The 139,491-nt window shown below is 42.5% G+C and overlaps 14 protein-coding genes, 2 long non-coding RNA genes and 3 pseudogenes across 24 annotated transcripts; 12 read left to right on the top strand and 7 right to left on the bottom strand.

Annotated features, from left to right (window-relative positions):
* Positions 1 to 6,472: 6,472 nt before the first annotated feature.
* LOC115665802 (uncharacterized) lies at positions 6,473 to 7,578 on the bottom strand. Its single transcript, XM_030587631.2, has 2 exons — positions 7,288 to 7,578; positions 6,473 to 6,840 (listed from the first exon to the last, which is right to left on the bottom strand). The coding sequence occupies exons 1-2, from the start codon at positions 7,414 to 7,416 to the stop codon at positions 6,697 to 6,699; spliced, it is 273 nt and encodes a 90-aa protein (XP_030443491.1). The 5' UTR covers positions 7,417 to 7,578; the 3' UTR covers positions 6,473 to 6,696.
* A 6,440-nt stretch (positions 7,579 to 14,018) lies between these two features.
* LOC115691291 (pyruvate dehydrogenase E1 component subunit alpha-3, chloroplastic-like) lies at positions 14,019 to 18,100 on the top strand. Of its 4 annotated transcripts, none has more exons than XR_008817931.1 (4): positions 14,019 to 14,450; positions 14,544 to 15,324; positions 16,893 to 17,222; positions 17,889 to 18,100. XR_008817931.1 is itself a non-coding variant. In XM_030617889.2 (3 exons), exons 1-3 carry the CDS (start codon positions 14,181 to 14,183, stop codon positions 17,168 to 17,170), a joined length of 1,329 nt encoding a protein of 442 aa, XP_030473749.2. In that variant the 5' UTR covers positions 14,020 to 14,180; the 3' UTR covers positions 17,171 to 17,468. The 4 variants fall into 4 exon arrangements, 1 of the variants encoding a protein (XP_030473749.2); XR_008817929.1 differs by lacking the exon at positions 17,889 to 18,100 and adding an exon at positions 17,491 to 17,887; XR_008817928.1 differs by lacking the exon at positions 17,889 to 18,100 and adding an exon at positions 17,482 to 17,887 and having other exon boundaries at positions 14,020 to 14,450.
* Positions 18,101 to 23,358: 5,258 nt separating this feature from the next.
* On the bottom strand, positions 23,359 to 30,342 carry LOC115691280 (pentatricopeptide repeat-containing protein At5g62370). Its single transcript, XM_056317773.1, is given in 6 exon segments — positions 23,359 to 23,682; positions 24,705 to 25,043; positions 25,547 to 25,756; positions 25,861 to 25,963; positions 26,669 to 28,872; positions 28,874 to 30,342. Coding segments are annotated over 2 exon segments (3,006 nt in total). The 5' UTR covers positions 29,936 to 30,342; the 3' UTR covers positions 23,359 to 23,682; positions 24,705 to 25,043; positions 25,547 to 25,756; positions 25,861 to 25,963; positions 26,669 to 26,928.
* A 3,082-nt stretch (positions 30,343 to 33,424) lies between these two features.
* LOC115691278 (pyruvate dehydrogenase E1 component subunit alpha-3, chloroplastic-like) lies at positions 33,425 to 37,616 on the top strand. Its single transcript, XM_030617878.2, has 3 exons — positions 33,425 to 33,919; positions 34,071 to 34,851; positions 37,199 to 37,616. The coding sequence occupies exons 1-3, from the start codon at positions 33,665 to 33,667 to the stop codon at positions 37,474 to 37,476; spliced, it is 1,314 nt and encodes a 437-aa protein (XP_030473738.1). The 5' UTR covers positions 33,425 to 33,664; the 3' UTR covers positions 37,477 to 37,616.
* Positions 37,617 to 39,364: 1,748 nt separating this feature from the next.
* Positions 39,365 to 42,172, bottom strand: LOC115691294 (uncharacterized; annotated as a pseudogene).
* Positions 42,173 to 47,900: 5,728 nt separating this feature from the next.
* LOC130139834 (uncharacterized) lies at positions 47,901 to 50,555 on the top strand. Its single transcript, XR_008817895.1, has 2 exons — positions 47,901 to 48,141; positions 49,143 to 50,555. It is a non-coding gene; the product is annotated as an uncharacterized LOC130139834 (long non-coding RNA).
* A 1,520-nt stretch (positions 50,556 to 52,075) lies between these two features.
* LOC115691264 (uncharacterized) lies at positions 52,076 to 56,077 on the top strand. 2 transcript variants are annotated; one of them, XM_030617861.2, is made up of 5 exons: positions 52,076 to 52,168; positions 52,376 to 52,777; positions 53,511 to 53,786; positions 53,862 to 53,999; positions 54,326 to 56,077. In XM_030617861.2, the coding sequence occupies exons 2-5, from the start codon at positions 52,478 to 52,480 to the stop codon at positions 55,874 to 55,876; spliced, it is 2,265 nt and encodes a 754-aa protein (XP_030473721.2). In that variant the 5' UTR covers positions 52,076 to 52,168; positions 52,376 to 52,477; the 3' UTR covers positions 55,877 to 56,077. The 2 variants fall into 2 exon arrangements, with proteins under 2 accessions (XP_030473721.2, XP_056174033.1); XM_056318058.1 differs by lacking the exon at positions 52,076 to 52,168 and having other exon boundaries at positions 52,175 to 52,777.
* Positions 56,078 to 58,182: 2,105 nt separating this feature from the next.
* On the top strand, positions 58,183 to 61,994 carry LOC115691263 (subtilisin-like protease SBT3.4). Its single transcript, XM_030617860.2, has 10 exons — positions 58,183 to 58,425; positions 58,532 to 58,623; positions 58,753 to 58,850; positions 58,998 to 59,156; positions 59,241 to 59,914; positions 60,001 to 60,086; positions 60,182 to 60,427; positions 60,525 to 60,639; positions 60,974 to 61,166; positions 61,356 to 61,994. Exons 1-10 carry the CDS (start codon positions 58,339 to 58,341, stop codon positions 61,925 to 61,927), a joined length of 2,322 nt encoding a protein of 773 aa, XP_030473720.2. The 5' UTR covers positions 58,183 to 58,338; the 3' UTR covers positions 61,928 to 61,994.
* A 1,858-nt stretch (positions 61,995 to 63,852) lies between these two features.
* Positions 63,853 to 64,426, top strand: LOC115691265 (histone H4-like). Its single transcript, XM_056317979.1, has one exon. It carries the CDS (start codon positions 63,886 to 63,888, stop codon positions 64,195 to 64,197), a length of 312 nt encoding a protein of 103 aa, XP_056173954.1. The 5' UTR covers positions 63,853 to 63,885; the 3' UTR covers positions 64,198 to 64,426.
* A 2,148-nt stretch (positions 64,427 to 66,574) lies between these two features.
* On the top strand, positions 66,575 to 67,075 carry LOC115691287 (brassinosteroid-responsive RING protein 1-like). The gene has a single exon (XM_030617887.2). The coding sequence runs from the start codon at positions 66,575 to 66,577 to the stop codon at positions 67,073 to 67,075; it is 501 nt and encodes a 166-aa protein (XP_030473747.2).
* Positions 67,076 to 71,617: 4,542 nt separating this feature from the next.
* LOC115691290 (uncharacterized RING finger protein P4H10.07-like) lies at positions 71,618 to 72,067 on the top strand. Its single transcript, XM_030617888.2, has one exon. It carries the CDS (start codon positions 71,618 to 71,620, stop codon positions 72,065 to 72,067), a length of 450 nt encoding a protein of 149 aa, XP_030473748.2.
* A 5,585-nt stretch (positions 72,068 to 77,652) lies between these two features.
* Positions 77,653 to 80,035, bottom strand: LOC130139992 (uncharacterized). The gene is made up of 3 exons (XR_008817998.1): positions 79,885 to 80,035; positions 79,675 to 79,777; positions 77,653 to 78,167 (listed from the first exon to the last, which is right to left on the bottom strand). It is a non-coding gene; the product is annotated as an uncharacterized LOC130139992 (long non-coding RNA).
* A 1,415-nt stretch (positions 80,036 to 81,450) lies between these two features.
* On the top strand, positions 81,451 to 85,389 carry LOC115664958 (metal tolerance protein 1-like). 3 transcript variants are annotated; one of them, XM_056318040.1, is made up of 3 exons: positions 81,451 to 81,610; positions 82,568 to 82,710; positions 83,865 to 85,389. In XM_056318040.1, exon 3 carries the CDS (start codon positions 83,865 to 83,867, stop codon positions 85,137 to 85,139), a length of 1,275 nt encoding a protein of 424 aa, XP_056174015.1. In that variant the 5' UTR covers positions 81,451 to 81,610; positions 82,568 to 82,710; the 3' UTR covers positions 85,140 to 85,389. The 3 variants fall into 3 exon arrangements, with proteins under 3 accessions (XP_056174015.1, XP_056174013.1, XP_056174014.1); XM_056318038.1 differs by having other exon boundaries at positions 82,568 to 83,761; XM_056318039.1 differs by lacking the exon at positions 82,568 to 82,710.
* A 4,168-nt stretch (positions 85,390 to 89,557) lies between these two features.
* LOC130139970 (metal tolerance protein 1-like) lies at positions 89,558 to 93,506 on the top strand (annotated as a pseudogene).
* On the top strand, positions 89,578 to 124,297 carry LOC130139969 (metal tolerance protein 1-like). Of its 2 annotated transcripts, XM_056318043.1 has the most exons (3): positions 89,578 to 89,692; positions 114,905 to 116,223; positions 124,143 to 124,297. In XM_056318043.1, exon 2 carries the CDS (start codon positions 114,905 to 114,907, stop codon positions 116,195 to 116,197), a length of 1,293 nt encoding a protein of 430 aa, XP_056174018.1. In that variant the 5' UTR covers positions 89,578 to 89,692; the 3' UTR covers positions 116,198 to 116,223; positions 124,143 to 124,297. The 2 variants fall into 2 exon arrangements, with proteins under 2 accessions (XP_056174018.1, XP_056174017.1); XM_056318042.1 differs by lacking the exon at positions 124,143 to 124,297 and having other exon boundaries at positions 114,905 to 116,384.
* LOC115667187 (metal tolerance protein 1-like) lies at positions 120,434 to 124,297 on the top strand. Its single transcript, XM_056318041.1, has 2 exons — positions 120,434 to 120,593; positions 122,818 to 124,297. Exon 2 carries the CDS (start codon positions 122,818 to 122,820, stop codon positions 124,108 to 124,110), a length of 1,293 nt encoding a protein of 430 aa, XP_056174016.1. The 5' UTR covers positions 120,434 to 120,593; the 3' UTR covers positions 124,111 to 124,297.
* Positions 124,298 to 124,656: 359 nt separating this feature from the next.
* On the bottom strand, positions 124,657 to 127,361 carry LOC115689997 (caffeic acid 3-O-methyltransferase-like; annotated as a pseudogene).
* Positions 127,362 to 129,130: 1,769 nt separating this feature from the next.
* Positions 129,131 to 131,830, bottom strand: LOC115689995 (flavone 3'-O-methyltransferase OMT2-like). Its single transcript, XM_056317993.1, has 4 exons — positions 131,270 to 131,830; positions 130,406 to 130,716; positions 129,837 to 129,901; positions 129,131 to 129,649 (listed from the first exon to the last, which is right to left on the bottom strand). Exons 1-4 carry the CDS (start codon positions 131,698 to 131,700, stop codon positions 129,338 to 129,340), a joined length of 1,119 nt encoding a protein of 372 aa, XP_056173968.1. The 5' UTR covers positions 131,701 to 131,830; the 3' UTR covers positions 129,131 to 129,337.
* Positions 131,831 to 132,452: 622 nt separating this feature from the next.
* On the bottom strand, positions 132,453 to 135,338 carry LOC115668368 (caffeic acid 3-O-methyltransferase-like). 2 transcript variants are annotated; one of them, XM_056317601.1, is made up of 4 exons: positions 134,812 to 135,338; positions 133,841 to 134,151; positions 133,163 to 133,296; positions 132,453 to 133,036 (listed from the first exon to the last, which is right to left on the bottom strand). In XM_056317601.1, the coding sequence occupies exons 1-4, from the start codon at positions 135,237 to 135,239 to the stop codon at positions 132,725 to 132,727; spliced, it is 1,185 nt and encodes a 394-aa protein (XP_056173576.1). In that variant the 5' UTR covers positions 135,240 to 135,338; the 3' UTR covers positions 132,453 to 132,724. The 2 variants fall into 2 exon arrangements, with proteins under 2 accessions (XP_056173576.1, XP_056173577.1); XM_056317602.1 differs by having other exon boundaries at positions 133,232 to 133,296.
* Positions 135,339 to 139,491: the final 4,153 nt, after the last annotated feature.

Here is a 139,491-nt window from a genome sequence, read left to right as displayed (position 1 = left end):
AAAATCCGGAAAATTTCTAAAAATCTCAAAAAAATTTCAGAAAATCCATAAAAATTTCAAAATTGCAGATAAATTCATAAAAATTTTCAGAAAAAAAAGTCAGATTTCGGAAAAATAGGACATTTGGTGAATATTTTCAAAAAAAAATCAAAAAATGAAAATTTTCAAAATTTCACAAGATGGTTTAGAATATATGTGGCCACCCACTTTGAGTGAAATTTAAATATTTTGAGGTGCCCAAATGGTATTTTTGAAGACTCCTTAGTTTAGAAATTTAAAAGGGGTTTTAACCCCTAAAAAACCCTAAAAAGGATTTAACCCCCAAAAGGGGTTATAAAAAAATGGATTTCTGTTCTGGGAAATAGAAATTTGTGTTGTTATCAAACGAGTTTCTATTCCAGGAAATAGGAATTTTATGCTGTTATCAAACGGATTTCTGTTCCAGAAATAGAAATTTTTGGTCGTTATCAAACGGATTTCATTTCTTAGAAACTCGTCCTAGGAACAGAACTAGAAAAATCTATTTCTATTCCAGGAAATGTTTCTAGAACAGAATGGTTATCATTCGCGCTTAGTGGCCGGTGGCTCTCCCGTTCCCTAGGCGCCTCTAGATTTGCTTCTTCGCGCCCCTTTTTCTAATCACGTGCGCTGCACTAGTTTTTTTAATATGGACTTTTTTATTAAAATAGATGAATCCTATTTAAGAGGATTCCTAGGCACTTAGGGCGCGCATGGTAACATTTCTATTCCAGAAATAGCTTTTTCTATTTTTATTCCGTGGATGAGTTTCTGAGCAAAAATACATGTTTGATAACGATACAAAATTTCTTTTTCCGAAATAGAAATTCGTTTGATAACGACACAAAATTTCTTCTTTCTGGGCAGCGGAGGACGGGGGGTGGCAGGGGGGGGGCTAGAGGATGGTGGCCGACGGTGGGAGGCGGCCAGCCGGCGTTGGGTGGTGGAGCATGACCGCCGGCGACGGAGGACGGCAGTCAGTGGTGGGTGGCGGCCGGTGTCAGGCGACGGAGGACGGTAGTTGGCGGCAAGAGGCGGTCGGCGGTGGCCGGCGGGCGGGAAGGTGGGTGACGGCGGGAGCCGGCCGACATGTGACGGCGAAGGACGCAGGAGGCGGCGGTGGGCGGGTTGCAGCTGATGTTGGGCGGCGGCAAACAGCGGAAGATGACGGTGGGAGTAGGCGGTCGGCGAAGGATGCCGGCGGTAGGCGGCCGACAGCGGGAGGCGGTTGACGGCAAGAGGCGGCTGGCGGGCGGCGGCGGGACCCGGCTGGCAGGTGGCGGCGAAGGACGCGGGAGGCGGCAGTGGCGGGTTGCAGCCGGCATTGGGCGATGGCGAATGGCGGAAGATGGCGGTGGGAGGAGGTAGTCGGCGAAGGACGCCGGCGGTAGGTGGTTGACGGCGGGAGGCGGGAGGGGGTCGATGGTGGCGGGAGGCGGCCGGCTGCAATAGTGAGCGGCAAGGGGGTGGCCGAATAGTAGCGAGGGCGAGCGACAATAAGAGTTTTTATTTTTCATTTTTGTTTCAGAAATAGAAAAGTAATTTTATTTTACTTCTGATTTCTGTTCCAAACCTATTTCTGGAATAGAAATTTGTTCCAGAAATAGAAAAATGAAATTGCGTTACCAAACGGATTTCTTTTCCAAACCTGTTCTTAGGAACAGAAAAATAGAAAAACATAAATGATTTCATGCGCGCCCTTATTGTTAAGATAAATGCATTAGAAGTCTTGAAACTTATCACGAAAGTGCAATTAAATCCTAAAATTTTCAAAAAGTACAATAAGTTTTAGGGTTCGATTGCACTTTCACGATAAGTTTTATGACTTAATTACACTTTTTGAAAATTTTAGGATTCAATTGAACTTTCATGACAAATTTCAAGACTTCCCTTCTCTGTATCGACGTCAAAAAAAATTTCAGCACCCGATGTTGCAGCAATTATCCAGATTCAATGCGCGCAAGACAACGACTGACGCGGATCGTTCGAATGCTCGAATTAAGTCAATATATGCAAAAAAAAAAACCGAACGCAACAATATCAGCCAAAAGAATATGATATCGAAGATATTCGATGTGTCCTGACAGGTGGAGGTGCCCGATAGATTATGTAAATGGTACAATCCGAAGCTATATAATTAAAAGAAGTTAAAATCCTAAAAATATAAGCCGAATTAAATAGTAAACACATGAAGATCTAATTAAGCGGGATCGATAATCTTGCTTAACTTTTGGAAACGTCATTAAAAAATAAGGGACTGAGAACAAGGGGGTCAGAACGCGCGCTCCCGTCACCGGTACGAACTTGAGGGCCCCCCCCCCCCCCCCCCGATGCAGCGACCCACCACGCGCGCCTCGTCGAAGATATTTTCCCTGGGACCGAGACAGAGAGAGAGAGAGAGAGAGATCGAGCGGCTGTGAAACGACGTTGCGTTTTGCATTTCTTTCTTCTTCTTTTTTTTGTGGCCTATATTTTAAGACCGACGGGGGAAGCGGGGCCCCGCTCGTCGGCTACGGCGTTTTGTCCGCGGGCGGAGGTCGCCGTCGCTCGAGATTTCGTGGGTGGGCCCCGCGGGGGGCCCGAAATGGACGGACGGCGTTGGAGTGCGCAGATCGATCGCCGGTCGTTTTCGCCGCCGCGCTTGTCCCTTAGCTGGAGCGAGCTACGATCGTTGAGATTTATAGGGAAGACACCCGTTCCGCTTTGGAATGAATCGAATTCGTGCATGTACAAAACACGTGCCCTTTTTTCCAGCTGTTTCACAATGTTATCACGTCGGGAATCGCTTATATGCCCGAAATATGATTGTTCAATTTCGTACTTACGTAGATACATGTAATATCTTTGATAATTTGGTCCGTCGGATGGCAAAAATCTGTAAGTCTTGTCATCGAAATAGTTCTGCCATAATATGTAAGTTTTTTTATTATTTATAGTACAATCAGCACCCCCATTTTACGGTTACATTATAGTAACACCGAATTTTTTTTATTTATTTACCTTCAAGGAAAATGATGGTATATGTACATTCGTCTACCGAACCATATAATTTACGTCCCGTATATTACTAACAGAGCATCGGTCAAATAGGAGTGACGGGTTGTCAAATGTCGGCTAACGCCGTTGCGGCCGTATTCGTGTTAATTATCGTCATCGCATCGTTATCGAGCGACGGAGAATCAACTTTCCCCCCCCCCCATAAAAAAAAGCGAATCGAAACATGTCGATTTTTCAAACTTGATTGGCGAGCTGGATATGGGTTCGGATTTCTCCGATGAATCTGTATCGCGTTCGTGCGGGCTTCTCGTGTGACGCGATTAATCTAAGCCGATCGATAATCTTTAAGCATCGAGGCACAGGGAGTGATACATGTGGGTCATGGTTAAGTGGTGAACTCTTGTACTCTTGCTTAGATGAGTTCAAAAATTGCAAGAGTGGTGCATCACTTCTTCAATTTTCTAAGAAATCCACACATCGTCATGTGGAAGCAACTGTCTTAATCTCACCAAAATCTGGACCTACGCGACACCATTTGTGTGGTCGAAGGACATCATGTGGATTGTGGACCCCTCGATTTGGCATATGGCATGGGGATCTTTCCATATTTCCAATGCCCCACTTCTTTGGTCGACCCAAAAAGTCATTTGTGCTTTCCAAACTGTGACATTGAATTATGGTGGCCGTCGCGCGAGATCTTTCATTCAAATCATTGCTTTTTTGTGCCGCGCATGCTACGTTCTTCAAAAAAAACGAGGAAGTTGATCCCGGCAAAGTCGTCAAATGAAATCCGGGCAAGATCGCTTGGAAAAGCGTCGCGAATTTGGGGATTATCAAGCCAGTGGAATTTCCAGCATAGCATATCAAACTGTAGCAATTCAGGCAAGTCAAGAAGCCTCGCCGTTGCGTGTACCGGGCCTCGTGCGACCTCTTCCGCATGAGGTGTTCGAATCATCGGAATCCACGTTAGATGCACATTACATGAATTGGGTTTACGCAAGAATTTCTCGCGGTAGAATTGTCCGAGTGACGTTTTAACTCTATTGCTTTAACTCTATTTTAAGTAGGAGGTTCCTAAGAAAACTCCAAGGCCGGTGTTAAAGACCGTCGGCCTGGTTCACATGGCCTTTTCTGATCGTCTTCCGTCGACAATTGTTATAAGAAACTGCCAAAACGACAAAAAAATCTTGGCCAAGAACCTCTACCAACTTCGTGTCTGATTTTCATTTGATCCTTGGAAATATCCCATCGAGAAGCTTGTTCTGAAGCATTTGGCGCTGCTTCCCTTGTCCGAAAGTGGAAGTGGGAGCGCACAGGATCAAAGCGTTTCTTCTGAGGAGGGGCCCCAATGATGGCCATTTTCAGAGCTAGGAAGACAGCATCTCCTCCAAGAGCAGACGCGCATGCAACACTCGTCAGTATCTTGATATGCGTGGATGGCTTTTGGTAGATCGTGCTTGAAGAAAATCACCGCTGGAACACCATGACGGGCCAAAGGCATCTCAGAACGAGAATCGTGGATCGCATGCTTACATCTGAAGACTTGAAAAACCAGATGCAGAATATGCGTGTTCATGGGAAACTACGAGTCTACATGCCTAGTGTCCCGGGTCGACAAAGCTAGTGCGGCGTAACAGCAACAAGTGATTGAGTTCAGTAGTTCCTCATATAAAATTGTTGACTCCAGAGCTTGGTGAGCCGAAAACACCAAGCCAGCCTTCCTTCTATAATTGTTCTTAAAACCAATACAGCGAAGAGCATCCTCGTATCGGATCGTATCACACTCGGTTTAGCTTGGACATCCAGTCCCTCGAAATAGACATATAGAACACTTCGGTACAATAACTAGTTTCGGCCTGCCATGGTCTCATCAAGAGAGCAGTATTAACTCCCGACCAGTTTATGCGCAAGAGGTCAATGTCGCCTTCAAATCTCATTAGAGTTATAATCGTTCTATCATAAAACTCCTAGCACAAATGTCCCGATGTCACTCCTCCGAACTAATTGTATCATCACTTCCGCATCACTCACTCTTTACCTTGATGCCACAAAGCTCCGCTCACAAAAGTACTGGAGTACGGGAGAATTCAATCCGTGACACTAGGCAAGGACTGGTTTTACCTAGCATTGCGGAAATGTCGAGGTACGCAGGGTACGGTGCATCGATGCACCTTCCGCCTTTGAATTTGGTCGGGCACAGACCGACAACATTCCATCCGGCGCAACTCAACATTTCTTAGGCATGCCGGCTTACGAAAAAATGGATGGCCAATGAAGAAGGCGAGAAAGGCCGTTTGTGTGGACCTTCGTTTAGGAAATGCCCCTTCGAAGTTGCGATACTCAAAAAACGGAAATGTTAGAAGAATGTCTCGATATATCTGTTAAGGCTTGTTGAATACACCAAGCTGGCCTAAACAAGACTAGTGTCAAATAAATCTTTTCTAACAACAAGGCATTGTTCGCCCAATCAAAGACGTGCCCAAAAGGGTGCTTCACTTTTCGGTCTAATAAAGGATACGCATGTCAATTATGGCCCAACATTCCGCTTAGGAAATCTGATCAAAGCCTCTCCAATTTTGGCTCGGGCAGACACGACACGACACTAGGAAAGCAAAATGGGAATTCGACCCAAAAAAAAAAAGAAAACAGAGAACGCTATACTAATCCGAAGGATTCTATCCGCTCGCTCTCTTGAAAAAATAATTGGAGCTCGAAACTAAATCTCTAATTCATCTCGAATACGTAAAATGACCAATTAAAGTGATTAACTACTTCTATATCGTCTCTCGGATTTCTCCAGTTTTGATGGTACCGACCTCTCAACAAGATGAAGCAATCCTATACGGTAACAATGCCGACAAACATAACGAGCATTCAAAGGTCGTCTAACCTAGTCCGCCCTTTCTCTTTCCCTTTCGATTTTCCCCGTTAAGCACCGCCAAACCAAATTGATCCCGCGGCCGAAAACACAAAATGCTGGAGGGAAAACACCAAGAGTTTGGATGCAAATGAATCGTTCTCTTAAACGGGCTGCTCGAACCGAATGTTTACTCAAGCTCGATTCGATTCGATTCTTTCTCAAGTACGAAACAGCTAATGAACCCCATCACGATGTTGTACTTCAACACAAACATACCATAAGCGTATTGAGCACTACAATCCAAAGTCTAGCTTAAGCTCAAACTACGGGTTCGGGCTCGGGTTCGGGTTCGGGTTACAACACACCTTTTGAGGATCAAGCTGCAGGCTCAAGACCCTGCTGCACTCTTCCTAGAAACCAGTCCTCCGACCAAAACATTCAAATCCTCTCAAGTGGCCAACGTTGCCCAGCAACCAGAGACCTTTCCCGTGAAGCAACCAAAGTCCCAACCAACGACGTCACCAACCCAAGAAAGCGTGAAGCAGAATCTCAACATTCGTTCCCGAACAAGAAAAAAAAATTGTCGACACTACAAGATGCAACACCCCCAAAACTGTGATATTTCACGTTCTTGAAGTTATTAACATTACACCGTCGATCATCGAAAAATTCAAAAGCCGAGCGGCGTAAGAAGATGACGACCCAAAATGACGGGGGGAATCGAAACAGCTCTCTTTCGAATCACGCCTTACAAACAATGGTTCCTCAATAATTCAATGCCGTTCGAAAATGCGAAGAAGACGATAGGATTTGGGGGAATATTATCTGTGCGCAGTCACCAGGGTCTCGATGAACCTCAGGCCGTCGAATCTCGGCGCGAACAGCTTGCCCTCCTCCGCCGAGGACGCGCTCGAACCCATCACCACCGCCAGCTCCTTCTCGTTCGAATACGTCGAAGAGCATCCCTGACAAACGAGTTCGGACGAATTCAGCGAGAGAGAAAAATGGAAACTTGACGACAGAGAAAGAAAGAACAGCAGACAAAAAGGCTTCGCACAGCAAAATGTCGGAGAAAAGCCGAGAGAAATCACGGAATTTTCCCCCCCCAAAGACCTCTCCTAGATCGATGAAACAAAAGCAAAAGGGGGGCGCTTTATGAATGATCAGGGCGCAAATCAAGAACCGAAATGCAACGACAAGGCACGGGAACAGAGAGATCCAGATCAAACGACAGCAACAGCAAGAACGAGAACCAAAAATCGGGCGCGAAGAAACAAGAGAAGGGGGCAAAAACGACGCGCATCTCCAAATCGAATTTGGAGCCGAGCGCAACTCCGGCAGAGTGAGGCCCCTCCACAAGAACCGAACCGGGCGCAAAAAGCCCGGAAGGAAATCGAAACCCCGGAACTCACCAGCCCGTTCGGACGAGCCCAGAGGGAGGGGCTCCGATCCGCCGCGGCGGGGCCGGAGGAGAACGCCGCCGTCGACGCGGCCAGGACGGACGCCACCAAGGTGCACGAAGCCTTCACCCCGCTCGCCATCACAGGGAGAGGGAGGGACGGGAGGGAGAGAGAGAACCCAGACGCTAGGAGGAGATGGACCAAACCCGACGAGCGCCGCCGGATCCGACCCGAAGCTTTGGTCTCTCTTCTCCTCCTTCTCCTCCTCCTCTCTATCTTCTGCTGCGATGAAGTGTTTTTTTTTTCACGTCGCAGGTGGAGGAGCGTGTATATATATATATATATACACACATATATATATTATTTCATTTTTTGTGGCTACGGATCGACCCGGATCTGGCGGGTCCTGATTGAGGGGGAGTTAAACGTGGGTTTGGGTTCCGGGTATAATCCGTGAACTTGACCCGGCTCTCGAGGATAGGAGAAGCGCGTGGTCTTACGCGGACTGCGACGTGACGTGAGTGGCGCGCGGGGGCCGGCGGAATTTCTAAGCTGACATTGCGTTTGCATACAGCCGTTACCTTCCACTTCTTCTAGACGGTTTTAACCACTTGATTAAAATAATTTTACAATTTTGCCCCGCGATGTTTTTAGAATTAGCTACGAGGACACGTGGCAGCTTGCCTGAATTTTTTTTTTCCAGTAATATACCCGGCCTAAAATTTAATTTTCCCTGCTTGCTTACGATTCGAAAATATTACTTTTTTCCTTTTTTGGAGTAATGCCGGCCCGAGCGGGTTCAGGCGATCTCATACGGGCGAGGTCACGCCCAAGAAAAGGAAATTGCCTGCCCAGACTAGCTCGAGCATACCTAGGTGGCCCTAGTTCGATCCATCTGGACCGTTTACTTCACCAAACTGACGGCGGTCATTGATTCAATGTACAGTACTTCTAGCCAATGAATCATGATACCCTGATAATAAGAATCATTCGATTAGCATGTGATTTATGAGCATTTGCCCTCGTACACTTCGTCCCTTGATTGTACGAGGCTAAGTTGCGCGGATAGATCGCGTTTTGCTAAAACAGATAGTTTGACAAACATTTTCCCGACAATGGTCACTTGTATTACTTACGAAAAGAATGAACAAAAAAAAAAATTTAATTGTCCATGAAACGTTTATATGTAAATAGTTGTAAATAATAAAAATATTTTCAATTGACTAATTATTCCAAACGATACAAATGATCATTTTTTAAATATTTTTTAAAACATTCATTTTTCGCAAAATAAACGGAGCTTTCTAGAAAAAAAAACGGAGCTTTAAAAAAAAAAATCCTCGCGTAGAGTTCGATTTATGAGAGACTAGACCATGACAGTCGTCAGATTGGCTCGCACAGGATCTATTAGGATGAACGGCGGCGGTATAACTAAGCTCACGTGATCCCCGATGCATGCTAAAAGTTCCGCACCGGCGGACGGTGATTGGTCCGGCTACGTTTTAGATCCGAGCGGCTGAGGGGAGCGGTGGTCCCACCGGAAGCGGGATTCGGTAGGTTCGATCAGGAGGAGGACGTGAGGGCGACGTATGGTCAAATGATGGGGGCGAGGGCAGGTTAGAATTTCTCTTCGCGTGGGTGGAGGAGGAGAATTTTCCGGCCGTGGCGAGTTTTGCCTGTATCCTGCTTAAGCTCGACGCCGTGAAGACCTGCTTTGTTTTGTCCCAGAGAATTAAAAATTGAGAGACAAGACGGAGAGATTCGCGTGTACCTAAATCTGACAATTTGGGATCGAATTTGATGGTAAACGTTTCTCGCGTCATTGCTAGAGCATGTTCGGTCGATGTGGATTTCAATTTAATCATGCTGTGTCACGGTTCTGATTTGGTCAGTAAATTTATCTTTACTTATGTATGTGTACCTCGTGAAAAAGAAAACCTAGGAACGAAAAAACAGCAGTAATGCCTCGTTTCCTTTTGCTTAGGCCCAAGGGTTTTCGATATGACCCATTTGCAAGATAGGTAGCTAATTATATTCGACTCGAGTTTAAAGGGTTTGTATCATAAATGGAGCCAATCACTAGGTAGGCCCCGACCTTTACGATTTACTTTAAATCTTTGCTGGAGTCCGCCCGTAAAAGAAATAATTATACCTTAATTTTTGGCCTAGATTGGTTCGAGCTTTTCTCATTGAGTGCCATTGTCCAAGCTTGCCCAGAATGTCTTCTGGTTGAGGCTCGTGATCAGGTCTAGTCATAATGGGGTCGAACCTGTTTATACAGAAATGATAAACGTGTCATCTTCGAATTGACCCTTTCAACCTATATATGACATGCTTGTTAATAACACATTTAGTTAAACAAGTCAACATGCTATCCCTATCAACATCAATACATTAAAATATATTTATAGCCTATTTGGTATTGCTAGAGCATAAATATAATTGTAATGTACTCTAATTGTGCTATAGGAGAGATAGAGAACAACACACTTAAAGCTTTATAGTGGTTCGGCTTAGTGCAACTCTACATTCACTCTTTAAGAACAACATCCCATTTGTTGGATTCCACTAGCAATCTTTGAGTAATTACAGTAGTATGTGATGCTTATACTCAAGCACTTCTTCCTGAAATTGGTGTTGTTTATACCCAAACTGATAGATCTTATTATCTCATACCTAAACACAAACTATGACACTAATACACTTCTCAAGATATTACAATTTGAGTACACTCAGAAGATAATATAAGGGGAAAATTACCAAAAAAGTCATAAACTTTTTGCAATTGTGCCAATTCAGTCCTAAATCTTTTTTTTTGGCCAATTCAGTCCTAAACCTTTTGCAATTGTGCCAATTCAGCCTATCCGGCCACTTTTGGCCGGCCGGCGCTGACGTGGCTGCCGGCCGGTGCCACGTCAACCGACCGGCGTCCACGTGGCAATATTTTAATAATTTTTTTTATTTTCGAATTTTTTTCCTTTTTTTCTTTTCCTTCTCCCCCATGGCCTGTCCGGCCAGGGGGGAGGCTCGCCGGCGAGGGCGAGCTCCGCCTCACCGGAGCTGGGCGAGGCTCGCCCAGCGGCGGCGAGGGCCCAACTCGCCATGGCTGGGCGAGCTCCGCTCTTGCCGCCGTTAGGAGAGCCTCGCCCGGCTCCGGCGGCGGAGCTCGCCATGGCATGGTGAGCTCCGCCTCGCCGATCTCGGGCGAGGCGGAGCTCGCCTAGCCAAGGCGAGCTCGCCCGGCTCCGGCGAGGCGGAGCTCGCCATGGCCGGCGAGCTCGCCCTCGCCCGGATCCGGCGAGGCGGAGCTTGCCATGGCGAGGCGAGCTCCGGCGAGGTGGAGCTCGCCCGGCTCCGGTGAGGCGGAGCTCGCCTTGGATGGGCGAGCTCCGCCTCGCCGGAGCCGGGCGAGGCTCCCTAGCGGCGGCGAGGGTGGAGCTCGCCCGGCCATGGCGAGCCGGGCCCTCGCCGCCGCCGGCGAGCCTCGCCCGGCTCCGGCGAGGCGGAGCTCGCCTAGCGGCGGCGAGGGCCCAGCCGCCTCGCCGGAGCCGGGCCCTCGCCGGCGAGCCTCCCACGGCCGACAGGCCAGGGGGAGAAGGAAAAGAAAAAAAAAAGAAAAAAAGGAAAAAGATTTGGAAAATAAAAAAATATTAAAATATTGCCACGTGGACGCCGGCCGGCGCCACGTCACGTCGGCCGGCCGGCCACGTCGGCCCGGCCGGCCAAAAGTGGCCTGATGGACCAATTGCAAAAGGTTTAGGACTGAATTGGCACAATTGCAAAAGGTTTAGGACTTTTTTGGTAATTTTCCCTAATATAAGAATACAAAGCTTTCTCAAAAAATTGGATTTCTTGTGACTCTTGATCTCTTGCTTCTTCGATGTTTGTTGATCTCATTTTAAACTCCTCGGTATCCAATCTTTAGACAATCTTCACAAGGATCAATCTTTGTTGAGCAAATCAATCTAGCTATTGAAGTCAATCAATCTATGATTCCAAATATTTGGTCACCCATATAATCAGATCTTCTAGTTTCAAAACATAGAGTACCTCAAGCTATGAAAAGTACTTTGTCTCCAGAATAATTGTGAAACAATAAAATATCACATGTGATTGAAATTTTTGACATAGGTATTATTGAGATTGATAATCAATCAATTTCTTCAATTTGGAATTCAAGTCAGATCATCAGCTGTCGTAAATATTCAAATAAAAATAGTCATGAGATATTTTCATCCAGACTTTCAGAGCATGTGATAAAGCTGTTGTGCGGGTAATATAGTCGCTCCGCTCAGCTTTTCCCGGTTATATATGGTTTTCCAATTATATCAGGTTTCTTGGATATATTCAACTACGTCTCAATGGCCAACTTTGAGTACATTAGAAGTGTAGATCCTATGGTTTTTGTTCACCGTGGAACCTCCAAGTTTTTTCACGCTCTTCTAGACCACACAATTAGTTCATCCAATTTTCACAAATCTTTTTCCTTCGTACGTACAATTCCCCTTAAAAGCTAGTATTGCCTGAAATATAAATAACGTTTGCATTTATCTCGCTTGTAATTGTTTTGTCAACTTCAAAATATTCTAGAAGGTTTTCTCAACAAATTCAATGTTTTTCTGCAAATTTATCCTTATCTATACTTTCCTGGTAATGATTGTTCCCAGAATGACCCTTCACTGCCGTTATCGATTTATATCGATCCTCCATAATCTAAAAAATATTTCATCTTTTTTGGTGAAACAAGCAGATTTGTACTAAGGCATCCACAGTATTGCATATATACTAAACTACGTTTAGACCATTAAATTTAGTAGGGAGTTGTGTTGATCTCACGTGAATCCCATAAGAGATGATTCAAATATAGTTTAGTGTTGTTAAGAAGGGTGGGGAGTAGTGGCTAGTGCTAGCGACCCCCTTCAGGCTAGTGCTAGCGACCCCCTTCAGGCGTTACCATAAGGGTCCTTTTATCAATTATGAAATGCTTGTTGTGAGCACCGTGTCCCGAAGAATAAAGGTTGGCGAGTCCATCATTGTAATCCACTAAGATGCTAGTGATAAGGAAATCTCTCCACACGAGCTATTAGGGACGAGCATTGGACTGGAACGAACCGTGCTGGGCGGTTTCCAGTTCCTAAAATTTAGAATCGGTGATAATCGGTCCGATTCCTGATTTCATGGGCGGACCAAACCACTTGGACATGGTTGATAGTTTTTTTTATATATGTAATTGTTACTATTACAAAATATTTCTTAAAAGATGATTTGGGGGTGGTATGTATAATTTCGCATTCGCTTTGAGTCAAAACCCTAATTTCACATTCTCGCCACTTAGTCCCTCTCGGCTCTCGCTCAATCTCACGCCTCTCACTTCTCAGTCTCATGCGGTCACGCCTCCCTAAGTCTCTCTCACTCGATGCCTCCCTCTCACTCGACACCATCTCGAGTCTCGACTCTCGCCTCCCTCTCTTGTTCTTGCCTCTTAGTTCACCTCTCTCAGCTTGCAGACTCTCTCGCCAGTCGCCTCCCTCTCTCATTCTCGCCACTCAATTGTCGCTCTCTCGCTCTCGCCTCTCACTGGACTCACCGTCCATCGCTCCCTCTCCAATAAGTAACTTTCTCTGTCGTAATATATTAATTCTCGTGGCTGGGCTATTTATTTCAATGCCTTTTAAAACTCTTACATTAGGATGTGGATTATGGGAAATTGATGCTCCGACAATGGTCGAGAATGATTTAGTGCTTCTTCTATGTTTCCATATAAAGGGATTAATTATATATGGTTGAGAGTGTAGATTATCGGTAATTAGGAGCGAGCATGGTTCTAGGTAGAACCTTCATCGAAGAACCGGACCGGTGGAACCTGTTTGGTTCCAAGTTTCAGGATATGCAGGGTAGGTTCCAGGTTCCAAAAGTTGGGGAATTTGTTTCGACGGGTGGGTTCCAAGTTCTACGTAGGTGGAATTTGGAACAAGTTTTTATGTTTTTCTTGGTCTATGTCTTTGCGTGATCCTGCAGTATTCCATGGCGTCCGATGATGAGTATATAATTTGGAACCACTAGTTCGAGCTTCCATTTTATGACTGAGACTTTTACTTCGTTAATATTTTATATTTTTTGTGTGTCTAAATATAAGCTGTGGTCGGTGGATTGTAGTAACAAGTGGTGGTTATAAAGGTGATGGTTCACTACAATCGTTCAATTAATAATACAAGTGGAACCTAGGTAGACCTTGAAATCGAACCTGGAAATTACTATTTTGGAATCTGTGACAGAGTAGGTCTCAATGTACACAAGATAAGTCCCAAGTTTCAAAAAATGAGGAACTGTTCCAACAAATAGGTTTCAGGTGGAACTCGTACAAAACTAGGAACTGCTCACCTCTATCAGTAATCACGTCCGGTTTCTGGACCTACCTAGGCATCGGATGACTTATAAGTCCAGTTCCGATTCCAAGACCAGATGGGCTAATTCTAGGTCCCACAAAATAAAAACCGACCCTACTAATTTGGAACCGATCCACCCTTGAATCGGCCGCCCCTATGAACAACAACACAACCTATTTCCCTTTAGAGCCAACCAACTTGGCGGCGAGGCAAGCACAGTTTATTGCATCAAAGGCTCTCGGCAAATAACGTCCCGTCGACCTCCATCCACGTGGCCGATAACTACGCTTACCTGTCATCTCTGTCTCTCTCTGGCTTCCACTCCAGAACTTCCATAATAGGCTAAGCTCTATCTCGCGCTCCTTCTTCTTCTTCTTCTTCTTCTGCAAGTTTGTGACTTTGTGTGGTCGAAATCGCTTCTCTACTTAAACCACTCGCACCGGTCACGACTTCAACGCTCCTTCCCTCGCTTTCTCCGCCACCCCCAATTCTCTTTCCGAGCTCGACCGCCGCCGCGAAATGTCCGCGTCCTTCTTTTCGGTCCGCGCGGTCCGTCACCCCGGCTCCTTCGCCGGGGAAGAGCACGGCCCTCCGGCGGCCTCCGGCTGGCTCGCCTCCGGTTTCCTCGGATCCGCCGGGAAGCTTCGGTTCCGAGCCCTCTCCGTTTCCGCCCCCGCCCCCTCCTCCTCCGCTCGGCGTCGCGGGTCGTCCTCCGTCGTCGTCGCGGTTTCTTCGGATGTCGTCAAGGAGAAGAAGCTCAAGCCATCTTCGTCGTCGTCGTCGGATTTGGTAAAGATGGCCGCTTGCGATTTTGCTGATCACTGGTGTGAATTGTAGTAATCGAATAGAGCTGGTGAAGTTTTTGTTTATTTCTATGGGCAGCTTATTACGAAAGAGGAAGGATTGGAGCTCTACGAGGACATGGTTCTGGGCAGGAGTTTTGAGGATATGTGCGCTCAGATGTACTACAGAGGCAAGATGTTTGGCTTCGTCCACCTCTACAATGGCCAAGAGGCCGTATCCACTGGGTTCATCAAGCTCCTGAAGCAAGAAGATTGCGTGGTTAGTACGTACCGAGATCACGTTCATGCGCTGAGCAAAGGGGTTCCTGCTCGTGCGGTAATGAGCGAATTGTTCGGCAAGACAACCGGCTGCTGCAGGGGTCAAGGTGGCTCTATGCACATGTTCAGCAAAGAGCACAATTTGCTCGGCGGGTTTGCATTCATCGGCGAAGGGATTCCGATTGCCACTGGTGCTGCTTTCGCCTCGAAGTACAGGCGGGAGGTCTTGAAGGAAGCCGACTGCGATCATGTCACGGTCGCGTTCTTCGGAGACGGGACCTGTAACAATGGACAGTTCTATGAGTGCTTGAACATGGCCGCACTGTGGAAGCTGCCTATCGTGTTTGTGGTGGAAAACAATTTGTGGGCGATCGGGATGTCTCATCTGAGAGCGACTTCTGATCCGCAGATATGGAAGAAGGGGCCTGCGTTTGGAATGCCCGGTGTCCATGTGGATGGTATGGATGTGTTGAAGGTGAGGGAGGTTGCTAAGGAGGCTATTGGAAGAGCAAGGAGAGGGGAAGGACCTACATTGGTCGAATGCGAAACTTACAGATTTAGGGGACACTCTTTGGCCGATCCTGACGAGCTTCGTGATCCTGGTAAGCCTTCCTGTCCTATACCAATATTCATTGTCAGTTCGCATATAACGTGCAATTGCCATTACCGGCTATTATAGATATTAAGGTTAAACTTTTGCTTGCATGGATGTACTAACTTATAGATGGAGAATGTTTGAGTACGCACAGCCTGAGAGCCTGGACATACGGATTGTAGCTCTAGGATATGGGATAAGATCACATTAATTAATTCTAGGGGAAGATGGCCGAGACACTTACTGCTTTCAGAGCTTGCACCCCAGGGTGGAGCTAGCTGAGTGCATTGAGCTCAGTTGATGGTAAAAGTTCTGTTTAATTGAAATACTTAAAGTGGAATGGATCTTCAGTCAGGAAGACTTATTATATGGTCACATGGAGAACATTGATAATTTCAAGAGGGCCTAAATGAGCATCATGTGGAAGACTGAACTGGCAACCCTTGGCTCTTTGGAGCGTCTCTCTGTATTGTGATTTAGTAGTTGCAAATACTTGCTTAGATGGCATTCATTGGCGTTTCTTTCATCTGAACTTATACAATTCTTCCTCATGTGATAAGTAAGACATTCTCTTGCAAGGATCACTGAAGTCTCGAGAGGAAGTTGAGCTAGTCATCTTAGGTTGTTGGTTTTCAATTTGGACGTTAGTAAAAAACGAGGATCGAGAGCCTAGGAACCAAGGGCACTTGTGAAACTCGAGGGCTGAAGAAAAATTAGGATAGTGCTTTTAAAGGATAGGCTATTGAAGAGGGGAAATTGGTATATGTATTATATATGATCAGTACTGCGTTGGCAAATTAACTTAGGAAGGCACTCATGAAATCGAAATGGGAATCTTGATTGTTTAGTCATAGAAATGTGTCAAGAGATCATGTTAAGCAGTGATAGGAATTAAACTAGGTATCAAAATGGGGATGGATGAGTCATTGGCCCAAAGGAAAAAAAAGCAGAGAATGTTGGAATGAGGACCTATGTGCTTTGTCTTACAAGATAATGGAAAATTGAGGATTTGCTTAACTAATTTTGATATGATGTGATCTTAGAATCAATTAAGTGGAGCCAGCAAAGTAAGAATATGACTTGCTGGTAAGAGAAGTCCTGGCCCTGTTGTATAACCTCAGAATGATTTGAGAACACCCGAAGTAGTTGACTTACAGGGAAATATGGGATACTGGAAAATATGAAGAATGATACCAAGAAGGCAACAGAACTGAAAAGATCTTCAAGTTTACAGTGGATGTGGATGCGTTCAGGTGCAGTAGCATGAGATTCGAACTCGTATGGTAACATTCTTTCGAGTAGTGTATAAGATCGTTTTACGGGCTTGTCTCTATAATCCGATATGACATTTTAGTTGGTGATTTCAATGGGGATCTTCCTGTACTTGTGCATTTGGGCCATGTGACAGGACAATTTTTGTCATCATGGACAAAATCAACTGTGCTACAGTGCTACTCTCAGAATGCATTAGTGATGTTCACCCTCCTGAATTTCTTATTCTTCTAGTGAGACACATAATCACATACTTCAGATGTTCTTGGCTAATATATCTTTTATGTTATTTTGATTTGTCAGCTGAGAAGGCTTGCTATGCTGCAAGGGATCCCATCGTGGCCTTGAAGAAGTACATTCTTGAAAAAAATCTGGCACGTGAAGATGAGCTAAAAGCCATTGATAAGAAGATAGATGAGATTATAGAGGACTCTGTGGAATTTGCGGATGCAAGCCCTCCTCCACACAGAAGCCAGCTACTAGAGAACGTGTTTGCTGATCCTAAAGGCTTTGGTATCGGCCCTGATGGAAGATACCGCTGCGAGGACCCCAAATTCACAGCAGGGACTGCCCAAGTCTAAGCCTCTGCTATTTGTCGGTTCTCTTTGCTCCTTGTTTTAGCGTGTGTGAAAGGTATATGACACCCTTTTCCTTGTTAGATTATCTCCTCTTTCTTGTTATCTCCTCCTCCTCCTCCTCTTCCGCTTCGATTGCTCTTAGGTTTGCTACTTTGATTACTTTCAGCGCCCTGCCATTAGCTCCTCCTTAGCTTCGGTCAACATAGAATCATGTATGTGATCGAGCTGTTATAGGCTGGACGATAACTACTTAGATCATTTTCCTCTGCATTAAGTAAGTAGACCTGGCTGATTTATCTTTTGGATTTGCGAAGTGAACGTAGGGCTGTAGTAGTATAGTGGATAATCAAGCGGGAAAGGGAAGGGACTTTCTTTCATTTTGGTCGGATCGACGGCTTCGAATCTGTCAAATCCATTTGATTTCAAGCCATTAACATGAAAAAGAAGGGTTAACATAAGAACTTAGAAAGTGCTGGATGAACTCTTCCGCGGCACTATTCAAGATTTGAGATTCATCCACAACAGTGATATGATGATCAGAAGCCTCTTGACAAATAGTGTAGGAAGGATAAATTACGACCTTTATCAGTCAATGTTAGAACAGATATATATACTGAGTTTAGGAAAAATTATACTTTTCGACCCTATTTATTTTATGCGTTTTCTAATTAAACTCCTATATTTTTATATTTGTCTAATCAAATCCTTATACTTTTACAAGCTTTCTACTCGAGTTTCTCCAGTATCAAATCCAATCAATTTCAGCTGGCATGGCCGTGGGACAATGTCAAAGCATGATGCCGATATGGCTGTGTGGAAAAAGTTGGCCAATATAGACAGTGTCGAAATATGACGTGGATTAAATTTAGACAATGTGGAGCCTCACATGGACGGCATCATTCGAAAAATTTAATCCACGTCACAGTACGAGGTCATCCGTGAATCGCATCAACTGGATTGGGTTGGAGGGATTGGGTTGGAGGTGGCGTTGGTGGGACTTGATTAGAAAATTGGTAAAAGTAGAAGAAATTGAGACAAACTAAAAATACGGGGATTTGATTTTAAAAAGACGTGGATAGGGATGAAGGGTAAATTTTTTTGAATCTGTTGCTTTGGTTTCTTATCATTGACTTTGGAATTTATAAAGTCTTGTAAACCAGTGTTTTTGGGATACTCGTTAATCATATTTAGGCTCCATTAACATTTTCCAGAAAACGATTGCTTGTATCGATTATAATAATGAATAAACGAAAAATATTTTTATCGTCTACGAGAATATTTAGATATAAAATGTTGTCGATAATGAGAATATTTTCATTGCTAATTATTTTAAGCGATATATGTGGTCGTTTTTAGGAAAATATTTCTTGAGTCATTCATTTTTCGCGAAACAAACGGAGTTTGATAAAAAAATATTTTTCTTATCAATGCACGGATCACACATAATATTAGAAAAAAAGTATGTTGAAAATACCTTAAACATTAAGGGAAAAAGTCACGAAAAACCCCAAGTTATGCCCACTGTGATACATTCACGCTAAACCTTTTCTGTTGATATAAAAAATCTCAAACTTGTACCTATATGATACATTTACCCTCCGTCAAGATTATTTTAGATGATTTATCGATCAAAATAACGTCGTTTTTATTTCACTTAAACCACGTGGATATCTTGTCACTATTTGATTTCAGGGTAGGTAAATTTTTAACAATTCTCATTTATACAAATACAAATTTGTGATTTTTAGTGTCATTAAAAAAGACTTAATAAATGTGTCGTAAACTCGTAATAAGCATAATTTAGGGTTTTTGGTGTCTTTTGCGAGTGATAAAATCCATCCTCTTTGAACTTAGCAAGACCCTTGCCAGATTCGTCCCTTTTCGTTTGCTTTAATAAAGACGAAAAAGAACTTGTCGTGGGGGTAGATCATCATCCGGCGAGACATGATTTGCGGTCGGAACCCAGCCAGAGCACCGAAAGCGGGCAGGTTTCCATTAAAAAACAACGTGTGGCCAGGAATCTCAGAATCTAAGCAAAAAATCCTCGTTTCTTTTAACTGGTCTGAAAAGAGAGGACAAGTAGAAAACGCAAGCACCAATGGCAATGTTCGTCTTGGATACGCAAAGGTCGTCGCCATCCGGTAACGATGGTTCTTGGGGCATTCTCACGTCATGCGATTATCCCCGGTGAACGAACGTGAACCAGGAAACAAGAGATTTTTTCTTGGCTTTGGATTGGGTCGAATTTTGCAGCAGGCGTCTTCCCCATTTGAGGACAATTCTGCCTGAGATCGAAGCAGGATCTGCTAAAGGACTAGGATTCCTCCTCCCATCACTTTTGATTCGATTGCTCTTACCCTGTTGAACAAAACGTAGGAACATCTTGGCCAATTAGCCTGTTCTTTGTCTGGTTTGCAGACGATGGGGCTGTGGTTTCGGCGAGATGAATCGAGTCAACCCAGTATCGTTTTGACGGTCACGGAGTTTGCTGTTAAATTCCCAATCTTTAGTGATCGCCATGTCTCGCCATGCCATACCGATACGTAAAAGGAAAGATCCGACCCCAACCTTGTGTGACAACGGTACTAGAATGATTGACCTATCCCGAGCATTGTAAATTTTCGTGTGAGTTGCGCGACTGTTGCGGCATAAATGAAGTTTACAAGATTGACCCCACGTATCGAAGTAAGATTCGGTTATGCTGCTAACTTGTCCCTACTGACAACATACAGCACTTTATAACCTTCTTTATGCTAATCAAGCAGCTCCTACATGGTACAGCATGTTGTCCCCAGCAGTATTCAGGATTCGAGATCTATGCCGCTCGTCTCTTTTGGCTGAGACCAAGAGGCACAAGTGCAAGCATAGTAAGAAAGTGCAACATGGCACATGACCCCCTGCGTCTGTCTAGTGGGGGAACTGATGCATGTTTTCCGGAAAAAAAGTAAAGGGAGCACAATGTTTGAATTATGACCCACATGAGTCGACCAAGCTTCCCTTGAAATGTATAACTCATTGACATGGGTTGTCGGCCTGTCGATTGAATCCTATCCTAAATTCATGGCCACTTGACGACCCTTTCCGACGATGCTCCTTTCTTTGTGTTGTGGACCGACGTCGTGGATTGTGATCCAAGAGTCGAGTAGGGTAGTCATTGTATCAGTTCTCGCGATCAGGCCTAGTCCCCAATCTAGTTTCCCATCCACTGAATCGAGTGTCGGGTGGCTACAATTATCACAAGACGTCTGTAATAGTAACACGAGACATGTGTCTTGGGGCATGACATTTCAGGGAGAGATTTAAGATGAAAATGGGATGGGTCGAGAACTACACATCCCGAACCCCGAACCCTGAACAGAGTAGTGTCCTGATCGAACTTGAAAATGGATTTCGAATCGAGCCGAGTAAAATCTCAAATATTGAATTGTATCGGCTCGACTCTATTCGCTTTTTAAAGGGCAGCGTAACTGACAAGACACACAGCCAATGAAACTTTCTCAGTACGACCACTTCCTGTTCGAAGAAAGTCACCGAAAGCTGTCACCCGCCTCTTCCCACGAGGCTTGACTGCGTCAAGCGGCGGCTGCTCTGCCCCGGCAAGTGGGCCGCCGCCGGTCGGACCCCACCACGAGCCGTCTTCCACCACCCCCGCTCTTTCCCAAAGGACCCCGTCGCTCCTATATATATATCGACGCCTCTTCCAAGCTCTCTCCTCATCCATCGTCCAAATCATCAATCCCAACTCGACCAAGTTCCTCTTCTCTCTCTCGAAAAATTCGAAGCCTTTCTCGGATTCAGAGAGGGACCCAGATGAACTCGATGTTCAGCTCCTTCGACGCCCTGTGCGGGGAGCTCCTGGGCCACGCCGTCGGGTCCAACTTCGCCTCCGCCGCTCGTTCGACGCGACCGAGCGCTCCGAGCAAGAGCCGCGAACCGAAGAAGCAGCCGGCGCCGCCGCAGCCGAAGCCGCAGCCGACGAAGGAGAGCGGTCGGCGGGTCGCGCCGAGGTTCGCGCCGGAGCTGGATGGCCTGAACAGCTTCGAGACCCTGGTTTCTTGCTGACGGCGGCGGAATGGAGCGACTGCGTTCCTTTTTGGGCCCTTTATTAGCCATAGAGATTGTACAGTAGCAGATCGATATGTAACGATTGCTTGATTCGTTGGGTGGTTCTTCTTCTCGGGATGTGTTTCGGCCTTTCGTGGAAGTATGAAAAGCTGGTTCGATCGTGTTTCTCTTCGTTCCACAGTTCCGCAGTACATCGATGATCTTTCGAAGTTTTGGATTGCTGCTGTTTCGTTTGCAGAGAGAGGTTGAGCATGGCATCAGTGTCGAAGCTGATTCATGCCGTACTCGACAAGCAAGATTGAACGCTCAGCTACTTCTCGGCACTTGCCCTCCGTTCTTCCATTAATTGCATGAGAAACGACGAAAGGTGATTTCGACCGACCGATCCTCCGTCGGCGCGCCGTTGTTGCGCCAACGGATACATGTAACATCGACCGATGAGAACCCGAACTGTTGGATTCGATATCGCTTTGTTGTAATCTCGTTCTATGCAGAACGAGCATGATTAACAGAGCCATTCATATGATCACGATAAGATTACAAATCCACTCTTGTCGAATGAAAAATTAACTGCGATTGTGATTTAGTCCCAAGTTTGAATTTACGAATCTAAAACACGTCCAACAATGCATCAGGCCGGATTAACATTTCAATAGGCTAACGAAGTGATGACACTTCGCTAGGAAGGCCGGCGTGGGTGGGGTATGACCAAGGCTGGCGACCCTCGCCGACAGCAAGTGAGGGCCCAAACCTGGCTGAGGGCCACCATTGGTGGAGGTCGGCCACCAGTGGCGGTCCTCGTCAAGGTCTGGGCGAGAGCCGATGTCAAAGAGAGAATTTTTTAAAAAACTGTATCAGCATTTTTCGTTAGTCAAGTTAGGCGAAGTTAACGGAAAAACTTGATTATACAGATTTGATAAGTTTTAAGATTTAATTACATTTTTTTGTAAATTTTATGACTCGATTACACTTTCATGATAAGTTTTAAGACTTTTAGCGCACTTATCCCTTGAAAAAAAAATACAAAAGGAAAGAAGAGCAAGTATTTGACCAGTGGATTACAGGTGCTGATTGACAAGTAATTGCTTTTGTGGATTTGAGTTGCGTCATCCCACTGCACTGCCAAAGGCACATCAGTGAATAAACATTTTCAGGATGAAAAAAATACTGTCGGATCTAACTTTCTAGCTGACTCATGAAGGTGTCAATTCTAGCTAAGCACGATAACAGCACAACTGAACTAGTCCTTAACCATGGCCAAAGAACTAATCATTATCCAAAATGACCAAAATTTTATCATGAATACTCTCTGCAATTGTAGTACAAAAGTGGGAGGAACCAACAACCAGGCACAACCATTTATTCAGTTAATCATACATTCATGACAAAAAATCCCTGCACACCTTCCACAAAAATATTGTAATATGGGGGGCCAAAGAAAATTCTTTTGCCATATACTTACGATTCATCATATGCTAAATATCCGAGCAGTGTCACTAATCCAAGACGAGGGCTCAAAGGAGCCTATCGACTTCAGAGGTCTTGCATTCGTCAACAGAAATGCCTTCAGGTCTATACTACACTAATAAGCTCCAGTCACGATTAATCCGTACATAAAATAGCATTCGTCCCCTGCTGCTCCAATGATAAATTTCTCAATAGCATATGCCTGCACTATCCCGTTCTCTATATCTTGCATCTCCATAGATCTTTTCTTTGCAGGAACCTACCTGCAAAAAAGGAAAATTAACGATAGCACACACAATTTAGATTTAGGACTTGTTACTTCATTGTAGCAGCTCTAGCAATCTGTCTTCAGAAAAACTGAATAGCAATGATGTGGAAAGTGGACTCTGGCACGTGTCAATGATATGCTGTGTAATCTTCCCAAAGATAGACACTCATCAGGTTATATCAGCATATAGTTTTCTGGGTTTTTGCGCAGGATACATTCATCAAATTAAAAACCTCAAAAATGGAACTTGACACAGACCTAACCCTGGATTATTTCCACCACCCCTTGAATTTGGTGATTGCACTCACTTAATTCAGAAGAAACTGGCAGTTGTTTTAATGCTGGGCACTTGAGTCAGAAAATGATCTGGTCCAAAGAAGACATGCACTCCTCTAGAAACATGAAATATCCATCTACAATGTTGAAAGATCTTAAACTTCATAGTTCGTCATAGTCTTCTCTACTTTATCACAATGAAAAAAGAAATATATCTCACACAAACAAGAGAGCTTTACAAGCAACATATTCATTATATACCTAATGCAGAGGAAGACATAAAATTCAGGAAAATATGAACCTCTGCTTGGTTACAAATGAAATGTGCCCATCCGGGATCTTGTTCAACTTTGCATTTGGCCTTGCAAGTTCTTCAGGAGTCTTGACACCGTAACAGTACAATTGATTCACCCAAAATTTCAGCAAGTTGGGGAAATTGCTGTTGCAATTACAGAGCAGAGAACTTTAAGCTAATGCTAACTTGTATGAAAAGGACTACTAGCAAAGCCACAAACTTTGAAACTAATGTTCCATCCACAGTTAATCAGTCATCGGTCTTCATGCAATCGTTTTATCAATGCACCACATTAGAGACCATGACACTAGGAGGTAAACTAGAAATTAAAACGCGAGCACACACCCACCCGTACCAGTGGAACATAAGATTTTCCTTTCTGTGAGATATTTTCACATGAAAAATTACATGGCCACCAACAGTTTGAAGGAGTCAAATAGATAATATATACTACTCGAGAATAATTCATTGGACAGAGTAACAGAGGAGAATACTACTCATAAGAATATCATTTTCAAGATCACCTCACTGGTTAGAGGCACCAATAAGAGAAACAGTCATGAGATCCGTAGAACCACAAATTATCATACCTATTGAACTGTGCTACACATGTTTGTGCGTCTCCGTGGAATGAATGTGCACAATCTTGATTTACGCATGGAAGAAGTATTTAGCTTGTCAGCCAACAATCCTAATGAGATTAACAAACCATTCTCACAACAATCATCAAAGACAAAGCAGATCCTCGTGCCTTTTGAAAATCATAAGGCAGACTTGTGTCAGAATTCTACTAAGCTAAGTATCAAAACTTACGGTGTCTGTGGTGCCCCTGTTTTTATAGGCTGTCATAAATCAGTTTGTTTTATCGTAGTCCAATATAAAGTGCCTTAAAATTTTTATAATAATAATCACACTCTATGTACATTACAATGAAAGGAGCACGTTTCAATGGACAATGGCAAAAACAGAAGAATTTAGGAGTACCAAGGACCAGGCAACACAGTGCCATGGGGCAACATAGACAGATCCAAACATTTATTAAGCGTTGCGGAAACACTCTAACAGTAGCCCAGAAGCACATAAAGCAAGATTAAAGCCGGTGCAAGGTGGATTAAATTCAGCAAATTTCCATCCCAACTTTGATTACCAGACCAATTCCAAACTACCTGATACTCTTGCAGATTCAGAAGTGGAAAGTAAATAGCTGTGACCCAATCCTTCACTTGAAATTGATAGGTCCACCTCAATGTTAGGGATCAGACAAACTGCTCCACAAATACCATCTTGCCATGAATTATCCCGCATTCGATTCTGGCCAGTCCATCACTGACCCAAAGTTGTTCTTTTTCTCACCAAAGAAATGGGTCCAAACTATAGGAACACAGTTCCATGGAAACCCACCATGCCATGAGGAGGTCTTGTCGAGCTGATTCAGTAAGTTTACGATGACGTTGTAAGTAGAGGTACATTGGACCAGGAGGAAACTTCCGATTAACTACTATGACCTGCTATCAAGAGTGATAGATATAAACATGACTCGCTCAATTTTAGCTCTTAAAAGAAACTTGATGACATCAACACTGCAACAAAATGCATATTGGCAAGTGGAGATATAAGTAAATCAACAAGATAGTCATTGGCAAATGAGAAGATCTGTCCAAACAGAGAGAATATTCTGACGACCTTAATCGGGCAGCGGACCTGCATTTGACAGTGCGAGCGTATGCAATAGTGCTTGTGTGAGTGCATGCATGCATACAATTAAAGTGCATGAGTGTCTTAGGGAATGAGGCATGAGGAGAGCCAAAGCTCAAGTGTTCACCGTTTGTTCATCTCTATTCGGACACAGCATGACCACCATGATCTTACGTACTCGTATACTGCTGTAGAGTCTGCTAAACCAAGCAAAAAAATTTCCAGCAGTAAAATTAAACCTCAGAATATTGGAGGAATTAGTGACATTGACATTTTCCCCTTCCAAAAACAGATGATGAAAATGGAAGCTAACCTTTTCTTTAAATGACAATGCGGCAAAAAGCATTCTGCAATAGTAAGATGGGCAGAACTCATACATCAGATGATTTACTGATTCTCAGATGCCACACGTGGACACTTTTCTCTTCCATTTACTTTCCATAACGCACTAAAAGGCAATGCATCGGTTAACTCAGCATGACTACCAACTCAAGCAGTCAAAGAAGCTCAAACAACTCCACAACTGCAGTAGCATGGAGTAAATAATGAGTAACTTAACATGAAAACTGAAGTAAAGGTACCATCCAATATTTCTTAAAAGTAAAAAGACTTGCTCATAGAATTTACCATACCATTTGCTGAGTTATTGTGCAAAGTGCTTATTGTCCAGAATCCAAATGCTTGTACAGCAACATCCACCTTAAATTGCATAGAGCCAGATCATAATGATCTGAAAAATGGTAAAGAAATCAGTTTATCATTCTTCTGCCAACAAAATCCAATAGAAAAAATACATTTGTGTGCTAAATGAAAACTTTCACTATGAGCTGCAAATTGTCAACTGACACACAAGATCATCAGAATGCAACATATGATTAAGTTTGTAGAAGGTCAAATTCTTTCCTTCAAGACCTAATCAATCCTGGAGGCTGGGGTAGGACTTGGTTTCAGATGCACTCTAGACCTTGCATTTCCACCAAGGATTATGCGCACAGGACACGCATGTGTTTTACGAAAAAAAATGCATGAACTTTTCTAATCTAGACAGTGATTAAATTAGGCAAATCTGTCAATTATGCGAGTAAACCCATCGGCTAAGTGATTGAACCATCATGATTTATGTAACCCTCACGAGATAGATACACCAAGGTGCATCTGTGTGGTCGATGAAGATGGTACGGTAGCCTCACACTGATAGTAGTCAGGTAAAACAAACTTTGCAGTCTGCAATATGATGGTAGATTGTGCACGTTGAACTTTTCCTTAGCGACAAGTTGTGGAGCCACAAGTGGCAACCATTTTTAATAATATCAATCAGTGGCATATCAGCAAAATTAGTCATAGCATGTCACGGTTTAACGGTTAACTAAAAAAGCAACTCATGATACATATAGTAAAAATAACATGATAGAGGGAAGTTAAAAGATCAACTTACCAAATAGTCAAAAGCAGCACAACCATGTCTTTCACAAGTGAAGTGCAAGAAGAGATTCCTCCTCTCTGGTAAGAAGGTGAGATGGCCCTTACCGATAAGTTTAAAAATTTTCCAATGATTAAGATTGCCAGTTGAAATGACAACTGATAAAGAAGGACCGGGAATAGAGTAATACCAACTTCTAGTAAGTTCTCCCGTAACAAAACCATTTTGTTTTCTTGTAGATAGCCAAATGGAGATCTCCTTATATATAGCATGAGTCAACCAAAAACCTTCTCATTGAGCTGTCCAGAGACATTTTCCTCTTTGTGCATCAAATGGTGGACTACTTGAGCTTCATGCCACCTCCCACTTACACATAAGTTGGAAAGCAGCAAATTAGAGCAGTGAAGGCTCGGAATGAAGTTATGGGAAAGCATTTCTTCAAATATCTTGAAGGCGTGAATATTCAATCTGCTTGAGCAAAGGTTGTTCAATAAACATGTATAAGACAACTTACTCGGAAAAAAACCCCTCTTATGCATTGCATAAACAAGTGACAATGCATCCAACAGCCTTCCACAACTACAAAGGCCTCTAACTAACCGATTGTATGCAAGTCCATCGGGAAGACAACCATCAGCATTCATCTTGTTGAATAAACCAACAGCACTATCAATTTCACCTCGACTTATGTGCCCCCCCATCAGAATTGTATAGGTCACCTGATTGGGATGTAACCCCTCTCTTTGCATCAACTCAACATGGTGATAGGCATCCTCAATCATGTTTGCTCGGCAGAAACCAGATATTAAGCCATTGTATAGGAATAGATTCGGCATAAATTCACTATCCTTAATTTTCTTGAACAGTTTCAACACAAAGTGCTTCATTGCTTCCGGCAAATTTACAGGAACTTTAAGGTTTCTATCATTTGTTGCCAAACTCCTACTCTGCAGCAAATCAAATAGCATTTTTCTTGCTCTACTTGTGACGCCCCATTTATTCTTTATGCCATTGATATGCGTGCATGCACCCCGTAACACAACAATATAGGTGATAAGATCACATTTGATTTGGTTTCTGTACATCAAATCAACTAGCATGAAGGCAAATTCAAAATCTCCTTCCCTTAAATAATGGCCAATAAGGGAGGTATAGAGCACATTATTTGGCTCGTAACCATCTCCAATCATCTTATCAAGGTATATGCACCCCCTCTCAGTCATATTTCTCTTCACCAAACCATTTATAAGAGCAGTATAGGAATATGAACTTGGCTTGATAAAATTTTCAATCATTTTATCAAACAATTCACTAGCTTCAATTAGTCTTCCACTTTTGGCATAAGCATTTATCATCGTCATGTATATAGTCTCATCAGGATCCACACCATCCTCAAGCATTCTCTTGAAAAGGTCTTCTGCCTCAGAAATTCTCTTTTTACTGCTTAGAAAACCTATAATGCAGTCATACATGGCGACATTGGGCTTCAGTCCTCTCTCACTAATTTGGTCCATGACACGATAGGCTGACTGCAAATTCCCTTGCTTGCAATAACCATTTATCATTATTAAATAAGTTTCCGAGTCTGGAACTATACCCCTGTCCTGTATTAGACGAACGAGGGATTCAGCTTCCTCAAATAGCCCTTTTTGGCATAGACACTTGATCAGAGAATTGTATGTAAAAAGCAACAGTTGGCATCCAACACTATTTGCTTTATCCACGAGGAGAATAGCAGCATCAATATCTCCTCTCTCACATAAAGCACTAATGCAAATAGTAAAAGCAATACCGGCCAGATGCAAGTCCTTTTTTGTGATTCCCTCAAGCAGATACTCAATGTTTTTCCCAAAATCCATGCTGCCATCCCAAGTAGTAGAAGCTAAGGACACAGAATGGCCAATAGCCTGCATCATCATATAAGCAAGCTGAAGTTCACACCCTCTCGGGTGCATCCTTATGACAACAAGAAAAAAAATAGGGTCAGGGAGAATCCCACTGTCCAACATCCTTTTGCACAATTCATCTGCTTCAGTCAACTTGTTTTTCTTGTAAAGTGAAGCAATCAAAGTTGTATAAGAGTGCACACTAGGAGTTATATCGCAGACAAGCATCTCATTTAACAGCTTCAATGCACAGTCCACTTCCCCTTCTCTACAATAGTTGTTTACCATGATGTGGTAAGTAACCACAGTAGGCTGTATTCCAAAGTCCACCAATTTGTCTGTATATTACCCAGCCTTTATCAAATATACCCCACTTCATGAACCCATAAATTAATGTATTATAGGTATAATCATCTACCTCACAACCCATTTTCAGCATCCGAAAGAAAATCCTCGCTGCCATCTTCATTTTCCTATCCTTGCTGTACCCAAAAATTAGCCAGTTATACATTACTTTATCGACAAAAAAGCCTTGTGCTTCCATCTCTATTGATAGTTGCTCCGCCTCCACAATCCGCCCTCCCTTACAAAGACCATAAAACAATGATTTATACTGATGGAGTGTCGGGGGAAGCTCTGTGATCTCCTGCTGCAAGCAGAATACTTTAACTGCTTCATCCATGTATCCCTTTAAACACAATGAGTCTATCAACTGATTATAACAACCAATCCTCATACTAACCCCTGCACCAATCAATCCAACAAAAAAACCAAATGCTTCCAAAGCCATTCCTCGTGCACAAAGTTCTCGAAAAATTGCATCACAAGCTTGCGCATTAGGCAATGCACCCAACTCGACACACCTATCAAACTCCCTCTTTGCCTCATCGAGTTTACCCAACTTACAGAAACAAATAATCATAGGACCCATCATACAAGAATCAGGATCAATGCCTCTGCCGACAACGTTCTCATTATACCACGCCTCAGCCAATTGGTACTCACCACACTGCACGAGTTTCTGCAAAAGCGCACCGTGGCTATTCAGGTCGAGGTCCAATCCTCGCGAAGCGAGGTAATCAACCGCCGAGACCGCATCAAGAGCCGACAGAGAATGAGTTATTATCCGCCGAACCACACTCTGCGCGGACGAGAACTGCCCCCGCCGAATGAGCTGCTCCAACAAAGACAGAGTCAAGGACTTATGATCAGCCGAATTGCCAGCAGTTGCACAAGCAGGAGCTTCCAATTGGAGGGCACATGTCGTAATCACTCTTCTTGAGCTAAAGAATCGATGGTGAGCACTGACGCATCTCTTTAGCATGATGGGTTATTGAAAATATGGATTTGCTGAAGGAAAGCTCTCACCTTTCAGTGCAAAAATGGGAGGGAACATGTAGTAATCGCTCTTCTTGAGCTAAAGAATCGATGGTGAGCACTGACGCATCTCTTTAGCATAATGGGTTATTGAAAATATGGATTTGCTGAAGGAAAGCTCTCACCTTTCAGTGCAAAAATGGGAGGGAACATGTAGTAATCGCTCTTCTTGAGCTAAAGAATCGATGGTGAGCACTGACGCATCTCTTTAGCATAATGGGTTATTGGAAATATGGATTTTCTGAAGGAAAGCTCTCACCTTTCGGTGCAAAAATGGCGAGACAATCGAGAATCGCCGATGAATTTCAAGGCGCCATTGAAAGAACGAACCTTTACTGGGCAGAGTCGCAACCCGAGAGGGAGAAGAGAGAGAAGGAAGCGGAGAGGGATGATCCCTTAAACAGTCAACAATTCGTTAGGGTTTTAGCAATTCAATTGGGGTCAAAAGGGGGCATGATTTTCTACTCTCTAGTTAACTAAAAATTAAATTTTTAGGTCATATTTAGTGGCCATGACAAAATTTAGGGAAAATTTCAAATAAGAATCCGAAGTACTATCATTTTCTTAAATAATGATCTAAAGTGAATTTTGTGTCAAATAAAGGCCTGAAATGCTCTCTTTTTTTCTCAAATAAGGGCCTCTGGCCAAATTTTCCGACCGATCAAAGGTATTTCCGTCAAAAAATAATTTTAATATTAAATTAAATTAAATTTAAAAAAAAAAAGAGAAAAAAAACGGGGGAGGGTTGGTAGCCCTCCTTGCTTGTGGCTGTCGGCGGCTCTCACTGAAGCGCCGACGACCCCGCCGGCCATGGCCGCCGTCCACTAGCGATGGGGTGGCGACCCCAGTGGGCTGGTGGCCACAGGCAGGGGAGGGCTAGCCCTCCCCCTGTTTTTTATTTTAATTTTTTTTTGAGTTTATTTTTCATGGAAAAAAAAACAAAAAGAAAGAAAAAAAAGAAAAAAATTAAAAGACGAAAATGCCATCGACTTCGGTAAGGTTAAACCCTTTTTTGAAACTGAGATAGTTACTTCGTACCTTTATTTGAGATAAGGTTTATTTCAGTTCTTTATTTAACACAAGTCTCAATTCAGGTCCTTACTTGATAAAATGAAATTACTTCGGTCCTCATTTGAAAATTTTTCCTCTCTTTATAAAGCCATGCTCTCACTTCCACAGCCGCAGGAAACTCCAGTCTCTTCCTCTCTCTCGACAAATTGTGTCGAAGCTCCATTTTTTCTTGCGAACGTCGCGTCCTGTCGAATTCGTTTTCCGTCTTCTCATGTTTAACTTCTGCATATTATGCTCTGTATCGAATTCTTGACCCTGCGAGATTGGTATTTTCTTGGTCCCGTTTTGCTTGCTCAACCCAAGAAAGCAAGAACTTTCTCTCGAGCTTCTTCGTGGGTTTTCGACGATTTCCCTCGGCAGGCTTGCAAGTTTCGCGGTTTCTGTTTGATGAATCCACGAACATGATGAGTAATGTTGCGAGTGATGATAAAATCTTATCAGGTGATGAGAAAATATTACTTCGCTACGTTCTTTCTGATTCATGGTCCATCTGTGTTCGTGAGGTTGCTCTTCCGATTCTCACCTGCTTTCATCTACTCGTTTCCATTTCACCGTGCTTGCATTTGTTATTCATGTAAGTGCAGGCAACTCGTCTAAGTTTTGAGTTAGTCTTTGTCATGCCGTGATATATTCGGAAATTTCGTAATAATTGTTGCCAAAACATAGTTCGACAGCGATGACCATTTTGGAACTGATTTGATGACTCTGATTCTACTTCAACACTGGTTTTCTGCACGAAGACCCTCCTTTCACCGCTCTCGTATGGCTTTCTTGAGCCTTTCGCGTATCTTCGTCGTCAAACCCTCAATTGGTGATTCCTTCTCCTTCCGTCCCTACTCAACCCCGGCGAAGCTAGAATCCTGCTCTCCTAGTCCTGCCTTGAATGTCCGTCACCGTTCCATTGATGCATAAACTTTTTCTACCTAATTAGTACCAAAAGAAGAGACTGAAAAACGTCCGAATGGCAATTTATAACAGCAATACAGGGATGAACACCTCTTGATTAGATAGACGAGTGCTTCAATGTCTTTCTTCTCAGCTGCTTCCATGAGCGAAACGTGTTGGTTGTAGCAGGCATTCTGAGAATCAATCAAAAGCAGAAAACCATAAGTAACTAGAACTAAAAGCGTACTGCTTCTTGATGCTCTTTCTTCCATTAGAGAATTTGTATGTGTCGCCCGGTATCCGTTCTATGTACATCGGTTCCTTCTCCAAACAACTCGAAAAAATTTCGACCAATTCAAATTCTTTCTTGACGAAAGCGAATTCGGCGTTGATGTTATCTAGTATTATTTAGAGCTATAATACATAAATAAAATCATTAGCTAGCAAGAAAGAAAAAAAAATGATTAATTAGGCCACGGATTTGAACATGTAATTCTCTGATCGTCTTTACTAGAACTTGCTTTCTTATGGTTTGCTTTGAGCCCAAAGAATCCCACGTCATCCCCTCGCAAGCAGCACTTTGTCATGGCCTCCTGTCTTGCCAATTCGAGCTCTTTGATCTCATTCCCTGATCTTCCTGTCCTAATCTGAATCGAGTCTCCACCATTGCTTCGCATAATGCAGCCTCCAAATCTGTAATTTCGCAAATGCAAAGTATTTGGTTTGTAATACACATCGCGTGTCGAACGGTACCTTTTGACCCGATTAGCTGTAATTGGAGCCCTTGCTCACACAATCATTTTAAAGTGCTGTAGGGAAAACTTTTCACCGTATCTTGCTCTCACTAACCAGGTTATCATCTATCTCATCCACTGAGGAGCCCGGTTTAATGGCTTTACAGAGGCTCGGTTTAATCATGAAGCATAGCTTGTCCATATATAATTTCGGCAACTTCAAGTCCTTCCTTCCCCATCGTTGGACCTGGTATATCAGATTGCGCAACGAGTAGTATAATCGGTCTAAACATATACATCAGAGCATGATGAATAGTTCAGAGATCCATTTTGGCATTCTCCCTAGAACATGACCTTGTTTTATGAGCTTGTCTCGACTCAACCCAATTAGGTCCGCTCAAACTCTATGCCATCCATTTACCTTTCAAAGATCATCGAACTGACGAATGAACTTAAAGACACGAATCCCTAGGCCCAAATCCCACCCGACCCCGCATTAACCTTCCCCCCCAAAGCACAGCACAATCCTTTTTCTTCTTTCCCAATGACCAAAAATACCATCACAATCACCAATTCTCTTCATTGTTTTAATCCCCAACGTGGGGGAAGCATCCATTTGAACCAGCACAGCAAGGCAAAAACACCCCACCAAAAAGATCTCTGTTTTTCTCTGGTTTGGCGAACAAACAAAGCCCACAAACTCTCACCTGTAATCGCAACGCTTGATGGAGCGAAGCTATATTAAAGGCCCTCCAAGATCCCCCCCATCTCCTTCGTCGTCGTCCCCCATCATCATCATTTAAAATAGCCAACTGCCAAAAGAGGACCGATCCAGGCGGTCGTTCCTGTGCCTCCTCCTCTTGTTTTCTCCGCCCACCCCCTTCTCCTCCGTCCTCCTCGTCGTCCTTCCTCCTCCGTCCTCCCTCTTCGTCCTGTATTAAAAACCGACCCTCCTCCCCATTTCTTGCGAAATCGATCGAGAAGACCCTTCTTCGCACGTCCACCGCATTTCCCTTCTTCCCTCCCTCCCTCCCTCGCTCCTCCTCCTCCTCGCCACCATGTCCGCCGCTTCTCTCTCTTCTTCCATCAGCGTGATCCGCGCCGCCTCCTTCGCCAACGACAAGCCCGCCCTCGTCTCCAGCGCCAGGCCCCCCTCCTCCGCTTTCCTCGGATCCTCCGCCGGGCTCCGCTTCGACCCCCTCTCGAGCTCCGCCGCCGGCGCCGGCCTCCGGCCCTCCCCCGTCGTCGCCGCCGCCGCCGCCAATGTCGTCAAGGAGAAGCAGCCCAGATCCTCTCCCTCCGGCTCCAACCTGGTAAGATTCGATCTGGGGTCATTGCCGCTGTTGGGTAGCTCGAGTCCAGAGTGCATGCATTTCGCGAGAGAGACTTTATTTTTTTTATGGTTAATGGAAGGTTAGGATTCGTGGGTATGTTGTTGATTTGCTTCTTGTTTGGCGTTCGCAGCTGATCACGAAGGAAGAGGGGTTGGAGTTATACGAGGACATGGTCTTGGGGAGGGCGTTTGAGGACATGTGCGCGCAGATGTACTACAGGGGCAAGATGTTCGGCTTCGTCCATCTCTACAACGGGCAGGAAGCCGTCTCCACGGGCTTCATCAAGCTCCTGAAGCAGGAGGATTCCGTGGTCAGCACCTACAGGGACCACGTCCACGCGCTCAGCAAGGGCGTGCCGGCTCGCCAGGTGATGAGCGAGCTGTTCGGCAAGGAGACGGGCTGCTGCAGAGGCCAAGGGGGCTCCATGCACATGTTCTCGAAGGAGCATAATTTGATCGGTGGATTTGCCTTCATCGGGGAGGGGATCCCGATCGCCACGGGCGCGGCGTTCACGTCCAAGTACAAGAGGGAGGTCTTGAAGGAGGAGGGCTGTGATCATGTGACCGTGGCGTTTTTCGGGGATGGGACTTGTAACAATGGACAGTTCTTTGAGTGCCTTAACATGGCTCAGCTGTGGAAGTTGCCTATCATTTTTGTTGTGGAGAATAATCTGTGGGCAATTGGTATGTCCCATTTGAGAGCTACTTCTGATCCTCAGATTTGGAAGAAAGGTCCTGCATTTGGGATGCCCGGAGTGCACGTGGATGGGATGGATGTGTTGAAGGTTAGGGAGGTGGCAAAGGAGGCCGTTGAAAGAGCTAGGAGAGGAGAGGGACCTACTCTGGTCGAGTGTGAAACTTACAGGTTTAGAGGACACTCTTTGGCTGATCCCGATGAGCTTCGTGAGCCTGGTGAGCATTTTAAGACAAACTTGGACTGTCATTCTTGATTGGTTTTGCTCAGTCTTTCTTTTAATCACTGGCTTTGTTTGGAGATTTAATCTCATATTTAGGTGCACGTGTCTTAGATATTCCTATTAAATTTTAGGCATTTTAATGTTAGGCATTCATTATAGTTACTGTTCTTTACCGCCGAGACGAGTGCTTTTGGAGTTAGCCAGATTATGCATGTGGGGACTTTGGTACAGATTCGCTTGATTCTTTGAGACATATGGAGCATTGATTGTAATCATAGATATTCTCTTAGCCTCAGGAGCTGAATTATTGATTATCTGAACTAGCATGTTGAAACAATGAATTGGAAGAAAGAGTTATACTTTAACCCCACATATAACTTTGTAAAGTGGCAGTAATCCCCACAGTGACTTTGGATGCATTGTTTTGAGTTGGTGGAGTTGGTTCTTGAGTTCAAGCATATGGTGTGGGTTCTTGTCCTGTAGAGAGTCTGGAAAATCGAACAGACTATTGCAATAACCATTTAAGGATCCTGAAGATTAAATGAGGTACTTCTCTAGAAAGAATCGAAATCAGGTTGACTGTGCTCTGTTACTTGGCCTCATGGTGTCATTAAATAAGCTAATAAGATAGTTTGACAGTTGGCAAAGCCTTTCCAGAGAGTGGGAATACAGGGAAATTATCTACAGCCTGACATTTATCAGAATCTTGGAGGGTTGAGATCTAAGATGAGATATAGATAATGCTCAGTTCAGCAGATCTGGAAATTCATGTTACACTATGGAGATTAAGGGAAGGAGAAGTTTTTATGTATGTCTCTTTATTATTCAAGTGGAAAACCATTCACTCTTCCTAAGGAAGTATAAATATTAGGCATGCATGTGTTAGTAGGTCTAGGACTTTGGAGCTAAACAAGACTACACGAAGGATGAAAAATGAAAAGGTATATGGGTCTATAAAAGCCTGTAGGTTACTGGAATTGATTGGAAGTTCAGATAGAACAACATATGCATGCATTGATGGGATTGTGACGGTATTCTGGTTGCTACCTCGACGTTGCTTAACAGATTATGTTTTAAGAGTTGCACATGTTACTGATCCGTTTCTTCTTTATCAAAGTTTGCAGCTTTTCTCATAAGATGCATATTTAATAAGCATGATTGAGCAGGAAGTACTAATCATGTTAATTAATGAAGCAGTCCATTAGGCATACCACCCATCATGGGGATTATGGTTTAGCAACAATATTGATAGGGATAATGATTTAGGACTAGACACATCAATTGCCTACAGTTTTTACTACTACCATCTCTTCCTCACTTCCTGGTGTGCTACAAATGTTTGAGGCCTTTGAATCGTGTTTTCTAGTCGACCTCCAAAGCACCACCTTTGCTGGAGAGTGAAGCTTGTTGGTTTTGATAAGTAGGAAAGCTTTGTAGAGCAGTGTTCGAGGTTGAGTATAATAAATAAGAGCTGATGATAATATAACCTTTATGGCTGTTATGCTAATATCTTAATGCATTTACTGCTGCAAAAGGTGTGATTTTTTTGACTGCTGCAGTGGCTTCTGATGCCTGGTCCTTATTGTCTTTAGTGTCACAACTGACATTTTTTTTGTCTGAATAAGCAAAGATTAATGCTGTTATTGATTTTTAGCATAATATTCATATCTAAAGTTGCAGGAAGAGGGTTTCAATACTCTCTTTTAAGCAACTTTTGATTCTGTTTTGCCGTCATATATGTGGCATCTGCAAAATGGTTTGGTCTCCTGCCAGTAGAATTGACGCTTGTGGGCTACCTAAGAAAAGGATGTGGTTGGCTTTCTAGAGAGGAGGCTACTAGACGCACGCTGGCATGCACATGCAAGCATATGCATATGTACCAGAATAGAGCTCTTCCCATGGTCTGGTGACATTTTGAAAGATGTTTGAGAAAGCTGTAGTTTTCATTCCAGCCATAAATAGACACTTTTGCACACGAAGTGGAGAGTGGAATAGTTTGTTAGCTATGCTAGGCTAGGTGGTTAGGCATTGAGCCCAGCACGAGAAGGTCCAGTTAAAAAGGTTGGAAGTAGGTAGCAGTGACTTTTCCCCGCTAGAACATCAGATCTGTGCTCTTTCGCTAGCAAATTTTGGACAGTATGGGACACTTATATTGGATTGTGTCTCTCTAGGAACATCAACCAGGTTTTGAGCGCTCATGTCATGGCATGTTACTGATTTGAACTCTTATGTTGGCGATATGTTTATTTAGAAGCTCCTCACATAATGATTGAATGATGTGCACAACTTTGGATTCTTTACTGACTGCTGTTGAAACATTGAAACGATCTGTGTTTTGTCAGCTGAGAAGGCCAAGTATGCTGCAAGGGATCCCATAACAGCCTTGAAGAAGTACATGATTGAAAGCAACCTGGTTAGTGAAGCCGAGCTCAAGGCAATTGACAAGAAAATCGATGAGGTTGTTGAAGATGCTGTGGAATTTGCGGACGCAAGCCCTCCCCCACCCAGAAGCCAGCTACTGGAGAATGTGTTTGCAGATCCTAAGGGATTCGGTATTGGCCCCGATGGAAGGTATAGATGTGAGGACCCCAAATTTACTGAAGGAACCGCCAAGGTGTAGAAGCCTCATTGGGGTACGGCAGGATATTTTTTCTACTATTACTGCTTCCTGTATTACTGCAATCTTTTGAATATTTTTAACTATTGCCAGAGATGTAAGAATAATTAAGTTATTGCAGTTGAAATCTTCTGCTTCTGTTTCTTCTTGTTCAGTAATTTTCTTGCTGCTATTTGTAAGAGATTTTTGATTTGCAAAGAAATGCTTATTCTTATGTAGAAGTTTTCTTTGTAGTGCCATTTGTAGCTCTCTTTCAGGTTTTGTTTCTTCTGATCTCCGATTAGCTTTCTTTAGGTTGATTTTTTTTTTCTAGCCAACTTTTTAATACAGCAAGAACTATCATAGTAACTCAGAATATACAAGATGGACATAGTTAAACTGGCGATACATACAAGGTGAAAGAGGGCTAAGACTCGAGATCTAAAGATTGGATCTGAAGATTCAAGGTAGCATGACTCCTAGGCAGGTCAAATGAAGACATTTTTTGTCCATTGTCACCACGGGGGGCTTCCAGTTTTTCCTTATGATAGGTCTAGAACGGGGAAAACACTTGCCTAGACTCTGTCAAGTCCATGATGAAGCGAGTCAATTCAAACTGTCATAATGGTTGTGATTGCACCCGGTCCTTGGGATCGGGTCCAAGCAAGAATCTCTCCTCAAGCATGCAGCTGCGCCTTTATGTTTTTTTTTTCTTTTCTAAAAATAGAAGCAAAGCATGATTGTCTGGTCATTTCCAGATAGCTTTATAAAGATCGGTTCTTCTATTGAGTTTGGGCAGAGTTTAACAAAATTAGTGCTGAAGTCTAAGGCATCCTCACCATCCAAAAGGAAAAGAGGAGAAAACAGTGAGTTTATCGACCGGTTTTGTCACTCGACAGGGAGGAAACTATCTGTTAATAAATAATCTTGAAAATTTCCAAGATTCTGTGAGCAAAAAATTGGAGAAATATTCCCAAATTGCTACGTTTGTAAGCTTTTGGTTGTTTGATCAAGCGTCTCTGTTCTTTTAACTTTCAAGATGCCTGAAGAGCACACTCACTAGCAAGTGCAGTTGTTGCGGCACCAAGAACGTATTCATCACTTTTGAGTGGTGGGAAATCTGCTCCTTCTCTCTCTTTCACGCACTATTCTGCAGAATGGCGTTGTATCACCAAGTGGACAAAAATGGTCACTGTTGCTGGTAATGCGGTGTCCACTGGTCATTTCAGTCCAACAACCTTCAAATCAGTCTTTTTGTTTAGCATTAGAAGGTGATTCACTAGTGTCGTATCAAACGCCATCTTGCTGTGATATCCAATTCTTATGAGCACTTATTGACCAAAAGAAAAAAGCAACCTCCTTGCTTCTTCTTTTTTGTTTCTAATACAAACTGCAGAATCTGAAGTATTTCACACAATAATAAGACACGAGCAGCATCCAAGTTATGTGGATGAGGCTTTGTTAGCTTAGGGGTTTGGCAACAAGTGTTCGAGGTGCTTTCCTAAGGAATTCCCCTGAAACTGCAAATCTGATGCAAATTATTGCTAGGCCATTTCTTGCGTTTTGCCTAGGCTTTGACGACTCCGAATAGAAGTTGCTTAGATCGGTTGCAACGATGACGCCATCTTTCAAAGGAGATAATAACATAAGCCATGTCCCGAGGGAATTCAGCGACTGCAACTGCAGTAACTTTGAGCATAGAAAGCTGGAACATTCGTTATGTCGAACATGGTTGCATAAGTGTATCAGTTTCTGATACGGAACTGAGATCCAGATACTGATATGCTTATGAACACCGTATACCATGTTCCAACAGAGTGTTTCTTGAGATCTAATTGCAAGTGGAACAAGGACTGAAGCATTTGGAAACAGAAAGAGAGAGGAAAGGCGATCTAATTATGCACTTGCCAGCTTAAGGTAACTGTAGAGTAATCACATTTTTGTTATTTCGAGGTATATTACAGCAATACGATCTCTTTTGCCTGATTTGAACCCATCTAATGGATCAAAAAAGAGTCGGAAAAAAATACGATAGATCCCTCTATCTCTCAAAAGGAAGCACACCAGTTGGGCGGTTTCCTCCCTCAACTAAACTGCACAAATACCAGCAGCCTCGAGTCGAGTACTAGGAGCTAAGCGCTGCTTCAATCACAATTTCCTTCCGACATTTCCAAACCTTCTAGCTACTCCGAATATAACGGCCTTGGTCAAAAGGCCCCGGTCGAGACTGCAAGCGAGAGCGATAGCCCCTCCCACTAACAGGAGCTTCGGCACCAAGGGTTTCCTAGACTCATCGCGGGCTTCAATCTCCGACGAATCTTCTTTACCAGCACTCTCTAGAGACTTAAGATAGTCCGGGCGGACTTTAGTATTGATCTGTGCCAAGAAAGCACAACGTGAACGTGGAGCCTCCGAGGCTCGTTCCTTCTGATACTTGCGCAGACCAGGCTCGATCTTCTTTACGGCTCCCCACATGCCTTGGCGTACTCCAAGCTTCGCTATTTCCCAAGGTATGCCCATATCCTCGTGATGGAACAGCAACACTTCACAGGCAGTTAGCTGGCCATCACCTCTTCTAGATTCAACTGTGAACATGCCCAACAACAGACAACTTCCATCAATTGCATGCTCAAAACAATGCCCAGATGCATTGTGGAAGAATTTAAATAAGCACACGGTAGAAGCCAAGCAAGACAATTGAGCAGTATGTTCAGGAAATAGTCCAACGGTACCTGCACGAATGCACCAACTTGAATAGTATAGGTCTACGCGTCTTGGTTTATTTCGCCTAGGAATAGAGGAGCAAGGCACTCCCTGAAAAATGCAGAAAGAAGTTTATTGTTAACAATGAAATCTAGAAGTTAACGAGTATTCATAACCGAGATAAAACAAAGGGGTCGATTCAATTTATTTTATAGGAACAAAAAGGCAAAACCAGTGCCGACAATTTCACAAAAATGGTTGATCTAGTGTAGACAATTTCCGTAGAAAAACATTAAGCCAGCTTTGTCAGCATTTTAACTAGAGCTCACATTCACAAAGAAAACAAAGCAAATATGATCAAAAAGTTAAGTTAACGACAGTGGTGACTACGTTACTTATAGCTTACGAGAAACAAATATGATGAAATGGTTCGGGCAAACGATGGTGCTCATACCTTTGTAACACAATAGTATGATCGTCCTGATTCCCAAATCCGTCGGCCTATAATGTATTCTCTGTCACTACAGAAGAATGGAAACTGCGCCAAAACACAAATCAGAAAGGAACGAATTAGCAGATGCTACCAAAATCTGCACAGCCTAAGACGCGAGCCGAAACAGGGGAAAATGAAAGCAAAAGTAATCTCTTTCAGTCCTCACCTTACGGACCCATTGCACCATCATGGTTCCAGTAGTGGGGCACTCCTCCAAAATCGAAGAGTGAACAAGCATATCGTCCCACTTCGACCGGAACTCATCATCCCAGAAGAAGTCCCTGACCATTTCAGGTGTCGCGTCCTCGAAAACAGTCCTACTCCGGTATTGCGGAGGCCCAGTCTATAACAGAAACCATCGAAACACAAACGCTCTCAATCATCTAATTCAAATGCTAATTCAGCCACATCTTTTAGCTATATCCGGTCATACTCAACAAAGTGCAATTAAGAGCTTCTAATTTTCTGAATAGATCAGATGTCCGATTTCCTCCAAATAGATCAAATTACTCAGTAGTTCAAGAAAAGCGGGGATATACCTCAGGATCTCTTCGCCAAGCTTGATAGCTCATGGTGGGCACCGACCTGTCCATCATCTGAATCCAAGCAGGCCCTCCATCTTTGACCTCCACGAGTCGGCACAAATGCTCCAAATCATCACCCTTCACAAGGCTCGATTTATCTCTCTCACCCCGTGACGAACTGCCAAATGCAAAGATTGCAACGCAAATCCCATTAGAATCTTGAAATAAACAAGCACCATTCATCAAATTTCCGGCACCTAAGTTATTGCCCGATTAACGCAAGAAAATCCCAACACAAACCTGGAGTCAGAAATGGCGGTTGGAGGGTCAGAGAAAGTCGGCGCTTCGGATATGTCCTCCACAGATCGAGAGACCCAGCTCGGTAACTGTAATCTTAACGAATTCAAGCTCAAAACCGAACTCACGCCCGTGGAAGCTGAAGCTGACAAATTTGGAAAGGTCTGGTTTAAGCTATTATTATTATTATTATTCTCTGTTCAAGAACTCGCTACTCGGATTCGCCCATCTGGGTCTCCATGACCATCCAACTAGAACTCCAAGAATCACCGAAATCCCCACACAAGCCACCAACATCAAGGCCTCACCCAAGGACCCCCCGCTCGCAGCTCCTCTCAGAATATCCAGAACAACAGCCATGACGGACCCCCCAAGAAACGGAAAAAGAAAAGAGCCCAAGAAGAAGGAAAGGACCCCGATGAACAGAAACAGGACCGTTCGGCTTGGGCAAGCAGAAAAAGGGGGAAAAAAAAAGAGATTTTGCGAGCAACCCACGATAGAACTAAGCGAAGAACGCCCCCAGAAGACACTCAAACTTGGTGTTGCAGAGCAGTACAAGAGCGGGAGGAGGTGGGGGAAGAAGTTAAATTCTTCAGGAGCCGAAAAGGATAAGGATCCTGAGGTCCAGTTGCTTCCCAGGCTTTTTTCTTTTTTTCTCGTCACAAGTTCTTCTTGTGAAGTTGGCTTGCTTCGCCCCACGCCAGTTCCAACATTTGACAAGCTGTGTATATATATATATCTCTTTATCGCCAACCAAAATAAAAAAAGAAAAAGAAATCCTGGATTGACAGCAGAACCTCGGAAAAGCGTGTAATGTACAAAGCGGGCTTTTCGCGAGGGAGGGAAGTTTCTGCTCAAGACGACGCGACTCGGCGTGCGCATGTGCGTCGTGGGAACGCGGGAAGTCGCCTACCCTGGGGTCCATCCTCCATCGATGAGGTCGAGGTTCAGTCGTACTTCAAGATTCAAACACCAAAGCCACAGGCCAAAAAGCAAAAGATCTGTTGGTGGTGGTGGTGGTGGTGGTGGTGGGCGTGTGACGATGACGATGACGATGTTGCGCCACTCAGTCATATGATTAAAGAATTGACATGAAGCTAGCCGCGGTCTCTCGTTTATCACGTTCGTTTGACTTAGTGGGAATTCCCTTCATGTGGCCGGTCCTTGAGTTTTTAGTTCGTGCGATTGTTGCTATTCCTTTCTGTTCGGCAGCCGTGAAATGGGAGGGGAGGTGAAAATGTTTCACCGTTCGGGTAAATTTTTGAAACGGCCGTGTGTGTGGTGTTGGGCAGATCCGTTCGTTCCCGTCCAAGATGGAGACGTCTAGATATCTTGCTGAACCCTTTTGGAGTCAGGAAGGAAATTTTATCGGGTAAAGTTGTCCGGAAAGATCCCAGTCTATATCTTGATCGAATTTATTCCGAAAACTAAATTATGCCAGCAGATTGCTCGCTCTCACTCTCACCTCCCCGACCCTTTTGCCTCTGTCATAGATCCAATCGTGCCGTCGCCCACACCACCCCCATGTAGGCGCTAGCATTCAAACTCCGTTGCTGCCCTTCACCTATCGTTGTCGTGGTGGCCAAAGCGGGAAAAGTGCCAAAAAAGTCATAAACCTTTTGCATTAGTGCCAATTTAGTCCTAAACCTTTTTTTGGTGCCAATTAAGTCCTAAACCTTTTAAGTTGGTGCAAATTCAGTCCTAAACCTTTTTTTGGTGCCAATTAAGTCCTAAACCTTTTAAATTGGTGCAAATTCAGTCCTAAACCTTTTATTTTTGTGCCAATTTAGTCCTTCCGCTCAATTTTGATCGGAATTTGCCGACGTGGACGCCTGCCGGTCACCGGCGCCGACGTGGACAACTTTAATAATATTTTTAATATTTTTTGAATTTTTTTTGTAATTTTTATTTTTTTTCCTTTTTTTTCTTTTTTTTCCACTTTTTTTTTAGGTCGCCCCCTCGTTCCTCTGGCCGATCGTCGGTCCGGCGACCGGCCAGAGGCCAGAGGCCGGCGAGCTCGACCTCGCCGGCCACCGGCAAGGGCGGCGGCCTTGCCCGGCGAGGGCGTGCCTCGCCTTGGTCGGGCGAGGCTCGACCTCGCCAAATTCGGCGAGGTCGGGCCTCGCTCGACCATGGCGAGGCTCGAGCTCTCGCCCGAGGCCTCGGCGAGGGCAAGCCTCGCTAGATCCGGCGAGGTCGGGCCTCGCCGCGGCCTCCGGCGAGGGCTCAAGCCTCGCCATGGTCGGGCGAGGCCCGACCTCGCCGGATCCGTTTGAAATTCGTGTTTGAATAAGTTAATTTCTTCTTATTTTACAAGACAAAACCGAGATTTTCCCAGATAAATCAAATCTTCCATTTCAAAACAATAATTTTTTTTTGGCCTTCTTTTTTTATTTTTTTTACGTGCTCTTTTATAATGTTCACAAAAGAAGAAAAAGATTAGACGAGAAGCAAAAGGAACATAGCGAAAAAGAAAAGAAAACAAAGAAGATTATTAGCCTACGAGTCTTTCTTACTTCCTAGTGAGGAAACACGTATGAATACCCGTCATTCTTGCTTCTTTGCCGTACAACGAAAGAAACGTGCCATGCAAATCTGGCTACAGGAATGCCACGTGGCGACTTGTGAATGATCCACTCGGGACTTTGGTTTTTCCACACTAAAATCGTGTGTTACGTTTTTCATCTCGTGGGCAGATTCACGTGCTAAAATTTGCCATTGCACCGGTGCATGTCGAGATAGAGGAACAGGACTAGAGCCGGGTGATTTTTCGAGATTCGACCCGTTCGATATCGAGTCGAGTCAAATCGGTTGCGATATGGCACGATTCACTGTTCCGAGTTCAACCTGACTTTGCTCGTATGAAACCGGAATAGATTTGAGCTTGTCTATATGAAGTGCGAGTTCCAACTTATCTCTTACTTTCGATATCACGAGTTAATTTGAGCTTGAGCTTGGATAATACTATATTTTTGTTTGTGTAATTATCTAAAATCTCGCGAGTTTAACTATTTGAAAACGATTCTCGCGTGTTGCTCAGCTAAAGTATTCTCGAATATAAACTTTTCTCGATTCAAACGTTTAAAAGATACTCTAATCTTAACTTAAACTCGGAAAAACGGGACGGACTCAACAAATAACCCGACTCGTTAGTAACCTAATGATACGTAGCATTGTCGCGAACCCTTGCCCCAACCTCGATCTCAACAGGTCAGTTGCAATCAACTAGCCAGCTAACTACCATATCGGATGGTATTATTGGGTTTCGAAACTCGACGTAAGTCCAGGCCGTGGGAAGTAAAATTGAATATAGTTTTTTGCGATTTTCCCGAGATAAATAAGGGATTTACAATGCAACAAATTGGATGAATTAAGACCACAACGAGAGTCTCCCCCATTGCAGGATTTTTCTAATCGGGCGTCGGAGCTTGTTCAAAAGTTTGACCTTAATTCTGGTGTGGTCTCCTCTCCCGGGTCAAAAGTGCCACCAACAACAACAGCGTTCAAAGGAGAAATGAATTTCACATTAGAAAATTCTGCCAACAAAATAAAAAAAAAAAGAGAGAGAGGTTAGGTTGATACTTTTGACATTCTGGCGTGGACCGCACAGGCAGCACCCCGACTTAGTTCAACACCAAATTCTTACAAAAATTCAGATCTCAGATTTCGAGTCACGTAGGAGGAGCCACAGAATAATTTCGGATTTGCCCTGTATCGACTTGACTTTCGGAAAGCCCGAAATCTCGTGTTCGATTCCAATTTGATCCCTCGGAGGTCGGACAAAATGTATAGGGCGCTCCCGTTTGAACTCTCGAGCGATCGACGGCGCGTCTTGGTTGATTTGGAAATTCCCATTTACAATGGTGCACTTCCGAAAAAAATAAATATCGGCTTGAACCGAGTCATCCTAATAAATACGCTTTTGACCAAGAATAGAAAGATTGATCTTTCCAAAGGGTGACCGTGGACATTTGACATCTGGGGCTTGCTTGAATCGTAATGCCGCGTGCGATTCATGGCAAAGTTTAGCACTAAGAACAACTCGGTACGAGCGATATGGAATTCTTAGATTTTAGACTGATCTGTCTATTTAGCGAAAAATGAATGATTTGAAAAATATTTTCCTAAAAATGATGGCTTGTATCGATTACAAAAATAAATAAGTTATAAATATTTTCATCATTCACTAAAATATTTAGATATAAATTGATGTCGATAATGAAAATATTTTCTCTTATCTAATTATTATAAGCAATTACTTTATGAAATTATTTTTCAAATAATTCATTTTCCGCGAAACGAGCGGAGCATTTGAAAATACGTCCGAAGAGGAAGGAGGAAAAATCAATTGGGATTCACTAATCGTTATAAAAATCACGATTATGCACTGAATTAAGATCGTATAAACACACAGGTCCTCTCTTTTTTTCCTCTCCTCTATATGTTTTTATGTAGTGGATCACAAGTTCAACAAGACACTAGTCAAAATGTCTAGCTAGCCCCACTCAAAAGTCGCAAGGGCCCAGCATTCACTCGTTCGTGTCTTCTTTGCTCTCATCTGGGTTTAGATGAAAAATGGATTTTTTCAAATGAGCGTTCTCGACACGTTTGTTAAACAGCTAATTTAAGAAACTTCGGTTTTTTTCTTTTTTTTTTTTTTGATGCACCGACCATTCTCGTGTGATGCGATGTGCAATCGCTATTTTGGAAAGTGCAATGCTTTAAAGCAAAGGGGCCTTTTTTGTTTGGATTTAAATGAAAGTAACAAGTGCTTTCCTTTTTTTTTCGCCAAAATTTAAGGGGTTGTGGAAAAATTTTATACGTGATCTACCTGTCAACACTTAAGTGTTACGAAAGTTTCGGGTGGATTTAAGAAAAAGTTAAAGTGTGTCGGTGGCGAGATTTAGATTGAGCAAAAATCAAAAGGTAAAATGAAGAAGCGGAGAAGTGTCAAAAAGTCCTAAACCTTTTAATTAACATTAGTGCCAATTTAGTCCTAAACATTTTTTGGTGCTAATTCAGTCCTAAACCTTTTGCATTTGTGCCAATTGAGTCCTAAACCTTTTTTGTGCCAATTCAGTCCTAAACCTTTTGTATTGGTGCCAATTCGCCCTAAACCTTTTGCATTGGTGCAATTGGTCAAAACCTTTTTTGGTGTCAATTGAGTCCTAAACCTTTTGCATTTGTGCCAATTAGTCCTAAACCTTTTGTATTTGTGCCAATTTAGTCCTTCCGATTAATTTAGCTCAAAAAGATTTAGGTGACCGAATTGGCATCAATCAAAGGTTTAGGGTCGAATTGGCACAAATGCAAAGGTTTAGGACTCAATTGGCACCAAAAAAGGTTTAGGACTCAATTGGCACTAATGCAAAAGGTTTAGAGCTAATCAGCACCAATCAAAGGTTTAGGACTGAATTGCACCAAAAAAGGTTTAGGACTAAATTGCACAAATGTAAAAGGTTTAGGACTAAATTGGCACCAAAAAAGTTTAGGACTAAATTGGACCAATGCAAAAAGTTTAGACTTTTTGACACTTTTCCCTGAAGAAGCCCATCCATGCGCAAATGTATGCTTTGATCATCACCTCTTTGGGAAAGTGCAGTTACGAGTGAGACTGTGGGGTTTGGTTTTGCTTCGAAGGCCAAACCGTACTGTAGAAATACGTTTGACATGGTAATACCAGAAGTCCTACACTGATTGGTACTCGAGTCCTAATTTTTTTTTTCATTTAAGTCCTAATATTTGCAGGCTTTGATGAATTTGAAAAGTCCCACGTAATATTTTTCATCATTTTCCGATCCTACGTGGTTGTTAACTCGGTAACGGAACTTCCTCAGATACAAAACGACATCGCTTCATCTTGCCATTTCAGAAAAAAGAGTTGAATATTTTAGAAGTGCCAAAATTAAGAAAATCAAATATGTAAGCTAAGAAAAACAAAAAGACCGAGAGAGAGGGAGATTGCAGGTTCATGACGAGGAGGGTATGCATCAGGGCAGCGCCGGCGTGCGCCTTCGTTGGACAAGGGCCGGCGACTCTCGTCAAGGTCACAACAAGGGCGACTAGTCCTCACTGGTGACCCGCCGAGGGTAAGTTGGCCTCACCGTAGCCCTGGCGACACGGTTGCCGACCCTTGCTTGGCGTGGAGGGTTGGAGGTGCCCGTGCACCCCCCAAAAACACGCTACATCTTTACGTCTCTTTTCGTGTTCTTCTATACAATTCCTTGGTCTCTTTTTTCTGATGTGCTTCCATTGGAGGGGAGCCACACAAATAGTAGGGGGTGTCAACGGAACCCGCGCAGGCCCGGCCCGCACCGCGCCGGCCCGACTCGGCTCTAAAATTTGGGGTATTTTAGGGTCGGGCTTTAATCTTCTTCGAATATGGCCCTAAAATTTTGGGGTATCAATAGGGTCGGGGTAGGGTCGGCGCTGGGCTCGGATATCGTGCGGAGGCCGATTGTGTGGCCGGCGAAGGATTTGGTTGGGGATTCGGTGGAGGACGAGAGCGTCCGGAGGAGTGGAGAAGGCTGATTTGAGCGGCAGAGGAAGCGAAGACAGTGAAGAGGAAGTGCAGGAAGAGGAGGAGGAAGAGTGGGTTGATTGGGAGGATAAGATATTGGAGGACACGGTGCCTGTGGTTGGCTTTGTGAGGATGATTCTGCACTCTGGAAGGTGAGGCCTCACATCTTTTGGTGAGAGCAGAGTAACATCTACACGGTGCCTCCGTTACGTTAAACCCAGCTTTTGCTTTTGCGTTCTCTCTACCAACTGCTCTGCGTGGGTGCGTGCGTTTCGTTACCTAAGTTTAGCTCTCTTCAGGTGGAGGTAAGGAGGTGCTTCGCGTTGGGTTTCTCTTCCTTTTTCTCGTTTTTTTTTTTTTCTGGGTGGTGGATGCTTTGAATTCTAGTGTGTCTGAAAGAGGAAGGGGCTTGGTGTGAATAGGAATCGGTTCCGGGTTTGTCCGTGCCGTGTTGAGGCAGGTGATGAGGGTAGTTCGAAGGCATTGAGGCATTTGTTTGGTCTTTCTGCGATTTCCGATGCAGTTGAATGATGTAGGATCTTGAACGGACTCCTTGTGTAGTTATGGCGTTTTGATCACCGGTCCGATATGCACATCTTGGTGCTGGAAGAGGTCTTTCTTAAGGGGAGAGAGAGAGAGAGAGAGTTGGCATTTAATGGGTATCGTTGTAACTTGAAGAAGTTAGGAATTGCATCCTGCTTATTTCGTTGGCATAAGTCGAAAGAGATGATGTCTGCTCACGCTATAATTTATTGTTAAGTGGGTCTTTTGCTTGCTTAAGTTAGTCTTGCGAAACCCTTGCGATTTAAACTAGAAAACGATTTCAAAGCAATTTAACTCCGTCCCCATGATTTTACAATCGAAATTGCGATTTTAACTACCATGGTTGCTTGATATTGGATGAAGCAAGTAGTGAAAACATTTTAGATGAACTAGCTCATTTTGGAAAAAGAATTTGGTGTACTACGGTATTTCACAATTTATTTTCTGGCTTTTGAGCATGCTTCTGTGTCCATGTGAAATGTGCATAGATATCCTGAAAATTGCTTGGTACTTCTATCCTTTCTATTATGTGAAAATGTGTGACTTTGTCTTGATAGTGTCGATTTTGCTTACCTTGGTGCCAATAGTTATACTTAAATCTCTTGGCTAGGTACGTATTGAGGCGGCTCTGACATTACGTATGTTGGCTGAGGTTGATCCAACATGTGTTGGAGGTTTGAGATCTAATAGGCAATGCCTAAATAATATTTAACTTACATAACATTTATGAGAACAAAATGATCTACATAAGTCCCTTACTCTATAAACAGCCAACTGGATACACCGAATATTGGGTATAGTCACTCGAAACATGTATGATTATTCACCAACTAGAATGATCTATGTGCTTGATAAAATAGTTGGAAAGCTTTTCCATTCATGAAGAGGTAAAAGCACTATCTAGTACTCTGAAATGCCTTAAGATCGTTCCTGTTAATTCTTTTCCCACTTTTGTCCTGTAGAGTAAGGAACTTAATCCAACTTCTTTGGAACTCCTCCCAACCTCTGCTGGCTGAAGCATTTAAGTATTAAATCATGTATCCATCTAACTATTTGCCTCCCATTTATTTATTTATTCATACGCTTGAATTATAAGTCACATCTTAGTCTATGCTCATGAGAACATATTTGCCTCCCATGTCGTTGTTCTGTTAGTATTTTGTCTGCATATTTATATGTCGATGAACTAAACTTTGGGCTTCTGTTTGGCCATCTACTTGCACAAGTGGTAATATAATTAAATACATTATTAGATTTCCTCCAATGCTCTTCATGTTTGCTTTGCTGTGTTCGTTCTATTTTTCTTTTCGAGGAAATTTTGGATTCCAAAATGTGCTGGGTGTTGTTAGTAACCCAACCTTATCTTCCAATCAAAGAAATTAAATTTGTGATGCTGCTTTTGAAAATTTTCATATTTTGTGTTACTCTCACGTGGTGCCTTCAATTCCTGATGATAGCAAGTTAAATTTGCTTAACATAATGCTACCTTTTAGGATGAAATTTTTCAGTAACATTTACATGATATTGTTCTTTTCAGATTCAGTGCCCCATTTTGTATTATGATTAATGAGCACTGTCCTTGACTTCTCGTTAGTGGTAAGTGATTTTTCAACAATTTCTCTCTGTATAATGAGAATTGTCTCTCACGCTTTGAATTGATCAAGCCTGTGTCATACTAATGCGCTGCGTCTATCCACTTTCAGGCGACACTGCATCGACGGGGAAAAGAAATTCGGAGTCCAATCCTTTTGCACTAGCTTTATCTTTGGAATGTCGACCCATGATGATGTATTAGTAATTGGAGCAAGCCAGTCTTACTTAGGAGTGAAAAAATTTCAGTCATTGCTGTCCGTTATTGTTGTTTTAGTTTCTTTCTTTTTTTTTAGTTACTTTGTACTACAGAACTTGTTCTGCGATGGTATTGTTTTAGTTTCTTTCTTTTTTTTTTAGTTACTTTGTACTACAAAACTTGTTCTGCGATGGTACTCACGCAATGAGAGTGGGAAGAAAAGAGATTCTGGCGTAGTGTTGGAAATCGTCTCTATTATCATTTTTCCGTCTTGTGCATATGAAAAGAAAAAATAAGAGAACAGAACCAACCTAACCTGATTAGTCATCTGATGATTTGGTTCTATATTTGTGGCGGGTTCACAATTCCAATCTATCTGCACGAAAAAAAAAAAAAATCGAGACCCGGCCCGACCCAATCCGGCCTGGCCCAACCCGGCCTGGCCCAGGCCTTGGGGTGTGCTGTGAACAGGATCTCGGATGGGTCTGGGCAGGTCAAGCATTACCTTGTAGGTTTCGGGTCGGGTCGGGTATTAAAAAAGCCCGACCCGACCCGACCCATTGACACCCCTAACAAATAGGCCGCATGTTTACAAAAACAAAGGAAAAGTGATAAAGAAAGAGATGCCACATGCATTTTTTGTCTTCTTAAAACGAATGTGGCTATCAAATTTACTCCAAGTGCTGACTTCAGAGCAACTTTTGGGATTGTACCACAGGAAAAAAAACGTTTGATAACTCTAAGTGGCGAATCAATACAAGTTTTAGGACTCCTATTGTTGTTGTCCTCTTTACAGTATGAAATTGATAAAAAGTGTCCCTAGGATATTTGTTAAGTAACCAATAAAAAAAAAATTCTAAGGTGTGGTTTCGGAATCGCACACTAACGGTAACATCTACAGGAGAAGAAGTTATTTCGGACCGATCCGGCCCGTTTTGCGTAGGCCGTGTTCTTTGAAAAGAACACTTTGAGTAATCACACAAGATGGTGGCCATCGGCAAATTTTCTTGCTCGTGATACGATCCTGAGGTCTTACGTATAAGACGGTGAGACTTAGAGTAATAGTTGGGATGCTCACAAAGTTAGTGATGGTATTTACCAAAGAGGAAGCAAAGAAAAAAAAACAGCTTTTTCCCTAGATAGGCACTGTAAATTGCTGTTGGACTGTTCCTAGTTGCTCTCAAATTCTCAATCCACTTACATCTGAAATGATCTTGTCTTTTCTGTTCTCCACGAAGTCACTCATTACAACCACCTCGTTTGACTTTTCATCCCTTAATCTAATCCCTCGACATACTCAACCCACCCCTCCTTTTGGTGTCAATCAAATTCAAACTCTCATTGTATACTTTATTCGGGGATGTCATTGACGATTTCTTATTCATTTTCGATATACTGATTATGCATGACACATGAAAAATATTACTTTTCAAGTTATAATTTGTTTTATTCGGATATTTAGCAAGTGCGAGAGACTCATTAACAAAATCCCATATTTATATCCCACTTGCTGTTTCTTTTCCTCAAATTTTTTTTAGGCTTTTTTTGCTGAGTACAACTTGCTGTTCTAAATATGGCCTGCTGCTTATCGACCGTTCCTGTGCTCCCCAAAGGCCCCGTCATGCAATAGGGACGAGACTGACCAAACATGATAACGCGCGCATCGATTAGGACATGCGAACCGAAAATGGAAGCAATCGTGCGATTGATATATACATACATTTCACGTAGATTCCGATAATGCAAGAAGCCATGTCGTGTCAAATCAAGAAATGCTTTTTTTGGTTTCCCAGATCTTTTATCGTTTCTCTCTCTGGCGTTCGAACGTCAGAGGAAGCTCGCGCACAGTGAGCAATGAATCCACACTCGTTTATTTTATCATCTTTTGTGCTTCCCTCGTCGGAATATTTAATGCTGTCATAATTGTGGCGACCATATAATAATGCAATGATACATGATATGTGGTCAGCTTAAATATGCGCAAGCAAGCACAGCACAGCACTTTCTGGACTGCCCTCTTGACCCGTTTGATTATTCCCCTGATCTTGATCCAGATGCGACCACAAAGATGTGATCTTTCGTCTCTCTTGGTGGTGGGTTTCTTGCAAGAATCGGTGTTTCGATGAGAGAGAGACGGAGAGGGAGGAAGATCGGAAATGGGGAGGCACGGATTCGTCAGCGCGAGAGATAGAGACGGGCTCGCATTGGTTTCGGAGAGGCTGATAGAGGCGGCGCTGAATGGCGATGGTGGGGCGGTGAGCGAGTGCTTGGAAAGCGAGGCCGTGGATGTGAATTACATAGGGACGGTGAGGCTGCGGGTGAAGTGCACCGAGAGCTTGCTGAGAGAGGAAGAGGCGGATGAGTTGGAGATCGAGGTTAGGGACTTTGTGACGGATGTCACTCCCCTGTTTGCGGCTGCTCACTCTGGTCAACTGGACATTGCGAGGAAGCTGCTGGTAAGATTTCCAGACATCGTCCTTGCCTTGCTCTGTTCCTATTTGTTTGTTTTCCTTTTAGTGTGGTATGTGCTTGTGGTTCTATTGAGATTTTCCATTTCCTGGCGCTCGTCATAATGTTGCTCAATTTCATAGTAATTGTTCTGTAACTCGCAAACCCTGGGGAGTTATCATAAACGTGTGAGCATAACCATGGATATGGGATCAGTAGCTATCACGAACCGAACTGTAGAGAAGTTCTTGCCTTTTGCTAACTTTGAAAGTGAACATCAGATTAAGGATGAAGTGAGGTCCTCACTTGAAGATTAGGCGGCTTTCGTTTTCATTTGCCGATTCGGGCTTTTGATGATTTTTCTTTTTGAGCTTATTTTCGTCGTTAATATACAATGTGAGAGAATTTGAGCTAGCAAAACTTTTTAAAAGGACAAGTTTTTAGACTGATTGAATTAATGCTAGCTTGCTTTATTGAAAGGGTATATTCGTTATGGATGTCTGTCTAAAAAACCATTTGGATACTGAACGTCTGCTGAGTGTTCTATAGTTTGAGACGCTGGTCGGTTCTTCGATTTGGCAGAATTCTCTGATGAAGAAAAATAGAGAAATGAAATTTTGGTGAACTGATGAGCAAAGCATCTTCATCATTGCTTTGTGACTGCCTGGTCTCACAGGGAGAGGATTTGTGTCATGTAGAGATTCTTCTCGAGCCATTTTGTAATCCATCTTTTTGCTGTAGTCAGCTGGAGCCGATGTTAATGTGGAACTTTTTCGAGGCTATGCAACCACCGCCGCTGCTCGCGAAGGCCATTGTGCCCTCCTCGACATGCTCCTCAAGGCAGGGGCATCCAAATTGGCATGTGAACGTGCGTTGATGGAAGCTTGCCTATCTGGTCAGGCTGGAGCTGCTGAGCTGCTAATATGCTCCGAGATGATTGGACCTGATGTGGCTCAACATGCGCTTGTATCTGCAAGCTGCAGAGGCTTTGTTGATGTTGTTTCTGAGTTAGTCAAGGTATGTACTAATCTCACTAGTCATTTGGGTTCTCTACGACATGTTACTAACGGATTGATGACCTTTCTCCTGCAGAATGGGGTTAACATTGATTGCACCGATAGGGTCCTCTTGCGCTCCTTGAAGCCTTCATTGCATGCTAACGTAGACTGTTCGCCGTTGGGGGCTGCAATTGTGAGCCGGCGAGTGGCTGTGGTTCAATATCTGTTAGAGGTAACGTTGTACTTAATTCGCAATATATTTCTCGTTGGTGGTTTTTCCCAGGTGGTAATATATGTTGCTTTGCTAGACTGGAGTACACCGTCACTGTTGGTCTTCATTTGCGTAAACTTATCTTTTGTTTCTTGTCATTGCTTACAAATGCTTTATTAAAAAATGTTAGTCACCAATCACACATGGAGCATGCTCCTTCCCATGTTTAGTAGCATCTTCATCACCCCGTTTGGCTTGTTTTTCAATTTTAAAGGTCTTAATTTGGCGGTTCCGTGCTGATGAGAAAGCTTCATCTTCTAACAGCTAATCATGTCTACAACTTTTAGGCGGATGCAAAAACCGGTCGACATGTTAGGCTCAGTGCTTGGTCTTGGGACATCTTCTCTGGTGAGGAACTAAGAGTTGGTGCGTGCTTGGGGGAGCCCTACAACGAAGCATGGTGTGCAGTTGAGTACTATGAAGCAACTGGCCAAATCCTACAGCTCCTGCTTCATCACGACAACTCGTTCCTCACAAGCCAACTACAAGGAAGAACCCTTCTTTCCTATGCCATCCTCTGCCAAAACCAAGAGGCGGTTTCCTTGCTTCTTAAGGCTGGAGCCGACGCCGAGTTCCCCATAAAGACTGAGAAGGGACATGAATCTCGTCCGATTCACTTGGCTGCTAGAGTGGGTTGCCCTTCCATTTTAAAACAATTGGTTGAGCACGGGTGCGATGTTGACTCAAGGACCGAATCTGGGAACACAGCATTGATGATTGCTGCCCTATTCGATCAACCGCAATGCTTCCTTGAGCTAATTACTGCCGGTGCTGATCTGGGCCTAGTTAATAATACTGGAGAAAGTGCCGTATCTTTGGTGAAGAGAAGTGCTTTTGCTTCCTCTTTGTCCAATATTTTCGGACAAGCAATCACTGCTCGAGAAAAAATCTACTCCAGCAACCTGGAGGTCTTCTCTCCGCTCCATTTTGCCTCGGGATATGGAAATGTGGAAATTCTACAGAAAATCCTTCGAAGTTCGATGGACAGTATAGATAAGCACAACAATTCAGGTTTGACACCAATCCTGGCTGCTGCAAAGGTCGGCCACACTGAGATATTTTGCCACCTCATCGAGTCGGGTGCTGACATCAGTGTCAAGAGCCGGGATGGACAGACGGTTGCATCGATCCTTCAGCATTACACCTATGCCAGTTTAAGGGAACGGTTTGAAGAGATATTGCTCAATGCAGTCTTGTCACAAACTTTGAAGGGCTACTCAGAGTTCCGAGTCCTTCACTTTGCCGCACGTACAGGAAACTTGCCCGCGGTAGGCCAGCTCTTGAAGATGGGTTATCCTGTGGACTCCTTGGAAGAGAGTGGGCATTCACCTTTAATGATTGCTGCGAAGGAAGGGAATGCCGAAGCTTGCAAGCTGTTACTACAAAACGGGGCTGACTGGGGAATACTGAACCATAGAGGTGAGACGGCCCTCCTACTTGCTAGGAAAAACAGTAAAAGCAAGGCGGCCGAGGAAGCGATTTTCGACCATTTGGCTCGATCTCATGTGCTTCTGGGCGAGGAGCTACTCAAGCATACTAGAGATGGAAGGGGCTCGCCACATTTAAAGGTTGTTAGGATGCTGAAAACAGGCCTGTTAACGTGGGGGACTTCTAGTAAGAGAAATGTGGTGTGTAAGGAGGCCATGGCAGGGCCTAGTGGGAGCTTCCTGAAGAACCGGAGGAAGAAGATCGCTGACGAGAACAGTACGCTTTTTAGGGTGGTGACCGAGACTGGCAGAGAGGTTCACTTTGAGGCAAGGTCTTCTACAAATATGGCACTGTGGGTATGGGGGATCAATCTGGTCTCAAAGGAGGCGTCTTCCGGTGATTGGCCATAGAATTCATCTGCCAAGTATGCAGATAGAAACCGGTGATAATGACAGCAATGAGGTGGTGTGTTGGTCTTCCAGTGTGCGAAATTTGTACTAATTACTGTCCAATGCCATGCTGTTTCTGAAGCTGCCATAGAAAATCTTCAGTTAGTCGATCAAATGGAGTTACAATTACACGCTTGATACTACAAAATCTTTTACCCGCTCTCTCTCTCTCTCTTATTAATGCTGTTCAGCATTGTTCTCAACAGTCCTTATTAAGCTCAAATGCCGTAAAGGGGTTGATCCTGGAAAAGAAATGGTGAGGTTTGAGACTCATTTTAGCTCAAGCTTTCTGGTTGAGTAGTCGTATTCTGTTTCTAACAATCTCTCTGGATCAAGTACATAGACGTACTTTTATTAATGCAAAATGAAAGCAGGGGACTAGGCTGTCAGATGTATCGGGTAATCACTTGAAGGAAAGACTGTTACGGATGCAGAACAAAATACACTGTTTTGACCACTTAATATGCAATATATACTCAAGTCTTGCATGCATACAAGACTAACATATAATGGCTGAGATGAAATGAATTCACACAATCCGGGTACATACAAGAATTTTTCCGTAACGTATGCTCAACATATTTATGACAAAGTGCAATGCGCGTACTCTCTCTCTCTCTCTGTGTCAATGATGGGCCTGTTCGGTCAATTATGCACTGATCGAGAGCCCGTTGGTTCGACTTTGGGGGAATGCATTTGGGGAATGCAAATACCTTTGGGCTAAAGGGTTTTCCGAAATGCAAGTAGTGTTTGGTAAGTGTTTTTAAAATCAACTTGGGCTAAAGGACTTTTGCTAATATTTTAAAAAAAAAAAAAGCTCCGGTGGAGCTAAACCACCGCAACTTTCTGTGTCAATGATGGGCCTGTTCGGGGAAGATGAACAGTGGCGATGAACAGTGCAAGTTGCATTCCGAAAATGCAACTTCCCAAAGCACCTCCACCTTTGCATTGGCCAAAGGTTCCTTGGAGAGCATTCCAAATGCAATTGCATCTCCCCAAAGTGAGTAAAAAAAGTTGCCAAACACCATTTGGATTTGGCCAAGGGACTTTAGAGCCTAAATGAGCATTCCAAATGCTGAACCAAACGGGGCCTGAGTCTACCTCCGTGACTCGGTTAAAGGCGCAGAATGATAGGTCTAGGTAAAAAAGATCTTGCAAGTTGCAAATGTTAGAAAACTTCTTATGCTAGATCTTGCCAAATTAAGACATAAACATATTGGAAGTTTTTGGTTTGGACTTGGAGGTCTTGGCCCAATGCAAACCCTCCGTGGATCTTCCTCGAATGCATCATTAGGATATTCTAGATGAATAACTAGATCCTCGTGGCTAAACCATGTGGTTAAGCATGATGCTTTATGTATGTTTCTACCTGCTATCATTTTTTGGAGGAGTATGCTTCTCCTATCTGCTTCTGTGAACGAAAGATAATTTTATTATGTTTTTTCGGCTGTATGTTGAAGAATATAAACAATTCTTAACAAAGACAGTAATAAATCTTGATATCCCGGATCACTGTCTGAACACGCTTGTGGAACTGATATCTTCAAGAACAGAGACTGATAAAACTTATACATTTAACTCAAGATACATGACACTGTTTAAAAAATCAATTGATTAACCATCTCGAATATGCCATTGAATAGTGAAAATCCAGGCAATTATTCGGTCTAGTATTGCACGATCCACAAAAGTTGCATTAGATAGACTCGTTATATAGATGATGTGATAGATAGATGGTGCCAATCAAGTGGAAGGTGAACATACGAAATAGGGTTAGTTTCACCCACTTTTTTATTAGCTGTTCATCTTCATATTCTTCAAGGTGACTACTGTCTGAGGAGATATACTGTTTTAAGCATAAACGTATAATAAAAGTCTGTGGTCTGGCCTTCACTCCTCACATACTTGAAGCCAAGAAAACCCCATTAGTGTCACCTTTTAAGGTAAGTGACCCTTAACTTTAGGTGACCTTTAACTTGTAGGTCCTTGTACGACCAAACTCTGTTTTTATTGCATATCATTTTCCTATGGTCATGTCCTTTATTGACAGACCAAAAAAAAAAAGTGCTTTATTGTTTTTTGATCAGTGGCATCTTTAACAAGAACCACCATTCAGAAGGGTCTGCTGATTATGGCCTTGATCTCAAAGCAATATGGTTGATCAAGAGTGAGGTCATTATCTAGTTTGAGCTTACTTAGTTTCCACATCTTTTGAATTCTTGGTGTGAATTGCACAACTTTCGTGCCTGACCTTGCAAGCTCGCCTTCAAGGATTCTTAAAGTGGGCATTGTATTGTTCTCTAATGCATCGACTTTCTATATTAGGTAGTTGCTAAAGTAGCAAGTGATCAATCTCGCAATCCTGAATTTCACTTCATCTCCACCGGTTTGTGAAAATTACAAAACATTGGCTAGACACCACGATGAGAAACTTGGGAAATTTGCTGGTGGTCATATGTTTTCTTCTTGGGCAATGTGGCATCATTAGAACGGTGAAGGCAAAGAGCAATGTGCGTGAATCTCATGATTTTAGCGTGTTTCTCTGTGGTTCTGTTTCTTTTAGAGAGGAAGAAGTCGGTAACGAGTTTCAAGCAATTCTGGCTCATTTATGGACAGGTTCATATCGTGTACCTTGGAGCGAGAAAGCAAGACGATCCTGCATTGGAGACCGCTTCGCATCATGACATGCTTGCTTCAGTAATTGGGAGGTAAAAGGAGTTCAAAACTTTCAAAAAAGAACAACAAAAGCAAGTGTTTTGACTTTCTTCCTAATGGTGTGGTGGTCTGGTGTCCATCTGCTTTTTATCTGTTCTCTGAAACGTAACATTCTGCTTCAGCAAGGACGCGGCTGCCAAATCGATTTTGTACAGCTATAGGCATGGCTTCTCTGGTTTTGCTGCAAAGCTGACTGAGTCTCAGGCGCAAGAACTCGCCGGTACTTCAAAATCTTTCAACATAATCATGTTAATTCAAGTGAAAGAAATGATTAATACATTTGGGGCATATAATTAATTTGCATAATTTTGCTAGACCTGAAGATCATTTCGTGCACTTAATACGTCCGCATTTGTTGATGTTTCAGAATTCCCCGGGGTTGTCCGCGTCATGCCTAATACCCTTTTCCGCCTGCAAACTACTAGGAGCTGGGATTTCCTCGGTCTCTCTCCTTCTCATTCACCCACCAGTCTCCTTTACAATAGCAGAATGGGCGATGGAGTTATAGTAGGCATGCTAGATTCAGGTCGATTTCTCTCTCTACATCTTTGCCCTCTTTCTGTATTTCATGATTAGAGCATGTCACTTTATGTTTCACACAATGGAGCAGGAATTTGGCCGGAGTCAAAGGCATTCAATGATGAAGGCCTCGGACCAATCCGGTCACGCTGGAAAGGCGGTTGCGAACCGGCGGAGCAATTTGATCCAGCCAAACACTGCAACAGAAAGATAATTGGGGCTCGTTGGTTCGTGGACGGATTCCTGGCAGAGTATGGAAAACCATTGAATGCCTCGGGAGACCGAGAGTTCTTGTCACCAAGAGATGCAAATGGACATGGAACTCACACGTCCAGCACTGCCGCGGGTTCTTTTGTGAGCAATGTTAGTTATAAAGGAATTGGGTATGGAGTGGCGAGAGGCGGTGCTCCCCATGCCCGGCTAGCGATATACAAGGTGTGCTGGAACGTGCTCGGTGGACAGTGCTCATCTGCAGACATATTGAAAGCATTTGATGAGGCAATTCATGATGGAGTTGACGTGCTATCTCTGTCTATTGGGGCTGCGATTCCTCTCTTCTCCGATGTGGATGACCGAGATGGTATTGGTACCGGTGCGTTCCATGCTGTGGCACGAGGAATAACTGTAGTTTGTGGAGCCGCCAATGATGGACCGGGGGCTCAAACGGTGCAGAACACAGCGCCGTGGATACTAACTGTCGGAGCAAGTACCATGGACCGAGCCTTCCATACTCTCATAACCCTCGGAAACAACGAAACGTTAGCGGTATGTGTTGTTATTTGAGATTAGCAGATAAAGTATCCTCGGAATTTTGCACCAAATGTGTGATGAGTTGCTTCTTACTCTCTAAGGGCCAAGCCATATACACAGGAAAGGAAATCAGCTTTACGAGTTTGCTATATCCGGAAGGCACAACCCTCGACCCTACTTCGGCAGGGTTAGATTGATTATACGCTTGTCCGATGATTCTGTTATTGGTAATCGTGGACAAAGAAAGCTAAAGCTGCTAATCTTCTCGTGAGTTAATCACAGGACATGTGAAGGTCTCTCTCCTAATGCAACACTGATGGCTGGGAAAGTGGTCCTGTGCTTCACCTACATGGCACGTAGGGTCGCAGTAACTATTGCCACAGCAGCCGTGAAGGCATCTGGGGGTGTTGGCCTTATTGTTGCCAAGAATCCAAGTGACGGGTTGGCTCCATGCAGCGGCGACTTCCCCTGTGTCGAGGTGGATTATGAGATTGGAACCCGAATTCTGTTTTACTTCCGCTCGGCAAGGTATGTCTTGACAATCTTTGTTATATCGCAATTTTTTCGAAACCTAAAGCTATGTCACTTCACAGAATTGAATGGCTGTTTCATGGATCCTACACAGATTCCCAACGGTGAAATTGAGCCGGACTATAACTGCTGTTGGCAAAGCAGTCCCAGCAAAGGTTGCCTTTTTCTCTTCCAGAGGGCCGAGCTCTATTTCCCCAGCTGTTCTCAAGGTACATTTGGTTTTTAACCGAGGCCTTCAGTCGTCGGCCGTCCAGTTTGTAAGTTCTCAAGGTACATTTGATTCGTGGGAGTTCCGCGAAGGTGGTTTGCGACTCTTGGAAACATACCCTTATCTGCTATTTACCATATTTAGCGCTATTGGCATATGTGGAAATCTTTCGGGTTTTTGCAAAACCAGGAGATCTTATTGTCATGACATGCACGGAGCATGTGGTGATTCTAGCTCGTTTGAAGTTACATGGAGTACTACAAAATCATCAACTAGTCTCTTTTGTACAATCAAATAGATGGAACATCCACTTCTAATGCTGTTCCGTGACACAGCCAGATGTAGCAGCACCCGGGGTGAACATACTAGCCGCCACTTCTCCCTTCGATCCGTCAGAGGACAATGGATACGCGATGCACTCAGGAACTTCTATGTCGACTCCTCATGTCGCGGGCATCGTGGCACTCCTCAAAGCGCTTCACCCGGATTGGTCACCGGCAGCAGTTAGATCGGCCCTCGTAACTACCGGTATGAAACAGTTCTTTAAGATCGACTTCAACCAAACTTCTCGTCCTGTTTACTCTACAACCGGTTCTGTTTTTCTTTCGAACATATTGCATCAGATAATACGTTCATCAATCAGAATACTAAATGCTTGGGACTTTCGACTGCTACTCAAGCGATTAAGCATGGCTGATATTACAAGCCTTTTTGCAGCCTGGAGGAGCAATCCGTCGGGTTTTCCTATATTTGCCTCGGCATCTCCTCTGAAACTGGCCGACCCGTTCGACATGGGAGGCGGCATTGTGAACCCGAACTCCGCAGCCGAACCGGGTCTAGTCTATGACGCGGGCATGCCCGACTACATCGTCTACCTATGCGCCATGGGTTACAACGACACCGAGATCTCTCATCTGACCAATAAACCCACTCCTTGCCCTGCTAGAAGGCCCTCCGTCACCGACGTGAACCTCCCCTCCATAACCATACCGAGCCTTAGGAGCTCGGTCACCGTAACCAGGACAGTCACGAACACCGGACCCCCGCGATCGAGATACTGGGCCGTGATTGAGCCGCCCTCCGGCACCATGGTGACGGTGAAGCCTCGCGTCCTGGCGTTCAATCGGAAAACCAAGAAGATGGCCTTCGCAGTCACGGTCCGTGCCGTCGCACCGGTGAACACGGGATACTACTTCGGAAGCTTGGTTTGGACCGACGGGGTGCATGCCGTGAGGAGTCCCCTGGCCGTCAGGATAGTGAACCAAACACCATTCTATTTAGCTGAATAGAAGGTACAAAAGCATGCTGTAATCCTAACAAAAGCAAATACAAAATCGCGCGTGCTTTCGATTAACATAGCGACGGCATCCGGGAGCTATTACCGGGGCGTCGCGCTTACTTTCGATCACCTGAAATTTCAGGCCGTCCATCGAGCCGGCTCGAGTAATTAAGATGCACGTTCCGTGGAGTTTGAATTTGTCTTTATACTTAAGTAGATCGCAAAGCTTAATCGATGGATCGATAAGGTGATTTGAGAGATTCGTGTTTGCGCGCGAGTGCGGAAGCTGGACTAAGTTTAATGCCATTGCGAGTTTAATACTATAGTGCAAGACGCGAAATTTCTTTTTTTTTTTTTTTTTGATAATCAGAGGCACTGACGGCCGATAAATGGGAGAATAAGCAGGTGTAATTAGCGCGGGAACCATGCATGCTTGTGTAACACTTAAAGACGCGAAATTTCTTTGGTTCCCCCCCAAAAAAAAAAAACTATGGCGTTTGATGAAAAATCAAGGGTAATTATCGAACGTTCACGTCTCGAATTCTTGGTTATAATCGACATTTGTTTAATCATTAGAAAAAAAATTACTGTATCTATAAGATCGTATTTGATTTTTATATTCAAATGATATTTTTTATAATTTCGTAATAGAACTGTTTTGAGAAAATGACACAAATGATCCATGAATTTTGATCAAATATGGAATGTGGTTCCTGAACTTTAGCTTAACGTGTAATGTTATCCCCGAATTTTTAAATTATTCAATGTAATCCCTAAATTTTTGGTACATGTTCAGTTTTGTGCCTGAACTATATGAAAATGTTCAATCTCTCTTTTCCTCTATTTTGCTCAGCTCGTTTATCGACGTAGAGTGCTCCCCATGCTCACCGAGAGTGAGAGGGCACAATTAGTCCTTGCTGGACCGACTGCTGGCATTTATGAAGACCTAGGGTTGCATCTTCTGGTTTTGTCCTGGATGAGTTGCCTTTGTTGAGTCGATATTTTCATTTTTCTTGAACAAATTAAAAATTTGAGCATCACATTATACATTGGGTTAAAGTTTAAGGATCAAATTGAATAAATTAAAAGGTTAAAAACTACGTTACATATTAGATTAAAGTTCATAGGTTATTTGTTCTATTTTAACAAGGGATAATGACACAAACAGTCCCTGAACTTTGACTTAATATGCAATTTGGTCCATGAACTTTTAATTTGTTCAATGTAGTCCCTGAACTTTAACCTAATGTTCAATTTGGTCCCTGAACTTTTAATTTGTTCAATGTGGTCCCTGAACTTTTAATATGTGTTCAATTTAGTCCCTGATCTATTTGAAAATATTCAATATAGTCCCTGCACTTGAATTAATGGAAGGACTATATTGAACATTTTCAAATAGTTTAGGGACCAAATTGAACACATATTAAAAGTTCAGGGACCACATTGAACAAATTAAAAGTTCAGAGACTAAATTGGACATTAGGTTAAAGTTCAGGGACTACATTAAACAAATTAAAAGTTCAGGGATCAAATTACACGTTGAGTCAAAGTTCAGGGATTGTTTGTGTCATTTTCCCTTTTAACAACTATTTTCGCGTCACGATCGCGCTTCATTCTTTTTTGTCTGCTAGTGGGCTCGTGCTGGTCGGACCCGAGAGCATCATTAGCTCCAAGACTTATCTATCGGGAACCGTTGGCCAGCGTCAACGAACGGCCAGGATGAACTCTCCCCTCGAGCACGCGGATCGACTCTCCCCACCGTCGATACCCGAAAAGCATCCGACGGTCCAGATTTCCCCTCCCGGCTCTCCGCGCAGAAAGCAAGCGCCAAAACCGAAAACATTCAAAATCTCGTCCACTACATATACATCTCCATCGCCATCGCCATCTCCATCTTCATCTTCATCTTCGTCTTCAAGCTCATCGACATCGCGTAGCTTCGAAGCGGATCTTTCCCCGGGGAGAAAAATGTCGGGAAGAGGGAAGGGAGGGAAGGGACTGGGGAAGGGAGGGGCGAAGCGGCACAGGAAGGTGCTGCGGGACAACATCCAGGGCATCACCAAGCCCGCCATGCGGCAGGTGGCCCGCCGGGGCGGGGTCAAGCGCATCAGCGGCCTGATCTACGAGGAGACCCGCGGGGTGCTCAAGATCTTCCTGGAGAACGTGATCCGCGACGCCGTGACCAACACCGAGCACGCCCGGCGGAAGACGGTGACGGCCATGGACGTGGTGTACGCGCTCAAGCGGCAGGGCCGGACCCTGTACGGGTTCGGCGGCTGAGGGGGCCCCGGGGGATCTTCTTAGGGGTCTGGTGGTTAGAGGGCTGGCGGGTCTGGTGACGTCATGAAGCTGAAGACGAATTGATTTGTTAGCTGGGTTTTGTCGCTAGTGTTCTTCTGTTGAATCAAATGCGGTGTTTTTAGGAATAGTTGTTCAATTCAACGATGGTGTTAAATGTACTTTCGATGTTAGTGCCTTTGATATGCGGCTACTGCGCTTTTGTTCTCCATGAATTGTTTCTCCGGTCTCCTCTGTTCAATCCGAGATTGTGCTGAAAGGGACGGGCTGCATCGCGCACGCCAACTGTTCGACAAAATGCTCAACCGAGCAGGCGTTCCCACTAATCGTTGCCCAAGCTCTGTTCCTCGTGTTGGGTTTGACAAAGCTTCGTGCTTGTGACAAATGCGGATGAGCTTTTTTCGGGTATGCCTGCTTCGCCAGGCCCAATGGCGCCCGGCCCGAGTTCACTTTGCTCTCTACGATCATGCGCCCGAGGTCATTGACGGGTGCTTTGCTACCATGGCAAGTCCGCTATTGCGTGGAGTGCATGTTTCTAGACTCTCGTCTTGATCTTCTGCGTCGGCACGCGGTGCACGTAAAGGTTATAAAAAGAATGGACTTTCATCTAGAAAACGAGAGAGGAATGCTGATTCCATACTTAACTAGTTATATTGAGATCCGTATGGAATCAGCATTCCTCTCTCGTTTTCTAGATGAAAGTCGTGGCATGTTTCTGGACTCTTGATCTTACACAACATGCTATTGGTGGGATCGGCTCGGTGCAGATGACAGGTGCGCTAGAGTTCCACGAGACCTGGTGACCCATCACATGACTTTCCCGTTAACGACAGCCTCGAGTTTGGCGGGGAGTTGTCGGTCTCTATATTCGATCCATCGATTGGGACGCTCTTGCGGGACTCTAGAATTTGGCCTCGGACAGCGATTTAGTAGATTCGAACGAGACTTCATTCTAGAAAACCCCACATGCATCAACTTCCACGATCTGCTCGGGAGATACCATCTTGGACAAAAGAACAAGTAGTAGCCTCTCTCCCTCTCTCCAGGGACAAACCGAGCCATCAAGATCAACATGCCCCCACATCACATGGATGATCCCGAAGCAGTGCTGGGTGGCGTCAGTGATCGCAGAACCAAGAACCGCTTCTGGGATCTGAAGCGCTCCCTCGTGCATCGTTTCAACGTTACAGCTACTCCATTTTGTCCCGCTTCCCCGATCGCACGCTGCCTAACACCGTCGGTACGGTAATGCGTGCGAATTTGTCCAGAAGGGGTTTGGTTGGCCTTCTCTTTTGGCTCAGTGCCAAGGAGGATGGGTGGCTGGATTGCGAGGGTGAGATGAAGGCTACATTAGAATGAAGACAATGTATGACATATAATAATTGAATTTTTAAAGAATTAAGATAGTTAATAACAGAATGATTAAGATCTAAATTAAGGCGAGAGTAGCATTATATTATTTACAATCGTGACATTCTAGTCCCACATCGGTTGGGAGAAATCTTGTCGAGTGATTCGCAAGTTAACACCAATCTTTAAAGGGTGATCATTTTGCGTAGTTTTTCCGAGTTGGTGATCATTTTGTGTAGATTTTCCTGAGTAATTTTTTTTGGGCTTAGCTCATGTGAAACGGATTGAATTGTTAGATTGAGGATTTTATAAATTAATATTAATATAACTGATTTTTTTAAAAAAAAGTATGCAAATTCAATTATCTAAGTGGTCTTCTTACCTAGTTAAGTTAATCAAAAGAGAAAATAATAATTTTCAAATCACTTTTAAAATGACAGAATTGCCCATTTTATTGAAGTAATTTTTTTAAGTACTAAGTTTAAGTTTCTAAAACATATAAAATGCTTAACAAATGTCCCGATAGCTAAGGTAGCTTGTGCATAACAAAAAGTAAGATGTGCTGTGTAAAAGTCATTAAAAATTCTTGGGTTAACACCATAAATATCCAAAATTGGTACACGTATGCTAAATTTATTCAAAATTAATTTTTCGGATTACACAAAATCTCAATCTTGTACAAACGGGCCACGAAAACTAGTTTGATACAAAATGTACCGGTTTGTGATTTTTTATGACACAGAAGGTATTCTCCCCTCCCTGAAAAGACAAAGTTAAGGAGACAATTTGGAGGTACAGAGCGTACGGCTACTGGCACATTGAAAAAAACACGAACACATGCGTGGAGCCCGCTTGGCAGGATTGGAACAAGCCGCGGTTTAATTTTCGAAAAACTTCTAGAAGCCGAAACTCCCCCATTTAATGATTAGGGTGCATTGGTGCCTCATTGCTCCCCTTCATCCTTTCACATCTGACTCTCTCTCTCTCTCTCTCTCTCTCTGCAACTGTCATGGAGTTTCGAGGAGCCGCCATGGATGTCCTGTGCCAACTCAAGCTCGTGCTCATCACAGCTCTCGCTCATCTGGGTCTGCTCAAACCACACGATCAAGAAAAAGAAGAAGAAGAAGAAGAAGAAATCCCCAACCCCATATTCATCATGGACGGCCCGACGCCCGTCCAAGTAACAGTCCAGACCCTGACGGCCATGATCAAGAGCCAAGCCCCGGTCGTCGAGTACGCGAGGTTCCTCGAAAGACGTGGCCATGGAGCTGGCGAAGGAGAGGGCAACAATGGAGGAGGGTGCGCCGTGTGCTTGAGCAGCATCGAGGAGAGGGCCGAGGTCAGGGAGCTGAGCAACTGCTCCCACGCGTTCCACAGGGAGTGCTTGGACCGCTGGGTGGACCACAACCAAGTGACTTGTCCCCTCTGTCGGTCTCTGCTTTTCCCTTCTACCAAATGGGAAAGACCAAGAAGTTCTTGTTTTCTCCGGGAAGAAGACGATGGAATTTGACCGCTTTTCTCTTCTTTTCTTTTCTCTGTATCCTCTCTGTGATACTTGGCTCCACCAAATCTGGACTGGAGTCATTTATCCAAGGCATTTGACTACTTTTCAGCTTACTCAAGAAACCAAGAAAAGAACAAGAACAGAAACGAAAAAACGACGATTTCGAACTAGACGCAAGAAGGTCTATATACTTCGAATCTCCATATATCCAACACTCACTTTGGTATGGCGTGGCCTTAGAGTTAGACCTGGTTAATGGGCGAGCTCGAGTCGAACAGCTCGAACCCAATTCCGGTGTCGAGATTTGATCGCCGGCAGCACGTAGGTGGAGGCGTTTCTGTACTTTTGGAGCAAGATAAATATCAAATACAGGTGATGGTAAAAGGAATAGGAAACCAACATAAGTCGGTAACGGAATCGAATATGTAAATCGATCTCGTTCATTTTCGCGCCTCTCACTTTTGTTTTTCAGTTCTTCCACACGATGTTTTCGTCTTCCGACATGTCCGGTTCTTCATTTTAAAAGAGAAGTCTGTCCGACAATAATGTATTCTCGGACCAAACCCAAAAACCATACCAATATATCGAGAAAAATCTGCAGTGAACCGGATGTGAGCATTTGCCTTTTCAGCTCAAGGAAATAGATGTTCTGCAACCATTGTCGAATAAAGTTGCTGGTGCATTCTTTCGGAAGGAATTTAGTTACACGTTCGTCGCCGTGTCGTGACTGTGCAGTACGCTACGCAGAGATCGACTTTCATCAATGAAGAACTCAATTGAAGTTTCTAAAGAGGATGCGCAGCAGAAGTAATCTGATGGGAGGCCACGATGGTTGACCAGGATTATCGATGAATGCTGCCTCGGCCGATCCTTTCCCTGCCATGGCAGAAGTCCAGTTGAGCGTGGAGGGCATGTTTCTAGACCTTCTATCGTTTCTGCATCGGCACTTGGTAAGGATCGTCTCGGTGCAAATGACGCGCGCACCGGGTTTACACATGACCCGGACCATCAACTAAACTTCCCTCGTAATAAACAACTCGTGGTCGGCGAAGTCGTCGATTTCCGTATCGATCCATCGATCGATCGGGGAGGGGCTTTTCAGGAACTGGAAAGTTGCCTCAGGACAGCGATTTGGTTTGCGTCCGCGTAACATGGGGGAGTGAAGTGAGAATCCAATGAAATTTCCTTCTCGAAACCCCCCGCATCACTTGCCACTTGGCACGATTTGTTTGGAAAAATGAATAATTATACGAACGGTCTCTGAACTTTGAGTAAACATGCAATGTCGTTTCCAAACTGTTATTTTGGTACGCGTTCGAACTGATCCCTAGATTATATGTAAATATCTATTATTATTATTCCTTTAATTTAAGTTCAAAGATATTATTGAACATTTTGATATAATCTAGAAATTAAATTGAATATGTACAAAAAGTTTGAAGATCATATCGAACAATTAAAAATTTACGAATAACATTACACACTAAGCCAAAGTTTGGGGACTGTATTGAATACATTAAAAGTTTTAGGGCGACATTGCATGACGTGTTAAAGTTGAATGATTATTTGCGTTATTTCTTCTTTGGGAAGTACTAATGTTGGCCGACCAAATAAAAAAGGGTACTAACGCTGACAAAGAACAAATAGCCTCGCCTTAAAAAGATCAACATGCCGCACATTAACTGATGACAAAGAACAAATAGCCTCGCCATAAAGATCAACATGCCCCATATTGACTATTACGAAGCAACATTGCCAAAAAGTCTTGGTATCATTTTCTCTTTGGGAAATACTATTGATGACGTAGAACAAGTAGGCCCTCTCTCTCTCTCTCGTCCATTTTCTCTCTCTAAGGGCCCAACCTTAGCCATCAAGATCAACGTGCCCCCCGGACTGACGATTACGAAGGAGCGCCTAGGTTGCGTTCAGGAATTTGCAGAACCAGGAGCCGCAGGATTCCGGGACCTAAGCTCCTCGTGCATTCTTTCTTTCAGCGTCACAGCTACTTGATTCTCTGTCCGCTTCACCAATCGCAGCACACTGCACTAGGCTGTACGGTCACATGACTCGCAGAGACAAATCTACAAGATTACAGAATAATTTCAGATCTAAATTAAGCTGTTCATATAAGCCAAAGTGTATCACTTAGTACAATTGTGGCATCCCAAAGCTCACATGGATTGAGAGCGCCCGTCGAGTGATTCACAAGTTAATATTTATCCCAAATGGAAGTTACTTTATTTTGTAGTTACTCTTAATGCTCTTTTTGAAAACTTGACTCACATGGAATGGACTAGATCGTTACATATGATATCGGGGTAGAACCCCTCCGGTAGGTGATGTGGTTCGTATACAAACTATGCCTATGCCCATATCCAACGAGGGTGAGAGTGATAACCTGGACAAGAGGGCTCGAACAAGACGTAGCTTTTGGCAAGCTTTTGGGATGATGGAGGCAATAGCAAAAGATTGGGCCACACATCGAATAGGGAGAGTATAGCCAATACTGGAGAGAACATTAATTCATTTTCTTTGTATTTTTTGGAGGGGCAAAAGCCACCAAAACCCTTAAATTATGCATACTTTGATATAATTACCCTAAACTTTTTCCAGTGACACAAAAAATCTCAAATTTGTACATGCGTGATACATTTACCCTCTATCAAAATTTCGTCAATGAGAACCGTTAAAAATTTACCTACATGGATACCAAAAAGCGAACAGTATTGACATAAGTGTAATAAAAACGATGTTGTTTTGGTTAAAAAATTAGTTAATGGAATTTGGACGGAGGGTAAATGTGTCACATAAGTACAAATTTAAGAATTTTATGTCACAAGAAAAAAGTTTAGATTAAACATGTCCGGTGGGCATAATTTAGGATTTTTAATGGTACAAAGAAATTTATGATTACCCACCTGTACAAAGAAATTTAATGGTAGGCGCTTTCCTTCCCTCAGAGAGGTTCTGGGTTCGAATACCCGCTCGGTTTCGTAATTTAAGTGGGGGGCCCTGGCGGTGGGTTGCTGGGCTAGTCTCCCCCGAGGTATAAGCGCCTCGATTACCTGTGCGGGCTCGTCTCCGGGGAATGGTGGCGGATCCTCGGTTACCAAAAAAAAAAAAGAAATTTAGGATTAATGTGTCACAATGGACATAGTTTGAGATTTTTTTTATGACCTTTTCCTTTTGTTTAAAGGAGGAGACTTAACCTAATTTATCAAATCATGACTTTCGAATGTACAAAAGAACCGAAAATTGATACCTAAAAGAAAAGGTACCAAATGTTTGGTGGGCATATGCCAAACTCCCGATTCTCCCTAAGAAAAAGTACCCATTGTAACAGGCTAAGTTATTTCGAGGATTTTGTAAATTAGAGCTAATATATATTTGATTTTCTTTATAAAAAAAGGTATGCAAATTCATTTCAATTTGAAAGTGGTAGAATTACACATTTAAATATAGTCAGTTACTTTTTAAAAAGTCCTAAATCTATTGTAAGACGACCAATTCAGTCTTAAATCTTTCAATTGTGCCAATTTAGTCCTAAACATTTGATGATTTGCTAATTTAGTTTTAAACCTTTTAACGATTTGCCCATTTAGTCTTTTTAGCTAATTTTGACCAAAAATTGCTAATGTGGCAATCTATTCAGCGCCGGCTGTCCTATATGGCATGACCGACACTAACGTGGACAATTTTCGTAATTTTTTTAAATTTTTTTGAATTTTTTGTCCTTTCTTTTCTTTTTCCTTTTTCCCTTTTTCCTTCTGCATGCCTCAGGCGAGGGCCACCCTCACCATATCGGGTGATGGAAGCCCTTGATTAGGCGAGCGTGAGCCGCCCTTGCTTGATCCTGCGGAGGGAAAAAGGGGAGAAAAGAAAAAAGAAAAGGAAACTCATAAAATTAAAAAAATTGCAAAAATTATCTATATTAGTGCTCGCCGTCTGAGTAAACCGCCACGTCAGCAATTTCAAATCAAAATTAGCCGAATGACTAAATTGACAAATCGTTCAAACGTATGTGACTAAATTGACACACTTGAAAGGTTTAGGACTAAATTGCCAAATTGTTAAAAGGTGCAGGACTAAATTAGCACAATTGAAAGATTTATGATTGAATTGGCATAACTGAAAAGTTTAGAGCTGAATTGACTGCCGAGGTCTTTTCGGAGATTTTTTCCATTACTTTAGATAATGAATTTCGATTTCTCAAAATGCATATATTAGAAAGTTTAACAAAATGACCCACCAAGTCAATGCAAGGCCCTGCCTCCCCCAGTCCAAACTCTTCCATGCCACGTTGCATGGTTACACCATCCTCTGATTTTCCTCCGCTAGCCTAGGAGTCAGGACTAAAGTCACTCCTCTGTCAAGGTATCAGTTGAATAAACACATAATAAACTACTGATTTTTCTCTTCGAAGTGCTTCTAGAAGCCGAGACACCCCGTTTTAAGGATTAGCGTTGGTAGCTCTTTGCTCCTCTTCATTCTTCCTCATTAGATCCTCTCTCTCTCTCTGTCACTGTTATGCATTTTGGTGGGGCCGCCATGGACGTCCTGTGCCAACTGAAGATCATGCTCATCACGGCTCTCGCTCAACTGGGTCTGCTCAAATCGCACGGTCAAGAAGGAGAGGAGGAAGAAGAAGAAGAAGCAAGCGAACTCACAATCCCCAACCCCGTACTCATCATGGACGGCTCGTCGCCGTGGCTCCTCCCAGTCCCAGTCCAGAAACTGACGGCCATGGTCAAGACCCGAGTACCGGTCGTCCAGTACGCAAGGTTCCTCGAAAGACAGCATGGGCTTGGACATGGAGTCGGCGAAGGAGAGAGCAAGAACGGATGGTGTGCGGTGTGCTTGAGCTGCATCGAGGAGAAGGACGAGGTCAGGGAGCTGAGCAACTGCTCCCACGTGTTCCACAGGGAGTGCTTGGATCGCTGGGTGGACCACAATCAAGTGACTTGTCCCCTCTGTCGGTCTCTGCTTTTCCCCTTCTAAACGTACTTGCCGTTTGGTTTTTTTCGGGGAAGAAGATGATGCAATTTGAGCCCTTTTTCTTTCCCTTTCCTTGTTTCCTTCCCCTGTATTTTCTCTGTTCTGACTCGATTTATTTAGGCATTTGACTAATTATCAGTTTACCCAAGAAACCGACACGTACTGAGGGAGAGATTCTGTCAAGTGATTCATAAGTTAACGCCCGCTCCCAAATGATCATCACCTCGTGTGTGGTTGCTCAGGTTATTCCCGCTGAAGCCTTGACTTGCGTGAAACACGCTGAATTGTTACAGATAGTATCAAGACAGAAATCTTTTTAGTAAATGATGTGGTTCGTAGACGAGTTATGCCTATACCTAATCTAACAAGGGTGGGAAGGATCGGCCAAGTAAGAGGGTTTAAGGTACAACTCTTGTCAGCCTTTTACGATAGCAGAGGTAGCTGAATTGATTGAGCCACACACCGAATAGGGAGAGTAATACGGGCGGTAAAGATTAATACCGTTTTTATAAGAAAGAAGTTTCTTTCCAATTTCCAAAGGAATCAAATTTGATCCCCTTAAAGAAAAGGTACCAATAGTTTTGTTGGGCACAAACCAAACTCCCGACTCTCTCTAAATCTTAAGCAAAATTAGCCAAAAAAATCAGCACAAATTTGTCGCCCTCCCTAAACTCATAAGCTATCTGAATTGTCGGATTGTCGTCCAAAATTTGACAAGTTTGCCCCAACATATCCCCAATACTAGTGCTGATATGTCCTGGCCGAATTGAAGACAAAATCACTTGAGAATCAATTTCCAACCGTATTTTTGTCAAAGCCTGATGAAAGACCCTATTAGAGGCTCAAATAAGCTCCCTGATTCTAATCATGCATGCAGCAAAGAGCAGAACCCCGCGATCTGAATCCACTTAGCCAGTTGCCAACTTTCGTCACGAATGTGTTCACCACCAGCTGCTAAACCCGGATTGCCTTTAGAGGCCTCGTCGGTGTTGAGCATCACGTAGTCCAACGGTGGGAGGAGTTCATCCGACAAAAACATCTTGTTTTCGCGAATTAACCGAAACCCACGTCTCAACTGACCTTGCCGTACAATCACGTAACTATCGGAAAGCTCGGAACTCCGACATTAGCTTGAAGCCACTAAATAGGAGAGTCTAGAACATGCCAAGACTTGTATCGGTTGGGGAGGCCCTGCTGAGCGATTCATTAGCCATGGACGGACTAAGTCCATACTCGATCTAATGAGGGTGAGAAATGATCGCCAAGGCAAGAGGTTTCGGACAAAGTGCGGCTCTCGGCAATTTTATAGGACCATGGAGGGGGTAGGAAAGGATCAGGCCACACGTTGAATGGGGGGATCATAGTGGGTGATATGCTCATTTTGACGAAGACGTTAGTTCTACAAGTACAAGTTTGGTGACATCCAAAGTCCTACATCGATTGTGAGAATCTATGTTGAGTGACTTATAAGTTAACACCTACTCCTACACGATCACCATTTTGTGTGGTTATTATGACTACTCTTTTTAGAGGCTTGACCCTCGTGGAACGAGTTAGATCATTACAACAATGATTTTGTAAATTGATACAAATGTATATGATTTTTTAAATGAAGAAGGTACGCTGATTCAATAAACTAACGAGTCTTGCTAACTAGTTTTTTATTTTTGCTTACGAGTCTTGCTAACTTGTTAGTTCAACTAAAAGAGCAAATATTTTTTCAAATCACTTCGAAGATGACAGAGTTACACGTTTTAGTAAAGTCACTTACTTCAAGTGATAAATTTTGAACTTTCAAAACACATTTAATAAGATTAAACAAGTACCTATTAGATGACATTCTTTAACATTTTCCTCCGCTAATTAAGGGGACTTGTATAGAAGAAAAAGTCAAATGCACCGTGGAAGAGTCATCATAATATCTTTCGTGTGTCAGCTAAATAAACTTACAAACTATCATGTTCTTTGCTTTGCTCTCTTCATTCTTTCACGTTTCTCTCTCTCTCTCTCTCTCTCTTACTGTTATGGAGTTTTGTGGAGCCGCCATGGACGTCCTGTGCCTGCTCAAGCTCGTGTTCATCACAGCTCTGGCTCAACTAGCTCTGGTCAAACCACCTGATCAAGAAGAAGAAGAAGAAGAAGAAGAAGAAGAAGAAGAAGAAGAAGAAGAACTCCCCTACCCCATACTCATCATGGACGGCTCGTCGCCGTCGCTTGTCCAAGTCCCAGTCCAAGCCCTGACGGCCATGATCAAGAGCCAAGTCCCCGTCGCCGAGTACCCAAGATTCCTGGAAAAAACATGGACATGGGGTTCGCGAAGGAGAGAGCGAGAATGGTGGAGGGTGTGCGGTCTGCCTGAGCCGCATTGAGAAGAGGGACGAGGTTAGAGAGCTGAGCAACTGCTCCCACGCCATCCGTTGCCGGGACCGATGGTCAATCACCGGCAAAAGAAAGGAGAAAGGAAAAAACAAAAGAAAGAAAAAAATCACAAAAAATAATAAAAAAATAAAATATTATTAAAAATCGTCCACATGGCTTGCGGCATCCACGTCGGTAATATCCTACCAAAATTAGCCGGAATGACTGAATTGACACTAGATCAAAAGGTTTATGATTAAATTGACACAATTAAAATGTTTATAACTAAATTGACATCTATATAATAAGTTTAGGATCGATTTCCACGCTACAACAATAATATTTTTTCCACGGGTCAGAAACCAAGGACTTAGGAATAAAACAAGAATATCACCATCAACATGTACTAGTAAATCTAATGGTAAGCTTTCGTTTCATCCCGAATAATTTTTTTTATTTACATTTTATATTCTTGAAAACATGATTGAAAGAATATACACGAAAAAAAGACATGTTTATTTCATCAAATCATAAGATAAAATTTTCTTTTGGGAATGAGAGCACCCGAAATAAATTTTCATTTATGTAATTTTAAATTATGAAAGTCGAAAGCTATTTCCAAAAATGATGTAAAACGCGTTTGATGGGTCGTGGAGAAGAAATTCGATCCACAAATAGGGCGAATCAAATATGTTTGATACGCAACATGAGTCTTTTTAAATTTAATAATATTTTCGATAAGCAGTGTTTAAGATGGCATATTCAAATCTCGACACGTGATTCATACGTCCCAACTTATACACAAAGGCAGAGTGTAAAAATAATTCCCTCTGGATTTAAATATCTTCTTTTTTGTTGTTTTCATGCGAAAGTCCAAATTCAAAGATGATAAAGTCTTGTAGAGTATTATGTCTGAAAGTCCAACCTAAAAGTTTAAACTTACGAGTGGATAGCAATTGCATGTATATAAAGAGCATATGAATCCTGAAGACAAGCTATGTGGGAACTATTGGGGTGTGATTCATACTCCCCAGCGACTGGACATCATGGGGGTCCCGCTCCCCTGTGAGCGGGCGGGGGTCGCGAGGGCAACGCCCTCGAGCCGCTGGAGGGCTTTTATAGTTTGTACCTGATAAATGAAAGTTTTCCAATTCAATTAGGTTTCTTAATTGGAATAGATTTCATAATTGGAGTAGGCTTCCTAGAAAGAGGTTTCCTATTTTGAATCAAACTATTGCCAATATATATTTATATATATTATCTTTCTCTTATGAGAGGTGCGAGTTTAAGGGTGAATTATGATAAAAATCTTGTGTCTCGATTCTCTTTCTCGCTTTTTAACTTTCTATTTTTTTGTGGTTGTGCGGCGAATCTTAACAGAAATGTTTGAGATGCCGAATATCCCGAATGATCCGTATCAAAGAAGTCTTCCGCTTTTTGTGGGCTCGTAGCTCGATTTTTGCGTGAAGCAAGAGGCAATTGGAAGAGGGAAGCAAGATCTTCAAGGCCCACGAAAGTGACAAATGGGTTGTTGGGGCCCTATTTGGCGTGGAACTTCGGGGTGCTCATTAAAGTTCTTCAAAATGAGAGAGATGGAGAGGGACTAGTACGCGTCGAGTTCAGGATTACACGCAAGGCCATCGGATCACGGGTCTTTTTTATTAGACCGCTTAACCTTTCTCGTGATTGATAAGAGTGAGCACCGGTTTAGGTTAGGTCCTGCAATCGGATCGGACTGACCCTACCAAACTGATTTTGGTCTTGTAGGTTTCAGGTTCTAAAAAAATGGGAATTAGTCTCGACAAGATATGTTCCACATTTCAAGTCTAGAATCTACTCATTTTAGAACTGCTCATGCCAAATTTACATGCCTTTTATACTCGTCCAGCGGACCTGCACTTTCCAGATGACGCTTATTTGTCCTGTAATACTGGAAGTCACAATTGCTTCCTCGGCTGAATGGTGTGTTTAGCAACTTCTGGCTGCGTCTAATCTGTCTCCAACTTGAGAACGTGAGCACATTGGGCAAACTTTTCAAGAACATGCATTGTTTGATCTCCACATCTTTCAGTGAATTCAAATCTTTCAAGTTGTCAATGGTTCTCAACACTTCACAATAACATAGTTGAAGTTGAAGATGCTGTATTTTTTTTTCTTTGATCTTTTATGGATTGTTGCTTTTGGTGGATTGAAATTTTTGTTCTTGCTTCAACTTTCATTATGCTTGAGTAAGGAATGAGTTGGACACTTCCCAATTACTTCATATTTTGTTTGTTTTTTACAGCACTTCTCTTCGTTTTGTTACTCTAAATATTTTTCTATAATTGCTATTTGTCTCGATTGTAAATAATGATATATTTTATTAAAATTTGTCCTTTCAAGGAATAATAAAAATAAAACAAACAAAAATAAAATTGACCGGTTCCCAAGTAGACCTTGGTATTCATTAGTTCCAAGGTCTACATGATAGGTTCAAGTTTTTCATATGGAATCGCTCACCCCCTAGTGATTAACTTGATCCACCACGGATCGCATGCAAAAATATGGTATTCTCCATGCACCCGATAGTCGGGGAGGGAGTAACTACATAGGTTCATTCTTGACGAACTTAGGCTCCTCTCCTGGGAATGGCCCAAGCTAGTTGAGGCCTCAAGAATAGAAGATCCTACGCGGGATTTCTCCATATCTAACTTAGGCTGCGTTTGGGAAGGCTTTTGGGTAAAGCCTTTGAAGAAAAGCAAAAGCCTTTAGTTTAAAGGGTTTTGGTAAAATGCAAAAACTGTTTGGTAAACTGTAATTGAAAAGTGCCTTGAAAAGCAATTTTAGGAAAATGCTGTTTGGTAAACATATATTTGGAAAGTTATTTGGCATGACCAATTTAAGTTTTTTAATTTTAATTTATTTAAAATTGAAAAAAAAAATAATGACCGTAACTTTTATATTTTCGCGTTGAGAGTAACGTAAAATATATATATATATAAATCACATCAAAGTGGATCGTTCTAGACCTTTCTCAATTAAAAAGAGTAATTTCATTATACCAAATATGATCACATATGTCCCGAGCAAAGAAATATGATATCCTTAAATATTACATGGACATGCCTAGACATTCCAATAAAATATGCATTTAAACTAGTTGTCATTTTGGCCAACATTCAAATAGTCCAAAGTGATAGCAACTGCCAAGATTCACCAACATTCTCATGTCATTATCTACTGGAAATGGATGCTAGAACAAACCACATTTGTGCATTAATCAGTGTGCAACCCCACAAGTGTTTAACATACATCAACTCATCAGTTTGGAAAAAAAAAAAAAAAAAACCCACATTCTCTAGTACAATTCCCTTATGTCTTGGGAGCAATCCCTCCCACAAAAAGCAACGGCCAAGTAGAAACCAACATCGTTGTTTCAGCAATGGTCACACAAAAAGCAACGACCAAGTAGAAACCAACATCGTTGTTTCAGCAATGGTCACTCAGTATGACCATATCTTCTGTCTGTCTCTCCCTTTTTGTCAATCTCAAGACTTAAACTTGCACATTGTTGTCTCATGTTCACCACATGCTCAGTACTTTCCAACAACATACCGTGTTGAACTATTGCTCAGTGATACTCAGCTTGTTTTCCACCATTTCTACTCTCTAAGCCATCAATTCCTTCTCAAACTTCAATTAGGAAATCATCTCTTTGTCGCCAAATGTGGAGTTGAATCCAGGCAAAACAGCCATAGTCATCATCCTAAAAATAGTCATATGGTGATGTCAAATAACAAGTTCAATACAATGATGTCAAAAAAGTGATATTTTACAGGAATGCAGCATGTAAATTTTTTTAAAAAAGACAAGATGAGACTTGAGCACAGAACTATGACCGCAAATAAGTTCAGACCTACAGCAATAAAATGTGAAGATGGCCAAATAAGTAACTCTGAGAACCCATTTGACCAAAACACCAACCCCAACCCCATCTCCATCTCAACAAAACCAAGAACAAGAACAAGAACAAGACCAAACATTGAAGAAACGCAAGATCCTCAACTCAGAATTCATACCGCTGATGTAGCATCAGCAAATGATGCAGTTCCAGTGGAGAACCTGAGGTAATCAGTGAAGAGAATTACACTTGGAGCCCTGACAAATGTTTTGGAAGAAAATAAATCAAACTATAAATAATTTCTTTTCCACAATCTTCCACTACCAAATGTAAAAAGGCTTCCTTCTTGCAGAATTTTCACAGTGCATCAATGATTCTAAAACTCAAAACATTTCACTTAAAAAGCAATATATGATTGGAACACCAGTCAACTAATTTCCATATCCTAATGCGCAAAAATCTCAAGACATGAAGCGATCGAAAGAACATATCATCATCGTCATCATTTCAGTGAGCTTAACAAAGATATTCATGAGACATTGCCAAACGATTCAGCTTCTCCCTTCTAAAATCCTCTTTTTCCAGCAAATTGAAGGTAATTCAAAGTATTTCAACTGCGACAAAGAAAAAAAAACATATTTCTACGCTAAACAAGCAATTATTGACATTTCGTCAGAGACCAACTGCAGCAAAACAAATGAACAAATCACTCAACTCAATTCATTCATCAAAACACAAAGTCCTGGACACCCCCAAGCCTCGCTAATCAAAGAAATTAAAGAAATTAAGATTCATCCCATTCCCACATAACAATTCCCAACTTTCACACAATATCCGCAAGCCAAATCAGCCGGAAATTCATTACTCGAGTAGTAATATCTCAATCAAGCACAACATCGAAACAACCATTCACGAAATCACCATGTGCTTAAGAATCACAACTAAAAAAAAGCACAACGAGAAGGAATCGAAGCAAAAGAATTTGGATTCGCGGTGAGACGAACAATTGGGTTTTGAGCGAAGAGAGAGGCGAGCAACTGGGTTTTGAGCAAAGAGAGAGGCCACCAAGAGAGAGGCGACCACGAGAGAAGCGAGCGACTGCTGAGCGAAGACAGAGTCGACCAGAGTTCTTTCTTCGAAGAAGCAGAGAGAGGCGAGCATGAGCGAAGAGGAGAGGCGACCAGACATGTTCAATGAAACAGATGATCCATCCGATTTTTTACAGACCAATTCGAAACACAACACCACGAAAATAAGCACCTTCAAAAAAGGGAATCGACCCACGAAAGGAACAAGAAAAGGGTCCATCGAGAGCACGAAAAAGAACAAAACTTCGAGCTCGACGAATCCAACAAAAGCGATTCCAACTCACTATAGATCGTCGGGAGGACCAATTATGGAGACGCTCCACTCGAACACGTTGGTCTCGTCCACCAACCCCGCGGAGAACCCATCCACCGGGTTCCGGCAAAGATCTGCAGCCGATCACCAAACACCCCACGCCATCATCGACCGCGAGAAGAATAAGAACAGCGAAGAAACCCTTAAAAAAAGGAAGGCGGAATCAGGGTCAGAACCGGACCTCGGAGCGCTGCTTCTGGAGGAGAAGACTGGCTTTGATTCGAAGCCATCAAACCGCCGATTATTAAGGGAGGTGGGGGGAGTCTTCGTTGAGTGAGCGAGACGGAGGGAGCAGCTGCTCGTAGATCTAAAGGGTTTCTAGTTTCTACAAAAGGCTAAAGTTGGAATTTCAATAAATATTTGAGGGCAAAAAGGCAATTAAAAGAGTTTACTTATCCATATGCAACTTCCCACCTGCCTTGGGCTTTCCAGCCTTATCGTGGACGATCAAAGGCACTTGGGAAAGTCATTCCCAAACGCAGCCTTAAGGGTCTTCGTTCAATATGTGACGACACGTGGTTTGTAAAGTCGTTTTATTTTATTTTTTGTTAATCGAAATTAGCACGTTTCGACAGATATCTCATTAAAACTCCTAAATCTAACATTAGATGGGAGAGAAAAATCTCACAGATCTAATATCGGGAGAGCAGAACTCTCATATCCAAAATTAAATCGGGAGAATAAGGAAAGAAAACGAGAAAAAAAATAAAAAGGTAGAAAAAGGAGGGCGAGAGGAGGGAGAGATGTAGGTCAAATTCCTTTCCTTCACAAGTTGAAGAGAAGAAAGAAAGGCTGAAACGCAAGAGAGAGAGAGAGAGAGAGGAGGGGAGGGACAGAGACGGCTGGTCTGTCCAGCCCTCCATGATTGACTTTAAACATTGAAATAATAACAAAATTTCTTTGGGTGCATCATCATGTCCCATGAGTGCTTGTCGTTTTGTTGCTCTCCTTTGTCGTTTAATGTTTACAGTTCGATCACATTCTCCACGTGGACGGCTAGGCTTCTCATTTTAGTCCAATTCCTGCCGATTGGCATATTCTTCCGAGTCAAAATCAAATTCATCCCTGTCTGACGGAAGGCTATCGGATAAAATGTCAAAGACATTATCCAGAAAAAAATTGACTATCGAACTGAGGTCCAATCGGATCCGAACATCCTTTTAATACATTCAATACCCAAAATTGCTCGTGAATATCACAAAATAAAATATTAATCGACAGAGTCGGGAAAATTGAAATTCCAATTTAAATCGAGAAAAAGAAGGCAGAGAAGGAAAAAAAAAAAGGAAGAAAAAGTCGCCGGTGTCGGGCTTATTAGAACCCGACCCGACAAAAGCCAAATTCAAAATTTGGGATAAATATATGTTTGTCACGAATTAGACATGCATCACCGACAAAACAAAAGGATAAGTACATGGAAGTGGCATCTTCCACACGAGAATAAAAAAAGCGTAGTAATCGACAACAGGATAATATCTTGTATATGAATATTGATTTATAATGCTTTAGGGAATACTCTGCTCACGTCACTTTGCTCACGTCACTTTGAATGTCGAGACTAAAATTTCATTTGTTTAGCAGAAAATAAAAAATAATGATTATTTGTATTGCTTATAAAAATTATCGAGCGAAAAATATCTTTATTTTCGTGAAAATATTTAGACATAAATCGTTGTCGGCGATGAAACCGCGATACAAATAGGTAATAAAAACAAAATGAATTTTCTGATTTGTTGTTTCCCGAACGTCAGTTATAACAGGGGAGAGCGTCGACGGAAGAAGCAGAGGAGCGCGCTCTCTCAACCAAAACCAGGGGAGGCACGGAGGTGAAGACGACGACGGCAACGTAGTCGGAGCATCGGGGCTCCTGTCCGAGAAGCTCCGGCGGTCGCATACGGAGCAAAAAGGTTTCTTTTTGTTTTTCTCTCCCGTTTGCCTTGGTTTCGTTTTCTTTTCTTTTTCATTTCTTTTCTTGGGTTCGGATTCTTGTTTTGATGCTGTGGGTCGACAGATATCGAGTTCGGTTTGAGCTGATGAAGGGATTTGCTTGGAGGGGTTCTTTTTTTTTTTTATTCTTCCTTAATGCGGTCGTGTAGGAATTCGAGGGGCGACTTTTGAGGGTTGACTTTGATGATGATCAGCTTTTCAAGATATGGGTTGGATGCAATATGCGAGTGAATTTTTGCTGATTAGGAGGAGCCGGAGAAGCTGCCGCTTCAATGGCGTTGACTCTGTTTGTAACTGTGTTGAGAATTAACGCTGCTGGGAACTTGGAAGGGTGTGTGACCTTTCTTGGCTTTGAAGAAGATAAAGGGTCCATTTTACTTGTACTACAGAGGCCTAATGCTTGCGCAGCGTCACTGGGGCCTCCTCTTTTTTAGCTTTTTTTTTTTTTGGAAAAGTTTTCGGGTGCGAATGCTCAGGCTTGATTGTGCAATTCTATTTGGTTTGGGATTTGGCTGTCCTTAGCCTTTTATGACAAAGATCTGTCATCCGTGCGTGTTTGTAATTTTCGTTATGAGTCGACTTCTATGGCAGATCTGCTTGGTCCTTACGACTTGTGTTTATCCTCTTTTTGGCTGACAATATCATTAGTTGATTTGATCAACCAGGTGCTGATATTTCTTCTTCTGCATCTTTGGTTATGAGTTTTTTCTTCAGGAATATGTCAGGAGTATTAGGCCTGTCATCTGGGTAATTGTACTTGAGCTGTGACTCTACGTTGTTGCTCGATGCTGGTTTTAGATGCCCCTGGTCTTCAATGACCAACTAATTGATCGCTTCATCCTTTTTCATTTGGAAAAATAAGGATTGAACGTTACTTGTTAGCTCGCCATTCTCTATTCAGCCTAAGGGTTTCGCAGTTAGACTTTGGAGCTACAAAAAGTTGGAAAAAAGAGGAATAGGAGGAAATATTTGGGCATGATGCACTGTGAAGAAGCTTGAGGGTTTGTTATAGAATGTTTGGCGGGTCAAATCTCATGGATTGAAGTTGAAACCGTTCAAGGTAGATAGAAACCATGTGGATCATCTCGTCATGTGAGGTGAAATCATCTCTTGTATAGAGTGTGGTATAGGAGGCTGGCCTTGGCTTATTGGATCTAATTATGGAAAAAGCTTATCTTATTTTAGGATGTGGACATGTTTTGTGGACTTTATAAACTGTGATGCTGGATGCATTGGCAAAGGAACAGTTACATGCTAGAAAAGACCTTTTTAAGTATATAAGCTAGCCCTTCGAGTAGCTCTAGTATTTTGAAGGATTGTTGATGTCTACAAACTTTATAATGTAATGAAGGCCAGATTCGAACCTAGAAAAGGAGTTTTTAAGTGGGTACACCATATCGATGTTGTCGCTTTAACATGCAACTTTTATAGCATGTCATATGGTGGTGGATGTGACAGACACTGTTCAGTGACCCCATGTATGATCTAAGTAGACTTCCATAGACATGTTGAGACAGATGATATTGCTGAAGAAAGTCGAGAAATACTTTCTCCATAGTGGGTTTGATAGTGCAGGGATCCTCCAATGCATTTAAACCCTAGTGAAGAAAGTGTTATTTCTCAGACCAAATAACTAATTCAAGCAAACCGAAAATGTTGATGTTAGTCTAAGTCCATCTGCAGTCAGTCCTAATAGACTGCTCATAGCAACACACGGTGCCTTGCCATCCACAGAAAAGCTTGCCCAAAATGAAATAGCCAAACTAGGAATCAAAGTAGACCGGGTATATTTCATTTTGGGCAATCATTTCGGCCTGTAATGTGGCGCCGTGTGTTGTTATGGGCTATGTGCGAGGAGTAACTACATCAACATTCTCAGTCCCTTAGAATGAAAAAAGACACAAAAACCAAGTAAAAAATACTTGTTATTTCTGGTTTGACGGGGGATATCATTTCCTGGGTTGGACAAGGCCCAAGAGTGCCAGTGTAAATTTGGGGAATGCAGTCGTCTCACTATATTTGGCAAACTTCGTTTTATCATCTCCTTTTTCTTTTAGTGGAACCATCCAACTTTAGATGAGGAAATGAGATCGACCATTAAAGATTTCCTGGTATAGGCTTACTCTTACTCTGGTATCCTTCAGTGTACCTTTAGCTGTGGGGCCATCGCTTACTTTGGGTATTCGACTCACTTGGTTGTTTCTTTTGCTATAGATGAGCACACACGATTCTGAACATGGACACATCATCGAAGTGTGTGGAGATGTGTCAGCCATGGAAACGAGCCAGGTTGGTAGTAAGGTATGCGCAGAGGCACCTTGTGGTTTTTCAGACGCTAGAAATAGTTCGAAAGATGCAAGAGAGAGGTCAACCTCGATGAAGAAACTTTTGATTGTGGTTGTGCTTTGTGTTATCTTCATGAGCGTAGAAGTAGTTGGTGGTATTGAAGCCAACAGTCTTGCCATTCTCACGGATGCGGCGCATTTGCTGTCGGATGTTGCTTCATTTGCAATATCCTTATTCTCTCTTTGGGCATCAGGTTGGGAGGCAACTCCACGCCAGTCTTATGGCTTCTTCCGAATTGAAGTTCTTGGTGCACTTGTCTCCATCCAGATTATATGGCTACTTGCTGGGATTCTTGTGTATGAAGCAATAGATAGACTAATTAACGGTACCACCGAAGTTCATGGCTTTCTCATGTTCATTATTGCTGCATTTGGTCTTCTCGTGAATATTGCGATGGCGCTCTTACTGGGTCATGATCACAGTCACGGTCACGGTCACGGTGACCACGGTCATGGACATAGTCATGGGCATGATGAAGATGATGCACATGGACATAGTGATCATGCTCATAGCCACGAGGATCATGGTGATTTGCATACTCATGGATTCACTATCAAGAAACATCACCATCATCATCACGGAGAAGGTTCTAAAGGACATGCTGATCAGCATCGCAGCCACGAAACAGATCAAACCGAGCCTCTTCTGCAGACTTGCTCGGAAGCCGAAGGTGACTCAGAACCTGGAACCAAACAGAAGCAGCGACGCAATATTAACATACAAGCTGCTTATCTTCATGTACTTGGGGATTCGATTCAAAGTGTAGGTGTGATGATTGGCGGTGCGGTTATATGGATTAAGCCCGAGTGGAAGATTGTCGACTTGATCTGCACCCTGATATTCTCAGTAATCGTGCTCGGGACAACAATAAGGATGCTCCGTAACATTCTGGAGGTATTGATGGAGAATACGCCTAGAGAGATTGATGCGACAAGGCTCGAGAGGGGACTTTGCGAGATGGATGAAGTGATTGCGGTCCATGAATTACACATCTGGGCTATAACGGTTGGAAAGGTGCTATTAGCCTGCCACGTCAAAATAAAGCGCGACGCCAACGCCGATATGGTCCTGGACAAGGTCGTAGACTACATCAGAAGAGAGTACAATATAAGTCACGTCACCATTCAAATAGAAAGAGAGTAGATGTCGGAAGGTGACTGATTTAGTTTTGGTATTGTATAAGGATGGTAGGGTTTGGGTCACATTATAGCTCCAAATTTGGTTGGATGTTGCTGTTTTGTCCTTTTTCTCTTAGCTGGGCCTCTGAGGCTCTTCAGGATTATGATGTGATGTACTCACCTTGTGTCTAGTTTCTTTGACTACGATTACTAGTTCGTTAAGTATTAAAGAGAGCTGCTCCAGTTGAGCTGGAATGCGTCTTTGAGCTTTCCAATCTTGGCATTATTGAATTTCGGTAGTCTGGTTTGTTTAAGATTCATTTTGGTAAAAAAGTTTGCCTGTGTTGATGTACTTAGGCCGCTGTGGGCAGTTTGAGTTATGGGCCTCTACTAATCCAGATATCTATGATTGGATGATTTAACTCTTGACTATTAATTTCAGAAAGTTCAAGAACTACTGATGACAACATTAGTAGGAAAACGAAATCCACTAATCCTTTAAAAATAATTTGCTCGAGCCCTGTGCACCTTTCTGCCATGCCGAAACTTACCTGTCTGATGTAATGGCTGTTCATGAGGAATTTGGGAGAGATACAGAAGCGCATACAAGTCGAGCGTTTTGGTAGGAATCATCTTGATAGGCGAGACTACAGTGCTGCTCAAGCTTTGTTGGAGATGATGTTGTTGTTTACACAATGATTGGAATACATTGATTATGCCATATATTAGTTGAAATCTTAACTGGTGGTCCAAAATTTGCAAGAAGGAAAAGCAACCAAATAGCGGGATGTTCCTTCGCTCTGGAATCACCCAACGTTGCTTAGTTTAATAATGCTCCCAAATTCACTTTTGGTAAGCCAAAATACATCCTGTAAACAGAGGTGCACATCGTGTTCTCTCTGTACGTGCGTGCGTGTAACTAATCTCTTCATTGTACATGATCAATCATACATGAATTGCTGAGCTTTCCTATCTACTGATGAGCTGGGCAATGTACTAGCCTGCTTGAGCGTACAATTGGCAGGATTCGGCGTTCTTGCAAAGCTCAACAAGGGAGAAGTTGTGAGCATGATATGCCGCTCGAATGCCGGAAAAGCCTGCCTCCGCTGCTAGAGAGTCTTGAACTCTCTCCGGGTCCTCTCTTTTCCCCCTCGAAACATGATGATGATCCCTGCGCTTTGTACGCGTCGAGTTCAGGATCGCACGAGAGCAATGCCATTAGATCACGTGCCATTTTATACTAGACCGCTTACCCTCTCAACACGGTGATTATTAGGGGTGAGCATCCTGGAATTGGGTCGGATTCTGGTCCGGTTCCAGTATTTAGAGGGTAGGTTCTGGATTTGAAAAGTTGGGAACCAGTTCCGATAAGATAGGTTTCAAGTTTTAGATCTGGAATCTACCCACTCTAGAACCTCTTACCTCAAATTTGTGCACCTTTCTTACTCGTCCAGCAGACCTCCACTTTTTGGACAATGCTTATTTGTCTTACAATACCGAAAGTCGCAATTGCTTCCCCAAATGAATGGTGCGTTCTGCAGCTTCTGGCCACATCCAATATGTCTCTAACTTGGTGAATGCGGGCACGTCAGGCAAACTTTTTGCGGACATGCATTGTTTGATCTCCACCTCCTTCAAAGAATTGAAATCTTTCATATTGTCGACGGCTTTCAACATTTCACAACATAACGTAGTTGAAGATGCTGTAGTTTTTGTTTTGTCTTTTATAGATTGTTACTTTTGGGGATTGTACTCCTGTTGTTACTTTACTTTTTTTTTGCTTGACTAAGGGATGGTTTCGACGCTACGCAATTGTTTTATATTTCTGTTTGTTTTTTACTATACTTCTCTCCATTTTGTTACTCTACTATATTGCTGTAATTGCTATTTGCCTAGATTGTAAACAAGGGGATATTTTACCAAAGTTTGTCCTACTAAGGAATTGAAAAAAATGAAAAAAAAAGAAATTGACTAGTTCTCGAGTAAACCTGGAACCGGACCAGAATGACAAGATCAGTAATAGAGTCAGTTCCATGGTTCCCCATTTTGGAATCGCTCAGCCCTAGTGATTAACCCAATCCATCACGGATTGCATGCAACAATATGATATTCTCCACGCACTCAATAGACAGGAGGGAGTAATTACATAGGTTCATTCGCGACAAACTTAGGCCCGATTTCTCCTGGGAATGGCCCGAGCTGATTAAGGCCTAAAAAATAGAGATCCCACGCGGGATTTCTTTAGATTAAACTTAAGGGCCTCCGTTCAATAAGTGACGACGTTTGATTTGTAAAGCTGTTTTGTTTTGTTATTTTTTTTTGTTAACCGAAATTAGCACGTTCCGACAAATACCTCATAAAATTTTTTACGGAAACATATCATATAAATAACAAAAAATTAGTTCCGTCAAACTTTGCCCCTCGAGCATCAAAGAACTTAGATACATGTCAAGTTCCACTTTAACTCTACTCGTACCACCGCAACGACGGTCTCAAAACGAAAGATATTTCATGGAATCACTCTCTAAAAAAAAAAGTATTTTAGCCAAAAGCCAAAGCACATTGCTTGAATAATTATCCCTATAACCCATGAATGATTTTAAAAGTTGAAATAATAGTAATAAAAAATAAATATATTTTTTTGGGTGCATCATCATGTCCCAGGAGTGATTATCGTTTTGTTCCTCTCTTTTGTCGTTTAATGTTTAATTCGATTATGTTCTCCAGATGAACACGGCTAGTGTTCTCGTTTATAATTAATTCCAGCCGATTGGGATAGTCCTCCTAACTGTCAAATCGGACTAAGGTCCAATCATCCTTTAATCCATTGGTTTAATACTACGAAAAACTTCAAACTGGTACATTCGTAATAAATTTACCTCAAATTAATTTTTTGACCTCTAAAAACCCTAAATGTACACCTGTGACAAACTCCAAATTAATATATTTGCGACAAATTTACTTTCCATTAGTTTCCGTCAAATTGGATTAATACCACGAAAAATCACAAACTGGTAAACGGAGGGTAAAACCCTAAACTGGTACACCCGTCAACTGCCATATCATCCAACTCAGCAATTTGACAGTAAAATTTAACTTAAACTAACGGAGGGTAAAGATGTCACAGGTGTACCAGTTTGGGTAAAGTTATCATATATGTACGGGTTTGGGGTTTTTCGTGGTATTAACCCTAATTTATTCAATACCAAATATTGCTCGTGAATATCCCAAAACAAAAAATTAACCGATAATGTTGGGAAAATTGAAATTGGGAAAAAGAAAGCGAAAAAAAACCTTCTGTGTCGAGCTTTTTTAGTGCCCGACCCGACAAAAGCTGAATTCAAATATTGTGATAAATATATGTTTTCATCACGAATTGGCCTAATTAAAAACAAAAGCATTAACTTTAAGTCGAGTGACAATTCTGGTCCTAACTTTTGTTTGTCTTATAAAAAATCACAAACTTTCACTTAAATCTCAAATCTGATCTCCCTTGACTTATAACCATTGATTATCCAACTTGACTATTCCACTTTAGCAATAAATCCACGTGGCTTGCTGACTGGATTTAAAACACTATTCATTATCTTTTTCTTTGAGCTATAACTTGAAGACTAACGGTGAAACTGTTCATCTCCTTCACTTCACTAGCAAGTCAAAAAGATATCCGGATTGAATTTCTTTGGTCAGACTTCATAATTTGAAGTTGTAGACCAACGCTTGTCGACAAATGCCATGGACGAGATCCGCTAAGCTCACAATCATAACATTTTTTATCAAACAATGGTGATTTCGAACAGAAAGTCAATGGGGGGCCATCTTTGGGATAAGGGTGAAAATTGGTGATTTTTTATAAAACAAAAAAAGTTTGGGCCAGAATTATCACTTAATCTAAAGTTTGTGCTTTTTTACGAAACAAAAAAAAGTTTAGGTCAGAATTGTCACTCGACTTAAAATTTGTGCTTTTTTTTTTAATTAGCCCTTACGAATTAGACAAGCACCACTGACAAAACAAAAATCATAAGTACCTAGAAATCAATAGTGCCAGGAAATCAATAGAAAAACGTAATAATCTCATGTTGTAGGATTGCAACGACGATAAGATAATATAGAGTATATAAATATCGATTTATAGCGTTTCAGGGAATATTTGAATAAGCGGATTATCACTCAAAACTCGCTCACGACACTTTGAATATCGATGCTAAAATTCCGTTCGTTTTAGTGAAAAATGAAAGATTTGAAAACTTCATCCAAGAAACGATTGCCCGTCTGGTTTGAAAAAAAATGATTAGACGAAAAATATTTTCGCCGTCCATAAAAATCTTTGGATATAAATTGTTATCGAGAATGGAAGACTACTTATTTTAAAAATGGTTTTTTAAGTTATGCCTAACCTCCCCCTAAACGTCAGTATTAAGAGGGAGTAGCCCGCCTGAACTCTGTCAACCGGAACAGGGGGAGGCACGGAGACGAAGACGACGGAGGAAACGTAGTCGGAGCATCAGGTCTCCACTCCGAGAAGCTCCGGCGGTCGCACTAGTCTCCATCTCGGAAGCTCAATCCGGAGCAAAAAAGGTTTCTTTTGTTTTCCTCTCCCATTTGCCTTGGTTTCGTTTGTTTGTTTCGTTTTTTCAATTCTTTTCTTGGGTTCGGATTCGTGTTTTGATGCCGTCGCCGGCGGTCGACAGATGTCGAGTTCGGTTTGAGCTGATGGAGGGATTTGCTTGGAGGGGTTTGTTTTGTTTGTTTTGTTTTTCTTGCTTAATGCGGTTGTGTAGGAATTCGGGGGGGCGACTTTTGAGGGTTGACTTTGATGATGATCAGCTTTTCAAGATATGGGTTGGATGCAATATGCGAGCGAATTTTTGCTGATTAGGAGGAGCCAGAGAAGCTGCTGCTTCGATGGCGTTGACTCTGTTTGTAACTGTGTTGAGAATTAACGCTGCTGGGAACTTGGAAGGGTGTGGGACCTTTCTTGGCTTTGAAGAAGATTAAGAGAGCCCCGGGGGGAGTCCATTTTGCCTTGTGTTACAGAGGCCGGCCTAATGCTTGCAGGGTGTCACTGGGCCTCCTTTTTTTCTCTTTCGTTTTTTCTTTTTATAATGGAGGTTTCGTCGAGTAGTAACTCTATTTGGTTTGGGATTTGGCCGTCCTTAGCCTTTTGTGACCGAGATCTGTCATCTGCGCGGTGTTGGTGTTGGTAATATCCGTCATAACGTCGACTTGTATGGCAGATCTGCTTGGTCCTTACGACTTGTGTGTATCCTCTTTTTGGCTGACAATATCATTAGTTGATTTGACCAACCAGTTGCTGATATTTCTTCTTCTATATCTTTGGTTATGAGTTTTTTCTTCGGGTATTTGTCAGGATTATTAGGCCAGTCATCTGGGTAATTGGACTTGAGCTGTGACTCAACTTTGTTGCTCGATGCTGGTTTTAGATGTCCCTGGTCTTTAACGACCAACTAATTGATCGCTTCATCCTTTTTCATTGGGAAAAATTAGTACTGAACGTTACTTGTTAGCTCGTCGTTCTCTATTCAGCCTAAGGATTTTGCAGTTAGACTTTGGAGGTACAAAATGTTGGAAAAAAGAGGAACAGGGAGAAATATTTAGGCATGATGCATCGTGAAATAGCTTGAGGGTTTGTTATAGAATGTTTGGTGGGTCAAATCTCATGGATTGAAGTTGAAACCGTTTAAGGTAGATAGAAACCATGTGGATCATCTCATCTTGTAAGGTGAAATCATCTCTGGATGTTGACATGTTTTGAGGACTTTATAGTCTGTGATGCTGGATGCATTGGCAAAGGAACAGTTACACTCTAGAAAAGACCTTTTTAAGTATATAAGCTAGCGCTTCGAGTAGCTCTAGTATTTTGGAGGATTGTTGATGTCTACAAACTTTATAACGTAACGAAGGGCAGATTCGAACCTACAAAAGGAGTTTTTAAGTGGGTACACTGTATGTCTATGTTGTCGCTGTTAACATCCAACTTTTATAGCATGTCATATGGTCGTGGATGTGACATATATTGTTCAGTGACCACATGGATGATCTAAGTAGACTTCCATACTCATGTTGAGACAGATGATATTGCTGAAGAATGTCGAGAAATACTTTCTCCATATCGGGTCTGATAGTGCAGGGATTCTTCATTGCATGTAAACCCAAGTGAAGAAAGTGTTACTTCTCAGACCAAGTAAATAAATTATGTCTGACTTATTTGTTGTGTCCTTTTGTAATTCAAGCGAATACAAAATGTTGATGTTAGTCTAGTCCATCTACAATCAGTCCTAATATACAGCTAGCAACACATGGTGCCTCGCCATCCGTAGAAAAGCTTGCCCAAAATGAAATAGGCAAACTAGAAATCAAAGTTCTGACCAAAAAAGGAAAAAAAAAAAAAAACACTAGGAATCAAAGTAGACCGGGTATTTTTCATTTTGGGCAAGCATTTCAGCCTATAATGTGGCGCCATGTGTTGTTATGGGCTACGTGTGAGGATTAACTGCATCAACATTCTCAGTTCCTTAGAATGAAAAAAGACACAAAAACCAAGTAAAAAATACTAGTTAATTCTGGTTTGACAGGGGGTTATCATTTCTTGGGTTGGACAAGGCCCAAGAGTGCCAGTGTAAATTTGGGGAATGCAGTCGTCTCACTATATTTGGTAAACTTCGGTTTGGCATCTCCTTTTTCTTTTAGTGGAACCATCCAATTTTAGATGAGGAAATAAGATCGACCGTTAAAGATTTCCTGGTATAGGCTTACTCTTACTCTGGTATCCTTCAGTGTACCTTTAGCTGTGGGGCCATCGCTTACTTTGGGTATTCGACTCACTTGGTTGTTTCTTCTGCTATAGATGAGCACACACGATTCTGAACATGGTCACATCATCGAAGTGTGTGGAGATGTGTCGGCCATGGAAACGAGCCAGGTTGGTAGTAAGGTATGCGCAGAGGCACCTTGTGGTTTTTCAGACGCTAGAAATAGTTCGAAAGATGCAAGAGAGAGGTCAACCTCGATGAAGAAACTTTTGATTGTGGTTGTGCTTTGTGTGATCTTAATGAGCGTAGAAGTAGTTGGTGGTATTGAAGCCAACAGTCTTGCCATTCTCACGGATGCGGCGCATTTGCTGTCGGATGTTGCTTCATTTGCAATATCCTTGTTCTCTCTTTGGGCATCAGGTTGGGAGGCAACTCCACGCCAGTCCTATGGCTTCTTCCGAATTGAAATTCTTGGTGCACTTGTCTCCATCCAGATTATATGGCTACTTGCTGGGATTCTTGTGTATGAAGCAATAGATAGACTTATTAACGGTACCACCGAAGTTCATGGCTTTCTCATGTTCATTATTGCTGCATTGTTCTTCTCGTGAATATTGCCATGGCGCTCTTACTGGGTCATGATCACAGTCACGGTCACGGTCATGGTGACCACGGTCATGGACATAGTCATGGGCATGATGAAGATGATGCACATGGACATAGTGATCATGCTCATAGCCACGAGGATCATGGTGATTTGCATACTCATGGATTAACTATCAAGAAACATCACCGTCATCATCATGGAGAAGGTTCTAAAGGACATGCTGATCAGCATCACGGCCACGAAACAGATCAAACCGAGCCTCTTCTGCAGACTTGCTCGGAAGCCGAAGGTGACTCAGAACCTGGAACCAAACAGAAGCAGCAGCGTAATATTAACATACAAGGTGCTTATCTTCATGTACTAGGGGATTCGATTCAAAGTGTAGGTGTGATGATTGGCGGTGCGGTTATATGGATTAAGCCCGAGTGGAAGATTGTCGACTTGATCTGCACCCTGGTATTCTCAATAATCGTGCTTGGGACAACAATAAGGATGCTCCGTAACATTCTGGAGGTATTGATGGAGAATACGCCTAGAGAGATTGATGCGACAAGGCTCGAGAGGGGACTTTGCGAGATGGATGAAGTGATTGCGGTCCATGAATTACACGTCTAGGCTATAACGGTTGGAAAGGTGCTATTAGCCTGCCACGTCAAAATAAAGCGCGACGCCAACGCCGATATGGTCCTGGACAAGGTCGTAGACTACATCAGAAGAGAGTACAATATAAGTCACGTCACCATTCAAAGAGAAAGAGAGTAGATGTCGGAAGGTGACTGATTTAGTTTTGGTATTGTATAAGGATGGTAGGGTTTGGGTCACATTATAGCTCCAAATTTGGTTGGATGTTGCTGTTTTGTCCTTTTTCTCTTAGCTGGGCCTCTGAGGCTCTTCAGGATTATGATGTGATGTACTCACCTTGTGTCTAGTTTCTTTGACTATGATTTCTAGTTCGTTAAGTATTAAAGAGAGCTGCTCCAGTTGAGCTGGAATGGGTCTTTGAGCTTTCCAATCTTGGCATTATTGAATTTCGGTAGTCTGGTTTGTTTAAGATTCATTTTGGTAAAAAAGTTTCCCTGTGTTGATGTACTTTGGCCGCTGTGGGCAGTTTGAGTTATGGGCCTCTACTAATCCAGATATCTATGATTGGATGATTTGACTCTTGACTATTAATTTCAGAAAGTTCAAGAACTACTGATGACAACATTAGTAGGAAAACGAAATCCACTAATCCTTTTAAAATAATTTGCTCGAGCCCTGTGCACCTTTCTGCCATGCCGAAACTTACCTGTCTGATGTAATGGCTGTTCATGAGGAATTTGGGAGAGATACAGAAGCGCATACAAGTCGAGCGTTTTGGTAGGAATCATCTTGATAGGCGAGACTACAGTGCTGCTCAAGCTTTGTTGGAGATGATGTTGTTGTTTACACAATGGTTGGAATACATTGATTATGCCATATATTAGTTGAAATCTTAACTGGTGGTCCGAAATTTGCAAGAAGGAAAAGCAACCAAATAGCGGGATGTTCCTTCGCTCTGAAATCACCCAACGTTGCTTAGTTTAATAATGCTCCCAAATTCACTTTTGGTAAGCCAAAATACATCCTGTAAACAGAGGTGTACATCGTGTTCTCTGTGTACGTGCGTGCGTGTAACTAATCTCTTCATTGTACATGATCAATCATACATGAATTGCTGAGCTTTCCTATATCTACTGATGAGCTGGGCAATGTACTAGCCTGCTTGAGCATACAATTGGCAGGATTCGGCGTTCTTGCAAAGCTCAACCAGGGAGAAGTTGTGAGCACGATATGCCGCTCGAATGCCAGAATAGCCTGCCTCCGTTGCTAGAGTCTTGAACTCTCTCCGGGTCCTCTCTTTTCCCCCTCGAAACATGATGATGATCCCTGCGCTTTGTACGCGTCGAGTTCAGGATCGCACGAGAGCAATGCCATTAGATCACGTGTCATTTTATACTAGACCGCTTACCCTCTCAACACGGTGATTATTAGGGGGAAGCATCCTAGAACCGGGTCTGATTCTGGTCCGGTTCGAGTGTTTAGAGGGTAGGTTCTGGATTTGAAAAGTTGGGAACCAGTTCCGATAAAATAGGTTCCAGGTTTTAGGTCTGAAATCTACCCATTCTAGAAATGCTTACCTCAAATTTGTGCACCTTTCTTACTTGTCCATCGGACGTCCACTTTTTGGACAATGCTTATTTGCATTACAATACCGAAAGTCGCAATTGCTTCCCCGAATGAATGGTGTGTTTTGTAGCTTATGGCTATGTCCAATCTGTCTCTGACTTGGTGAATGCGGGCACACCGGGCAAACTTTTGCGGACATGCATTGTTTGATCTTCACCTCCTTCAAAGAATTGAAATCTTTTATATTGTCGACTGCTTTCAACATTTCACAACATATCGTAGTTGAAGACGATGTGGTTTTTGTTTTGTCTTTTATAGATTGTTGCTTTTGGGGATTGTATTCTTGTTGTTACTTTACTTTTGTTTTTGCTTGACTAAGGGATGGTTTCGACGCTATGCAATTTTTTTATATTTCTGTTTGTTTTTTACTATACTTCTCTCCATTTTGTTACTCTACTATATTGCTGTAGTTGTTATTTGTCTAGATTGTAAATACGGGGATATTTTACCAAAGTTTGTCCTACTAAGGAATTGAAAAAAATGAAAAAAAAAAGAAATTGACTAGTTCCCGAGTAAACCTAGAACCGGACCGGAACGACAAGATCGGTGATAGAGTCAGTTCCATGGTTCCCCACTTTGGAATCGCTCAGCCCTAGTGATTAACCCAATTCATCACGGATTGCATGCAAAAATATGATATTCTCCACGCACTCGATAGACAGGAGGGAGTAATTACATAGGTTCATTCGCGACAAACTTAGGCCCGATTTCTCCTGGGAATGGCCCGAGCTGGTTGAGGCCTCAAAAATAGAGATCCCACGCGAGATTTCTTTCGATTGAACTTAAGGGCCTCCGTTCAATAAGTGATGACGTTTGATTTGTAAAGCTGTTTTGTTTTGTTATTTTTTTTTGTTAACCGAAATTAGCACGTTCCAACAAATACCTCATAAAAACTTTTACGGAAACATATCATATGAATAACAAAAAATTAGTTCTGTCAAACTTTGCCCCTCGAGCATCAAAGAACTTAGATACATGTTAAGTTCCTCTTTAACTCTACTCATACTATCGCAACGACGGTCTGAAAACGAAAGATATTTCATGAAATCACTCTCTAAAAAAAAAGTATTTTAGCCAAAAGCCAAAGCGCATTGCTTGAATAATAATCCCTATAACCCATGATTGATTTTAAACGTTGAAATAATAGTAATAAAAAATAAATATATTTTTTTGGGTGCATCATCATGTCCCAGGAGTGATTATCGTTTTGTTCCTCTCTTTTGTCGTTTAATGTTTAATTCGATTATGTTATCCAGATGAACACGGCTAGTGTTCTCGTTTATAATTAATTCCAGCCGATTGGGATATTCCTCCTAACAGTCAAATCGGACTAAGGTCCAATCATCCTTTAATCCGTTGATTTAATACTACGAAAAACTTCAAACTAGTACATCCATGATAAATTTACCTAAAATTAATTTTTTGACCTCTAAAAACCCTAAATGTACACCTGTGACAAACTCCAAATTAATACATTTGCGACAAATTTACCTTCCATTAGTTTCCGTCAAATTTGATTAATACCACGAAAAATCACAAACTGGTAAACGGAGGGTAAAATCCTAAACTAGTACACCCGTCAACTGTCATGTCATCCAACTCAGCAATTTGACAGTAAAATTTAACGGAAACTAACGGAGGGTAAATATGTCACAAATGTACCAGTTTGGGTAAAGTTATCATATGTGTACGGGTTTGGGGTTTTTCGTAGTATTAACCCTAATTTATTCAATACCAAATATTGCTCATGAATATCCCAAAACAAAAAATTAACCGACAATGTTGGGAAAATTGAAATTGGGAAAAAGAAAGCGAAAAAAACCTTTAGTGTCGAGCTTTTTTAGTGCCCGACCCGACAAAAGCCGAATTCAAATATTGTGATAAATATATGTTTTCATCACGAATTGGCCTAATTAAAAAAAAAAAGCACTAACTTTAGGTCGAGTGACAATTCTGGCCCTAACTTTTGTTTGTCTCATAAAAAATCACAAACTTTCACTTAAATCCCAAATCTGACCTCCCTTGACTTATAACTATTGATTATCCAACTTGACTATTCCACTTTAGCAATAAATCCACGTGGCTTGCTGATTGGATTTAAAACACTATTCATTGTCTTTTTCTTTGAGCCATAACTTGAAGACTAACAGTGAAACTGTTCATCCCCTTCACTTCACCGGCAAGTCAAAAAGATCTTCGAATTGAATTTCTTTGGTCGGACTTCATAATTTGAAGTTGTAGACCAACGCCTGTCGACAAATACTATGGACGAGATCCGCCAAGCTCACAATCATAACATTTTTTCTCAAACAATGGTGATTTCGAACAGAAAGTAAACGGGATGCCATATTTGGGATTAGGGGTGTCAATGGGCCGGGTCGGGTTGGCTTCCACTACTACCCGACCCGACCTAAATCATAAGTGTTCGTGCTCTCTCTGACCCGAATCGCATAGTACCCGTACTAAAAATCCGGGTTGGGTCGGTTCGGGTCGGGTCGGGTTTCGGGTTTTTGGGTGGGTTTTTCAGAGGGTGCGTTTAGAAGCAAGTCTAGTAAGAACTTTTTTTTTGTAGAGTGGGTATTTATTAAGCCACTCGTCACTTTGAATACAACTAAATTGCATGTGCTGAAATCAACTTGTGTACAAGAGCTTTTTAACTTAAACCATAAGCTTCACCATCTTTAACACCTGAAAAGAGTATAGAATCCAATTGCACCGGAAGCAGCAGCAACATCCAACAATCTAGAAAAGGAGCTTAATTGCCATAACAAATAAATACCTTTTCCCCCCACAGAATTAAGCGACGAACTAAAAGACAAATGATTCGGAGTAGAGACTTACAAAGGCTCCTCATTGAAGTTAATAGAAAAACATACGAAACCTCCTCATTGAAGGACGACGAGGCGGAATCAACGCTGGCAACCATGGGGGAGACCAAAATGGCCTCGATTGAGGGGTTGTGGAAAGAGACGAATCGTTTCATGAAAGAGAGAGTGTATCGCGAATTAATACTTAGGGGTTTCAATTCAATTTTGGTAAACTAACATGTTTCGGTTCGGTTCGGTTCGTGTTATGACCCGAACCGAACCGAAACAAGTCACAATACCCATTTTATAAATGTATACCTGAACATAGTAAGACCCGAATCAAAAAATACCTTAAAATTTTGGACCGGTTTGGGTCGGTTCGTGTTTCGGTTCGAGTATGTTTGGTTTTGACACCCCTATTTGGGCTAAGGGTGAAAATTTGTGATTTTTTATAAAACAAAAAAAAGTTTGGGCCATAATTGTCACTTAATCTAAAGTTGGTGCTTTTTTACGGAACAAAAAAAAGTTTAGGTCAGAATTGTCACTCGACCTAAAGTTTGTGTTTTTTTTTTTGAATTGGCCATCAGGAATTAGACAAGCATCACTGACAAAACAAAAAGCATAAGTACCTAGAAATCAATAGTGCCTGTAAATCAATAGAAAAACGTAATAATCTCATGTTGTAGATTATAAGTAAATTCTCCACCTCTATCCGATCTCAACGTCTTTAGATTAAAGCCACTATGTTTCTCAACATAGACTTTAAATTCTTTAAATTTGCCAAAAGCTTCTGATTTTTCTCTTAAGAAATATACCCATGTTTTTCTGGTAAAATCATCGACAAAAATTAGCGTGTACCTTTTTTGTCCAACTGATTCCACCTCAACAGGGCCACATATATCTGTATGTACCAACTCCAAAGGCTGCTTGGCTCTTCTAGCGTTTCCAACTAGAAAGGATTCTCGATGCTGTTTTCCAACAAGACATCCTTCACATGGGTGGTCTGGACTGTCGATCAAAGGCATGCTAGTCACCATTTTTTTCTGGACGAGTAATTTTAGTCCACGAAAATTTAGATGACCGAATCGAAGATACCACAGCCAGTTGCTATCTTTTTCCATCGCTTGAAAACTCAACAGAGTATTCGTCTGAAGGGACAGAGGGAACACCCGATTCTTCGTCATCTGCGCCGTTGTGATCAACTTATTGTTTTCACCTCTGATAGTGCAAACTCCATTTTCAATATTAACTTTATGACCTTTTTCGGAAAGTTGCCCAACACTAAGCAAATTCCAGAAAAGTCCTGGTACAAAGTAAACGTCTGCAATAGTAACATCAGTACCATTTTTTGATTTGATATCAATGTTACCTTTGCCCAAAACGGGAATTTTTGATTTATTCCCAAAGTTGACTTCACCACGAACTGTCTCGTCTAATTGCGAGAATAGCTCCTTTCGGCCACACATGTGATTACTGCACCCGGTATCGAGATACCAGATATTGGCATCCATGGTACTCGAGTCATCCGTTTTGCATGCTAACACCAGATTCTCATCAGCATCGACAACATGTACACGTTCTGGCTGCTCGTACCCTATGTTTGCTCGGCATTCAGATTTGTAATGTCCGAATCTGTTACACTTAAAACACTTGACCCTTGATTTGTCACGTGTTTTATACCTTCCCGTGGAATTCAAATTTGCACCTCTACCTCGGGCACCTCCACGACCTCGGGCACCATGATGGCCTCCTCGATTTGAGTGAGCGACTCGACTCTGCAATGCTTGCTCGGGATTCGAACCGATGGACTTCTGATTCATTCTTTGCTCATGCGAGCATAATGAACTTATCAACCGCTCCAATGTCATGGTTGATATATCTTGGCCTTCTTCGATCGCCGCAATAACATAGTCAAATCTCTCAGTCAAAGACCTTAAGATTTTTTTTACAACTCGAACATCTTGGAGTTCTTCACCATTAACCTTCAGTTGGTTAACGATAATTTGCACACGATCAAAGTACGACGAGATAGATTCAGAGTCATTCATGCGTAAAGACTCGAAATCTCCTCGAAGTGTTTGGAGCCGCACCCGCCTAACACGATCATCGCCTTTGTAGGATTTTTGCAAAGTATCCCACGCTTCTTTCGCGGTCTCTGCACTCGATATTTTTTCAAATATCGTTTCATCCACGGCTTGAAAGATCGCATATAATGCTTTCTGATCTTTCTTCCGAAATTCCACCAAAGAGTCTTTCTCCTCCTTTCTTAAAGCTTCGAATGCTTCAGCATCGGCTACTTCAGTGTAGCTATTTTGTAACATCCTGAATTTTGACCCGTTATCGGAACTAGTAAAGCGTATATTAATTCTCGTGTGATTTTAGTGAGTCTCGCCCGGATTTGATCAATCACGGGATACTAACCAAATGGGAAAGGCTAAATAGGAACAGGTACGTGGACCGAGAAAACGATCGCGATTGGACACTGATTTCGAGAAACGTCGAGGGAATATCTTGAGCCAATATGGGCCGATCTTAGGAAGATAATGGATTTGATATAGTTAGTAACGTACGATTGGATCGCGGGTGATTCCGCACGACCGAAAGTACGCCTGACAAACGAATCCCAAATTTTATCCGAACGATCGCGACCCCGATACTAGTGATAATCTCTTACCTTCTCTCGAGATTTGAGACTATCGAGACTCGGACAGTCTTAGGTCGATACGCGTAACACCTAAATAGCCACCCGTTAGTGAGAGATCTTAAGATTTCAAAACGAGCTATTTTGATCGCGATATTGAGCCGAACTCCGATATCAAAATTTCAAGGATAATTATGACTATTTAGTAGGACGGACGTCATTTTATAGTGGCCAAGTAAGTTTGGGACAAGAACGGCTGAAAATAGGAATTTCGACAAAAATTGGGAAAATTACGGTTTTGCCCCCGTGGGCACCGGGGCTGGATTCGGAGGCCGTTTGAGGTTATTTTTCACGGCCAAGGTCATTTTGGAGTGGCCACATACATTTAGAGTGGTTTTGGACAAAAACGAGAATTTGTGCAAAAATTGGAAAAATAATATTATTTTATTCCTGGGACTTCGCAGGCGATTTTCGAAGGCGTAGAAAGTGAATTTCGCGAATCCGACACCGTATTATGTCTCCCATGAACATATAGGACCGGTATGGACAAAAATTGAAATTTCGGTCCGGGATCGGAAAATTACGAAAATGCCCCTAAGCCATTTTAATTTATTCCGAAATTTGGATAAATTTTGGGGACTAACTAAGGTTAAGTAGACCAAACCAGACCTGGTCAGCCTTGGTTAGGGGCATTTGTCCATTATACCCTTGAATTATTGGAGAGGAGTGAACCTAAGCCATAGGATTCAAGGGCAAATTGTCCAAACCCTTGGATTGTTGACACTTGGACTCCACTCACTCAAGTTTGACCACTTTTGACCTGCTTCTTCTCTCTCCTCAGTCTCTCTTAGCTCACGTTCTTCTCTCTCCCGAGCAGCCTCACGATCGTCCTCTTCACGCCGTTCCTCTGTCCGTATGCTCCGCCGCCACTGTTCATGCTCTGAACAGCCCGCACTGCCGGAGCTAGCCGACTCGAGCCGCCGCACAAAGACCCTCGCACCACCCCGGCCTCCGTCGACCCCCCCACCCCTCTCAGATCGTCCGCCCCACGCCACTGCTTTCAAAGCAGAGAGAGAGAGAGAAGAAACACCGCGGCCTTCACCTCGGCCGCACCGCGCCGCCCGTCCACCGCCGTGCGCCACCTCGTCGACCACCTCGCCCTCACCGTCTCTCTCTCCACCATCCTCAGCCCGTACGCCCAGCAGCTCCCCTGTTTCGGTAGTGTGTGTGGCCGTGAACCACACCGGCGCCGCCGTGACCGCCGGCTTGCCCCCGGAGCGCCGCCGTCGATTCTCACCGCGTGTCGGTAACCGACCGCCCGCTCCCGTCGCCTCGAGTCGATTTTAGGCGAGTATAAACCCCTAAACCCTTAATTAGTTTATTTGTGCATTTTAGAGGGTAATTAGGGGGTTGATTAGGCTTAATCATGGTCTAATCATGTCTAATGTTGTGTGGGGTGATTAGGGGGCCTAATTAGTGCCTAATGAAGTGAGTTAGAGGTGGATTATGGCCTAATTGGAGTTCTGTTCTGACACTGTTCATTGAATACCGAATTTGTGCAATTTGTCTAAGTGTGAAATTATTTGAGTTCAATTGTTAGTGACCTTGGATTGGTCATTGTAGGGATCAATTAAGCTTATTTGAGGCTTAATTATGTATATTTGGTGGTTGAATGATTAGGGTAAGTGATTAGGCCCTAATGAGTTGGTTTAAAGGTGGTTTAGTGCCTAAATGTTGATTTTCCTGGTACTGTTCATGGGGCACCGAATTTGTGTAATTTTGTCTAAGTGTTTCACTAATTGAGTTCAAGTGCCAATGACTTGGATTTGGACATTTTGGGGACTATTTAGGCTTATTTGAACCTTAATTAAGTGTATTTGGTTGTTGGGTGATTAGGGTTTGAGACTAGAGCCTAATGAGGGTGTTTAATTGTGGTTTAGTGGACAAAATGTGTCCTCCCCTGGTACTGTTCATTCAGTACCGAATTTGTGCAAATTGTCCAAGTTGAGTAATTAATGGACGATTATTTGATGACAAGAACTTAGGCATTTTAGGGGTTGATTAGGACTTGTATAATCCTATTGAACAACCCGAATTGGTGAGAATGGTTATCGAGACCAAAGTGCTCAAGGCGGGCCTTAGGCGCATTGAATTACCTTGGAAAGGATTGCGCGGATAAAATGTGGAGTTCTTGAACTAGAATGAAATTGTTTGGGAATGCCGGGAGTGAGTGGCATAAGTCTAATTTGATCATAATTATGCTTGGTAAATTTGATATCAGGATTTGGCTTGAATTCCCGAACATATATTTTGTATATCAAGTTGTGATTAGTTGAAATTGAGTGAAACGATATACATGCTTGAGTTATATTCAATTGTGGCCTTCGGGTCGGGAGAAATTGTGGCCTTCGGGTCGGGCCTTCGGGTCGGGAGAAATTGTGGCCTTCGGGTCGGGCCTTCGGGTCGGGAGAAATTGTGGCCTTCGGGTCGGGCTTTCGGGTCGGGAGAAATTGTGGCCTTCGGGTCGTGGCCTTCGGGTCGGTTTAACTGTTGTGGCCTTCGGTTCGATTTAATTGAATATGTTTTATAAGGATATTGAAAGTCTAACCTGCAGGGCAGAGTAGTGAATTGGGCTATGGGCCCGGGTGAACTTATATTGATTGTTATACTGGTTCATTTATTTATGTGTTTTATTTACCCTCTGGAGGTGCACATTAACCTAGTTTAGGATTAGTGGTTTTTACTTGCTGAGTTTTTCTCACGGTTGTGGTAAAACCGACTTTTCAGATCTCCAGCCATGAACTTCGATGATGCCCCGTTACGCTTTGAGATTCCCCACCATATAGAGCGTACGCTGACCGTTCACCCCGTGGGGAACGGGGAGAAGTACTATAGACACTATGCTTTAGTATGGGTAGACGTAGGCTTTGCTCACTTTGAGACTCACGAGTACCTAGCCTGGTGTTTCCGGGATCGTTTTGGAGAAAAATTCGGTCCCATCAGGTCCGCCGATGTTCCGTTTGTGGGAGAGGGTCAGCTGGATATTCAGTGTCCAGACGGTGATGTAGTAGATGTTGATATGGAGGGCAATCCTGATTCTGAGGTTGAGTACGAGATTGTGGAAGAAGAGGAAGAGCACGAGGAGCTTAGTGGATTAGCCTTTGAGCCGGAGATAGTCGATCCAGCTCCAGAGCAGGTGGACGCAGAAGCCCCTGAGCCTATGGACATAGACGAGTACGAAGAGCAAGACCCTGAGCCAGAGATAGAGTTGGAGGCCATGAGTTCTAAGGAGGATCAAGAGCGATTCGAGAGTTCTTCGGAGTCGTCGGGTTCTGATCCTGACTAGGTACCGTAGGTTAGATATCAGTATAGGAGTGAGGGCCGATACTTTTTGACCGTGCCCCTCCAGTAGTTAGTTTGACACCCCTAGGTCACGATCCCTTTTTGTTCGTGGCCTTTTTGATGTACCTTTTTGTTTATTAATGGATAATGTATATAGGGGTTTAATCGATCGTAATTGGTATCTCTTGCCACTCATGGTTGCTTTTAAATTGTCTGGGTGTATATATATATATTTATTATATATACGTCGTTTCCGCATGAGGCGTGTTTTCTCTGATTTGGGTTTCGGGTCGGTGACGTAACCTGGGAGCGTCGCGCTACTATTTCGACCTATAAGCGGGATGCTCATGCTTCGTGGGGCACGGGGCGCGACATCCCCGTCCGAAGTGGTATCAGAGCATGGACAGCTCGGTCCATTCTGGTCGAACCCTGGAGTGATAAGGAGGAGTGACCATGGGTAGCCATAGGGTGACCTAGTGTGCTAAGTGTACCTCCAGATTGCTTGTGTTTGAATGTTGTGTTGATTAATTGAACCAGTATTATGCAGGTGCGGCAGGACCCAAGGTAAATGTGCGAGTTCTTGGGTGAAAATTATGTGCCGTTATGCTAGCTGCATGCTGAGTGTTTCATTACTTTTGTATTGATACTTGCCTAGGACTTAGACCGGATTGTTTGGTTTAGGTCTCTAATTCCTGGACGGAATTATATTAGGTAATTGAGCACTCAGATTTGGAAGGATGAGCAGCGAAGGAGGAAGTGTGAGAAGAGTCCCAAGGAGGGGCACAGGAAGAGGAACTAGAGGTGGAGGTCGGGCTCGAGTGAGAGCTGTAGAAGACCTCGAGACGGGTGTTAGAGCGGCAGGAAACCCCGGAGTCAATGCTGGAGCTGCAGTAGACCCAGAATGGAACAAGTGATCGAAACCCTAAGAGAAATAGGGAATGTCATGGGCAGACAGGCCCAAGATAGAGCAATAGTCATTCGGCCGAGGCTCAGCTGGGCCGCAGCGTCCTGCCATCAATGGGAATCAAGCCCAAGCCCTCAAGCTCAAGCTCAACCAATGGTAGCAACTAGACCAATACACCCGCCTGGTGGAACAGCTTTCTTAGTGAAACCGCCCAAGTTCACGGGCAGCAGGTGACCCGAGAATCCGCCCCACGTTGGGTGGAGGAGTTGGAGAAAGCATTCGACTTGTTAGGGTGTAATCGAGGCGAAAAGATTTCGTTGGCGACTTACCACCGCAAGATAATGCGCACGACCGGTGGAAGGCGATTAAGGATAAAGTATTTCCGAAAATATGGAACAGGACACAGGCAATTTTTGTCGAGCATTTCTATGGGCAGTTTTTCTCAGAGAGTGCCCAGGAGAAGAAGATGGCGGAGTTCATGAGACTTCGTTAGGGGTCGATGACAGTAGTTCAGTACGAAGCAGAGTTCACAAGACTATCCAGATTCGCCCCAAGGATGGTTGAAAATCCGCTGGATAAAGCTCGAAGATTCCGGGATGGACTGAAGTCGGATCTTCGTACCCAGATGCTTTTACTGAATATCAAAGATTACAGAGAATTGTATGAGCGAGCCCAAACGATGGAGCGAGATCAGATGGAAAGGACAGCAGCATCGGGTTCAAGGTTTAATCAGAATCGGGACAATCGTCGCTTCGGCAAGAAGCCGATGGCTAGCAATAGACGGTTTGTTCCACTTCCGAGGAGCAATATAGGGAAACCCAGCCAGACGCCAAATAAATTCGGGGCTTGTTTTCGTTGCGGGAGTTTGGGACACCGTATAAAGGATTGTCCCCAAAGAACGACCTTTAGGACCCCAGGACAACATCGGCAGCCCGCAGTAGGAAATCATGCCGAAATCCCCCACCGGCTATTCAAGGCAGACCACCTGCACAAGGAAGGGTATACGCAATGGCGCGTAAGGATGCCGAGGACGCGCCAGGCGTGGTCACAGGTACCATCTCTCTCTGTGATCATGCTGCCTATGCGTTATTTGATCCCGGGGCAACCCATTCGTTTATTTCAGAACAGTTTGTTAGATTGGTTGGTCTGGAGCCTATATTACTTGAAAGCATGTTATGTGTGACGACCCCCATTGCATGATAGGGTGTTAGTATCATTGGGGTGCTTGACCGTAAAATCGTGATTAGGAATGTAGAGGAAAGGATTGATTTGGCCGTGTTTAGCCATGTATGATTTCGATGTGATCATCGGTATGGATTGGCTAACGAAACAGAAAGCCGTTATGGATTGCGGCAATAGGGACAAATCAATTTAATCCGATTGGACATCCTAGGTTTGAATTTCGTGGAAACCGAGGAGGAACCTCGATCCCTTGGATCTCCTCAGTAGAGGCAACCGAGATGCTCGAAGAAGGTTGTGAGGATATTTGGTTAATGTTAAGGATCCGACCTTAGCGGAACCCAAGTTGGAAGAAATCCCTATTGTGTGCAATTTCCCCGAGGTTTTCCCTCAGGAATTGCCAGGCTTACCGCCAGAACGGGAAGTGGAGTTCGTAATAGAATTGGCCCCAGGTACTGAGCCGATTTCTAAGGCCCCATATCGGATGTCCCTATCGGAGTTAAAGGAGTTGAAAGTCCAAATGCGAGAACTGCCGGATAAAGGGTTCATTCGTCCTGAGTGCGTCCTCATGGGGAGCGCATCCTATTTGTAAAGAAAAAGGACGGGACGTTGAGATTATGTATAGACTATCGGCAGTTGAATCAGGTGACTATAAAGAATAAGTATCCACTGCCAAGAATTGATGACTTGTTCGATCAATTGCAAGGAGCGTCAGTGTTCTCCAAGATTGATCTACGGACCGGGTATCATCAGTTAAGAATTCGGAAGGAGGATATACCCAAGATCGCATTTAGGACGAGGTATGGGCATTACGAGTTTACAGTCATGCCATTCGGTTTGACGAATGCCCTCGCAGCTTTCATGGATCTCGATGAACAGAGTTTTTAAGGAATTCCTGGACCGTTCGTCATTGTGTTCATCGACGATATTCTAGTATACTCGAAGAGTCCGGAAGAACATGAAGTGCATTTGACCAAGTATTACGGACGTTGAGGAGCACGCACTTTATGCGAAGTTCAAGAAATGCGAGTTCGGCTTAGCAAGGTAGCATTCCTTGGACATATTGTATCGGGAGAAGGAATATCTCGTGGATCCAACTAAGATTGAAGCAAAGGCTCAAGTGGCCCGCAGACCGACATCGGTGACTAAATCGTGGAGTTTCTTGGGATTGGCCGGTTATTATCGACGTTTCGTGGAAGGATTCTCGTCGATAGCCATGTCATTAACGCGATTACTGAAAAAAGAGGTTAAGTTTGAATGGGACGACAAGTGCGAACGAAGCTTTCAGGAACTTAAGCACAGACTGACAACAGCTCCAGTCTTAACTATTCCATCTGGGCCTGGTGGATTTGAGGTCTACAGTGATGCTTCACTCAGGGGACTCGGTTGTGTACTAATGCAGCATGGAAAAGTAGTTGCATATGCGTCACGTCAGTTGAGACCACACGAGTCGAACTATCCGACGCATGACCTAGAGTTGGCTGCCATTGTTTTTGCACTTAAAATCTGGAGACATTATTTATGTGGGGAAAAGTTTCAGATTTATACGGATCATCAGAGCCTCAAATATCTGTTTTCTCAAAAAGAGCTAAATATGAGGCAGCGTAGATGGATGGAACTTCTGAAAGATTATGATTGCGACATCATGTACCACCCTGGAAAGGCGAATCGAGTGGCGGATGCGCTAAGTCGCAAATCAAGTATGGCGCATATGATGATCAAGGAGTGGACGTTATTAGAAAAGCTTCGAGACTCAGAATTTAAATTTGAATTAGGCCATGTGTCAAATCTGCTGGCTACTTTGAGAATCGAGCCGAGATTCGGGTGCCAAGATTAAGGCGCCTAGCCCACGGATCGGGAAATTCAGAAATCGTGGAAATGGATGCCGCTACAAGGAAGCCGATTTCCAAGTATCGAGGATGGAATCCTGAAATTTAGAGGACGATGGTGTGTACACGATGATACCGAGCTTAAGGAAGAGATACTAAGAGAAGCTCACCGCAAAGAATTACAAAGATATCCACCCTCGGGCAAAGATGAAAATGTACCGAGGAATCTACGACAATATTATTGGTGGAATGGAATGAAGACGGATGTGGCCAGGTATGTGGCTAAGTGTTTGACATGTCAGCAGGTAAAGGCGCAACACTGTAAACCTGGGGGACTGCTGCGACCGTTGGAAATTCCCGAGTGGAAATGGGAACACATCATCATGGACTTTGTAACCGGATTGCCGAGGAGCCAAAGAGGGCATGATTCCATTTGGGTGATTGTGGATCGACTTACGAAGTCGGCACATTTCTTAGCTGTACGAAAGGATTTCGAATTGGAAAGGTATGCGAAGCGTATGTGAGACGGATCGTTAGACTGCATGGAGTGCGGTAACAATTACATCGAGATCGTGACCCGAGGTTTACGGCGAATTTTTGGAAAAGTCTGCAGACGGCCTTGGGAACAAAAGTGCAGTTCAGTACAGCTTACCATCCTCAGACTGACGGTCAATCAGAAATGACGATTCAGACCCTCGAGGATATGTTGAGAGCTTGTGTACTGGATTTCCGTGGTAAATGGGAAGAACAAATGTGCATTTAGTGGAGTTTGCATATAATAACAAATATCACAGAGTATCCAGATGGTCCCATTTGAAGCCTTATACGGCAGAGCATGTAGGACTCCTGTGTGCTGGGATGAAGTAGGTGAACGGAGTATTACTGGCCCAGAGTTGATCCAGCAGACAGTGGAAGTTGTCAAGATTATCCGAGAAAGGCTGAAAATAGCCCAAAGTCGCCAGAAGAGCTATGCCGATCAGAGACGACGACATTTGGAATTCCAAGTTGGAGACCATGTATTCCTCAAGGTGTCACCTATGAAAGGGTTATCCCGATTTGGCAAGAAAGGGAAGCTGAGTCCGAGGTTTGTCGGACCATTCGAGATCTTAGAAAAGATTGGCGATATGGCGTATAGGCTTGCCCTGCCACCTAACTTGTCCCAGGTACACAATGTCTTCCACGTGTCGATGTTGAGAAAGTATGAACCAGACCCGACACACGTTCTAAGATATGAAGAAATAGACGTGGACGACAGGGTGTCGTACGTGGAGAGACCAGTCAGAATTGAAGATCGGAAGGATCGAGTACTACGGAATAAGACGATTTCGATGGTCAAGGTAGTCTGGGAACACCATGGGATGGAAGGCGCTACATGGGAAAGCGAGGAGGCCATGCGACATCAACACCCCCAGTTGTTCGAGGAACAAGTTTAGAGTACAAATTTCGGGGTCGAAATTTTTATAAGGGGGGAAGAGTTGTAACATCCTGAATTTTGACCCGTTATCGGAACCAGTAAAGCGTATATTAATTCTCGTGTGATTTTAGTGAGTCTCGCCCGGACTTGATCAATCACGGGATACTAACCAAATAGGAAAGGCTAAATAGGAACAGGTACGTAGACCGAGAAAATGATCGCGATTGGACACTGATTTCGAGAAACGTCGAGGGAATATCTTGAGCCAATATGGGCCGATCTTAGGAAGATAATGGATTTGATATAGTTAGTAACGTACAATTGGATCGCGGGTGATTCCGCACGACCGAAAGTACGCCTGACAAACGAATCCCAAATTTTATCCGAACAATCGCGACCCCGGTACTAGTGATAATCTCTTACCTTCTCTCGAGATTTGAGACTATCGAGACTCGGACAATCTTAGGTCGATACGCGTAACACCTAAATAGCCACCCGTTAGTGAGAGATCTTAAGATTTCAAAACGAGCTATTTTGATCGCGATATTGAGTCGAACTCCGATATCAAAATTTCAAGGGTAATTATGACTATTTAGTAGGACGGACGTCATTTTATAGTGGCCAAGTAAGTTTGGGACAAGAACGGCTGAAAATAGGAATTTCGACAAAAATTGGGAAAATTACGGTTTTGCCCCAGTGGGCACCGGGGCTGGATTCGGAGGCCGTTTGAGGTTATTTTTCACGGCCAAGGTCATTTTGGAGTGGCCACATACATTTAGAGTGGTTTTGGACAAAAACGGGAATTTCTGCAAAAATTGGAAAAATAATATTATTTTATTTCCGGGACTTCGCAGGCGATTTTTGAAGGCGTAGAAAGTGAATTTCGCGAATCCGACACTGTATTATGTCTCCCATGAACATATAGGACCAGTATAGACAAAAATTGAAATTTCGGTCCGGGATCGGAAAATTACGAAAATGCCCCTAAGCCATTTTAATTTATTCCGAAATTTGGATAAATTTTGGGGACTAACTAAGGTTAAGTAGACCAAACCAGACCTGGTCAGCCTTGGTTAGGGGCATTTGTCCATTATACCCTTGAATTATTGGAGAGGAGTGAACCTAAGCCATAGGATTCAAGGGCAAATTGTCCAAACCCTTGGATTGTTGACACTTGGACTCCACTCACCCAAGTTTGACCACTTTTGACCTGCTTCTTCTCTCTCCTCAGTCTCTCTTAGCTCACGTTCTCTCTCTCCCGAGCAGCCTCACGATCGTCCTCTTCACGCCGTTCCTCTATCCGTATGCTCCGCGGCCCACTGCTCACGCCTGAGAATGCCCGCACTGCCGGAGTCATCGCCGACCTCGTGCCGCCGCACAAGACTCCCCGCACCGCCTCCCAGCCTCCGTCGACCAGCCCCACCCTCCGACCGTCTCGCCCCACAAAGAATCAAGCTTGTGCGAGAGAGAGAGAGAAACACCGCCGGCCTTCACCTCGCCGGCACCGCACCGCCGTCCACCGCCGTGCGCCACCCTCGTCGACCACCTCGCCCTCACCGTCTCTCTCTCCACCATCCTCAGCCCGTACGCCCAGCAGCTCCCCTGTTTCGGTAGTGTGTGTGGCCGTGAACCACACCGGCGCCGCCGTGACCGCCGGCTTGCCCCCGGAGCGCCGCCGTCGATTCTCATCGCGTGTCGGTAACCGACCGCCCGCTCCCGTCGCCTCGAGTCGATTTTAGGCGAGTATAAACCCCTAAACCCTTAATTAGTTTATTTGTGCATTTTAGAGGGTAATTAGGGGGTTGATTAGGCTTAATCATGGTCTAATCATGTCTAATGTTGTGTGGGGTGATTAGGGGCCTAATTAGTGCCTAATGAAGTGAGTTAGAGGTGGATTATGGCCTAATTGGAGTTCTGTTCGACCTTCGTTCATTGAATACCGAATTTGTGCAATTTGTCTAAGTGTGAAATTATTTGGGTTCAATTGTTAGTGACCTTGGATTGGTCATTGTAGGGATCAATTAAGCTTATTTGAGGCTTAATTATGTATATTTGGTGGTTGAATGATTAGGGTAAGTGATTAGGCCCTAATGAGTTGGTTTAAAGGTGGTTTAGTGCCTAAATGTTGATTTTCTTGGTACTGTTCATGGGGCACCGAATTTGTGTAATTTTGTCTAAGTGTTTCACTAATTGAGTTCAAGTGCCAATGACTTGGATTTGGACATTTTGGGGACTATTTAGGCTTATTTGAACCTTAATTAAGTGTATTTGGTTGTTGGGTGATTAGGGTTTGAGACTAGAGCCTAATGAGGGTGTTTAATTGTGGTTTAGTGGACAAAATGTGTCCTCCCCTGGTACTGTTCATTCAGTACCGAATTTGTGCAAATTGTCCAAGTTGAGTAGTTAATGGACGATTATTTGATGACAAGAACTTAGGCATTTTAGGGGTTGATTAGGACTTGTATAATCCTATTGAACAACCCGAATTGGTGAGAATGGTTATCGAGACCAAAGTGCCCAAGGCGGGCCTTAGGCGCATTGAATTACCTTGGAAAGGATTGCGCGGATAAAATGTGGAGTTCTTGAACTAGAATGAAATTGTTTGGGAATGCCGGGAGTGAGTGGCATAAGTCTAATTTGATCATAATTATGCTTGGTAAATTTGATATCAGGATTTGGCTTGAATTCCCGAACATATGTTTTGTATATCAAGTTGTGATTGGTTGAAATTGAGTGAAACGATATACATGCTTGAGTTATATTCAATTGTGGCCTTTGGGTCGGGCCTTCGGGTCGGGAGAAATTGTGGCCTTCGGGTCGGGCCTTCGGGTCGGGAGAAATTGTGGCCTTCGGGTCGGGAGAAATTGTGGCCTTCGGGTCGTGGCCTTCGGGTCGGTTTAACTATTGTGGCCTTCGGGTCGATTTAATTGAATATGTTTTATAAGGATATTGAAAGTCTAACCTGCAGGGCAGAGTAGTGAATTGGGCTGTGGGCCCGGGTGAACTTATATTGATTTTTATACTGGTTCATTTATTTATGTGTTTTATTTACCCTCTGGAGGTGCACATTAGCCTAGTTTAGGATTAGTGGTTTTTACTTGCTGAGTTTTTCTCACAGTTGTGGTAAAACCGACTTTTCAGATCTCCAGCCATGAACTTCGATGATGCCCCGTTACGCTTTGGGATTCCCCACCATATAGAGCGTACGTTGACCGTGCACCCCGTGGGGAACGGGGAGAAGTACTATAGATACTATGCTTTAGTATGGGTAGACGTAGGCTTAGCTTACTTTGAGACTCACGATTACCTAGCCTGGTGTTTCCGGGATCGTTTTGGAGAAGAATTCGGTCCCATCAGATCCGCCGATGTCCCGTTTGTGGGAGAGGGTCAGCTGGATATTCAGTGTCCAGACAGTGATGTAGTAGATGTTGATATGTAGGGCAATCCTGATTCTGAGGTTGAGTACGAGATTGTGGAAGAAGAGGAAGAGCACGAGGAGCTTGGTGGATTAGCCTTTGAGCCGGAGATAGTCGATCCAGCTCCAGAGCAGGTGGACGCAGAAGCCCCTGAGCCTATGGACATAGACGAGTACGAAGAGCAAGACCCTGAGCCAGAGATAGAGTTGGAAGCCATGAGTTCTGAGGAGGATCAAGAGCGATTCGAGAGTTTTTCGGAGTCGTCGGGTTCTGATCCTGACTGGGTACCGTAGGTTAGATATCAGTATAGGAGTGAGGGCCGACACTTTTTGACCGTATCCCTCCGGTAGTTAGTTTGACACCCCTAGGTCACCGATCCCTTTTTGTTCGTGGCCTTTTTGATGTACCTTTTTGTTTATTAATGGATAATGTATATAGGGGTTTAATCGATCGTAATTGGTATCTCTTGCCACTCATGATTGCTTTTAAATTGTCTGGGTGTATATATATATTTATTATATATACGTCGTTTCCGCATGAGGCGTGTTTTCTCTGATTTGGGTTTCGGGTCGGTGACGTAACCTGGGAGCGTCGCGCTACTATTTCGAGCTATAAGCGGGATGCTCATGCTTCGTGGGGCACGGGGCGCGACATATTTTCCACCAGGTTCCACAAATCTTGGGATTTGAAAAGAACCTTCATCTAGACAGACCAGTTGTTGAAATTCTTTTCGTTCAACTTTGGAAGTTGTAATTGAACAGAACTTGTGGATGCCATTGCTGGCTCTGATACCAATTGTAGGAACCAAAAAAAGGATATAGACAAACTTTGATGATTTTGGTGAGAAGCACACAGATACACAAACGAGAGAGAATAATATTCAAAATGCCTTTTGCACAGACTATACACAGAAGAATACAAGCTTAGTTCTATAAGTTTTTTCTCACAACTCTCTCTTTCTATGGCTTTTCACACACTCTTACACAAATAGGGAGGGGACAACCTATTTATACTACTCCTAAAGAAATTTTCTTGAATACCAAGTTTGTCAAACTTGAAGACCAAGTTTGTGTCATCTTGAAGACCAAGTTTGTGTTAAAGACAAAAACAATTTTAATATTTCTAACAAATTGGACTTGAGCTGTGACTCAACTTTGTTGCTCGATGCTGGTTTTAGATGTCCCTGGTCTTTAACGACCAACTAATTGATCGCTTCATCCTTTTTCATTGGGAAAAATTAGTACTGAATGTTACTTGTTAGCTCGTCATTCTCTATTCAGCCTAAGGGTTTTGCAGTTAGACTTTGGAGTTACAAAATGTTGGAAAAAAGTGGAACAGGGAGAAATATTTGGGCATGATGCACCGTGAAATGGCTTGAGGTTTTGTGATAGAATGTTTGGTGGGTCAAATCTCATGGATTGAAGTTGAAACCGTTCAAGGTTGATAGAAACCATGTGGATCATCTCATCTTGTAAGGTGACATCATCTCTTGTCTAGAGTGTTGTATAGGAGGCTAGCCTAGGCTTCTTGGATCTAATTATGGAAAAAGGTTATGTCATTTTAGGATGTTGACATGTTTTGAGGACTTTATAGACTGTGATGCTGGATGCATTGGCAAAGGAACAGTTACACTCTAGAAAAGACCTTTTTAAGTATATAAGCTAGCGCTTCGAGTAGCTCTAGTATTTTGGAGGATTGTTGATGTCTACAAACTTTATAACGTAATGAAGGGCAGATTCGAACCAAGAAAAGGAGTTTTTAAGTGGATACACTGTATGTCTATGCTGTCGCCGTTAACATCCAACTTTTATAGCATGTCATATGGTCGTGGATGTGACATATACTGTTCAGTGACGATATGGATGATCTAAGTAGACTTCCACAGACATGTTGAGACAGATGATATTGCTGAAGAATGTCGAGAAATACTTTCTCCATATCGGGTCTGATAGTGCAGGGATTCTTCATTGCATGTAAACCCAATTGAAGAAAGTGTTACTTCTCAGACCAAATAAATAAATTATGTCTGACTTATTTGTTGTGTCCTTTTGTAATTCAAGCGAATACAAAATGTTGATGTTAGTCTAGTCCATCTACAATCAGTCCTAATATACAGCTAGCAACACATGGTGCCTCGCCATCCGTAGAAAAGCTTGCCCAAAATGAAATAGGCCAACTAGAAATCAAAGTTCTGACCAAAAAAGGAAAAAAAAAAACACTAGGAATCAAAGTAGACTGGGTATTTTTCATTTTGGGCAAGCATTTCAGCCTATAATGTGGCGCAATGTGTTGTTATGGGCTACGTGTGAGGATTAACTGCATCAACATTCTCAGTTCCTTAGAATGAAAAAAGACACAAAAACCAAGTAAAAAATACTTGTTAATTCTGGTTTGACAGGGGGTTGTCATTTCTTGGGTTGGACAAGGCCCAAGAGTGCCAGTGTAAATTTGGGGAATGTAGTCGTCTCACTATATTTGGTAAACTTCGGTTTGGCATCTCCTTTTTCTTTTAGTGGAACCATCCAATTTTAGATGAGGAAATAAGATCGACCGTTAAAGATTTCCTGGTATAGGCTTACTCTTGCTCTGGTATCCTTCAGTGTAACTTTAGCTGTGGGGCCATCGCTTACTTTGGGTATTCGACTCACTTGGTTGTTTCTTTTGCTATAGATGAGCACACACGATTCTGAACATGGACACATCATCGAAGTGTGTGGAGATGTGTCAGCCATGGAAACGAGCCAGGTTGGTAGTAAGGTATGCGCAGAGTCACCTTGTGGTTTTTCAGACGCTAGAAATAGTTCGGAAGATGCAAGAGAGAGGTCAACCTCGATGAAGAAACTTTTGATTGTGGTTGTGCTTTGTGTGATCTTCATGAGCGTAGAAGTAGTTGGTGGTATTGAAGCCAACAGTCTTGCCATTCTCACGGATGTGGCGCATTTGCTGTCGGATATTGCTTCATTTGCAATATCCTTGTTCTCTCTTTGGGCATCAGGTTGGGAGGCAACTCCACGCCAGTCCTATGGCTTCTTCCGAATTGAAATTCTTGGTGCACTTGTCTCCGTCCAGATTATATGGCTACTTGCTGGGATTCTTGTGTATGAAGCAATAGATAGACTTATTAACGGTACCACCGAAGTTCATGGCTTTCTCATGTTCATTATTGCTGCATTTGGTCTTCTCGTGAATATTGCCATGGCGCTCTCACTGGGTCATGATCACAGTCACGGTCACGGTCATGGTGACCACGGTCATGGACATAGTCATGGGCATGATGAAGATGATGCACACGGACATAGTGATCATGCTCATAGCCACGAGGATCATGGTGATTTGCATTCTCATGGATTAACTATCAAGAAACATCACCGTCATCATCATGGAGAAGGTTCTAAAGGACATGCTGATCAGTATCACAGCCACGAAACAGATCAAACCGAGCCTCTTCTGCAGACTTGCTCGGAAGCCGAAGGTGACTCAGAACCTGGAACCAAACAGAAGCAGCGGCGTAATATTAACATACAAGGTGCTTATCTTCATGTACTAGGGGATTCGATTCAAAGTGTAGGTGTGATGATTGGCGGTGCGGTTATATGGATTAAGCCCGAGTGGAAGATTGTCGACTTGATCTGCACCCTGGTATTCTCAGTAATTGTGCTGGGGACAACAATAAGGATGCTCCGTAACATTCTGGAGGTTTTGATGGAGAATACGCCTAGAGAGATTGATGCGACAAGGCTCGAGAGGGGACTTTGCGAGATGGATGAAGTGATTGCGGTCCATGAATTGCACATCTGGGCTATAACGGTTGGAAAGGTGCTATTAGCGTGCCACGTCAAAATAAAGCGCGACACCAACGCCGATATGGTCCTGGACCAGGTCGTAGACTACATCAGAAGAGAGTACAATATAAGTCACGTCACCATTCAAATAGAAAGAGAGTGGATGTCGGAAGGTGACTGATTTAGTTTTGGTATTGTATAAGGATGGTAGGGTTTGGGTCAAATTTTAGCTCCAAATTTGGTTGGATGTTGCTGTTTTGTCCTTTTTCTCTTAGCTGGGCCTCTGAGGCTCTTCAGGATTATGATGTGATGTACTCACCTTGTGTCTAGTTTCTTTGACTATGATTACTAGTTCGTTAAGTATTAAAGAGAGCTGCTCCTGTTGAGCTGGATTGGGTCTTTTAGCTCTCCAATCTTCGCATCATTGAATTTCGGTAGTCTGGTTTGTTTAAGATTCATTTTGGTTAAAAAGTTTGCCTGTGTTGATGTACTTAGGCCGCTGTGGGCATTTTGAGTTATGAGCCTCTACTAATCCAGATATCTATGATTGGATGATTTAACTCTCGACTATTAATTTGGGAAAGTTCAAGAACTACTGATGACAACATTAGTAGGAAAACGAAATCCGCTCATCCTTTGAAAATAATTTGCTCGAGCCCTGTGCACCTTTCTGCCATGCCGAAACATACCTGTCTGATGTAACCGCTGTTCATAAGGAATTCGGTAGAGATACAGAAGTGCATACAAGTCGAGCGTTTTGGTAGGAATCATGTTGATAGGCGAGACTACAGTGCTGCTCAAGCTTGTTGGAGATGATGTTGTTGTTTACACAATGATTGGAATACATTGATTATGCCATATATTAGTTGAAATCTTAACTGGTGGTCCAAAATTTGCAAGAAGGAAAAGCAACAAAATAGCGGGATGTTCCTTCGCTCTGGAATCACCCAACGTTGCTTAGTTTAATAATGCTCCCAAATTCACTTTTGGTAAGCCAAAATACATCCTGTAAACAGAGGTTTACATCGTGTTCTCTCTGTACGTGCGTGCGTGTAACTAATCTCTTCATTGTACATGATCAATCATACATGAATTGCTGAGCTTTCCTATCTACTGATGAGCTGGGCAATGTACTAGCCTGCTAGGCTGCTAGAGCATATAATTGGCAGGATTCGGCGTTCTTGCAAAGCTCAACGAGGGAGAAGTTGTGAGCACGATATGCCGCTCGAATGCCAGAATAGCCTGCCTCCGTTGCTAGAGTCTTGAACTCTCTCCGGGTCCTTTCTTTTCCACCTCGAAACATGATGATGATCCCTTCGCTTTGTACACGTCGAGTTCAGGATCGCACGAGAGCAATGCCATTAGATCACGTGGCATTTTATACTAGACCGCTTACCCTCTCAACACGGTGATTATTAGGGGTGAGCATCCTGGAACTGGGTTCGATTCTTGTCCGGTTCCAGTATTTAGAGGATAGGTTTGGATTTGAAAAGTTGGGAACCAGTTCCGATAAGATAGGTTTCAAGTCGCAATTGCTTCCCCGAATGAATGGTGCGTTTTGCAGCTTCTGGCCACATCCAATATGTCTCTAACTTGGTGAATGCGGGCACATTGGGCAAACTTTTTGCGGACATGCATTGTTTGATCTCCACCTCCTTCAAAGAATTGAAATCTTTCATATTGTCGACGGCTTTCAACATTTCACAACATAACGTAGTTGAAGATGCTGTGGTTTTTGTTCTGTCTTTTATAGATTGTTACTTTTGGGGATTGTACTCCTGTTGTTACTTTACTTTTTTTTTTGCTTGACTAAGGGATGGTTTCGACGCTACGCAATTGTTTTATATTTCTGTTTGCTTTTTACTATACTTCTCTCCATTTTGTTACTCTACTATATTGCTGTAATTGCTATATGCCTAGATTGTAAACAAGGGGATATTTTACCAAAGTTTGTCCTACTAAGGAATTGAACAAAATGAAAAAAAAAGAAATTGACTAGTTCCCGAGTAAACCTGGAACCGGACCGGAATGACGATCAGTAATAGAGTCAGTTCTATGGTTCCCCACTTTGGAATCGCTCAGCCCTAGTGATTAACCCAATCCATCACGGATTGCATGTAACAATATGATATTCTCCACGCACTCGATAGACAGGAGGGAGTAATTACATAGGTTCATTCGCGACAAACTTAGGCCCGATTTCTCCTGGGAATGGCTCGAGCTGGTTAAGGCCTAAAAAATAGAGATCCCGCCCGGGATTTCTTTAGATTAAACTTAAGGGCCTCCGTTTAATAAGTGACGATATTTGATTTGTAAAGCTGTTTTGTTTTGTTTTTTTTTTTGTTAACCGAAATTAGCACGTTCCGACAAATACCTCATAAAATTTTTTACGGAAACATATCATATAAATAACAAAAAATTAGTTCCGTCAAACTTTGCCCCTCGAGCATCAAAGAACTTAGATACATGTCAAGTTCCACTTTAACTCTACTCGTACCACCGCAACGACGGTCCGAAAACGAAAGATATTTCATGGAATCACTCCCTAAAAAAAAAGTATTTTAGCCAAAAGCCAAAGCACATTGCTTGAATAATTATCCCTATAACCCATGATTGATTTTAAAAGTTGAAATAATAGTAATAAAAAATAAATATATTTTTTTGGGTTGCATCATCATGTCCCAGGAGTCGTTATCGTTTTGTTCCTCTCTTTTGTCGTTTAATGTTTAATTCGATTATGTTCTCCAGATGAACACGGCTAGTGTTCTCGTTTATAATTAATTCCAGCCGATTGGGATATTCCTCCTAACAGTCAAATCGGACTAAGGTCCGATCATCCTTTAACCACGGTTTAATGTTACGAAAAATCTCAAACTAATATATTCATAATAAATTTATCTCAAATTAATTTTTTGACCTCTAAAATCCCTAAATGTACACCTGTGACAAACTCCAAATAAATACATTTACGACAAATTTACTTTTCATTAGTTTTCGTCAAATTGGATTAATACCATGAAAAATCACAAACTGGTAAACGGAGGATAAAACCCTAAACTAGTACATCCGTCAACTGTCATGTCATCCAACTTAGCAATATAACAGTCAAATTTAATAGAAACTAACGAAGGGTAAAGATGTCACATGTGTACCAGTTTGGGTAAAGTTATCATATGTTTACGGGTTTTGCGTTTTTCGTGGTATTAACCCTAATTTATTCAATACCAAATATTGCTCGTGAATATCCCAAAACAAAAAATTAACCGACAATGTTGGGAAAATTGAAATTGGGAAAAGGAAAGCGAAAAAAACCTTCGGCGTCGGGCTTTTTTAGTACCCGACCCGGCAAAAGCCGAATTCAAATATTGTGATAAATATATGTTTTCATCACGAATTGGCCTAATTAAAAAAAAAAAAGCACTAACTTTAGGTCGAGTGACAATTCGCCCTAACTTTTGTTTGTCTTATAAAAAATCACAAACTTTCACTTAAATCCCAAATCGACCTCCTTGACTTATAACTATTGATTATCCAACTTGACTATTCCACTTTAGCAATAAATCCACGTGGCTTGCGATTGGATTTAAAATACTATTCATTGTCTTTTCTTTGAGCCATAACTCAAGACTAACAGTGAAACTGTTCATCCCCTTCACTTCACCGGAAGTCAAAAGATCTCCTGATTGAATTTCTTTGGTCGACTTCATAATTTGAAATTGTAGACCAACGCCTGTCGACAAATGCCATGGACGAGATCCGCCAAGCTCACAATCATAACATTTTTTCTCAAACAAGGGTGATTTCGAACAGAAAGTCAACAAGAGGCCATATTTGGGAGAATAGTGAAAATTGGTGATTTTTTATAAAACAAAAAAAAGTTTGGGCCAAAATTGTTACTCAATCTAAAGTTGGTACTTTTTTACAGAACAAAAAAAAGCTCAGGTCAGAATTGTCACTCGACCTAAAGTTTGTGGTTTTTTTTTTTTAATTAGCCCTCACGAATTAGACAAGCATCACTGACGAAACAAAAAGCATAAGTACCTGGAAATCAATAGAAAAACGTAATAATCTCACGTTGTAGGATTGCAACGACAATAAGATAATATAGAGTATATAAATATCGATTTATAGCATTTCAGGGAATATTTGAATAAGCGGATTATCACTTAAAACTCGCTCACGACACTTTGAATATCGATGCGAAAATTCCGTTCGTTTTAGTGAAAAATGAAAGATTTGAAAACTTCATCCAAGAAACGATTGCCCGTATGGTTTGAAAAAAAATGATTAGACGAAAAATATTTTCGCCGTCCATGAAAATTTTTGCATATAAATTGTTATCAAGAATGGAAGACTTACTTATTTTAAAAATGGTTTTTTAAGTTATGCCTAACCTCCCCCTAAACGTCAGTATTAAGAGGGAGTAGCCTGCCTGAACTCTCTGTCAACCGGAACAGGGGGAGGCACGGAGACGAAGATGACGGAGGAAACGTAGTCGGAGCATCGGGTCTCCACTCCGAGAAGCTCCGGCGGTCGCACTAGTCTCTATCTCGGAAGCTCAACCCGGAGCAAAAAAGGTTTCTTTTGTTTTTCTCTCCCATTTGCCTTGGTCTCGTTTGTTTGTTTTTTCAATTCTTTTCTTGGGTTCGGATTCGTGCTTTGATGCCGTCGCCGGCGGTCGACAGATGTCGAGTTCGGTTTGAGCTGATGAAGGGATTTGCTTGGAGGGGTTTGTTTTTGTTTTTTTTGTTTTTCTTGCTTAATGCGGTTGTGTAGGAATTCGGGGGGGCGACTTTTGAGGGTTGACTTTGATGATGATCAGCTTTTCAAGATATGGGTTGGATGCAATATGCGAGCGAATTTTTGCTGATTAGGAGGAGCCAGAGAAGCTGCTGCTTCGATGGCGTTGACTCTGTTTGTAACTGTGTTGAGAATTAACGCTGCTGGGAACTTGGAAGGGTGTGGGACCTTTCTTGACTTTGAAGAAGATTAAGAGAGTCCATTTTGCCTTGTGTTACAGAGGCCGGCCTAATGCTTGCAGAGTGTCACTGGGCCTCCTTTTTTTCTCTTTCGTTTTTTCTTTTTATAATGGAGGTTTCGTCGAGTAGTAACTCTATTTGGTTTGGGATTTGGCCGTCCTTAGCCTTTTGTGACCGGGATCTGTCATCTGCGCGGTGTTGGTGTTGGTAATATCCGTCATAACGTCGACTTGTATGGCAGATCTGCTTGGTCCTTACGACTTGTGTGTATCCTCTTTTTGGCTGACAATATCTTTGGTTATGAGTTTTTTCTTCGGGTATTTGTCAGGATTATTAGGCCAGTCATCTGGGTAATTGGACTTGAGCTGTGACTCAACTTTGTTGCTCGATGCTGGTTTTAGATGTGCCTGATCTTTAACGACCAACTAATTGATCGCTTCATCCTTTTTCATTGGGAAAAATTAGTACTGAACGTTACTTGTTAGCTCGTCGTTCTCTATTCAGCCTAAGGATTTTGCAGTTAGACTTTGGAGCTACAAAATGTTGGAAAAAAGAGGAACAGGGAGAAATATTTAGGCATGATGCACCGTGAAATAGCTTGAGGGTTTGTTATAGAATGTTTGGTGGGTCAAATCTCATGGATTGAAGTTGAAACCGTTCAAGGTAGATAGAAACCACGTGGATCATCTCATCTTGTAAGGTGAAATCATCTCTGGATGTTGACATGTTTTGAGGACTTTATAGTCTGTGATGCTGGATGCATTGGCAAAGGAACAGTTACACTCTAGAAAAGACCTTTTTAAGTATATAAGCTAGCGCTTCGAGTAGCTCTAGTATTTTGGAGGATTGTTGATGTCTACAAACTTTATAACGTAACGAAGGGCAGATTCGAACCTACAAAAGGAGTTTTTAAGTGGGTACACTGTATGTCTATGTTGTCACTGTTAACATCCAACTTTTATAGCATGTCATATGGTCGTGGATGTGACATATATTGTTCAGTGACCACATGGATGATCTAAGTAGACTTCCATAGACATGTTGAGACAGATGATATTGCTGAAGAATGTCGAGAAATACTTTCTCCATATCGGGTCTGATAGTGCAGGGATTCTTCATTGCATGTAAACCCAAGTGAAGAAAGTGTTACTTCTCAGACCAAGTAAATAAATTATGTCTGACTTATTTGTTGTGTCCTTTTGTAATTCAAGCGAATACAAAATGTTGATGTTAGTCTAGTCCATCTACAATCAGTCCTAATATACAGCTAGCAACACATGGTGCCTCGCCATCCGTAGAAAAGCTTGCCCAAAATGAAATAGGCAAACTAGAAATCAAAGTTCTGACCAAAAAAGGAAAAAAAAAAAACACTAGGAATCAAAGTAGACCGGGTATTTTTCATTTTGGGCAAGCATTTCAGCCTATAATGTGGCGCCATGTGTTGTTAGGGGCTACGTGTGAGGATTAACTGCATCAACATTCTCAGTTCCTTAGAATGAAAAAAGACACAGAAACCAAGTAAAAAATACTTGTTAATTCTGGTTGGACGGGGGGTTATCATTTCTTGGGTTGGACAAGGCCCAAGAGTGCCAGTGTAAATTTGGGGAATGCAGTCGTCTCACTATATTTGGTAAACTTCGGTTTGGCATCTCCTTTTTCTTTTAGTGGAACCATCCAACTTTAGATGAGGAAATAAGATCGACCATTAAAGATTTCCTGGTATAGGCTTACTCTTACTCTGTTATCCTTCAGTGTACCTTTAGCTGTGGGGCCATCGCTTACTTTGGGTATTCGACTCACTTGGTTGTTTCTTTTGCTATAGATGAGCACACACGATTCTGAACATGGACACATCATCGAAGTGTGTGGAGATGTGTCAGCCATGGAAACGAGCCAGGTTGGTAGTAAGGTATGCGCAGAGGCACCTTGTGGTTTTTCAGACGCTAGAAATAGTTCGAAAGATGCAAGAGAGAGGTCAACCTCGATGAAGAAACTTTTGATTGTGGTTGTGCTTTGTGTGATCTTCATGAGCGTAGAAGTAGTTGGTGGTATTGAAGCCAACAGTCTTGCCATTCTCACGGATGCGGCGCATTTGCTGTCGGATGTTGCTTCATTTGCAATATCCTTGTTCTCTCTTTGGGCATCAGGTTGGGAGGCAACTCCACGCCAGTCCTATGGCTTCTTCCGAATTGAAATTCTTGGTGCACTTGTCTCCATCCAGATTATATGGCTACTTGCTGGGATTCTTGTGTATGAAGCAATAGATAGACTTATTAACGGTACCACCGAAGTTCATGGCTTTCTCATGTTCATTATTGCTGCATTTGGTCTTCTCGTGAATATTGCCATGGCGCTCTTACTGGGTCATGATCACAGTCACGGTCACGGTCATGGTGACCACGGTCATGGACATAGTCATGGGCATGATGAAGATGATGCACATGGACATAGTGATCATGCTCATAGCCACGAGGATCATGGTGATTTGCATACTCATGGATTAACTATCAAGAAACATCACCGTCATCATCATGGAGAAGGTTCTGAAGGACATGCTGATCAGCATCACGGCCACGAAACAAATCAAACCGAACCTCTTCTGCAGACTTGCTTGGAAGCCGAAGGTGACTCAGAACCTGGAACCAAACAGAAGCAGCAGCGTAATATTAACATACAAGGTGCTTATCTTCATGTACTAGGGGATTCGATTCAAAGTGTAGGTGTGATGATTGGCGGTGCGGTTATATGGATTAAGCCTGAGTGGAAGATTGTCGATTTGATCTGCACCCTGGTATTCTCAGTAATTGTGCTGGGGACAACAATAAGGATGCTCCGTAACATTCTGGAGGTTTTGATGGAGAATACGCCTAGAGAGATTGATGCGACAAGGCTCGAGAGGGGACTTTGCGAGATGGATGAAGTGATTGCGGTCCATGAATTGCACATCTGGGCTATAACGGTTGGAAAGGTGCTATTAGCCTGCCACGTCAAAATAAAGCGCGACACCAACGCCGATATGGTCCTGGACCAGGTCGTAGACTACATCAGAAGAGAGTACAATATAAGTCACGTCACCATTCAAATCGAAAGAGAGTGGATGTCGGAAGGTGACTGATTTAGTTTTGGTATTGTATAAGGATGGTAGAGTTTGGGTCACATTTTAGCTCCAAATTTGGTTGGATGTTGCTGTTTTGTCCTTTTTCTCTTAGCTGGGCCTCTGAGGCTCTTCAGGATTATGATGTGATGTACTCACCTTGTGTCTAGTTTCTTTGACTACGATTACTAGTTCGTTAAGTATTAAAGAGAGCTGCTCCTGTTGAGCTGGATTGGGTCTTTGAGCTCTCCAATCTTCGCATCATTGAATTTCGGTTGTCTGGTTTGTTTAAGATTCATTTTGGTAAAAAAGTTTGCCTGTGTTGATGTACTTCGGCCGCTGTGGGCATTTTGAGTTATGAGCCTCTACAAATCCAGATATCTATGATTGGATGATTTAACTCTCGACTATTAATTTGGGAAAGTGAAAGAACTACAGATGACAACATTAGTAGGAAAACGAAATCCGCCCATCCTTTGAAAATAATTCAGTCGAGGCCTCTGAACCTTTCGGCCATGCGAAAACATACATGTCTGATGTAACCGCTGTTCATGAGGAATTCGGGAGAGATACAGAAACGCATACAAGTCGAGCGTTTTGGTAGGAATCATGTTGATAGGCGAGACTACATGGCATGACATGTAGAATTTCGAGATTACAGTGCTGCTCAAGCTTGTTGGATATGACGTTGTTGTTTACACAATGATAGGAATACATTGATTATGCCATATATTAGTTGAAATCTTAACTAGTGGTCCAAAATTTGCAAGAAGGAAAAGCGACAAAATAGCGGGATGTTCCTTCGATCTGAATCACCCAACGTTGCTTAGTTTAACTATGCTCCCAAATTAACTTTTGGTGGTAAGCCAAAATACATCTTGTAAATAGAGGTATACATCATGTACGCGCGTGCGTGTAACTAATCTCTTTATTATACATGATCAATCATACATGAATTGTTGAGCTTTCCTGTCTACTGATGAGCTGGGCAATGTATTAGCCTGCTAGAGCATACAATTGGCAGGATTCCGCATTCTTGTAAAGCTCAACAAGGGAGAAGTTGTGAGCACGATATGCCACTCGAATGCCGGAAAAGCCTGCCTTCGTTGCTAGATTCTCGAACTCTCTCTCGCTCTGCTCTTTTCCACCTTGAAACGTGCTTGTGATGAACACGTACATTTGAAACAGGCTTGCAGAAGCAAGATTAGCTCCAGGTGTTTCTGGAATCACCATATCAACCACCATTACTTTCCCGCAGTCAGGTAAAGTGTCGAAGCAGTTCTTCAGTATCTTAATACAGAACTCGTCGCTCCATGTATGAAGTATCCACCGTCATTAGTTACCGAGTTAGTGCTCATAATGTGCGAAGAACCGAAATTTTCACGCGACTTAGAATATAGAGAAGTTGACCAGAACTCTGATAATAATGAAAAAAGCATTCTTCTAGCTCCTTGTTCTGCATCTAAGACTAACCTTCATGAAAATGGCATCTCCTTTAGTAATACTCACAAACTTAGCTCCTGCAATGTTCTCAATACCTGTACCAAATCATAGTCTCCATCAAATTCGAAAATTAATCAATTTATGAGTTACTGAACTGATGTGTGTCTCAAATAATGATGCTTTAGGTTCTTTATCGTGGTTAAAATGAAGTAGGAAGGAATTTCTCTTTTGGTTTATTGTGAAATGTCATTGACCTTAATTTATATTTCTGCAGCCCCAGAGAAGAAACTGCGTCACTGTTCGCAAATGAAATTCCAATTGGGATTGCTAGAGATTTATATGGCAAGCCAAAAATTAGTGAACAGTTTATGGAAGAAATGCTAATTTTTTTGCCAATAGCTATTGCATTTGTGGAAGGAGGTTTATGTGATAAAAAAACCGCTAGAGAAGCCTTACCATTACGTTTAAAAGTTTAAGTTCTACATTAGAACTTCAATCGGGACTTCATACGAATTCTGGACTGTGATTGATTTTCTAACATTGTCAACGGTCGATAAGTTTGCACGAGAACCTTCCTTGCTTCCATACCTGAATAAGAGGGTGACTTCTCGATAACCGATGCCAGGTCGAAGTTGATCCCCTTAATGTGAGGGTATTTGTAAATGATCATGCTAAGAATGGAGCCATCACCACCTCCTACACATCAACCAGTGAGTTGAGCCCTTCAAAACCTCTGTATGCATCCAAGATTGTCGACGTGAACAGCTTGTTGTATTCTTTCATGGAGTCCTTGAAAATCTCAGAGAATCTGGCATCCTTCCCTAAGTATGAGAATGCATTCACACCATGTGCCCCTTCAAATGGAACTCCTCCTTCCAGAACTGCATCTTTCAAGTGAAACCTGTTCCCACAACAGCCTAAACTATTGAAAACTATAATTTCGGGATGTGAAAATACTGGAGATAAAGCATGATTCATAGACGATGCATCGCACTCTGACATACGAAAATGGGTTCTGCCGGTATAAAACATTTGATCCCAGATGCTGAAATTTGAAGTTTGAGATTGAGAATACAATTCTACAGCAAAGAGCGATAGCAACGACCTTGTAACTCAGGCATTTCATACCACAGGACTTGAGACGTCTAAACTAAAAGGATGATTCAGAGTACATGTCTATACCTGTTAGAAACAAGGAATTAGGGAGAAACCAAATCCATGTGAAAATGAATTAAAAGCATGAACATAATTCCATGATGCAACTCTGTTAGTCCTACTTAAAGTGGATATACATAAACCTAAGTGAGAATCTAAATTTCAAAAGAGCACCTTTCATGATCATCTACGAAGAACCTAGTAAGTCTTCTCTCTTATGGAAAGAATAATTACCACACATCAATCATGACCTTGTCCTGAACCATCAACATCTGACCACTCCATGAACCTCCTTCCTGGTTCCTCAAGAAATACTTGGCCACAGGTGCCAAACCGTAGACCCTGCAACCCCCATCACCCTGGTGATCCTTTCCCAGAGAGACACTGAGAATCGAGTGGCTCACGAGGAGGCTAAGCATTTTGTCCAGCGCGTCGTGTGCGTCTGGGTTGTTCTTGACGGGAATCTTGGAAGCGATCTGCGAAGGAGAGAGCATGGCGTCAGGGCCTTCTCTCTCCAGGATCTCGAGCACACCCAGCTCGACCGTTGCTTTCAGGACCATGGGCACAACCGATGAAGTCGCCAGTTACATGGCGTACAGGGCGATCGATGACGATGTTGATTCATCTTCGTTGCTGCTGCTGCTGCTGTTGGCTATCATCTTGTGTTTGTCCATGGAGTTTCTTGACTATCTAGCTCGAGTCAACGTTGATGAAACAAGAGCTTTGTAAAGCTAATTTCAGGGGAGAACAAAATGATGGGATTATGTTGTAATGTCATGTTAGGGTAAAGTTTTGTGCTCTCTTAAATGGGTACGATGTTGTTGTTAGTCAAGTTAACGGAATTTGCTGATTTGGCTTTCAATCCGGTTGAACGGTGGATAAAAAAAACGTTACACGTGAATTATCCATATTAGATATTTAATTCAAATTAGAATATAATAATTCTTTTAATTTGTTTAATTTGTTCAATTTGAAAAATGATTATCCATCTTTTTTAATGATGTGGATTACTATGTCTTGATTTGAGTTTAATATCTTACGTGGCTAATTCACATGTAACGTCACTTTTTTGTCCACTTTTCAAATTGGAAGTCAAATCAGCAAATTCTGTTAACTCAAATTAATGGAAGGATAATATTAAGTATTTTCATATTGATGTGGACATCGAACCTTATCGAGGAAGAGGTGCTAGGGACCCGTTGTTCTATCCGCTAGGCCCGATCACTCGAGCGAGAGCGAAGGAATTCAAACAAGCTGTCGGCATTATGGTTCAAGATATTTGGAATGGAGACAATCTGGATTCGAAACTTGAAGATTCTGAAGCTCATTGGCGCAACATGATTACTCTTGGTCCAGCGAATTCTGAAGGAACTTAGAATTGACGAACACCGAATTGGCTCAAATTTGAATGGACGCTTGGAAACGGGCCGCTGATCAATACTCACTACTTTAGTAGTGTTTGATGACGTTTTTTAGCGATTTGGAGTCGTTTAGATGAACTTTTAGGCATTTTTCCATTTTTGGACGAATTTTTAGCAATTAAGGTTATTTTTGTAATTTTAATCCTAGTAGGATTAGGATTAGGGTTAGCACCCTATATAAGGTTGCTTATAGATTTCTAAGAGGGAGAGATAGAATTTTATATAGAGAAGTTTTCTTCTTGAGTTCTCTTGAGGACTAGATCTTATCAAGGCTCCCTTGTGGCGATCGAATTCAACTTATCGAGCAAGATCGCGAATTCTCTTGTTCGTGGCGTTATAGCGTGGATTGGTTGACACAGATTCGTCGACAGGTCGCGTTCATACCGAGATTACCAATCACAGGTTCGATTGGGGGTCGAGGTCAGCAATTCGTAACTCAAAGATGTTCGTAGAACGATCATCTTCCGCACAGATTCATATCACATATAGTTTAAGGACTGAATTGAATATTTACTAAAAGGTCAAGGACTCCAATAAATAAATTAAAAATTCATGGATGATATTATACATTGGGCCGATTTCAAAGATCATTGTGTAATTATCCCAAAAATCTCCCAGATAACTCAAATTTGATTTTGACATCTCCATGTTTCCTTTTCTAATTTGGGCATTTACTTAAGCATAACAAGGTAAATTGCTTAGTTTATTGCCCACAGATGTAAATTTTATTGGAATAACGCCGTCAATAATCGCTCTACTGAAAATTCAATTGTCCCTCTATTTTTTTTTTTTGTTGTTTCAAAATGATCATTGTACTTTTTGAAATGGGTTATCAATTCACTGTTCGTATGTGCGCCGTTTTGAGGACGGATTTTGATGACGTGATATTAATGTCACAAATTTGCTAACTTGGTAAAAATTATGCTGACTTTATTAAAGAAAAAAAAAATAAGGACAATTTTAAACAAAAAAAAGAATTACAGAGATGGTTTTGAATTTTGGGCAAAGTTGATAGATCACTGATGGTATTATCCCATTTTTTATTAGGCAAAATACGTTATGTATATAGCAGTTTACATAATGTCTTCTCTCTCTCTCTGAGGAAATTTAAAGGGGCGTTTCACTTAGCAGCTAATCTCTTTATTGTACATGATCAAGCATACATTATTTGTTAAACATCCCTCTCTACTGATGAGCTGGGCAAGCACTGGCCAATGTGAAGCATCCAATTAGCAAGATTTGGCGTTCTTGTATAGCTCAACAAGGGAGAAATTATGAGCGGAATAGGCCACTCGAATGCTGCAAAATCCCGCCTCTTTCGCTATAGTCTCAAACTCTTTCACGGTTCTCTCTTTTCCCATTGGATTCACGCTCCGCGTGAACACGAACATTTGATACAAGCTTTGAGCAGCAAGATTGGCTTCAGGCACTTCTGGAATCACCAAATTGACCACCATTACTTTTCCATTGTCTGGCAACGCGTAGTAGCAGTTCTTGAGGATCTTGATACATTGTTCATCATCAAACATGTGAAGTACCCACTGTCATGTATCACCAGTGTTAGCGCTTAAATTGTATTTGCACAAATGTACGGAAACCTACAAAATTGACCTGGAATTTGAGAAGTCGACGAGAATTTTCGGATAATAACAAATGAGCCATTCTTCTAGCTACTTGTTCTGCAATCTCCCTCAAGCAATATGAAGTTGTTGGGTTATCTAGACTAACCTTAATGAAAATCGCATCTCCTTTTGGAATACTTACAAACATATCTCCAGCAATGTAATCTATACCTGTACCAAATCATAGTGTCCATCAAGATCCAAACAATCAATTTGTAATTCACTGAACTATCACGTGTCTCAAGTACTGATGCTTTAGGTTCTTCATTGTGATTAAAATGAAGGAAGAAGGATTTTCTTCTTGGCATACTGTAGTATGCCATTGCTCATAATTCACATTGATACAATCCTTATGATGAAACTGCATTATTGTTGGCAAATGAAAATTTCACTTAGGGTTGCTAGAGACTAATGTAGCAAGCGAGTGAACAGTTTATGGAAGAAGTATCCCATAAGAGATTGATAAGGCAATTTGGTTCTTAATCAATGACATCGGGCACTCATAAAAGGGACTACTATCTTTCTTGCCCTAACTACATATTCATGGAAGGACGTTTATGTGATAAAAAGAGCCAATAAAAAAGCCTTCTCTTTACATTTCGAGATGCTGGTTGACTTTGCTAACAATGTCAACAGTCGCTAAGTCTGTATGAGAATTTTCCCTTGCTTCCATACCTGAATAAGAAGGCGACTTCTCGATAACCGATGCCAGATCGAAGTTGATCGCCTTAATGTGAGGGTACTTGGAAATGATCATGCTAAGAGTGGAACCATCGCCACCTCCTACATCAACCAGTGAGCTGAGCCCTTCAAAACCCTTGTATGTGTCGAAGATTTTCGACATGACCAATTTGTTGTATTCTTTCATTGAGTTCTTGAAAATCTCGGAGAATCTTGCATCCTTCCCTAAGTATGAGGGTCCGGTCATCCCGTGTGCCCTCTCAAATGGAACTCCTCCTTCCAGAACTGCATCTTTTAAGTGGAACCTGCTCAAAGAATTTTATGGAAATTTAAATACCAACAAAAGCCCCCAAAAAAGAAAAAAGAAAATGCTCACCTCTTACCTGCAAAATTACTTTTTAGAATTACACTTTCAGTATACTAAATGATGGAGATAAAGCATGATTCACAAACGATGCATCAAATCATAGTTATGAATATGGGACGTTTCAGTATAGATATCTTTAAATCCTAAACAAAGAACTTATACACATTGGGAAGTACGTTAAGCGGTCAGGCCAAGAAATGGTGACACAGAAACAACATAGTCAAAAAGGCAGAACAAAATAGATACAATATCAGAGAATGATTCAAATCCATTCAGACAAATAATTTGAAATAACTTACGAACAAAAAGCATGAACAAACTGTGAAGCAAATTTGTTAGTGTCAATACTTTGTCCTAGTCATAGTTAAGGTGGAGTACTAAAATCAGAAGCTAAAACTTTCTCAAAAGAAGCAGCTCTGATGACAATCAGTTTCATCATCTATCAAGAACCTACTAATTCTTCTGTTCTTTAAGGGAAAAAGGATCATTACCAGAAATCAATCACGACCCTGTCCTGAACCATGAACATCATACCACTCAACGAGCCACCGTCTCGGTTCCTCAAGAAGTACTCGGCCACAGGTGCCAAACCATAGACTCTGCAACCCCCATCACCCTGGCGATCTTTTACCAAAGAGACGGTGAGAATCGAGTGACTAGCGAGGAGGCTGAGCATCCGATCAAGCACGCCGTGCGCGTCCGGGTTGTTCCTGATGGGAATCTTGGAAGCGATCTGCGAAGGAGAGAGCATGGCGCCGGGGCCTTCTCCCTCCAAGATGTCGAGCACGCCCAGTTCGACCGTTGCCTTCAGGACCATGGGCAGGACTGATGAAGTCGCCAGTTGCATGGCGTAGAGCGGGACCGATGAGGACGATGATTCATCTTCCTCCTCCTTGTTAGCTATCATCTTGTGTTTGTCCATGGAGTTTCTTGACTGGTCTAGCTCGAGTCAACGCCGATGAAACAAGAAATTTCAGAAAGTGATTTCAGGGGGAGAACTAAATATGATGATGGGTTTTTGTCGTAATTCATGTTACTGTAAAGCCTTGTGCTCTTTTAACGGGGTATGATGTTGTCGCCGGTCAAGATGAGAGAGGGTAGAGGCTCGGAGGTTTTCTGACATGTGGGCCCGCCAGCGACACGTGTCGCTCGGGTTAACGTAACTGTGACGTGGCACCCAAAATTTTCTCGTGAAGACTTGGTTAAGGTTAAGCCGTGGTGGGGTTGTTGACAGACGACTTTTCTTAGCGGCTACCACATAGACTTGGTTCTAGAGCTGGAAAAAAACCTGGTTGCTGTCGAGTAGAAGAGTCAATTTGATTTTTACATCTCCCATGTTTTCATTCTCCAAAGTCTAACATCTAATTTTAAGAAATAAAGACATAACAAATACAAATAGGTAGCGTGATTCGCCTTATCCTATCATATCTTATCTTGTCTTGTATGATAAATGTTAAAGTCTGTGATGTTATGATTTGCATTTTTCAAAAGTAGTTCACGTGTTTTGATTTGCACGTTAGGCAAAATGAGATAAACCACTCATGTAGTTTTTTCTCCATGGCTAGAACAATTCAAGTATGTTCGCTGTGCTATTAAGCTCGGGGATTGTGAGCTTGTGATTTGCTAACTTTGTTAAAATTTTTCTTTTTTTAAATAAAAAGTATAAGGACAATCTTAAACAAAAAAACAGTACATACGGTTTTGAATTTTGGGCAAAGTAGATGGATTACTGATGGTATTGTCCCATTTTTAGTAGGCAAAATACGTTCTGTAAACAGCGGTTTACATAATGTCCTCTCTCTCTCTCTCTCTCTCTGAGGAAATTTAAAAGGGTGTTTCACTTAACAGCTGATCTCTTTATTGTACATGATCAAGCATACATGATTTGTTGAGCATTCTTCTGTACTGATGAGCTGGGCAAGCATTGGCTTGTGTGAAGCATCACGTTAGCAAAATTTGGCATTCTTGTATAGCTCAACAAGGGAGAAGTTATGAGCGGAGTAGGCCACTCGAATGCTGCAAAATCCCGCCTCTTTCGCTAGAGTCTCAAACTCTTTCTCGGTTCTCTCTTTTCCCATTGGATTCATGTTCCGCATGAACACGTACATCTGAAATAGGCTTCGAGCAGCAAGATTGGCTTCAGGGGCTTCTGGAATCACCAGATCGACCGCCATTACTTTCCCGTTGTCTGGCAACGCGTCGTAGCAGTTCTTGAGGATCTTGATACAGTGTTCATCGTCAAACATGTGAAGTACCCACTGTCATATATCACTAGTGTTAGTGCCCAAATTGTATTTGCACTTGAGCACAAACGTACAGAAATCTACAAAATTGACCTAGAACTTGAGAAGTCAATGAGAATCTTTGGATAATAACAAATGAACCTTTCTTCTAGCTACTCGTTCTGCAACCTCCCTGAAGCAATATGAAGTTGTTGGGTTATCTAGACTAACCTTAATGAAAATCGCATCTCCTTTTGGAATACTTACAAACATATCTCCAGCAATGTACTCAATACCTGTACCAAATCATAGTGTCCATCAAGATCCAAACAATCAATTTGTAATTCACTGAACTATCATGTGTCTCAAGTACTGATGCTTTAGGTTCTTCATTGTGATTAAAATGAAGGAAGAAGGATCTTCTTTTTGGTGTACTGTAGTAGTATGCCATTCCCTATAATTCACATTGATACAATTCTAATGAAGAAACTGCATTATTGTTGGCAAATGAAAATTTCACTTAGGGTTGCTAGAGACTAATGTAGCAAGCGAGTGAACAGTTTATGGAAGAAGTATCCCATAAGAGATTGATAAGGCAATTTGGTTCTTAATCAATGACATCGGGCACTCATAAAAGGGGCTACTATCTTTCTTGCCGTAATGACATATTCATGGAAGGAAGTTTAACTTGATAAAAAGGGCTGCTAAAAAGGCCTTCTCTTTACATTTTGAAAATCACACAGATTCTACATTACCATTTCGAACAGGACACGGGTTGACTTCGCTAAAACAATGTCAACAGTTGCTAAGTCTGTACGAGAATTGTCCTCGCTTCCATACCTGAATAAGAAGGCGACTTCTCGATAACTGATGCCTGATCAAAGTTGATCGCCTTAATGTGAGGGTACTTGGAAATGATCATGCTAAGAATGGAACCATCGCCACCTCCTACATCAACCAGTGAGTTGAGCCCTTCGAAACCCTTGTATACGTCAAAGATTTTCGACATGAACAATTTGTTGTATTCTTTCATTGAGTTCTTGAAAATCTCAGAGAATCTTGCATCCTTCTGTAAGTATGAGACTGCGTTCATCCCATGCGCCCTTTCAAATGGAACTCCTCCTTCCAGAACAGCATCTTTTAAGTGGAACCTGCTCAAAGAATTTTTGTGGAATTATGAATACCAACAAAAGCCCTCAAAAACTTTTTTTTTTTTTTTTCCCACACTGGAAAAAGAAAATAAAAAAAAAAAAACCGAAAAAGAAAATGGTTGCCTTTTATCTACAAAATTACTTTTGAGAATTACACTTTCAGTATACAAAATGATGGAGATAAAGCATGATTCACAAACGATGCATCAAAATCATAGTTATGAATATGAGATATTTCAGTATAGATATCTTTAAATCCTAAACAAAGAACTCATAAAGATTGAGATTGAAAGTACGTTAACGTGGTTTAAAGGCCAAGAATGATGGCAACGATGTACTCAACATATTGCACAAAAGGCAAATGCCTTTATATAGGATATGATACAATGTCTACCACTAGAAAATGATTTCAATACAAGTCTTCTGCATTCAGTCTGAATGAATTTTGGGATAACTCGATATTTTTAGGAATAAAAAGCATGAACAGACCGTGAAGAAGATTTGTTAGTCTTGGTACTTAGTCCTACTCATACTGAAGGTGGAGATGTAAAATTAGAGTCTAAAACTTTCTCCAAAGAAGCAGCTTTGATGACCATCAGACTCATCATCTATCAAGATCCTACTTAATTCTTCTTTTTTTAAGGGAAAAAGAATCATTACCAGAAATCAATCATGACCCTGTCCTGAACCATGAACATCAGATCACTCAGCGAATCACCTTCTTGGTTCCTCAAGAAGTACTGGGCTACAGGTGCCAAACCATAGACTCTGCAACCCCCATCACCCTGGCGACCTTTTCCCAAAGAGACACTGAGAATCGAGTGGCTAGCGAGTAGGCTAAGCATCTGATCGAGCACGCCGTGCGCGCCCGGGTTATTCCTGACGGGAATCTTGGAAGCGATCTGCGAAGGAGAGAGCATGGCGCCGGGGCCTTCTCTCTCCAAGATATCGAGCACACCCAGTTCTACTGTTGCCTTCAGGACCATAGGCAGGACAGATGAAGTCGCGAGTTGCATGGCGTAGAGTGGGATCGATGATGATGATGATTCATCTTCCTTGTCGATAGCTATCATCTTCTGTTTGTCCATGGAGTTTCTTGACTGTCCAAGCTTTACTCAATGCCAATAAAACAAGAAATGTCAGGTGATTTCTGGAAAGAAAAAACAATATCTTGGGTTTATGCTGCCTTGCTTTTTATTGTGTACGATATTATTGGCTGGTCAACGTGTGAAGAGTTCTGAATCGTTTTGGGGTCTGACCTGTTGACCGGCGACTTTTCTCTACGGCTTCTTTCTTCATGTTGCCAGATAGATTTGGTTCTAGAACAGGAAAAGCTTTATTGTTTTGGAGTGGAAAAGTCTCCGAGGCCCGAGGTGGAGTCCAATTTGATTTTGGCATCCCCATGTTTTCATTCTCCAAATTCAACATGTACTTTTGATAAGATTTAAGACATTGCCATGTATACAGTAAGCACGATTTGACATATTTTTTTCGCATTCAGTCCCATATTATCTTATCATATTCTGATTCGTCTCATATGATAATTTTATAAAAGTTTTTTATGTTACGATGTACATCCCATAAATACAGTCGATTTATCTTGATCTGCATAGCCGATATGATGGTCTATCTGTCTACCTCCTCATCTTGAGTAAGTTGATTAAAGGATTATACTTAATCGCAAAATGAAATAAATCACTCTTTTGGTTTTTCTTTGTAGCTATAACGACTCAAGTATATTCTCCGTTCTATCAAGGTTGATAAGATGAGCTTGTCATTAAATTGAAGATTGAAGTGGTTGGAATGTTTGTGAACAATTAGATTAATGGATCTGCCAAGATCCTCTTATTAATATCAACTCTCTATATATCCATTCCTTGGGTCAAAGGTGAAGTAAGCTGTTTGCGAGTTGTCTTTCCGATTAAGGCAACCGAACTACAAATGTGCAATAATTGGTCCCAATGAAGAGAATGTCTCGCCTAGGATATCTCATGTTTCCATTCCCTTTCTGCCATTCACAAATGATCTCTCATTAGATGCAAACCCTAGCCAACAATATATGCATGACTCGACTGTTTCTTCATTTTCAGAATCTTCTCCCACTTAACTTATATGAGCAATGCAAGGGACACTCGGGTACGATTTACGCGATATCAGTTAACAAGGTGATGTGACAAACTGCTAGCTAGTGGCACGCGAGCGTCTAAGACCCGATCGGAGTTGGCCACATGATTTCATACATCAATTTTGTAAATCGATCTTTGCAGATTCAGATTGATTAGAGCAAAATAGAAGTGAACAAGCCGAATGGACTGAAATGTGGTGCCATCATGGGTGGCAATTATGGCCCACCTTTGAAGTGGGAAGCCCAGCAGGTCCAAGTAAAGTGCACTGCTTTTCGGCCCAATAGGAAAGGTCCATACCTATCCAGCTTGGTAAGTTTCGAAGATAATCATGTTTTAGTTCTTCAATTTAGAAGAATTAATCGACTAAAGTTATTGTCTTTGAGATAATTGCTATATATTATAATTCAAAAGGACTCTCTTTTCCGTGACTCAATCCTACGACCACCAGTAGGGGGACGCTCAAAACATTCGTCAGATGGGCGAAATATCACGTCTCTTATAACTAACGTATGCGAAAATATTCAATATCCTCTTTGCTTCTCGAGAGTTATTTGCCATGATACTGAGATCATAAAATACATCGAGCGTTCGGTGTTGATTCACCAAATGTAAGCAATGCTTGAACATGGGTATGATGAACATAAACGTAGATGAAATGTATACCATCAAGATGGACAAAGTATCTATTTTGACAAGTAATAATTGATTGGGAGAACGGTAATGCCCAGACATTTCTCTTGTTAAGAACTATCACAATCATATTAGCCGAAGAAAATTAGGAGGGCCAATTGCAGGAACACAGCAAGAAAGTTAGGTTGACCCTTTATCCAATTAGGTTTGAAAAATGTTGGGCATCAATTTCCCTACAAAAAGCCATTAACTCTATTATCATCTAGCCTTTTTTGTTTTTCTTTTTTGCCAAATTTCAAAGGCTTTGAGTTAGAAGCATAGCGAACTACTTCCTCTTTAATCTCTATGTTCCTCCTTACACAGGAGGAATCCCTCCAGATTCATGCACACGATTACATTAAGAACATGTTAGGTTTAGTAATATTACAAATTTTATATGGGAGTCTAAGTGAACTATCAACAAGTGGAGCCAGGTCCAATCACCACGGAGATATTGCGCTATATTTTGTTACCGGAGAGATTCGAATATGAGCTTTCGAATCTCTTGCATCATTTGCAATATAGCGCGCCCGAATCAAAACCCGGATGAATCGCGTTGCATCCTCGAGATTTCCAATTCCTTTTATAAGGTAAACTCACTCGGGTATCGGCCAATCTCAAATGATATACTTTGATGTCAGCACTGCTCGGCTTCCACTTGCGCACTTTAAATGAATATTTTTTTTCATAACTGAAGAGGCATTTTAATTAAGATATTACCCGAGACGACCTACCTTTATTTATGTTCCTATCACATTTGTACGCAAAGTACGATAAAGATAAGACATGGCATGTGCAGATGTACAGTTTCCTTTTCCTTGTGGTTCACTTAGCTATGTACGAGCCCTGGAAGTCCAAAGGAGCAGATAGATGCTTCCTTCCTTCCTTCTATATCCTCTCCAGATTAGTTTACATAATAAAAGGGCTCACTTTCACTTTTCTCTTTATGATCACTTAATGCTGGTGTGCCTTCTTTTTGGATCGCAGAAAAGGAATAATAATACAATCTTCTTTTAAACTTTAGTCCCCTACACACACGCCCATGAGCTAAAAAGCCCAAAGTGCTGTGGTTATAAGGTCTTTAAGCTCGAAAGCAACGAAAAGAACAAAAAATCAAAAGGGCTCAAAGTGCAAGGACGGTGTAGCTAGAGAGAGAGAGAGAGAGAGAGAGAGAGAGAGAGAGAGAGAGATGGGCAAAAAGAGCTGAGAGCGTGATGATAGTTAAAGGACCACTGGGGCTCCGATTCCAAACGCTACAAGCACAGGACCACCAAAGCCAACTGCATTTTCTTCGTCTCTTTGCCGGCTCTCTCTCTCTAGCAAGTTGGGTTTCAATTCTCCAGCAATTGCAACCATAAAAAAACTAGTTACCCGTCATTAATCAGCATCTACGCCACCTACCGTCCATTTCCATCGTCTCGTTCTTTATCTTTATTTTCTAATAGATAAGGATTGTGCCTGGCTGTCATTTGTCTGCCATCTCCTTCTACCGATGGATGCATATGCAATTCTCTGAATTTATCGTTGATTTTCATTTGCAACGCGATATAAAAGGATAGTCGCGGCACTATGAGAAAATCTTATCGAAATTAATTTATTAAGTGACGAGAGACACAACTTGATGTTCAAATTGATGGGACGAATTAGGGTTCTTGTGTGCATGTCAAGCAAAGATTACACCACACATAATCTTTAGATAACATTATTAACATCACTAAACTAAACAATTCTATAATTAAATGTTGTCAACTACATTTCCTACTACTAGGAAAAAAAAAAAACCACACACTCCTCTTGGGAATCTGACTAAAATCAACGAGTTGTAAACACCACGTTTGATAACATGTCACTTCAGCAAAATTGCTTATGATATAACAATCTGATTCTGATGGAGAGTCTCTAGCTGAGCATCATCAGCAAAGTGGACTCTTGTCCTCCCATGACCTAACCCTCAAGCACTTTCCAATTCAATTCCCTTTCTCTTGAGCGATCTTTTCTTAATTTATCTTTTTGGGCCATTAAGTGCTTGATTAGTATAGCCATTCACGCATGCAGAATGACAAGAAAGGCGTAGCCAAGTTGCATGATATGCTTAATTATTGGGTTCCAACTGCATCCGTCTTGTTAATCCATGGTAGAGTAGGGTTTCGCACGACTATCCACATCACTTAGTAAAAGAGTTTTAGTAATATTGATTAGTGATTTAGCATTTCTCTCTCGAAAACTTGAGATATGTCGGACCACGAAAGGGTTCTTATCGTAGCGATTAGGGTTTTTCTTTTTATTGTGGTCAAAGAGGACTTGAGTGAGGGCCGCGACCCTCGCCAGCGGCCGACTAAGGCTTTCAAGCCCTCACCCAGTGGTTGGCTAGGGTTGCCAGCGACCCTAGCCGACCACGATGAAAAGAAAAAAGAAAATAAATATATAAGGAATTTAGAATTTTTTTTAAAAATAGCAAAAATTGTTTACGTCAGCATTGGCAATACCACGTAGGATGACCGATGTCACGTAAGACGACTGGTGTACACGTGAATAATATGTAGGC

The sequence above is a fragment of the Syzygium oleosum genome, unplaced genomic scaffold (genome assembly GCF_021117445.2).
Source record: "Syzygium oleosum isolate NSW1041296 unplaced genomic scaffold, Sole_v2.1 Sole_v2.14, whole genome shotgun sequence".
Classification (NCBI taxonomy): domain Eukaryota; kingdom Viridiplantae; phylum Streptophyta; class Magnoliopsida; order Myrtales; family Myrtaceae; genus Syzygium; species Syzygium oleosum.
The sequence above is the reverse complement of the archived record's forward strand: the minus strand, read 5'-3'. Positions and strand labels throughout refer to the sequence as shown.

Coding starts and splice junctions, on each gene's coding strand:
- LOC115665802 (XM_030587631.2), bottom strand. CDS start 7,416: ATGGCGAGCGGGGTGAAGGCTTCGTGCACCTTGGTGGCGTCCGTCCTG. Junction 6,841..7,287: donor GGGCTCGTCCGAACGGGCTG/GTGAGTTCCGGG, acceptor CTCGTTTGTCAG/GGATGCTCTTCGACGTATTC.
- LOC115691291 (XM_030617889.2), top strand. CDS start 14,181: ATGTCCGCGTCCTTCTTTTCGGTCCGCGCGGTCCGTCACCCCGGCTCC. Junction 14,451..14,543: donor CGTCGTCGTCGTCGGATTTG/GTAAAGATGGCC, acceptor TTCTATGGGCAG/CTTATTACGAAAGAGGAAGG. Junction 15,325..16,892: donor TGACGAGCTTCGTGATCCTG/GTAAGCCTTCCT, acceptor TTGATTTGTCAG/CTGAGAAGGCTTGCTATGCT.
- LOC115691278 (XM_030617878.2), top strand. CDS start 33,665: ATGTCCGCCGCTTCTCTCTCTTCTTCCATCAGCGTGATCCGCGCCGCC. Junction 33,920..34,070: donor CTCCCTCCGGCTCCAACCTG/GTAAGATTCGAT, acceptor TGGCGTTCGCAG/CTGATCACGAAGGAAGAGGG. Junction 34,852..37,198: donor CGATGAGCTTCGTGAGCCTG/GTGAGCATTTTA, acceptor GTGTTTTGTCAG/CTGAGAAGGCCAAGTATGCT.
- LOC115691264 (XM_030617861.2), top strand. CDS start 52,478: ATGGGGAGGCACGGATTCGTCAGCGCGAGAGATAGAGACGGGCTCGCA. Junction 53,787..53,861: donor TTGTTTCTGAGTTAGTCAAG/GTATGTACTAAT, acceptor TTTCTCCTGCAG/AATGGGGTTAACATTGATTG. Junction 54,000..54,325: donor TGGTTCAATATCTGTTAGAG/GTAACGTTGTAC, acceptor TACAACTTTTAG/GCGGATGCAAAAACCGGTCG.
- LOC115691263 (XM_030617860.2), top strand. CDS start 58,339: ATGAGAAACTTGGGAAATTTGCTGGTGGTCATATGTTTTCTTCTTGGG. Junction 58,426..58,531: donor CGGTGAAGGCAAAGAGCAAT/GTGCGTGAATCT, acceptor ATTTATGGACAG/GTTCATATCGTGTACCTTGG. Junction 59,915..60,000: donor GAAACAACGAAACGTTAGCG/GTATGTGTTGTT, acceptor TTACTCTCTAAG/GGCCAAGCCATATACACAGG.
- LOC115691265 (XM_056317979.1), top strand. CDS start 63,886: ATGTCGGGAAGAGGGAAGGGAGGGAAGGGACTGGGGAAGGGAGGGGCG.
- LOC115691287 (XM_030617887.2), top strand. CDS start 66,575: ATGGAGTTTCGAGGAGCCGCCATGGATGTCCTGTGCCAACTCAAGCTC.
- LOC115691290 (XM_030617888.2), top strand. CDS start 71,618: ATGGACGTCCTGTGCCAACTGAAGATCATGCTCATCACGGCTCTCGCT.
- LOC115664958 (XM_056318038.1), top strand. CDS start 83,735: ATGAGATCGACCATTAAAGATTTCCTG. Junction 83,762..83,864: donor CGACCATTAAAGATTTCCTG/GTATAGGCTTAC, acceptor CTTTTGCTATAG/ATGAGCACACACGATTCTGA.
- LOC130139969 (XM_056318043.1), top strand. CDS start 114,905: ATGAGCACACACGATTCTGAACATGGACACATCATCGAAGTGTGTGGA.
- LOC115667187 (XM_056318041.1), top strand. CDS start 122,818: ATGAGCACACACGATTCTGAACATGGACACATCATCGAAGTGTGTGGA.
- LOC115689995 (XM_056317993.1), bottom strand. CDS start 131,700: ATGGACAAACACAAGATGATAGCTAACAAGGAGGAGGAAGATGAATCA. Junction 130,717..131,269: donor AGGGTCGTGATTGATTTCTG/GTAATGATCCTT, acceptor TTCTTTGAGCAG/GTTCCACTTAAAAGATGCAG. Junction 129,650..129,836: donor GAGATGCGATTTTCATTAAG/GTTAGTCTAGAT, acceptor GATACATGACAG/TGGGTACTTCACATGTTTGA.
- LOC115668368 (XM_056317601.1), bottom strand. CDS start 135,239: ATGGACAAACAGAAGATGATAGCTATCGACAAGGAAGATGAATCATCA. Junction 134,152..134,811: donor AGGGTCATGATTGATTTCTG/GTAATGATTCTT, acceptor TTCTTTGAGCAG/GTTCCACTTAAAAGATGCTG. Junction 133,037..133,162: donor AACGAGTAGCTAGAAGAAAG/GTTCATTTGTTA, acceptor GATATATGACAG/TGGGTACTTCACATGTTTGA.